Source organism: Eschrichtius robustus, chromosome 14, assembly GCF_028021215.1.
Source record: "Eschrichtius robustus isolate mEscRob2 chromosome 14, mEscRob2.pri, whole genome shotgun sequence".
In the NCBI taxonomy this organism is placed as follows: domain Eukaryota; kingdom Metazoa; phylum Chordata; class Mammalia; order Artiodactyla; family Eschrichtiidae; genus Eschrichtius; species Eschrichtius robustus.
In genome coordinates, this window is record NC_090837.1 from 85,833,640 (window position 1) to 85,977,818 (window position 144,179).

At 40.3% G+C, this 144,179-nt stretch overlaps 1 protein-coding gene across 1 annotated transcript; it reads left to right on the forward strand.

Annotated features, from left to right (window-relative positions):
- The first annotated feature begins 54,071 nt into the window (after positions 1-54,071).
- Positions 54,072-114,073, forward strand: CDH20 (cadherin 20). Its single transcript, XM_068562578.1, has 11 exons — positions 54,072-54,317; positions 61,895-62,189; positions 62,716-62,835; positions 65,323-65,490; positions 69,779-69,966; positions 85,128-85,381; positions 97,686-97,822; positions 100,025-100,146; positions 104,676-104,793; positions 109,213-109,464; positions 113,568-114,073. The coding sequence occupies exons 1-11, from the start codon at positions 54,072-54,074 to the stop codon at positions 114,071-114,073; spliced, it is 2,406 nt and encodes an 801-aa protein (XP_068418679.1).
- Positions 114,074-144,179: the final 30,106 nt, after the last annotated feature.

A 144,179-nucleotide genomic window follows, 5' to 3' on the forward strand; every position in this document is an offset into this window, starting at 1 on the left:
GTTACTATAAAAGTTTCTAAATGCACTCTATTTCTGTACTTGTATCACGGACCACTTACAAATGGTTCCCAGACCAGCCTCAGTCCATCGACCATGCTATGTGCAGCACTAAACTGATGATCTCTAAATTCCAGCTCCGTGGTTCTAAAGGGCAAATTTTGAAACACTGCCCATGTTTCCCTCTTCTCTACAAAAACTCAATCCCAATAGAGGTTAAAATCAAACCTAAATAAGGCACCTAAAACAGTGCCCACTTTAGGTTAGAATCTTCCCTTCACTGACAAGCATTTGCTGAGCACCTGCTTCATTTCTGGTGTTGTATCAGGTGTCACAGACAGAAAGATAAAGATACAGCCCCTTCCACAAACTCAGACTCTAGAAGGGAAGACAAAAACTACATTTGGTGCTACAAGATTGCCACAAGTGCTGATGACATTTAAAGCTATAAGAGTAAAAAGAAGAGATGTTCTTTCCTCTCTCACTTCAGCCCCTTTCAAGAAATAAATGGAATGAAAACTGTGATTCCCAAGCCATCCATTCTACCAGCTGAGTATAGGGTGGGGAGGTGTCAGGGTGGCATAAAAATGGAATCTCCAGTCAAGTCACAGCATCAATTGGGCTTTGGCCTTACCCATGCTACAGCAACCCTGGCCCTCTTCCTCCTTAATATTTCTACCAACGAGGTCTGGGTGCACGCAAGATGTCTCATGTACACTCCATAACTACTCCTCTTGATGCCCATGGGACATCATGGCCGTTTTCCTCCTACTTTGAGCTGGTTCATTGTGGTGATGTCTTCTCTTATGTATGTAGGTAAGTGATAGCTCAGCCACTGATGGCCACTAGAGTCTCCTGTGCTCAATAAGGAAGGTCCCGCTATCTGGTCAAGTTTTCCATTTCCCAACACCATTGAAGAACTCCATCAATGTCTCCATATCACAACTCTCCTAGAGTTTGTTTGTTCTTCCACTGTGCTTGCCTCATTTCTCTTGTACGGAACTGAAGTCTCGGTTCACAGGGTCGGGGTTGAAAGGACACCGACGGATTCTAGGTAGAGTCACGCCTCTCAGACACTAGTGCAAGGCTCCCTGAGATGCGCACGTCACCTCTCCCTCTGAGATGAAATCATCCCAGTCCCCTTAGTTCTTTCAAGTAAAATGGATCCACCAGTCCTCAGACAGGCCTGATACAGGCTTAAGCTAGAATACCTGTTCAAGATTATGCCTGTAGCTCGACAATATGTCCCCTCTCCTTTCATTTTTAATGATCACCATTTGTCTATATGCCACGGTGATTCCAGGCTTCAATAAGCCTCCACAATACTACACCCAGTAATCTATTTCGAGCAGGCAGCAGTGGATCGTGTTATACGGGAATCTGGGGGGGTGAAGGGGCATTTATCTGAATCTCTGGGCAGTGTGGAGGTGTGCACAGAATCACAAGCCTGTGACTTCTTTGCTATACATGGCAAACAAGGGAACTTTTTGGACAATCATAATGTGCTAGATTTTTAAATGCTAATTCACGTATCTTTTGACATTTGTTTCTCCATTATTCTCCTTCCAAACACGTACCATTGCACTGGGTGTTGATTCTGGAAGTTGTGCAGAATACCTCCTACATCTTAGAGTCATATTTCCTCTCTCAGCTGTTCTAACTTACATAAAACTTGACTTTCGGATAAGATATGTTTTTTGTGTCTTGCACTTTCAATTGTATATAACCTCCAAATAATCACCATTATTATGTTTGTTGTTCGAATAAACAGCAAGCCAATTCTATACATCCGGTGACTTCTGCTCTAAAGGGAAATCCCGGTTTTCAAATGCAGCCACAACTTAATTTTTTTTTTCCTTTTTTTCCGAATTTGACTTATCTTCTCCAAACCACCTGGAAGAAGCACAGAGCGCTCTTCCCTCCTCTTCTCTCCAGCACACCTGTGCGGCCTCTCCTCCCCAGATTCTCTCTAGCACAAAAGAGTTAAACCACCAGGGCTATTCTTTCAAAGTCAGCAATGTGCCTATCACATCAAGAGCAGACAGAAGCTCTGGGGAGTTCATTATGAGAAGTAATTCTTCACTAAGCCTTTCTCAAATAAACAGTGATGATTTACAATTATTATTTCTTGTTTCAAATTATAGCTACCCTTCTTTCCCTTACTTCAGACTTATGTTCCTTTGTAGTTGATACTTTGAAAAAAAAAAAAGACTCTGGAATCATTACACTTCAGCCCCTAAGTTTGTGTCACATATCATATGTGTAACTGTGAGGAAGCTGTAACTTCATAGGTGACCCACACTGGTATGACAGCACAGGGCACCTGGAAGGACTCAATAATGACAGCAGAATTTTTGGATCCCAATTTTGTCCCCTTATCCTAGGTATCCTTTTTTTTTTTTTTGGCTTGCTTGCTTGTTTTTTAGGAAAATGGCTGAGCTGTTTTTACAGGTTGGTCATACTTACAAGCATAAATTTCACAGTACCTAGATTGTAAACTCTCTGGGAATAGCAGTATTCTTTTTTTTTCTTTCTTTCTTTCAAACAGTGATGGGTATAAAATGAGTTCTCAACAACTACCAGTCAGTTGTTTTTGAAGGTAAACTGTGAACAATTCTCTTGGAAAATGTCAAGAAAACATGTCTGATAAAGAACTGAATTTGTTGCATTCACCCATTGAATGTTTTGTACCGCCTTTACCATCAGCCACAGGTCCCCAGGCAAGCTTTGATCAGAAGTGTTGCCTCTCACGTGAGTATGGGGTGACATGAAGGTGACTGAGTCGGAATCTATGAGCTGCCGCCAGTTCTACTGCTCTCCTCCCCACTGGGGAATCTGCTTCTGCTTTTCTTGCCTTTGTCCCTCTTGATTAGAGACTGGACTATTTGACCCTTTGACCAGTTGATACTTTTAAGGCTTCCGACACATTTTACTTAACTGCCTTCCACAAAGGAAGTGTACCAACACTCCCACCAACAGTGCAAGAGTGCCAATCTTCCAGCATTCTCACCAAAACTGAGCATAAGGTAATGGATGGCAGGTGGTAGAAATTTCTCACTGTTGGAATGAGAGGTTACAGATAAGCAAAGTGAGAAGTTAGACTGAACCATGCAATACTGGATGAGAATCAGAGACATAAGAATAACTCATATTTAGCTTAATACAGACACAGATGGATATAGACACAGAAATAATTATAGATATATTCATATACACTAATTAACATATACACATATATTTCCTGGCTCTGTCCCCTGGGAGGGCCAGAAGTAACAATACCCCAGTAGCATCGAGCACACCTAGGGCCCATATCTTGGTTTCTAATACCATTCTCCAATAAAGTGAACCAGGGATCCTTGAAGAAATGGCTGATTAAGGGGCTGGGGCAGAAAACACACAAGATGAAACTGCAGCATCTTCTGGTGCCAGCAAGTAAGAAAGTGCTCAGAAAACAAATGATGGGGACACGTCAGAGACTCACAGGAGCCAGTCTGAAAGAGCTCCCAGTGGCCAACACTGGAACAATTTGAGCAATAAAATAAATAGCATAGTATTGAATAACCTAAATTATGAGATAAATATCCATGAGTCCATACTAATAAAAATTAATGATTAAATAAATAATTAAAAAGGGAGAAGAGACAAATCTCCATGCAGAAGAATTCCAAATAATTTATGTAAATACTCCACCCTCAGCATGGTGGAGCATAACTTCCCATTCCTTAAATGTGGGTTGCATAGTAATAAGTTCCCTTCAAAGAGTACAGTATGGAAAGGGGAGAAAGAGTCATTTACAGTGGAGAAGCCTGAAAACTACCTCAGCCAGGTGACCAAGGTTAACATGAACAGTGATAAGCTATGTTGATAGTATGTATCCTGAATATGATGTGAGGAGAATGACACTTTACCTATGTGATATTCTTCCCCCAAAACACATAATCCCTGTCTAACTATGAGGAAAACATTAGACAAATTGAGGGACATTCTACAAAATACCTGACCAGTACTTCTCAAAACCCAAGGTAATCAGAAGCAATGAAGTCTGAGAAACTAAGGGTACACGATGATTAAATATAATGTGATAGCCTGGATGGAATACGAGGACAGAAAGAGGACATTAGGTAAAAATTACGAAAACCCAAATAAAACCTGAACTTTAGTTAATAATAATGTATCAATATTGATTCATTAGCTGTGACAAATGTACCATAGTAATATAACAGGAAACTGAGTACAGGTGAGACCATGCACCTCAGATTGGGACTTGAACCCATGTGCCAGGACTCGAACCCAGCCAAAACCCTGATTGGGACTCAAACCCATGCGGCCGGGACTCGAACCCGGCCAGAACCCACAGTCTTCCAACTGGGATCACACACCTGGTCTTGGGACTTAATGAAGCTCAGGTTCTTGATGTCTCATCGCAGAAAGAATTCAGTGAGAGACAAAGTGATGGGTAAGAAGTGGATTTATTTAGGGAGATACACACTCCGCAGACAGAGTGTGGGCCATCTCAGAAGGGGAGAAAGGCACCAGGGTATGGGGTTGTCAGTTTTTATAGGGGTGGGTAATTTCATAGGCTAATGAGTGGGAGGAGTATTCCAGCTATTTCAGGAAGGGGCAGGGATTTCCAGGAATTGGGCCACCACCTACTTTTTGATCCTTATGGTGAGCCTTGGAACTGTCATGGTGCCTGTGGGTGTGTCATTTAGCTTGCTGATGTGTTACAGTGAGCGTCTTGAGGCTCAAGGTCTAGTGGAAGTCAACTTGTCCACCATCTTGGACCCATGTGGTTCTAATCCGTTTATGTCATGTCCTCGGGCTATGTCATCCTTTCAAAGGCTGTGCCCTGCCTCCTTCCCTCGTGTTTCACAGGGTATATGGTAACTCTCTGTAATATTCTTGCAATTTTTCTGTTAACCTAAAACTATTCTAAAATTAAAAGTTTATTACATGTTCTTTTTTAAAAGGCCTAGAAATTGCCTGGCATATATAAGCATTCAACATATGGTAGCTTCATTATTTTTTAAATGATTTTTGCCATTTTGAAAAGTAAAAGGAAACATTTTGTTGTTTTAATTTTAATTTCTTTGATTACTAATGAGGCTGGGCTTTTTTTTAAGTTTTTCTTTTCCTTTTTTTTTTTTTTTTTTTTTATGTTTTTCTTTTCTTTTTATATCCATGTCCTTTATCTGGTTCTGTAGGTTCTTGATTCTGCTGTTTATCTGGATTCTCTAGGGTGATCAAACTTCCCAGTTTATCAGGGACAGTCTTAATATATGTCTGCTGTCCCAGTTAATGATTAACATGATCCCCTTTCACTTAGAAAGATGAATTATATGGTCACCAACTACGTCCTGCCGCTGCCCTCATGCATTTTGTGTGTTCTCCCACGTAACTGCACTACCATTCCAGATGCTAATCCTTACTCTGTCCCTTTCCACTGCCAGTGCCCAAAACATACCTCGACAACTAAACAGGGCAAAGTTGTTGGTAGCTAATAGTCTTCTGCCAAAATAACTCAAAATATTTTGCTAAATGACTATGCTTTGTAGAAGATATGGTCTTCAATATAAATTACAACTCAGTTCAGTACTACAATACTCAATTTTCCACAGCTGGAAAGAACACAGTGTTCTAAACGTGTGGGAGTCCCTTCCCTAAACCCTTGTGTTCTGAAGGACATTTTCCTCTGCTCCTGTCCTCTGTGCTGGACTGCATTCAGTGCCATCCCCAAGAGGAGGCATGATGGTACAGAGCTGTATACACACACCACCTTACAGCCAACTTAGGAAGACAGCCTTCTTTCTCTCCCTTCCTTCCTTCCTCTCTTCCTCCCCCCCTTCCCTCCCCTTTGTCTTCCTTTCTTTTCTTATCTTACTTTCCCTTCATCTTTCCTTTCTCCCTTCACCTCCTGCTTTAATACGGAGGTTGTTTATGGTTCAATTTATTTCCTTCCTTTATTTATTATGCAAATAAACTCATTGAAGAAAATTAGAAAATACAGATAAGCCAAAAGAAAAAAAAATTCCACACCCACAGATAACAATTATTGACATTTTCACGTATCTTTCCCTATATCTGTTAGGGGCAGTGTACCAATGTACAGAGCACTGTTGGCGTCAAGAGCTTCCTGGCTCTCACACATACTGGCTGTGTGGCCGCAAACAAGTTGCTTAACCTTTCTAAGTCTGTTTTCACATGTGTAAAATGGGGATAAATGATATATATTGTTAAAATATACTATATCATTATTTACGTTAGGATTAAACAAGATAATATATGTAAATCACTTAGGACAGTGCCAAGAACAGAACAGATGCTCAGTGAATGGTAGGCGTTGCTAATAACACCTATTTTTTCAAACATGAGATCATACCCACAAGATCTAAACTTGGTACCTGGTGCTTTGCTCAGCAAAATACAAAATTCTTTATGATTAAATATAGATCTGCATTGTCATTTTTGATATTTCTTTGTGTTGCATTTTTATTCTGAAATATAATGATGGAAAGTATATGTTAAAAAATAATTAATGAACATCATATATTACCACTACTTTAGAAACTCCCTGAGGATTATAATTTCCTTCTGAATTATCACCATTCTCACACACAAAAACAGGGCCACTAAAAGTAAAAAGTCTGGGCCAATGATGTCTTTGGTAGCCCCTTGCTCTTATGAGCTCCAGATCCCCAAACCCAGATGCACCATCAGGGCCTGGGACTAAGCAAGAGGCTTAATGAGCTCCAAGGAACAACCCAAGCTAAATATAGTATGGCTCAACAAAGTATGAATTTTGGGTAGTGTTTTTGTAATTGTATTTGAGCGATTGCCTCTTTGGGGGGTTTACTGTTCTATTTGGGGGACTGTTGTTTGTTTGTCATTGTTGTTTGTGTTGTTCAAGGGCAAGGATTCAGCTTGTATTGGCTTTCATAGTTGAGAAATAAGAAATCAGAAAGCATAATTTCTGTTTACTCTTAGAAAACAGAACCTTAGAAACTACTTCAGGGGTAGAATCAATACAACACAAAGAACAAGTATTGAGTTCTTGAGTATTTGACTAGATTTTCCCTGGAGAAAAGTCTGGGAGGGCTAAATTTAGGGGGACACACATAGGCATATGTACTCTTTTAGAGCTCCAACATAATAGCAGTAATAGCCCTTTGCGCTATGACATATGACATATTACATATTTCATAAGCAGTCCATATGTTTCTGAATACATTTTCATATAGCATTCTGTAAAAAACAAATAAACATAATGTATATGAATCAATTTAAGGAGGCTTGATGACACATAAATCTTCCTGTCAGTTAACTGGTCCATTTCATCTACTAGAAGTCCCTGACAAGGACACGTAGCACAGTCCCTGGCATTTCAGGCAATGATAAATACCTGTTGAACTGATTTTGAGGTAAACAGCTATAAAATATGGTATGGAACTCTGAACTTGGTTTATTGGTTACATGGAGAATGTCTTCAAAGTATCCTTCAGCTTAAAGCACATTTAATAAGGGTTTACTAAGCATGAGACATTGTAATAAGTGTTTTACATGCTGACCTCACTTCTATGACAGACAGGAAAACTGAGGCCGTTAGAGGTCAATCACCTACCGAGGGACCACACAGCTAACAGGAGGCAGAGTGAGACTGACACACGAGCCCCACTTCTCTCCCTTGTGGTACTTGTCCTGGAGCCATCTATGGGCAGTGACACCAAGACCAAGTCCAGGCACCAGAATCAAACCCTCCTGAAGCTCATCAATTATTAAGCTAAGATTGATGAAAAGAATTAATATAACACAAATCAAAGTCATAATGTATGTGGACATTTTGATCCATAAAGTGAGTAGTAATTGAACTTATTCCAATTTTTGTACAATTTCACAGTTCTTTCAGAATACTTTCTCTCAGGTGTCCGAGGTAAGGACTGAGAGAGAAAACACAGTACAGTTCCTATGTTTACCCATTTACTGTGATAGTGTCTGAGGACAAGACTCAAAGTCAAAATAATAATATAAAAACAAAGCATTTTCACCATATTCCAGACAACTTTATATGCATTCTCATTATATCTTCACAATTCTTAGAAGTAAGTATTTCTATCCTTTTTCTACAGATCAGAAAATTAAGAAGCTTGCAGGAGAGAGATAGTTATGCAGGCCACCAAGCTGGGTTCACAGCCTGGCTCCATCACTTCCTCTCTCTGTGACCTTGAGCAAAGCTGACATTCTGCCCATTATACTATACTGCCTCCTGTGGTGCCACTATATACTACACACAGGCCAACCTCAGACAAAACTGTGACACAGGCAGGATGCCCTCAGTACCTCCCATTATCCCATACCCTGCTCTTTTCCCTCCTTTCAATGCACCCACTTCTCCCAGGTTCCCAAGAGTCTCATCCTGTCCAGATTCTCCTTAGCAAAGAACACACAGTTCAGCCAGGCAAAGCAGGAGGGATGCCATTATCCGGAACAAGGAAATAGGTAAAAATATGTTTTTTTAAATATATGTAACAGCTTTATAGAGATATAATTTACATGTCATATAATTCACCCGTTTAAAGTGGATAGTCCAATGGTTTTTAACATATCCACAGAGTTGTGCAACCATCGACACAATCAATTTTAGAACATTTTAAACACTCCCAAAAGAAATCCTGCACACATTAGCCTCTCCATTTCCACATACCTCCTACACCAGCCCTAAGCAACTACTAATCTGCCTTCTGTACTTATAGATTTGCCTATTCTGGAGATTTTACATAAATGGAATAATATAACAATATATTATATAATATAATATAATAATATGTGTTTTGTAGCACAGTGTTTTCAAGATTCATCCATGTTGTAACACATATCAGTACTTCATTCCTTCTTACTACTGAATAACATTCCATTGTATGGATATACCACACTTTGTTTTTCCACTCATCAGCTGACCAACATTTGGGATGTTTCCACCTTTTGACTATTATGAATAACACTGTTATGAACATTCATGTAAAAGTTTTTGTGAGGACATATGTTTTAAATTCTATTGAGAATATGCCTAGTAGTGGAATTGTTGAGTTAAATCTTTTGAGGAAATGACATGCTCTTTCTAAAGAAGCTGTACTATTTTCCATTCCCACCAGCAATGTACGAGGGCTCCAATTTCTCCATATTCTCATCAACACTTGTTATTGTCTGTCTTTTTTTTCTAGCCATCCTAGGGAGTGTGAAGTGCAACCTATCTCATTGTGATTTTGACTTGCATTTCCCAATGACTAATGAAGTTCAGTTTTAGACACCTTGAATTTGAGATGCCTGTGAAACATCTAGAAAGCTTCTAAAAATGCAGCTTTAAGTTTAGTAGAAATTCTGAACTGGGGGTAGCTGCTGTATTTACACTTGGAAGTCATCAGTGTAATGATCTAAAAGAAAGCATTTCTATTTGTGGGATTTAGGCACTACAGCATTAAGTGGAAATTATTTGGAACATGGGATTCTCCCAAGAATTACAAATTGCATCACATGAGGAACTACTAACTCTATTCACACCCAAGACTAGCCTTGGCTAAGGAAATTATAATCAAGCTTTTCCTGTTCTGTGTTATGTCTAGGGACTTTCTGATGGTGGGGAGGCTGTATAGCTAGGAATTAAACACCCTGCCTGTGGGTTTAAATCCTGACTTATACACTACATGCTGCTTGACTTGGGGACATTTTACTTACCCTCTCTGTTTCCTTTGTTGTAAATGAAGAGTGAACATGTATACCCACATCCTAAGGTTATTGTGAGGAATATAAAAGAAATAGAACGGGGCCTGGCACATAGTAGGCACTCAATAAATGAAGGCTGAATGACCGATTGAATGAATGAATTCATTCATTAATAGAAATCAGTGAATGAACACGTGAGTAAAAAGTACCTAGCACAGTGTCCTGCACTCAGTAAGTGTTCAACAGTTACTATTCATACTCAATACATGCAAGCAGTAAAAATTAATGTGCAGCAAGGGCAAACATTCCATTGCTACCAACATCCTTTGACCAGAACAAAATGTAAATGGTAGATGTCTTCATATGTTCTGCCCCATTGGCAGGTGGCTCCCTGTGGGCCTGTCAGACAGGAAGAATTCATGTCCACAGTCACTCAGCTCTCTCAGCCGAGGAAACATGATTTGTGAGCCGCCGTGCTCATCATCCTCTTCCATCAGGCCATTTATGGCCCTTACAATTCCACTCTTGATGAGAATGCATAAAATATTATTGGCCCTGTGTGCTTACTGTATAATATACGGAACTTACAACAGACATTATTAAATATTGTTAAATGAAGGGCTGAAGAGGCGCACTAAAATGACTGCATGTTGAAAAGATTCGTTAACCCCACTGATGCCATAGCAGGTAACTGTCACATTTCCCTGATTTCTCCTTGCACAAAAATCATTGTTAAATGGTCCAAAGGGACCATGCAGAAAGGAAGTTTTAGGTTAAGAGCATTGACCTCGGGGTCAGAAGCCTGGGTTCAGATATTGGCTCTGGCATTCACATTACCTGGAGCAAGTCACTGTACTTCTCTGGACATCAGTTTCAACTATAAAATGAGAGTTTGGACAATATAATGTCCAGGTTCCTTCCCAGCTTTGGCATTCTTTGAATCCATAAAAATATTCAGTGTAGAATTTACTTCTACTACTCTTTTTTTCCCCTCAGTGAATTCTCTATTCATTTTATCTGCACTGTGTTTCCAGGTTGTGTTGGATGAAACATTAAACACAAAGAATCTCAAGGAAGAATTGCCTAAATTGATTTTATTTGGCTCAGATACCCCAACCAAGTGTAGAAGACTTGGGCAGTAGAATGAAGTGCTGTGGATGACCACGAATAAATATTTTGAAGCTAGAAAGCGGGATCAAGGGTATCTCAACAGGTGCACTTTAGCTCAGCTGACGGGTCACTACTGTTTCTACATTCAAACCCACTTATGTCTCTATTTCCACCCACTCCTTCTGCACTGGTCTCCCGCACTAGCTCTCTACCCTTTATTGCACTTCTGTCTGTTTCTCTTGCTTTCTTTCCCCTCAACTCCTCTGACATTGATTGGTCCCAAGGGACAGAACAGATTTCCTCCCTGGCATCATACGTGCTGAAGTGTGTGGACAGGGACAGCAAAAAGAGAGGGATTGATTCAGAGACGATAGGGGAGGTGGAGAATGGTTCTGGAGAGGGCCCTGACTCTCTCCCAAGCACATGTGCTCCTGCCACAGGTACCCCAACATATTTGACACAGGAAGACAGACAGACAGAGGTCGCCTTTAATGGACAAGTCCTTTGGGCAAACCAGCCAAAAACACATAGAGTACTTCAATTTTTTTCAATATGTTATTTCAAATCAATTTTTTCTGATAAATGGTTATAGACACTGCATACTGGTATATATTCATTTTTAACAAAGAAAAATGATTTTTGACTGTCACACTTCCTAAATAATAAAGTGGCAGCGTGCAAGGGAAGACCTATCAATGAAAGAAGCAATGTTAACAGTCAACCACAAAAAGCAAAGTCTAGATTCTGAAACTCTCATAGAAGAGTGCAACATGCCATATATAATAGGGTGTTTAGAGCACTTTTCTGTGTAGTCTGTTATATACAAGATAGAATCCTGCATTTCTATAGGAGCATTAATTTATTCTCATTTCATTGTTTCAATTCATTTTACAGTTCAATCTAAAAGGCATTTGAATAATTATAGTGCATATTAGCCTACACTCATATATATGACTTTTTGCTGGCTTCACAATTTCTTAGAGCAGAAGAAAGATATTTTCCTATTTTTACAACACTGTAAACCCAAGGAAACTTAAAAGTGGAGTAGATAAAATTATAAAACCAAGAGAAGGAGAAGTATCACATAACCCCCAACTGTACTGAACATAAAGAGAAACTAATAGGTGAGTTTACCAAGAAAAATGAAAATATTTTTCGCATATTCCTATTCCAGATAATTTGTTTCCAAAAAATACAATTCTACAGTCACACTAGTATATTAACTGCCACCTGTCTTTAATAGGTTATTTTAGCTTTTACTGGGGCAAACTCTTTATTGCATTAATGAGTTTCATCAAGTATTTCAGAAAACAGTTTCCCCATTTTGCCTTCTGAATAATTCTCCCTGTGGTCAATTATTGTTCCTAATTCTTCATTTCTTTCCTATAATAAGATTACACATCATTTCCTTTGCCATGTGACTTCACAGAGCCCAGTAGTATCAGTAAACTAAACTGCCACATTGACTTCTGGCTTAGCTATATGACTTCCTCTACCCAACAGAATGTTAGTGGGCATGATACAAACAAAGACTTCAAATTTGCTTGCATAAGTTGGCTTGACTCTTGTGTTTCTGCCATCTGTCATGAGGAAATCATGTCCTGGATAGCCCCTGATCCCAGAATGAAAGATACATCAAAGAGTCCAAAACCCTACCATCAGCCTGAAACAGATATGAGGGAAATAAAAAAGAAAAATAAGTATTGTAAACCACTAAGATTTGGGAGTTGTTCGTTATATGGCTTTACTGCAGCCAAAGCTGATTGATACACTCCCTCTGTATCAGTTACCTATTGCCACAGTCATGCTGTGTAACAAAGCAACAAAAAAATATATGACTTACAATAACAACCACTCATTGTTACCAGTAACACTAAAATCATCTGAACAGTTCTGGTCTCAGCTGAGTTTGATGAAACTTACTCATGCCTCTGTAGTCAGCTTCAAGCCAGCTAGGAACATTTTCTGATCTTGGCTAGACTCTTCAACATATCTGAGAGCTTGGCTGAGACAGATGGGCTTATTCAGCTCTGCCTCACAAGGTCTCTCATCCTCTAGCAGACTAGGCTTGTTCTGAGCACACAAGGTATCCTGAGGCCTGGACTTTGAACTTCTGCTTGAGGCCACTGTCACTTCTGCTGCATTCTACTGACCAAAGCAGGTCACAAGGTAACCCAGATTCAAAGTAGAGGAAGCCGACTCCACCTCTTAAGGAAAGAGCTGCAGCCACATTGCAGATGGTACAGATACAGGGAAGGTAGAACTTAAGAAAGAACCAAATTAAAGGCTGGAGCTCATCCAGGAACTGTCTTTTCTTTTTATTAGGAGAACCAAATAAGCAATAAATATAAACTTTGCACACAGAGGTATTCCATATATCGCACTGAAGATGGTGAAACAAAGAAACACTGAACAATTTTTGTGCCCATAAAATACAGTCATGCTGATAGCAATGGGACCTAGTACCTTTGGCAAAGCCACCTTCCTTTAAGCATTTAATAGTACCCAACTTTGATTCCTCATTTATTGTGTGTCCCTTCAACATTCCCATATTCTGTTTATTCTGTAGAATATTTTACATTTTAATGGGAATGCTTTATTGTTCATTTATACACTTATATTCCCAAAGGTATATGATCTAGATTGATTATAATGTGATTTTCAAGTCTTTTATGTGCACAACTCCACATTCTCTGTTAAGCCATCTCCAGTGAGGGTTCCTGTTTGTGTGGAGTTTACAAACTGTACTGTTTTTGTGTTCTCCCATCCACCATGCCTTGCTTAAAATTCTAAACTCAGCTGGCTTTAGATTGAGGAAGAGGTGACTCTCCACCCATTTTTCCTCCCATTCCTCTCATTTCAGGAGCCATAAAATCTTATAACATTTTGTATCAAGTAAACAAATAAAAACAAAGAAAATGCAAACAAAACTCAGGAAGCACCAAGAAAAGTGCTGGTCATGGGGATTTGCCAGGTAGAGCATCTATCTTAGAACATCACAGTGGTTTTCCAGAACTTTATCCATGTCTGGCTAAATGAGGGCTACCCAAAATCAAGTGGTATGCAACACAAACACTCACTTATAATCTTCAATTTTCATTAATATACTTCATAAGGCACAGGAAAATATATTCAAGGCTTTAAACTGATGAAAAAATAGCATCAAGAAATCTGACTGAAACTAGAGACTATTGTGTGCTTTCAGAGACGTCAGATCAAACACCATTTTGTAAAATTTGTAAGGATTAGAGGGAGCAGTGAAACGAGAATCTTTGTAACAAGAAGATCGCTGAACCATTAGAAAACCAAAAGGCACTTTCTAAAGCAGCACTTTGATATAACCTCCTCTCTTGAGAAGGTTAGCAGTAATTCATCTCTGAGCAGTTAGCAATGGTACACAGGGCTGGCCTCTGAGACACCCTCTTACCCCTTGCCGATTTGCCCTCAGGCCTATGTATCTAATGGCTCCCCAGGTTCCGAGAAAAACAGTGCTTAACAGATTGGAACTGTGTCTTTGCTGTGCATGAAAGAACATATGCATATCACCTTTTCTCTCCCAATCTCAACACTGAGCAGGCTCAGTGCAATAAATTCTGAGTAATTTTATGATGGAGAGGGTACAAGAGAAGATGAATGGATGGAAGAATAAAGAAAGGAAGAGGAGGGGCATTCTTAATCACACTCCAACCTAGTTCTTCTCCCTCCCAGGACTGAGCTACAATCAAGACTGTTTCAGTGACCCCACCCCATGATTCTTAGGGGTTATGAAATCAACTGCCTCTAGGGAGTGGTAGACAACATAAATACACGAAGTGGGTTAAACGGGCCCACTGGGCTCCTTGAAGGTCCATGCCCTATATAAAAGAGACAGTCACTTCTCAGTTCCATCTGACTGTTGCCATGTAAGAATGTAGAACCCCCAAGACATCTGATGATGAAGGGACACAAAATAAAGACATGATTAAGAGGTTTTAGAAATAGGAAATTTTACGTGAAATCTTTCCATTTTAAAATGTTGAAAACAGTGGCAGGCCAAAGGAAAAAAAAATTATTTATATATATATATATATATATATATATATATATATATATATATATATATATATATATATATATACACATACATATATCTGCAGGCCAGATGCAGCCACTTGGATCCCCAATTTGCAATATTCACTTTAGAACTGTGCTTCTCGAAGTGTGGCTCACAGATTGGCACCTGTCCACAAATTATTTGTTCCAATCTCCAACAAGACAGGAAGCCAACACTAAACACTGTTTAGTTCAACTGACATCTTCTCCATAGTGAGATTTTCCTTACAGAAGACACAGGGCACTGATTTATATTCTGGCACAAGTCCCTCATCTCACTGTGGATGAAATTTTGGGGAGCACTACTCTAGAAAGGCACTTTCAGGGCCCCTTCTCATGACGCTATCTCAGAATTGAGAACCAGTACCTTGGCTCCTTGAAGCCCAGTACCCTGTGAGGGATGGGAAGGGGAAAGGAGGTAGAACTCCAGTAGGGTCTGGAAAATTGCTTGCGGAAGGCCCCAGACTAAGCCAGGGCATTAGGACCTGCCTATACGCCAGTGAATCTGAGTATACAATATGGGCAAGCAGCCCGTCAGCCATCCAGAACCATTACTCTTTTCCTTCTCCCAGCATACCCAACACCTGTGCTCTCTCAGGCAGCTAAGAGTTTGGGGCTCATAGTTGGGCGAGGTATATTGCATGTCATGGATGTTCTTTCTAGTAGAACTTGTTCACTTGTTTATTGTCTATCTCCTCATTACTGCCACCCCCTCCCCAGCCTCACCGTAGATTACAAGCTCCAGAAGGATAGGGTGTCTAGACCACTGCCTACTGCATAGCTGATTAACCTGTCTGAGGAAGTTCAGGAGAGATTCAGCCCAAAGGTAGAGGACTAGTGAATGACCTCAAGTCCTGTGCAAGCCTATGTGTGTGGCTAATGTTAGAGCAGAGAACAGAGCTATGACCATGAGTTTGTTGAATGATTGAGATTTAAATCTCCCTCTTCTTTACTAAAATTCCTAAAACTAAGCCTGCTTATCAATCATACTACTTTTCTTTCAGCCTCTTGATCTCCCTTGTTCTCTCATAATTTCAGATCCATTATGTTGGAGTTTTGTGGCCTTTTCTAATATTTAGAAACTGATTATTTTTCCAATCTCCTTAGCCTATTTCCTCCTATTCTCAGTACTAGTAGAAGAAAGGGGTCACTCTAAATGCTTTTTGTAAGTCTTTATTCTACTCTCATCATTCAAAAGTTCCTTCTTTTGAAACATATAAATTATTAATATCATCCTTCCCAAAACTTCATCACCATCTTCTACTAGAACCTTCCTCCAACTGCCTCAAAGGCTTTGATGTTTGGCTCAGAATTTTCTAGTCTGCCCAACTCCTGCCAGTAGCCAAAAAAATTTCAGGGCTATAATAGTCATTATTATATTTATAATTATGATGTCTTCTATTTATTGAGTGCCTACCACGTGCTAGTCACTATGTTGTTTCTAATCTGTCTTATAGACACTGGTTCCAATCTATAACAACCCTACAAGGCAGGTTTCATCCTCCATTTACACAAGAAGGATGTACGAGTCAGAGAAGTTACATTACTTGCCCAAAATCATACAGTTAGCAACAGAACCAGAAGGTAAACACAAATATAACTGATGCCAAAGCCCAAGCTCCTTCCAAGCTTCCCTAACAATAACAAGGATGGCTACCATTTTCTGAATGACTATTACATAACAGCCATTGGCTTTATACCGATTATTTCTAAATCACACAACAACCCTCGAGGTCTAAATCGTTCTCACTTTAAAGATAGGAAAAGTGAGCCTCAGAAACGTTAAGTAACCTATTCCAAGTCACGTTCGTGGTCAAAGATTTGAATTCAGATCACTCAAAGTGAAACATCTCTGTTGATTGCCTTGCTAAAACTCTATTCCAGTTTTCTGCACTGCATATAAACCACCCAGATTTAATGGCTTAAAACAATAATAATCATGTATTTTCCTCTCAAATCTGCAAGTTAGGCAGGGCTCAGCAGGGAAGGCTCCTCTCTGCTACATGTGACATCAGCTGGGGTAGTTCAACCAAAGGTTTGAGGATCTGCTTCCCAATGGTTCACTGCCAGGACTGCCAAGTTGGTGCTGGATTTTGACTGGGAGCTCAGCCTAGGCTGAGGGTCATAGGCCTAGCTGCCTCTCCATATGGATCTCTCCACATGGCCTATGCTTCCTCAAAACATAGTAGCTGGGTTCCAAAGACAAGCATCCCACAAGAGAGCCAGACAGAAGTTGTACCACCTTTGATGACCTAGTCCCAGAAGCCACATAGCATCATTTCACTGCATTTTGTTTGTTAGAAGCCAATCACAAAGCCTGGCTCATATTTAAGAGGAAGGGTATTAGACCACATCTCAAGGGAAGAATATCAAATAATCTGCAAAAATGTTAAAAACTACCACACACACTTCTCCCACAATTTCTCACCAATTTCACCTCCATTCTGCTAACCTACCCATGAAAATAAAAACACGTCAACTTACTCAGTATCACCGAAGAAAATATCAAACGCAAGATTTTGCCTCTGGTGCTCACCTTCTTTAACAGTGTCCTGCTCTCACCTCTCTCACTACCTTGCTCCTGAACTTGACCTTCTCCATCAAAAACTCTAATCCGGGACTTCCCTGGTGGCACAGTGGTTAAGAATCCGCCTGCCAATGCAGGGGACACGGGTTCAAGCCCTGGTCCAGGAAGACCCCACATGCCGTGGAGCAACTAAGCCCGTGTGCCACAACTACTGAAGCCTGCACTCTAGAGCCTGTGCTCCACAACAAGAGAAGCCACTGCAACGAGAAGCACGCGCACTGCAACGAAGAGTAGCCCCCGCTCGCCACAACTAGAGAAAGCCCACGCGCAGCAACGAAGACCCAACACAGCCAAAAATAAATAAATAAGTTAAAGGAAAAAAAAAAACAAACCTCTAATCCCTTTCTCCATATTCTTCAAGTCCTTCATCTCTCAGTTTGGGTTCCATGATCATGAATTTCACTGCTGCCTTTTCTAGCACCTTCACACTCTCTTCATTATCTATTCCCTTTTTATCACTTGTAGCCTGCCTTTCCCACAATTCCTCTAAAATTATTTACTCATAAATTACCAAGTACCTCCTAATCATTACCTATTCTCATTTCTCACTCTCATTTCTGCATGATTATATATGGTTGCCTATTCTGACTTTCTTTAAATTTCTCCCTTTTTTATATCCTGGGATATGTTTGTTCTTGCCTCAATTCACTTCACCTTAACACAGTAGCCTGAAACAAACTGACAGGAAGCCCAGTCCTAAAAGCAGATCAGAGTGTAAGCTATGTGATGAATGATAGCACAGCAAAGCAAGTTGCCAAATATGTAGACCAAATAATCGCTTTATCCCCACAAGGAGCAAGAGATTGAGATAAGAAGTCTTGCAATGGCCAACATTTCTGTCTGCACACAAGTATCTGCCCCAACCACAGGGATCATGATTCACAGGAAAGCATTTTATCTTAGGAAGAATGTGCAGTAGTTCTAAACTTTTCTTGGGCCACGGAAATTTTAAAGTATCTAATGAAAGCTCTAGACCCTCCCTTTGGAATAAAAATGGTTACAGAGAGACACAAATGTTTGAATACGGGCGCTAAGTTGTGGCATATTAGACTTATTGAATTTGAGGTGCCTATGGGACTCCAAAGTAGAGTTTGCTAGAAGATAGTTGAACATAAAGTTATTATGCTCAGAAGAGAAATTTAAAATGAACTAGAGATTGTGGAGGCAACACATATAGTTAGCAAACACCATCGGATGGAGTTTATAGCCCCTAAAATATAAGTATGGTAGATTGCCATGTATGTTAAAGGTAGATTCTTGAGAAACCCTGGGAAGTCAAAGAGAAAGTAAAGTACATAGAGAGATTAATGAGGAGCAGCCAGTGAGTCGGAAGGAAAACCTGGATGGTGTGGTTGCATAGACGTCAGAGAATTTCAAGAGGAAAGAAAGGGGTTTGTAACATTTAATACATTCATTAATTGCTTTTGTATTATGGATTGGGAATACAGCAATGAAAAAAGTGAGCAAAATCCATGGGGTGAAGAGACACTTAATTAGTCATTATGAGTGTGATGAGTTAAACCAACAATTCTCTTTGGAAAGAGAAGTTTAAACCTAAGTTCACATCGTGACTTCAGTTTACTGTTCTCTGCTTTCCTACAAAGCCAGTCTGAAGCCATTTTACTGACTCTCTCACATACGTAAGTCTACTCTTTGAGTCCCAGTGTGTTCATCCCGGTAACATTCTACCACCTGCACTTATACTTCACTCCTGTCACTGCAACAGATGCCCTGAGCTGCCGATTTCTGCCCCTGGAAGTGCTTCTCTCAGCTGTCCTCTGTTATGCTATACAGGACAAGGGCTCAAGGCTGGTTTAAATCCAAGCTCCACCACTTACGAGCTACATAACCCCGGACAAGTACTTCATCACTATGAATTTCAATGTTCTCATCTATAAAATGAAGGTGATGCTACCTAGCTTCTGTTGATATTGTGGGGCATTAAATCAGATAACATTTGTAAAGCACAGAACACAATGCTTGACGTAGTGCTCATTAAATATCAAAAGGAAAAGGAAAAGAAGACTAGATATGTGTTTAGGACAATTCAACCTCCCTTGATTTAGAAGGGAGGCTATAGAAAGCCCAGCCCTCACCCTATGACACCAGTTAAGGGAACAATGGGAAGCTGTGTATTTCAGAATAATTGTAAGAGCCTCCTCCTCTCTCAAATACAGCAGAGGTCAAATAACAGAAGCCTGAAAAGTGGCCGCGGACTGGGCAAGAACACCTTGGGTGAGTTTCAAAAGCCGTTTCAATCGATCAGAGAAGCAAAAGCCAGCTATCACTAGGTTGCAGAGTGAACGGGAAGTGAGAAAGTGAAAACGACATAAAGTTCCCTTTCAGGAAGTGTGGCTCTGGCAGGAAGTAGAGTGAGGCACTATTTAATTATAATTAGCTTGTGCTCCTCTACAATCACCTGAACTTTCCCTGAATAGAGCTGAATTGGTCTTCTGGCCTTATTTGAACAAAACCTCATTTATTTTCTCTCAGATATAGAATGTGTTAAGGTTGTTTTAAATACTCATCCTGGGGACTTCCCTGGTGGCGCAGTGGTTGGGAGTCCGCCTGCCAATGCAGGGGACACGGGTTCGAGCCCTGGTCCAGGAGGATCCCACATGCCGCGGAGCAACTGAGTCTGTGCGCCACAACTACTGAGCCTGTGCTCTGGAGCCCGTGAGCCACAACTACTGAGCCCACATGCCAAACTACTGAAGCCCCTGCGCCTAGAGCCCGTGCTCCACAGTGGAAGAGGCCACGGCAATGAGAAGTCTGCGCACCACAGCAAAGAGTGGCCCCTGCTCGCCGTAACCAGAGAAAGCCTGCTCGTAGCAACGAAGACCCAATGCAGCCATAAATAAATAAATAAATTTATTTTAAAAAAAAAAATAATAATAATAATAATAATAAAATAAATAAATAAATATTCATCCTGTTCTAATCACCAGCTTTCTCTCTATCCTGCCAATTTGATGACATTTACGTATCGGGAGGAGTGGTTAAATCTCTTTCTGGGGGTGTTTAAGAAGTGGACAGACATTATTCTTGAAAGGATTAAACTTTGGTTTAAACTATATGACCTCTGAAGTCCCTTTCTCAATGGCAGAAGTTAATGCGCTTTGAGTTCCTCTATCTAAAATCAATTCTAAGTGCTCATATCAATCTCTCGACTGAGAAAGGACCCATATATTCTTGCATACATTCCCTATCTGATATCAGATGTACACTCTGACTCCAGGTACTCAGGGAGGCTACTGATGGCTTTCAACTTCATTGCCCCATTTATACTTTGCTTTCGGTGCCAAGAAAGTCAAGAGAACCATATTCACACAGCACTTTTCTCATCAAAGCCAAACATGAGCCTGAACCCCCCTCACACATCTTTAGCACTCAAACCAATAACCAACCTCATTTAATTCCAGCACAGAACAATGTCTTTCGCTTAAAATTAATGTCTTGTCCACATAAAATTGAAATACAGAATGCAGCCTTCCTGGTGATAAGTAGAAAGTATAAAGGTGAATTTTAAGGAGATAAATTTATTCTGTCAGGGAAGGAATAAAAACCTTTTGCTATTCACCTACGACTTGAACACTCCTAAGCAATGAGTTCTTCCCTGATTTGTAACTAAATATGAGGTGTCACTCAGCCTTCCTTTGCTGTCATGTGTTAAATTAAAATATATCATTAACATATACATCATTTCTGACCCTCACATGGTTAATGGCTCTGTACTAAAAGACCAGGCAGTGTGTTGACATCCGATAGGCATGCACACAGAATAATATACTATACAAATGGATAGGTGGTAGGAACATGGCACTTTAAATTATTTAAAATAGCATAATTGTATCGCCTCCATTTACAGAGAATATCAAGTGAGGCAGTAAAAATTGTTTTGAGTTAATGGAATAATAAAGACTTACAATGATCCAGTAGAGATTTCTGGAAATAAAATTATATACAAATATTTGTGTTGTTTAATATGACAGTCCAGATTTTGAAATAGGAACATATATTGGATAATTGAACAGAGAAAGGGTATTTTCTTCAATGAATCAAAATCAAGAGTCTTGCATTCAATCTTCTATTATCTAGTTACCAGATGTGACATGAGATAAGTAAATTACATTGGCTATTCTCTGGAAGAAAACGTATTCAGGCTGTGTTTTTGTTACATTACTTCCAATGTAGATGTAACTAGCATTTGGTGAACACTTACTAGGTGTGAGTATTTTATTTAAGTATTTAATTTAATCCCCACAACAAACCTTCCACGTGTATTTTAGCATCATTGTCATCATCATCATCCCATTCTGCAGATAATGAGAATAATCAAAACCTGTCAAATACCAGGCACACATTTTAATTCATCTAATACAATGACTCTATGAGGTAGGTACAACTATTACCATCATCTCCATTATTACCATCATTCCCCCAGACAGAGAAACTAAACAACAGAACATTTAAGTAATTGGCTCAAAGTCACCAGTGAGTAAAGAATACAGTCTATCCTGCCTCTCAGAAAGGACAATGAGGCTCAGAGCAGAAAGTTACCTCAATCAAGGTCACATAGCTAAAGAGAAATGAAACCGAAATTCAAACCCCTCTTTTTTTAACTTTACTTTTAATTATGGGATTTTTCAAATAGATACTCAACTATAAAGAATGGTACTATGAACTCCAAACAAGACTTTTAGTCCAAAGTCTAAAGTCTTTTTTCTAGAACATTTCATTTATGAGATGGATGTATTTATCACAACACTTTTTAAAGGAAAGAGTTTCAGTGTTATTTTTAATTTAAGAGGTAATACATGTTCATTATAAAACCATCTATACAGAATAGAAAGGTTTGCCTCTATAACTTGCTCAAATACTTCCAAACTTTCTCTACACATATATGTGCGTGTATAGAGATATAATTATTTTTTACAAAATGGAATCATACTACATACACTTTTAAAACCTGCTGATTTTTGCTCTTAAAATGTACCATGAACATATTTCCATTACAATGAACATTGATCTATAGCGTCATTATTTTTTTTTCTTTTAGATTGCTTTTTTCTTTTGTTTATTTAGATTAGTCTATTTCTCTCTATATTTACCTCATGGACTTTTGTCATTATAGCTTCATTCTTTATGTTTACGTTCACGCCATTATATCAATGAATCATCATTTACTTAACCAATCCCTTGTTGATGAACATTTATGTCTTTTCAATGCTTTGTTACCATAAAAACATTGTGGCAAATCTCCTATCTCACAGATCTTTATATGCTTGTAAAATTAATTCTTAGAAGTTCCTGCAACATAATAGGTAATCAATGTGTTGAATTAATGGATGAATGAAAAGTGAAATGGCTTGATCAAAGAATTGGTAAATCTTATATTTTGTTATGCAAAATTGCTAAATTGCCCTCCAGAAAGGTAATTAATCCACTTTCTGTTTCTGCATCTTATTTTTAAACTTTGTTTATAGTCTAAATATTTTAGCTTCAAATATTTTACTTTGTGGTCCTGTCTTAGAGACAGTAATGTGTAGGATTAAGAGCCCAACAACTTCTGAAAGCCAACTGCCAAATTTTCAGGAATTTTGAGAATCAGTTGTAAAATGTAGCCATTATTTAAAAATTACATAAACTTACAATTAAATAAATTATATTTAAAATAAAAGCAATAAATACTCAAAGCACACTAATTCCTAGTTACTTTACTAAATGTTATTATTATCTATGCTTTTGAAGTCAGTTATGACTATCATATGCAGAGAGTGGAAATACCATATAGTGGTGTGCTACCCCACATCTCTTCCCAACTCCACGTTTAGTGACATTGGTAGCTTAAAATTGGTCATGATAGGAGTATTTACACCATGGAAATCAGCAAGTGCTATAAATCAGGGCTTGATTTAATGTTGAAACTGAGTTTTTAGTTTAATAATTTATATGGGGGTGAGAAGAAGTTTAATAAGCCACATATCAGATTTAATGACAATGTATTTATTGAGAAAAGAGTTATCAGACTGAGATGCAACTCCATTTGTCAAATCATGGCTGAATATTGACTACAAATTCAAAATTAGAAAAATAATCAAAAAAAGCATTCTGAAAAAAAATCAATTGACTATATAGAATAACATTTATTTACAATAAAGAGTATTATGGATTTTTAATTTTTAAATTGTATGCTATGCATCCTCTAGATTAGTAAAATATATAATGTTTATCTACATATATGTATATATATTTGCATACATTTTTTTCAGAGAGCTGATTGTTAAACATTTAATGGTACACTACTGTTTAGGGTTTATATTTTGAAAAACATTCTCTTTATAAAAGCTGAAATACCACATGTACTGTATTCTAAGTTCCTATGTGTAGTTGGCTATTTCTGAAATTTGTGTTCTGTTTCATTGATCTTTCTGCGTTACGGCCTTAGTACTGTAAAGATTGAATTATTATAGTTTTAAAATGCATTTAGTATCTAAAAGGGCAAATACCACTCACCTCTTCTCTCACGCCACCCAGCTACACCAGATGAACTTAAAAAAATCTCTTTCAACCTCCCTCCCACATAGTATTCCAGTAATATCTCCTCCTTTCATTCAGCTCTTATTTTCTATTCATTGTTAGAATCTTATCATTGTCTTCATATTTACACTACACATTTTTAGTCTTCAAAACTCTACATACTTTATATTATTGTTTTTATGTACTTTATGGGATTTTTTATATTTTCTTTTTTAAAAATTATTATTTATCACAGATATTTTACCACTACTTAGAATTATAGCAAAACTCTTCCACCAAAAACCAAGTTAAAAAGAATAGTCGCAAACCATTTCCAACAAGAATGATGGCTAGATCATTGTTCAATATCACAAAAGACAAAGAAGACTCAGGAAACTGTCACAGATTGAAGGAGATTAAAGAGACACAACAAGTAAATGCAGTGTGGGATACTGGATTGAATCCTGGAATAGAAGACGGACATTAATGGAAAAATTGGAGAAATCTAAATATTGGAGAAATCTAAATAAAGTCTGTAGTTTAGTGAATTAAAAAGTATGATTGATGGGTAAAAGTTTTAATGGGACAGTTTGTAAGATAAAGGTTCTGGAGCCACCAATGAAATTATTTTTTGGAAAAAAGGTCAACTCTTCTTTTCAAATGTGAATATGCATAGTTAAATTGTCTTAACAATGACATGGTTTTTGAGTAATTTATTCCATGTTTTGAGTTTCTTCAATATGGCTAATTATAAAACCACTGGAAGTTCATATTCTTCTCTTAAATAATGTTTTCTGACCACACTGTCATCTTCTAAGAGATTCCACAAGCATACAATTATTTGCCAAATGTGGGAATGTGAAGATGTTATGAGAACGGGAGTTAGACAAGCAAACAAAAAAACATAATTTACCATAAAGAAAAACCACCATACAATTCTGCGCTAAATCGCATTGAAAAAATGACACTTTAATTTTACTTCAAATTAATATTTGTTATATAAATTGAACAGTTAACATCATCTCCATAATGAGCACCCCTTTTAGAAAGAATTTTTAATAAGTTACTGAAAATGTTTTAACAAAGGCATATAAGTTTAAATTCTGCACCCAGCTTCACTATAGAATTTCTCCTACAGAGTTCTAAAAAATGAACTCCCATGACTCTATCACTTAATAAGCTCACAGACTGGAGTGGTCCCATTCCACAGTAAGTTGCTAACCTCAATCCTCTAACCTATAGTTTGGGTAGCCCCATTCCTCTTATTTGCTCCTAGGTAGGTATGAGATCCAACGGGCTGCTAAATAATAAATTTTAGCACAGTTGATGGTAACAGGCTCAAATTTTTTCCTTCCTTCTTTCAGGTCATCAAATACAAAACATGACCCGGCCTAAGTATTCTATGTTCTCCACATGGTTTGGTAGACACATGACAAGATCTAGCTATTTGGGTAGGAATTGAGTGCCTTCTAGAGTCAAACCAAACCAACACTGAAAACAGAGGAAGCTGAGGATTCTCCAGCCTCCTTGCCCCTCCCCCTTCTCTGTCCAGTCAGGCCTGGAGCCTCCACTGCCATGGCCATCCACTGCCATTTCCTGATCAGCGTCACACTGCTGCTGCCCCTCTTCTGTATGATACATCTAATTTTAAAATGCAGATTCTCCAGTGAACAATCTGGGTCCTCAATTGACTCCTTTTACAAGCAAAGGAACTAGACTTCCTTCAAACACTATTAAAACACACAGAGCATATCACAAGCATTTAAACACAAGTGTCTTTCTGCTCTGTTGTTTCCTCTGCCTCTGCATCTTCTCTCCATGACTATTTCTCCTTCCTCTGTCTGCCTTGTTGTTGGTACGAGACCCTCTCCATCTGGTGCCTTCTTTCTTCTATAGCCTCCTTTGCTCCTCCATCCTCTTTTAGTTTACCCTAAGTGGTTATTATACTGAACCAATATTTACTCTATCTCAGAAGAGGGTTTTCCTTGGTTAAGGAGAATAGTGGAATATTCTAAATACCCATTTCCAAAAAGAAAGCCAAAATACCTTAAATTGTTCATGATTTATTTAGCCCTCAATCACAGTTTATTAGGCCCATTCCTGCACTAGTTGGGGAAGGGGGGGGTTGGAAAATAGCCTGTCAAAGAGACATCTTGGAAAGTATCTCTTCTCCCATGAGGCCCATCATATCTCCCTCCCTTTCAGAGCCAGGCAGCTGGGTCTGAGCTCTGCCAGACGATAGGCAAGAAATTGTTCTCCTCAAACCTCTTTGATTCTGCATACATCAATATAGCCTCCCTCAGGGTTAGGGAATCAGGCTGAAAGGCTCATAATGTGTGTATCCTGTGATTCCTTTAGGATCTGAACAGAAGCTAAAGGGCCCGTATGCAGTAACTTAACTTGAAGGTAGACTGTGCTTAAGCAACTGAGAGCAGAAGTCAGCCCTGCAATTGTATGTGAATTAATGAATGCAAATTAGCCCAGGATTTGTGTTTGTTGTGTGGGAAGGTGATGACAGAGTAAATCTTCTAAATTTAAGTATATTTTATGTTAATTGCATGAAGTAGCATAGATTTGTTGCTTTAAATCTCATCCATGGGAAGCTAGAATTGGGCTTGTTGATTTCTTGTATTATCCACTAAAAAGACTGCAGTCCTTGTTTGTATTTACTTGAGAAGCACAGATCTATTTCTGAACAGCTTTACAACTTTAAGCGTTTTAAGAAACTTCTTTTTAATACCATCTAGTTAATTGTACCATGATAGCTCCTAAGTGGAACATTCTATCTATCAGTCTTAAGTGCCGCTGGGGATATAATAGCTTGGGTCATATTATTATAATCTCTTTTATTTAGAGTACTTGGAAAGCTGAAAATTAAATATGCCTCAATCTATTATCATTCTGACTATTACTTACCTTAATGCTAAGTAAATACTAAAGAAACTATCACCTCTGGTAAAATTAAATTCTGAATTCTTTGATGGTAGAATATAGGTTCAATGTAGATACAAATCTTTCCTTGTTTTCCCTCTCTCTACTCAGTTAAAAATGGCTTCTCTGTAATAGCAAGCTTCTGTGTGCACTGATTTTTGCACTCTCAATTAGTGCACTTAGTGGGGAAAGACATGGAATAAAGGGAAAGGGAAATGGTGAGATTACCGCCATGTGTGGGAGACATTACTCAATGCTAAATCCTATATGCACTCAACATATATCAAGACCAGAAATGGACAGGTTACAGGGGAGAGACTGAACCAAGAAAGTGAGTCTGAAGCTAGATACTTCCAAAGTGGGCCACCCCTTGCCCCTCTAGATGTGGTTTACCAACTAGCAGCTCTTTACACCAACTAGGAGCTTTTTAGAAATGCAAAAGCTCAGACCCCACCCCAGGCTGACCTAATAAAATCTGCACAGTAACAAGACCCTCAGAGGATTCCTATGCACTTTCAAGAAGCCCTGTCTATACCTCGCCCAGAGCCTCCACTGGGAAGCCGGGAAAGTCCACCTTGATTAACCTCAGGAATTAAGCAGGAATACTCTAGTCACTCCCCTTAGCAGAGAATGGTGCTATAGAGATAAGGAAAGTAAAAGGTTGTAAGTCTTTAAAAATTCAAATCGACCATTGAGATCTGGTTGTAGGAGAGGCGGAGATAGGGAAGAGAGGAAGTGTCACACCCTTAATTCCAACCAACAGTAGAAACAAAAAGCTCTTGTTGGAACTGTTTTACCCTCTTCTCTGTGTGATGTTATTGGATTTGATTTCCTTTCTTCTAAAGAAGGACACATTGGGGAAAAAATGACCTAAATTCAGTATTCCATCCAGATGCTTTCAACTTGGCAGGCGGGAAGCAAGTTTTACATAGAGACTGAGCTCACTGAAAGGAATTAAGAATTTTGAGCTGGAAATTCCAAAGGCATTTTAAAGTCAAGAAACTGTTTAGGAAAAAATAAATACAAGTGACCTTGATGTAATTCTGCAATAATATTCACATCTCAGAGCCATTTCTGAGGCTCCTCTGGATACATATGTAACCAGTCTTCCTGGCATTGAGTTCAAAACAACAGACTTTAGGCAAATGACAAAAAGTGGGAGGTGTAGTAGGATCCAAACCACATCCAATTTAAGTGGAGGAGCTAATCACAGAAACCTCATGCAGGACAAGGAAGTCATACCATAAACGGGCAACCACCACCGCAAAGGCCGCGCATACCCAGCTAATGGCGTCTCAGAATCGGCTGCTCTCTTTGCACTTTAACACAGTCCTGGACCTCCCGCTCAGGACAGACATCCATGGGAGTGACTGGCAGCTCCACCATCCTTTCCCGAAGGTGCTTCTCAGGATCAGGCTGACTCTGCTCTCAGAATACATCTGAGATTTTTGACATCCCTTGACCATATGTTGTATTTATTACATAAGCTGTTTTGCAGTTTCCTTTTTCCTTAGCCAGTTGTGTTTTCCTTATGTTTTTGCCATTTTGTTTTCAATAAGTAGAAATCCTAGACATCAGTAGCTACTAATGTCAAACACTATTTCAATACTTTTTTCATTTATTTTTAAATAATTTACTGATTTAGGATTAAATATATCTTTCAGTATTTTTGAATCAGAATCTTATTTAGACTATCTCAGGTAGTAAGTGCTAATGAATTATATGGCACTGTTACTTATATCTTTTCACTAAGATAATATAAAAGCAATTTTGGCACTTTGTGAAAAGTTAAATTTGAACCATAGTATATACAGATTATATAAAAATTACACAAGCGGCCTATACAAGTAGGGGATTTGAATTTAGTATTAATTCAGAAAATGTTTTAGTTTCTTTATAATGACCATTCCATCTCAAACAGGAGTATATAAAACCAGTGAATTCAAAATTGGATCAAAATGATTACTAACTACAGAAAACTAGCTAAGCATGGTATATTAGTTTCCTAGGCTGCCGTAACAAAGTACCGTAAACTGGGTGGCTTAGAACAACAAAAATTTATTGTCTTACAGTCCTGGAAACTATAGTCCAAAGTCAGGGTTTCGGCAGGGCCATGCTCCCTCCAAGCCATCAGGGGAGGATCCTTCCTTGCCTTCCAGCTTCTGGCAGCCCCAGGAGTTCTTTGGCTTTGGGGCAGGATCACTCCAACGTCCATCGTCTCATGACCACCCTCCCACTGTGTCTCTGTCTTCCCCTCTTCTTATTAGGACATCAGTCATACTGGATCAGGACCCACCCTAATAGCCTGATCTTAACTTGATTATATCTGCAAAGACCCTATTTCCAAATAAGGCCACTTTCATAGGTACCACGGGCTAGGTTTTCAACATATCTTTTTTGGAGGGCACACAATTCAACCTATAACACGTGTCTAGCATTTTCTCAGTGATGGAATATAACCTGTAACGTTACCAAAATGATAGTATTATTCTCTCTCTGATATAGAAATTATAATTTCTTTTTACTTGCCTTCTTCACAAAACAAAGGAACAGTTAGAAACCAAGCAACAGTTATTAATGTAATGTGCCCAACAAATATTTGATAGAGGTTCTCTTAGAAAAGAGGAAAGGGCATCTAGGGCATGTCAATGATAGCTGCTAATAATAGGAGCTAATAACTCAAGATCCTTGAGATTTTCAAGTAAACCATCTACTTGGGTGGCTTATGGTTCAAGAAAACAAAGTAATAAGTTCAAAAAATTCACCCAAGGGAAGAGATAGAAGCCTGCCTAAAATAATTTACTCCATAAATATCATAAGTAACTTAGCATGACAATTCTTTGATACCAGCTGAATGTTTAGAAAACATAATTCACACTAAGTTACGTACCATTCATGATTTAACATTGTAGTAAACAACTCTTTTTTTTGTTACAATTCTGTCTGTGTCTGTATTTAAATACATCATTTTCTTCCCAGACTTACAACTTTCCCACCTTCCCCTTGGAGTACCACTTCAAGGGCCCTTTCCATTGTCTCTTTCCCCTCCTCCTGTCTGGGCTCCTTTTCTCTTCCTCTCAGGCACCCACAGGCACCTTCACGGGCATCCTCAGCACCACTCTCCTGGTTCTTGGCTTCCTCTAACCTCAACCCCGGCTCCCCACTCCTATGCTAGTATCCTCAGTATATACCCATGCTCCTCAAACTTCAATGTGGGAGCTTGCAAAAATGCAGATTCAATTTAGTACATCTGGGGTGGAGTCCACAATCCTGCATTTCTAACAAGCCCCTGGGTGATGCCCATGCGCTGTCCATGGACCACATTGCAAGTATGTACACCCTGACTGACTGTCCTCCAAGGCCTTCACTATAAATAATCCCCACCACCTTCCCCCGTTGGGCCTCCCAAGGTCCCTCACTTCAAAATGATCTCTTACACTACCACCCGCCCATCTTCTCTCATCAGCTCCTGCTTCCTTAGGCATATCTCAGGTAAGCAAATGAATAAAATAACCCTACTGAAGAATAAATGGCTGATACACTCTCCTTACCCACCCTCCCCATCTTCCCAGAGGTTTTCTTCAGTGGTTTGTGTGAATCTCTAAATCAAGCAGTCTTCACTTGAAGTGTAAATATTGGTACATTTTTCTGAGGAGTGGAGTCAAGATTGTTATCAGACTTTCAAAGAATTTCCTAATCCCAAAAGATAAAAAGCCATAGTCTAAATAGTAAAAAGGTCAGGCATTATCAATAAACATGTTTTGAAGGGCATTAGAGGGGTAAAGGCAGAGAGGTCTCCTCTCAAAGCACAAGGCTTGCCTATCTTCCTCTCCCTTTGTGTGGCTGTTCATGAGGGAGGGAGAGAGCAGAGCTGGGGCTACAGCAGGGTTCCTACTCACATTCCCTCAAACTAAAGGAGGAGTTGCTTTGGGTTCTGCTTCCTTGTATTCAAACAAACTTCTGATCTGGAGGCTGGATCAGAAGGCTGCCAGGTCAACTCCCAGCCCTTAGTAAAACTTGAACGTAAGATCAATCAGATACCAAGGGGACAAGTTGTGTCCTCACTGTGTCCAAGTGTGGCTAAGATTCCAGGGCCCAGGAAGTCCACACACCCAAACCTGGGAGAGGGCAAAGGTCCCCGAACCATCAGGAAAATGTGTGCCCCTGCCAAAGAAAAGAGAATCCTGGGTCTTCCAAAGGGCCTGGAAGTGTAACTTCTCCCTCCTTCACCCACACTGGACCCTGGAAATGCCTTGTTTAGCTACACATTAAATAAGATAACAAATGTAAAGCACCCAGCTTTACATATGGAGCCCAGCAGATATTAGGGATTCAATAAATATTAGTTCCCTTCCCTACCAAAAGTAACACCAGCTACCCTGTTTATGTGATTTGCTTGCTGTTATTACCATATAGCACAGTAAGAAGTGTACATGTAATTAAATATGTACCACTATGGTAATTCTGTTTTTAAATTTTATTGATAACATCATTATACACTTTATGTAAGCTCAGAGTTTTTCTGCTTATGCAGCATGGTCATTGGTTCCTAACTTTCAAAAAAAAAAAAAAAAATCCAAGAGAACATCTGAGGGAAGAACAGTTTAGTGGCTTAACAAGGTAAAAAAAAAAAAAAAAAAAGCTCGTCTTCTGCAGCATGAGCTATCACTTTCCTCACTGTTCTTCCTGTTCTAACCCATTGGCACCCCTCAACTCTGATGCTCCCCACCAACCTCCCTCCTCTAACCTCCACACAACACTCCCTCCGTTTTCCCTCATTACACTGCTAGCAAAGACCAGGCAATCTCCAGGAATATCCCCTTCCATCTGTTTCTGGAGGCTTTGAACTCACACACTGTTCAACCCAAGCAGTCTAGGAACACCAGCCATGGCAGGGTGTGCTACAGGAGCTGACAGTTGCCTGTCAAAACTATCCTCACCACAGAACCCCTGATCAAAACACTGGCTGGGAATGAATGTGGGCTGTGACTTGATGCCACAAAGGAGCTGAAAGCAACCACACCCATTGATCAATATCTGGGATTAGAAGGAAACATTAGCATCAGGGTGAAAAATAGCCAGACCGCTCCAACTTGAAAGCAGATATTAATGAACCAAGCACCGAGCTGAAGTTAAAGTTGAGGTTGTGGTGAAACCAGTTGGAACCCTCTGTCTTGTTCTGGACATGAAAATTCTTACTAAAAAAATCTATGGAGCCATTGAACATATTTGGAAAATCCTCAACGGTATTTATCACTGTATAACAACATCTTGATTCATCACTAACTTCAGAAAATGACAATATCCACAAATGGAATCAATCATTTCAAAATAAGCCTTGTAAGAGCAAACAACTTCAACTCCCAAGTAAATCCTTGAAAATATTTCAAACGTGATCATCACAGAGCTCATTGGAAAGAAACTAGTTGGCCTGGTTGCCCATGAATATCCCCTGATATATTTTTTTTAAGTGAAATTGAAAATAGGGTCAGTGTCAACAGGCACTGGCACTCTTTACTTTCTACATGTGTATTCCTACAGCTACTAAAAAGAACAGCACCAAATCTATTAACTCTAGTCATCCTCTGGCCCCCTGGCCTCTGTCAATCATAACTTTGCATCCAGTGATTACAACTGCCATTTCTTACAAAGAATGGTCCCATTCCCATCTTCTAACTGGATGGACCTTTTGCTAGTAACATGCATATTTCCCATCACATTGAAAAGAATAAAACAGAACTGGCAATAAGAATCCTGAAGCTGGTTAGAGCTGCCAGGTTTGCAAAAATAAATTGACATTTGATTTCCAAAACATTTTAAAACTTTCATATTTTGGAAATAAAATGATTCTTAATTTTCAGGATGAATTAGTGGTCTGGAATTTTGTTATCAAACCAGGTGAATTTTAGTAACTCATTTTAAAAATTAACATTGAAATGAAACAAGAAGGTTGAACAGCATAGCAGACCAAAGCATCCAGAAAACAGAACTGGATATTTGTGAGGACAAAGTCAATAAAAACTATCCTCATTCTAATTCTACAGAAAACCTTAGGAACCCACTCAGATTCAGGGATCTGCCCTGGGAAGCAGGTGTACTTGTCACCTAAACAATATAAAGCTGAATGAAGGCATATTCCTGAGGAGAAGCAAACAACTTCTTTTCACTGTTTGAAACGCAGTCCATCACTTTTTGAAATAAATACAAATGCAGGATTTACAATAGATAAGTAATTCTGAGAGTGATTCTCTACCACCTTCTTACAAAACAAGAAAATTCTACCTTAGTTATCCACAAATGTTCAAAGCTTATTTTCTAACATTTACAATAGAAACTTACTATTTCACTTAAATGCTGTTATCACAGAGAACTTCCTTAAAAATTAGTATTCATAAATCTTCCCATGACATGATGTTCCAGTCACAGAACGTTACAGAATATGCAGCTCATGACATCACTGCCATTTCTTCCAAGGCCATTCTTGTTATGACTCTACCTTCTGCAGTTCACCTTATTAATAAAGGTGTCTGAAACAATCTAGGGGTCATGAGAGAGGAATAACTGTGAAAAATCTTGAAACGATTTTTCCCTGAATCCACAACTTGAAGCCAGTCTTCCATGACGTAGATATGACTCCTGCTGGTAAAGTTTTGGTCCAAGGGAACCAAAATTCCCTCAAGCTAGTTTTAAGAAAAAGAGAGAAATCAGTGCAGTTACACTGGTATCTCACAGAATACGAGGGCAGGAAGCTCAGCTCAGCTTCTCGAGGGAAAAAGGACAGGAGCTGGGAGGAAGAGCCTCTCCCCCCTGCCCTCCTTAGGTGTCTCTCCATCCGACCTCCTCTGCACTGCCTCTGCAGGACGGAGCACCCCAGCCATCCTTGCACATCCCAAGTCCACACTGCCAGAAAACAGAACCTGCCTGGCCCAGCCTGACTCAGCTGGCCCTGCCTCTACTCCACACAGCGTTGGCCTAAGGGAGAGGCAGAGTCCTCTGTTACAAATAAGGCTGTGGGGACCCATCCTTTGGGGGAGGGGGCATGTCTCAGACAAGACAGAAATATACTGCACAGGTGCCCCAAAAGAAGTCTGGGACAGTTTCTAATAATATGCTACATACATAACGGATGAGTCTGCCATTGGGGAGACATGGTGCTAATATACCCCCAGTCAGATTCTATCATTAAAATTATGTGCAAATTATTTTATTGGAAAATATGTTTCATTTTTTTTTCTATATTTGAAGAGACTTATGCAGCATAATTTTCCTTCCCCTCCTCTTGAGAATCTGACAATTTTCACATAATCACAATGAAGAAGCATGTCTGCAGCATTTCAGTCTGTTTATCCCCCCAGATAGGTCAAGAATAGTGTCCTTTTAACAAGCCAGGAGGAATTTTACATCCTTGTACTAACAAGCTTCCATTTCCCACTATCCACCAAATATAGGGTTTGCAACTTCAACATCTTCAGGGAAATCACCACTGCTGGCCAATAGTTGATGTGAAATCCCAAGCTGAAAAGATTCATTCCCCCTCAGAAATGAAGGAAAAGATCCAAATGATTATAAGAAGAGGTTAACATTATAGTTTACACCATAGGTGTACTGTTTCTTCTACTTTGGGAAAGAATTAAACTTTTAATGAGCACCTATTATGTTCCCCACACTATGCTCTGCCTGCTGTATACATAAGATGATTTCATCCTTAGAGCAACCCTGCAACTCTGTGGATTGGGAAAAAAACTCTCAGAGCCTCAGAGAGATTAAATAATTTGCACCAAAAAAAAAAAAAAAAAAGGCACATAAGTAGGATCTAAACCTGATTGTGCTCTGATTCCAAGGCCCATGACGTTCCTCTCACTAGTGCTAATAGCTAGTATTTATGGAGCACCGACAGTGGGCCGAGGCCCAGTTCCCAGCGCTTCATGTATACTGACTATGCAGTAAATGCATTAACCAGCTACTATCAGCTCCATTTCCCAGATGTGAAAAGGGAAGCACAAAGAAGTTCAGTTTAAGCCCATAAACAGTAGAGCTAAATGTAGGACCCAGGCAATCCAGCTGCACAGCAGGTCAGGTTGCCTGCACTTGATTCTGTAGACGGCACAGGGCCTCCTTGGTGACTGCTCTCATTATTGAGTCAATATGCCTCAACTGCATCTGTGAGAGCAGCCATGATTCCATCACAAGGTCAAAGTGAAATCAGGTTAAAATTGCATAGCTCGTCTTTCCACTGCATGTGTGGAGAACGGAAATGACAATCTTGGTAGCCAGGATTCTCAAATCCTTATTTAATCCTAAAACAGCTCTTCCTCCCTATATCCCCTAAAGATTCAAGACATCAGGATATGCTAAGGATGTTATAAGTGAGGGAAATCTCTTCATATCTAGTGTAGGTCTGTGAGTGTGTTTGGGGAGACGAAGGGCACAATATTAAAGAATATTGGTAGCTCTTTTCGAAGAATCTTCTTTTCCTTACCTCTCCTTTTAAGCATAAGCATATTTAGTCTCTCTCTGCTAGAAGACCTTTAATGGTCTGCATAACTCTAGTATCTTTTTTTTCCCCTGCTTGCTCCATTAAAAGTCTTCCAATTTCAAACCGCTACAGCACGACTGGCTTAGATAATGTAGTGTCATCCATTCCTCATACATTGTGTCCACGGGACTCGTCTTACAGTGAGCGTCACTTCAGTTGCAGTGAGCTGGCCACAGGCCATGACCTATGGGGGCCCTTGTGGCCTTATTTATTGTAAACTATAGCTTGTGGGTGATGCTAATGAAGTTCTTCAAGAAGCCACATTTTCATGACTTCATATTTTGCTGTGTCTCCTTTAAAATTGCTTATAAAAGACAAACGCGTTCTTCGTTATGAATTTCTTCCTCCATTTTCTTCATCCCTTTCTGTTCAGGGGAAACCATTTCCATTCCTCCCACTACAACATATCCCTTCACGTCCACCAACACCCAAACACCTCCCCCCAGCAAATTGCAAAAAACCTAATGTGGTAATAACTGCCTCCAAATTTGGAGCTTTATATGCAACTGTTCATGACATTCACTAAACTGGAAAAGAACTGCAATAGCACTGTGCTTCTGGAAAGATGAAGCCAATTTCAGAATCCAATTTGCAAAAGGAAATGCCATGTTTGTTTCATGTCAGCCTCTGCTTCAGATCAAAATGAAAAAAAAAAAAAAAAGAAAGAAAACAGAAAGAAAAGCCAAACAAAGCAAAACCGTTGGTCTGGCTGGTTATTTCCCAGCAAAGCAGAGGGCAGATGGAAAGGCATTCAGTTGGCCGTAGCGCCGTCTCGTCTAACCTCTAGTTGCTTTGGAAGCAGGTGAGCAAAGCTTAACCCCTGCTGAATGAGAATCCACACACACACACACACACACACACACACACACACTTCCAAATGTTTATTTAAATAATATTATTTTGAAAATATAGGCTGGGCTGTCGCATGGGCAGGTGGTCTGGCTGCTCTAGCCGTACTGAGACACCAGGCCGGTGGCCCAGTTTGCCGAGCCATGCCTCCCGACCGCCCTGTAGCGACAACACAGTACACAGTCATGACTGTACATGTAACCCAGCACGGTCTCTCATTAAGATGGAAGGATTTCTGGAAGTGAGCCTGTGGCATTTTGTAGATTTAGAATTAACCTGTGGAGTGTGAATATATACAAAAGAGAGAAAATCACCTCTGCTATTGCAACTGTTTGCATTTACATGTGTACATTATAGTTTCCAGCTGCCTACATACATGTGGTATTAATGATTAATAAAAACCTGTAGTCACATATACATGTAAATATACAACAAACACAGAGAGGGATCTAGATGCACTGCCAATGTCATATATGAAATATGTCGAATGACTCATAGAGACTCTGATTTAAAAAAAAGTGTGTAGGAAAAAAATGTAATTGATTTTTAAATGGCTTTCTTTCCCCTGTGTTCAGCTTTCTTACCAAAGACCATTTTTCTCATTGCTCTCTGGTGAAAACAATTTGAGTATTGCTTCTGCTGGTCTTCACCAGATGCAAAAAGAACACATGTGCCAAACAGTCACATGTATGTGTGCTCACCTCTGCTGGCTGCCTGTGCTGCTGGCTGCCTGTGTGTAAGTTCCACTAATCCCCCTGCCAACCGCTGTATACGCAGACAGTGTACACCGGGATCCTCAGGCGTGTGGGGAGAATAAGGCTCGGTTAGCCTGGTGATCGTGATCGTGCGGGCGCATCTCATCATCCCTGTACACGATGTACCCCCTGATTGTCGTCTGCAACACAACCGGGTATTGGCTGTATCCGACCTATTTCTACACTATATTGTCACTGGTCAAAAATGGCCTTGTTCTCCCATTCCCTCCATTTTCCAACTGAAAAAGGAAAGGAACCGCTAAGCCTGAGCTCAATTTGTTCTGGCAATTATTGCAAAGTTCCTACTGTGAGGGAGGCCCTGCCCATTGGTGCGGAATGACACGCAGCCATCCAGGGTCCAGACAAAAGGAGACCCTGCTTTTCTCCAAGTGTATTCAGCCATGGATAGACATACTGGCCGAGATGCCTGCCCATTCACATCTTAATGGGAAAAAGAGAGAGAGAGAAGAACCCGATTTTTAAAAAAAGGAGAATGAAAGATTATCAAGTGACACCAGACAACAAAACGTGAACTTGGTTAAGAGGGTAGAAAGGAAACTATTTTGACCACAAGACAGTAAATCACTGATATAATGTAGATACATATGTTTTACTGCTATCCAGCTAAATTACGCTTTTATTACAGATAAAGGTTACTATAATGATACTGAAGTATGAAACTGAAGAAAGTTATGCTTGGAGGTTGGACTCTTCTATCTTCTACTTCCTCTCTCTCTCTCTTCCCTTCACTAAGGGACACATGCACATTAATTCGACCAAATGAAACTGTTAAGATGAAACACCACCAAGATGCATTCTAAAGCGTAATTTTTCTGAAACAAGTATGTAACTTTACTAAAAAACCAAAGTACCAGTCAAAAGGTGAAAAAATATATTACATTATGATGAAAAAGAGGTCATTTAAGAAAAGGCTGAAATAGCACTTCTATTTGAAATGGCATATGGAGGCTTTTGTAACACTGAAAAAAAAAAGTGACTTTTTCTTAATATTTGTCCTTATTCTCTGCTCATGAATAGAAGGAAAATGTTTGAAGATAAGGTCACTTTAAATTCTAGGCCATGGCACATGTTCCTCTCTGGGGCCAAAAGCCCTCATCTTTTCCCTTTTCAACTATATCAAATGGTAACTGTTCTACCGTCCAACACTCCTGTCTACTAGGAAAAGTTGACAAGCAATAATGTCAGAGTTACGTCCATGACATACCAGAAATCATTTCTCCAGCAAGTCACACATCTCAAAGAATAAGTAATGAAATGAACAGGAGAAAATTAAGCTAATTCTAAAATCTGTTATTAGTTGCTTCTCTTTACTCATAATGGAAGATGGGGGTAAAAATTACAGATTCAATAACAACAGGCACTTTTTCCATTAAGAAGGATGGCTAATTCAATGGATGAATCATTAGAGAACGATCCTTCTGGCCTTATGGAACTCCAGACAAAGAAACCCAAAGGAAAAGTTTAAGATATAAAATATACCATAAAATTGTTGGGAAAAGTGAACTACAATCCCCAATGAAATGACCTCTCATGGCAATTAAGAGCCCGATTGTTAGAGCATTAACAGCCTCAGGAAAACTCAACAAACCCATTCCTGGCTGCCGGTAATGACAGATTTCCTAGGGAGTATTATTTAATTAACAATAATTTGAAAGAGCAGCTCAGCTGAGATACTGCATTTACTTACTGGAAACACTAAGCAATGGTAAGTGGAAAAGACATGCAATTTGTTAGCCTTCCAATTATCTTTTGTTTCTGAAATACATAAGTAGCTAATAGGTATTTGCCACCAGATATTTTCAGCCGTCTGTGAGGCCAACATGTCCAAAGAACTTTAGCTCTTACTGTTCAAGGCTGCTAACAGTCTTTTGCCGTTTGATTCTGTTAAGAAATCCCCCAGGGCCTCAAATATTCAGGGATAGCATTCTTTGTCCTTCCCCCATCTAGACAAGGGCAACTGCCAGCCCCCCTTTCTTGTATACGCCAGGCTCCCTCCCACCCCCATACATCATTTGCCGCTAATCACCTAACATAAGTGATGCCTTTTGTTCTCACTCCCTTCCCAAGTAGCTTTGGGTTGCATCAGCAATTTGGTAGCTGGCTGGTCTTATCTCCCCCCAGAGATGGACTCGACCCCGTGGCACTGGCAGAGGGGGATGAAAAGCCCTAGCCATGTGTAGCCTTCTCCCCTCAAAGTTACTGGACTAAATTCCCTACACCCGATGGCCTCCTTTAGAGCGGATTATAATTTAATGACCAATTTCAAACTGGCAAAGGGAGGACCACTTTAAGTTGTTCTGACATACAGCGGGAGCTGGCAGCATGAAGTGAACTCCACAACTAAATTGACAAGCTCAGGAAAATGCAAAAATAGTGCACTCCGCTGAAGAAGGAGAAAAGTAAGTTATAAAACTTTTCATGTGGGCTGTTATTTCTATGACAGATCGTCACAAAATTTGGTTTAAAATTGGTCCGTGGCATAGAAAGACTGTCTTGGGAAATGAATGTGTCGATTTAGTTCCTATGGGAGCCAAACAAAGCTAGCTAAGACAGTAATTCTAAATTATTATTGGGTGGCTGTTAATTGTAGTCACTTGTGTCCATTAAAATTCCTGCCAACAGAAAATATTTATCTTGACTTGATTTCTGATAAGCTTAGAAATGAACAGTAAGTGTGGAACATGGTTACTAAGCAAACAAATTTCTGTTCGTGACTTCTGAAAAGACAAATCTGAAATCCCAGCCAGTTAGCTCATGCTTATGTTTGGGAGTAGGTTAGGATGGGGTGTATACAGAGCACAAGCATCCACAGTGGATTAAGGTTGATTGCAGGAGCTAAAGATTTTTCTCTTTGAGTCTTTTGAATCCAAAGTAGCTTTTGCTCAAATAATATGAAAGGCATCTGATTAAACACATCTCCCAGCAGGATTTTATCGTAGGGCATGCTTTACTGTGTACAGTATAATCAGATTGATATAATATGGTATTAGCCAGTGAATGTCTTGTTTTGAAACAACTTGTGGAAATAGATTTTTATCTCTTTCTTTAATCCTAATTTGATGCTATTAACAAATTCCATTATTTAAATCGACTATTAAGATTGGAATCAGTTTGATTTATCAGAATGAGTTTCCCATTAATAAGGCTTTCTTGTTACTCTCTATCTTTAGCTTTCATTTACTTTTAGTACTTTGAAGAAAAACATTTGCAAAATCTGTTTCCTTAACATGGATTAAAGCATATGCATTGTTTCCCATTAAACTATTCTTAGCCTTAAAGTGTAAGAACAAAAACTTGTAGAGTTTATATGGGTTTCTTTCAATGATTCTTTACTGTATAGGAAAGACAAAAGGGATTATAGGAGAAAAATAATAAATTAAATTTTGCAAAGATACATAAGAGCATTTTCCATTCCAAAGAAACCCAATTCCTTTACTGACATAGAAAAAGAATATACAGGAATTTTAACTGCTAATGCAGTTTCCACTGGTAACATTTGAACATCTTTGTGGCACTCCTATATGGTATTTAAATATCAGAAAGGGGGGAAAGTGTCAGCATAAAAGCAAGGGAGGCACACAATTTTTCCAGACAGAAGAGCTAACAATCCTATCTTGCCACAAATGTTACCTGAGATCAATCAGCAGGTCATTTTTAAAAATTCTTTTCTTTACTGATATTTTACAGCAAGTAAAAGGAGAAATAGCTAGAATCAAGCATCATCAATTGATTGCTCTCTAGAGAAGGACAAATTCTTTTCACTGTATGCTTATAAATTCAACATTCCTCCTACGCAAAAACGAGTGAAATGTTCTTACTATGATGTAAAGTCAGCATTTGAAAATATCATTGACTTAAAGGACTTGTAAAAGACTTTATGGCCCTTCGATTCCATCCCCAACTTTCGGCAGACCTAAACTTAAGTCAGTGGGAAACTTCTCCCCTGCAGTCTCCTGCCCCTATCTGCTCCCCACTGCCCGCCCCCCAAAAAAGGGCAGATCTCTTAATCTCCATAAACACTGTCCCAGTTTAAACTTCACTGTCAGAAAATCTGTCTTTGTTTAAATCTCTTCTGCTGGTGAAGATGAATTTTTAAAATTTGGACGTCGTTATCGAGCTGAACCGTGGCTTAAAGATTTCTTTCCTCGGATACTGTAGGTTTCATCTTTAGGGTCTTGATGACTCCTCTGTACCTGCTCCAAGCTCGCATCTCACTCCCCAATCCTCTTTGGGTTGTAGCTCTTGGAAACTGACAAAGCTCTGGGGAAGATCCCAGTCCCACCTGGTGGTTCCTGGGGATCCTACTCTGTTAATATTGCCATACAAGTGCCAAGATTCTTTTTGAAATGAGAATATTATGTTGCTGAATCGTTGTTCACTTTTTATTTAATTCTATTCCACGTTTTATTATATTCCTGTTTGGTGCCAAAACTGTGCTAATTCTGAAGACACAGAGGTGACAGTCACTACCCTCAGAGAATTCACAGGCTAGGGGGGAAAGCAGACCCCCTAGTGGTCTAGTGGTCCGTTCTGCTGTGCTGGCAGAATGGACAGAGTGGCATGAGGGCACAAAAGGCAGGCCTGGTAATTAATAAATGCTCCCTGGAAGAGAGATTGCTAAGCAAAGAAGGGCCTGGGAAAGGCATTCATGTCTGAACAAAAGCATGACAGTGTTCAAACATACAGTCTGTAGTTTATTTTGATGGACAAAAAAGTGAGGGGAGCAGGGACAGGAGATGAGCCTAGAATGGTAGTAGGAGTCAGATCACGTAGGTCCTTAAGTGCCTGTCAAGGAGTTCAGCTAAGAAATGAGGACCTATTAGAGACCTTTTAGCAAGCGAGTGGCCCGATAAGATCCCTCTGGCTGATAAGAGAACAGATTAGAACAGGGACACCAGTTATGAGGCTGCCGCAGTGGTGAAGATATGAAATTTAAAACACCAGAACTACGGCAAGTACAGCAGGAATGGAGAGGAAAGATGGATTTGAGAAAGACTTAGAAGGTAGAATTGGTAGAATTTGACAGGTCTAAGTAACCAGGTATGGGGGGTTGGGGACAGAAGGAATCTGACTTTTGGGTTTCTACTTGGATAGCTAGAAGTGCCATTTGTTCTCCAGGTTAGAAAAAAACAGAGCAAGAGACTCAACAACGAAAAAAGTTAGGAGTCAAACTGGGAGGAAATATCTACAATGACCCACCAATCTTATGTTTGTTCAATGAGTTCTCATTTCCAGATGATACTAGATATTATTGTATTCATCATTGCTCTGTTTATATTCTAACACCTCTCCAAAAGAGCCACGTGTCGAAAGCCAAGCCACATCCTTTATCACCATCATTTTCACTTGTTCGCTTCGGTAAAATCTCAGTGCCCAGTGACCATGACTTTAGATATCCTTAAAATTATGAATCAATATTAAACACTTGATACAGAACTTACTCCCATATAATAGCACTTGTCAATGCACTAAAGTTCAGAATGATCCACTGATAACAATTCTCCAGACACTCAGCACTGAACAGTCAGAACCATACCTTTTCATCTGTTACGCCTGAGTAAGACATAATCAAACGTTCTGTATGTACAGCTCACATAGAGCTCCCTCCTTTAGATGCACCCATCTCTGTACAACATATTCCATTCCTAAATGGAAATTAGGTCATTTGGACAGAATATGTTCTATATATGTTTTTTAAACCAAAGAATAATTACCCCCCCACCACCACCAATTCCCTTCTAAATACAAAAACTTGCCTTTGCTATTCTGAGATTACAAAAGTTCTTCCACTCTGAACTCAATGGCCCTGAATGGCCTGATTGACAATCCGGTTGTGGCAGATTGCATTTCCTAAAAATGGCCACAATAATAGCTCCCATCCCACAGGCTCTTCTGGAGCTTTGCCACTCCCCCATTAAGAGGTGGAGTCTAGTTCCCTTCCCTTTGTGTGTGTGGACTTGCTAGTGGCTCGTAACCAACAGAATGCGGCAGAAGTGAAGCTGAGAGGATTTCGAGGCTGGGTCATGAAAGGGGAAGTGGCTTCTGCTTTAAGAATGGGAGCAGTAGCACCCACGTGGGAGCCCTGGCCTGAGAAACGCCACGCCAGACCCACCCAGCCGACACACATCCAAATTCCTGACCCACAGAAACCACAAAAGCTAATAAAATGCTGTTTTAACCTACCCTGTTTTGAGGTGATTTGTTTCATAGCAATAGGTAGCCAGAAATCAGGAATTAGTGCCAGAATAATCCAGTACAACGTCAAATGATTGAAGATCAGAGGATTGGATCCCCCTTTCCTCACTGCATGAGACATTTGTGCCTCTTGATCCAGGTCTGAGCCTAGCTAATGACCTTGATGCCAAAACTAGACTGGATTCTGATGAGCCTGAAAGGACTGAGAAGATCCTGGATTCAAAACAATTCTCCCTCCTGAGAATGCTGGTCACTTCTGGATGACCCAACTTTGCTTGGAAGGACCTAGTTTTAGACCAGTTTGTCTTGGGCCATTTGGGAATCTCTTTTTTTATACATCACTTGTTAACATGGTAGAACTCCATAAAGAAGAATACAAACTTGGGTATATATTCAACAATCCTAACAGAGGCTAATGGGACTAGACTTTCGGGAGGCAGGGGGACTCTGTTCAGAGGCCAAATGAAGACCACCTCACACACTTGCTTGAAAGGTGATTCCAGTTACTCAGCTACAGAACACTACTGAAGAGCAATCAGGGAATAAAATTAGCCCAGGAAAATGAGGACATTTAACCAATCTCTGCCCCATGATTATATTACTATTATATAATTAGAGACAGGTTGCTGCTGCAACCTACAGATCAAGTAACCACTCTTATCATATGTGTATGCCCAGCCGGTCATGGTCTGTTGGGGAGATCCAAGATACAAGTGGTATCAAGGTGGAGAAGACAATACTGAATCTCAGGCTTAGGGACAATGCTTTCTACAATTACCTTCTCAAAAGTTCATTGAGATCTATAGATAGTGGACAACATCAGCCTAGGATCAGCTAATTCTAACTTAACTTACTGTATTAGTTCATTTGAGGTATTTCTAGAGTATATTTCTTCCTTTCTGATAAAACTGTGAAGTGGCTAAATTATGTTTCTCCAATTGAAGGGTGTGTGGCAACATGTGTTAAGAAGTTGATAATAAATGGTGTTTTTCAGGACAGCTTTTAAACCAATTCTTGATCTTCTTTCAAAGGCAGAGTTACATAGTGTCCCTTTGCATGGGATACCATAATTTTTTAAATCATGTTGTTGGAAATCAAGATTAGTCTGGTTTTTGCTATAATAAAAATACTATAATAAATATAAATGCATTTAAATTCAAATAAAATATATATCATAATTCTTTCCTTAGGATCAGTTGCATATTCATTTTAAAGACATGACACATTGCAAAATTGCTTTCAAGAAAACTGTTGTCAGCCTACAATCCTGTCTGAAGTATACGAGAATGTGCAGTTCCCCACATTCTCAGAAACATTGCCAGCTTATTTTTTAATGTTTTTCAACTTAATCAGTTGAAAATGGCTTGTATTCTTCAGCTAACTGTGAAAGTAAAATGTTTATCATATATTACAGGTCATGTTATTTCCTCTTTTATGGATTTCTCTTATTGTCATTTGGTAATATTCTATTGGAATAACTCATTTTTAACACTGAACATAAAGATTCCTTAATATGCTAAGGATAATAAGTCTTTGTTATCTCACTCATGCTGCCTAATATTTATACATAAAAATATAACAATTTCTAATAATTATTTAGTTCAATCTATCAACATTTTCCTTCACTACCTTTGATAATACTTTGGGAAGGTATTGTAAAAATAATATTCACCTACATCTTCTCTTAGTATCTTTTGTTTTGTTTTTCTGTGTGTTCTACTAACTTTCAAGGTTTATTTTTTCCCATTTGACTCTTCAATGAATGAAAAGCGGATGGGGAACGGTGAAGGAACAGGTGGAGGTTGACCCTGAAAAGAATTAGAGAAAAAAGACCGCATATCAGCCCCTTCCCCCCTACCCTGAAATTAAGGAAGTAAAAAGCTAAACCACCAGAGATAACTTCATGGTCCTATCCCTTTAAGTAAACAACTAAAAAATATTACATAATTTTAGGCCACTGTAATTTTTCAAATCCCAATTCCCTCATAAGGTTTCCAAGCATCTCTACAAAGGATTCTTTACATTATAACAAGTGATGCCAAGGTCTACAGCACTTCTGACATGTAAAGGTTTATTATATTTGGTGTCCAAAAACAAAAATATCATTTGTAAAATCTCACTGTTTCCTTGACTTCTGTTGCCTTTATACTAATTACACACCACTTAATACACTGCTGGTAAGAATAGATATTAAAATCAGCATGGAAAAATATTAATTAACTCAAAATAAAAGCCTGAAGACCTAGAAAGAATAATATCAAGCTGTTAAATACTTTTTATAGCTTAGAAATACGCTGGCACTCAGTTAATATTTATTAAGCACCTAGTATGTGCCAAATACTACACTGGGTATGAAGGATGCATGGATAAAAGACACTATCTGGGTCTTCAAGGAGCTGAGAGTATGGGGAAGAGAGAGACAAGTAAATAATTACAATACTGAATAATGAAAAGCCAAGACAGGAAATGCACAGGGTGCTTTGAGAAAAAGATAGACAAAAAGGGAAACATATAGGAAGTAAAATAAACAGATAAATAAAAACAACTTAATCTATAGTAATAGGTATGATAATCTGTGATACTCCTTTAAAGAAGATTATCATCCTCATATTTGAGACTCAGAAAGGTTAAGGAGACACCCATGTGCCACGTATCGAATGGCAGAGCTGGAAATAGTCTTACCAAGGTGTCCTGATTCCAATTATGCATCATTCCTTCAAAGAGAGATTTTGTTTTTGAAAGCATGTACTAGAAGACAAGTTTCTCTTTTCCTTTAACAGAATAAATAATAAATATCAATGAGATTTTGCTTCGTTTTGTTTTGTTTTCCAGGGGTCTCTTTTTTCCTTTAACAGATTACCCAGTTGTCGTCTTTGTGTTCATCCTTTACGCATTAGAAGAATGAAAGATAAAATACCCACGACTCCAATATTGGAGTCAGTATTGTGTAAAAGGAATAACATGTGGGGACTGACAGGTCAAAAAAGTCCCTAGCTAAGTTGAAGTTCAAATCAGCCACAGGAAGCCACTTACAGCAGGCCCAGCACCCCCGGTCGGCGAGCCTGGATTCAGCATGCGGGCTCAGGGAGTAGCGAGAATTGCTCCAAGGGAGAGGAAGGAGCGCACATTCTTTATGCCCAAAGCTGCTTTGAAGTTTTGGACTAAAAAGAGAAGGAAAGTTCTTGCCTCTTTAAATAATCAGGCATAGAAGAATGAATTTTTTATCCCTAAGTCTAACATCAAATTTATTACCTTGCCTCTAACTAGTGCCTCCTCTCAACTTCCTGCCGTCACCTAAGCATGAAAGTTTCCTTGTCATTGTTTTCCCGTGCCCACCTTCTTTCATATCCAGTCAGTTTGCAAGTGTTGGAGACTCTGCCTCAGGAGTTCAGACATCTCACCGACCTTCTCCGCCCCCATCCCTGGTTGAAGGTCTCCTTACCAGCTTCCCTGGACTCTCAACTGAGTCCCTCACCCCTCTCCACTCCCCTCCAGCAACACAGCTAAACAGAGATTTGAACAAGTACATTTGCATGCTTAAAAGCCTTTAATTGCTCACTATGGACAATTAAATATATTCCAAACACTCCAGTGCAGCAATATTCAAAGCTCCTAGCTACTGGGTTTTGCCTGTATTTCCTGTCTTACCTCTCACTACCCTCCTGAATCGACCTCATCCTCCAAGCAAATTAAATTATTTTCCTCCCCCAGACAGGCCCTTTCCATCCTGCATCCACATCTCTGCACTTGCATTTTCTTTCACTTGGATGCCCTCCTTTCTATCCTGCAAGGCCTAGTTCATACGCTACCTTAAACATTTTCCTCCCTGATAGAAATCATTTCTCCCTCTTCCGACCTGGGGTAGCATTTTGTTTTTACGGATCTTAGGGCCCTTATCGCAAACAGATCCATGTTATAGTTAGTCATGTACAAAGCACGTGCTGCAGAGTCACTCCTGAGGAAGAATTCCAGTTCATCCCATGACTCGCTATGTGGCATTTGTCAATGGCTGTGGTGCAAATATTCATACCATGGTTGATTTCAAGGAGTTGGAAAGAGATGTGCAAACCGGCTTTAGTGATAGCCGGAAGGGGCTGACCCCAGCACGCCAGTATTCATTTGTTTCTTTGTAAAATGGGAAAAGAATACCTTTCCACGGAATTCTTGTAAAGATTAAATGACAAAGAAAATGTGTGTTACTTAACAGAGCCTGGCATGGAGTAAACACCACACGCTAGTTCTTCTGCTGTGATTGCTCCCGTCACCCCCTCTGCTGCTCCAGCGCGATCGGCACCACCGCTAGTAACAGTGTCATGCCTGAGCCCACTCTTACTACTACTTCCACTGCTCGGATTAATGATAGTATCTGCCCCACTAAACTGCAAACTCCTTGAAGTAGGGAAGCACCTACTTACTATTTTTCAAGCGCAGGGCTTTACCAAACACCGTGCTAAGAGCTTCATATATATTTTCTCCCTTAATTCTGACCATCACCCCATGAGAGTCTATAATTATCTCCAGTTTCTAGATGGTGAAATGAGATTGAAAGAGTTTAAGTCACTTGCTCAAGAGTGCACAGATAAGAAGAGGTAGGGCTAAAACTGAAACTAAGTTTTGTTTGGCTTCACGAACCATTCTTTGATTAAACATATTTGATGCTCAAGTATTTATCAAATTAATAAATTGTCTTAATTTTAGACGGCAAACTTAACTTCTTCCCCCAAACTCTTCCTCCTATGGATTAATCTTTATGGTCCAGGGAAGACTACAGAATTGTCCTACCTGCCTAAAGTTCTGTACAAAGTCAAAGCTATGAGAGAAAACACTGAGTAGTGATTATTTGTAACTTTTTTTTTTAACTTTTTATTTTGTATTGGAGTATAGCTGATTAACAATGCTGTGATAGTTGCAGGTGTACATGTAACTTCTTATCAAAGAAGAATTTTAGCCAAAGAATTACATTTAAAACACATGCTTTTTTGTAATAAACAAGCACAAATCCAATACAATTATAAATGTCGCGTAAGACTAGAAATTAATGAGCACGTGAGACAACTCCGAAAAATCAAAATTGATCATTCTTGTCTAAGTGTAGTCAAAGAAAGTGCCCATGGACTGAAATGTAGTTTCATTAGCTTGATTAAATGTGAAAACCGGAGGAAGGGTAAAGTAGGTCAAAAACCTCCTGACTCCTTTAGGATTAAAACATTTACTAGATACTGAGTATGTATGAAAGGATCAGTAAGAATCTATTTGCCATTCTTGGAGGATATGGAAAGAAAGACAGGACACCCTCAATTGGAAAAATTGATTATAAAGAGAATGAAAAACAAAGAATTGGGCATGAACTCTAGCAAAAGGATTTCTAAAGTGGAAATTCCTTTATTCATGACCCAAGCTAGGGAATTTATAGCTAGAGGGTCAGTGTATATACAGGATACACAAAGCAGGTTTTATTATGGGACTGATCAGGTTTTTCAAAGCCAGCTCTTAATTACATAATTCAAGCTTTCTATCATTTTTTGTTATATTCCTCTCACCCACATGTGGAGACACACACACTCACACACCCCTAGCCTTATATAAGACCATATATTGTTCCTAAAATCTTCATTTGAGCTGCCCTATACCTCCCCCTCAGCCACATCAACCCCACAGTTCCATTTCTGAATGTCTTAAAACAGCACTCCCTCTCTCCTAAACTAGTTTCATGGTGGGAAGGAGAAGGAGAGCAAAAAGAACAAGTGGTGAGAAAGGGAGGATTTCAGAGACTGATCACAGCTTGAATGACCACCATAAGAGGTGAACCTTTAGGCTCAGGGTTTCCACAGTTTCTGAGGAACTTGGAGGAGCAGGAACTCACAGAATAATAAATAATCAAAATTAGAGTAAGCAAGAGTGATGACTACTTTTTCTAAGAACTCTTCATGGAAATTAAGTATTCTGTTCTTCTTCTGTTTGATTTTTTTTTCAAAAAAAAAAAGGTAATACCATAATTCTTCAATTCTAGACACACCATCAATTTATTAACAGCTTCTCTGAGGGATGGGAGAGGAAATATGACCACATTAAATCTACATAATGATTTTAAGATATATCTCATTTCAGAAAGGTTAACTTTGGAGTTTGGGGCAGTGTCATGAGGCAGGTAAGGTGTGGAGTAGGTGAATGGAAGTGAGAGCACAGCCCAAATCCAGGAAATGTGGTACCTGGACAACCTCTTCTGGTTCTGTTGAGAGTTGGTCACCTCCATAGATGGCTAGCTTTGGGGAGACTGGTGAGTTGATGGCCACAAAAGAGGATTGGAGCTTCTTCTACTCACTTAATGAAAAGTGAGATGGAACATCTGTAGTAAATGAAAAAGACTTCAGGTCAGGGAACTATCTCATCTTCCAGCATACAAAACCACACTATACACCATTTCCAAAACAAAGCCCCACTGGTAAGCTTTCGTCAGTAGCACAGACATACACATACAGATCCAGGAATGTTGAAAGTTTGTTTACAGAAGCACTGAAAATATTTTCTTCATGGGATTCCACAACGGGAATCTTGTTGTTTGTGAACCGTACATAATCAAAAACACCATCAGCATATGAATTTTTCACTCCAATTTATACCTGGGACCATCTGTGGATTCTATACTCCAATCTGAAGGATTTGACTCTTAAGTAAAATGTGTTTATTCATATTTCTCAAGAGAGACCCTTGATTGGGAGGTGAAATAATGTTGTGACACTGAGCTGTGTTCTGATTGAATGTTGATGCACCTCGGGTACACAGTCATATTTCACTATAATACCTAGGATCTTCACAAAGTTTTGTCTTTCTTTTTAAGTACATTTTTGAGGCTCTTTTTATAAGTAAAAGTGATGGCATAAGAAGTTTAGCTGCCTAAAACCACAGCACCACAGCCTCCATTTACCTCTGTAAAGGTGTGAGTCTACAACGGAAAATTAAAACACCCCCCTGTTCACAGGGGGAGTCACTAGCAGAGGCGACTGACTTTCTCCTTCTGTAGAGATGTCATTTGAGCTTTACTGAGTAGTACTTCCATTGACCATGGAAAGCTCAGGAAAACTGGAATAACGAAGAAAGAAATCAGAGGGAGACCATAAAAGCCCAGTTCATTTCAAGGAGAAAGCAGTAACCATCCCTTCCCCCTACATTTTAAATATCACAACAAATCTAAGTAACGAAATAAAACAATTCGCTGAGAGCACATTTTATGTACAACTTTAATTTCTTCCTACTGTGTTCATTACCAAGTTGCTTACTTTCTTCAGGCAGGATGGGGGGAAAAAACTTTTAAAAGACTCATTTAACACAGAAGTCAATTTCCACTAATGTAGTCTTCGTGTGGCATATGTGGTCTTCCAAAGCAGACCTATATATACATGTATACATATATTAGCCTCTTCCTTAATAAGAACAACAGCAATTAGCCTACCTTCAAACACATCATCGCTATTCTTATCCCATAGGAAAAAAAAATCAATATGAGAACCATTTTATTTACAATAATGGCAGACTGGTTAGTATTTCTGACAGAACGGATTTTCCCCTCACTTGTATAAACATCTCTAATTGTGAAAAGAATAATGTAACTATTGGATAACCCAGATTTTACTTCCTGAAAAGTTAGGCAGGGGGTATTTTCCACGCATTCTGCCATGAGAAAGCAGGAATAAAGTGCTTTCCAATCAACTGTAGCTATCAAGTTATTTAACACAGAGAGAGTTTACAGGCACGTCAGGCTTTGAAGTTGCAGGTGTGTCAGGGGGAATGTGAAAGGGGCACATGGACCACCAGAGCTTTCACAGGATCACCAAGGACTCCACAGGTCCTAAACATCCAAAAGCCACTTTTGTACATGTCCCGTGAAAGGGAAGAACGTGAGGGCTTTGCACTGGTGTACAGGAGGCCAAAGTGGGCAGGAAAGAGAGATGAAAGCTGAGGCAACTGAATGGCCTACAAAATATTCATCACAAAGATTCCATAGAACGCCTTCTTTTTTTCCTGAGCTCTTCATATCACACTTATAGGTAAAGATAGGAGGTTTTAATTGGCAAGAATGCATGTCTAGTTTGTTAGAGATGGGGGAATATAAGGGACAGTCTTAAAATTCCTCAAAATTTCCTCAAATCTCATTCTTTCCAGAAAATTTAGCCAGTGGAAGCAGGAGAGGAGACATTTGCACCCCTTCCACACACACACACACACACACACACACATGCACCTGCTCACGTAGAACCCAAAAACAAGATGTTAAAAGTAGACAGAGAAAATCATCAAAAATAATGCTTAGACAAAATGTCCACATATGAAACACAGACATTAAAGGAAATATATTAGAGTATATATTTTGAGTTCTACCTTTGATAAGTGTGACCCAAAAAGAGAATTTTCTCTATTCTACAGAGTTTTCGAAGAGATAGTCCTTCAATGTTTCCTCATACAAAAAAAAAAAAAAAAAGTTTGGTTATTACAGAATTGGGCTGGGCCAGATTTACTACCCAATAGTACTCATCATTGATGTAGAGATCTGTAAAATAATATATATACATTAGGCCCTTTCAGAATTTTGGTCCAAAAAGTGCCCACAAGATGTTTCAGGCTCAGCTTCATCATTTTAACACATGACCCAGGTAATTGCTCCTTATGTGGCTGTTCAAATGTCAGTTGACACCTTAAGTCATTTACGGAATACTTTCACCTACATTATCCCAACAGATTCTCACAGTCATCCTATGAAGTAGGCGGGAGAACTACCATTCACTGCTTAACAGATGAGGAACAAAAATTCATAGAAGTGAACAAGTCAGAGGTGATGAAGGCAGAACCAGGAGCCAAACTGTCTAGTGACCCTTAGTCTAGTGAACTTCGGGGAAATTACAGATAGGTCTGTGTCTCACAATATATGGAATATTCCCATTGTGGTTACCAATCCCAGTATTCATTCTGGCGATACCTTTTTTTTTTTTTTTTTTTTGGTAATGCCCTTTAGTCCATCTTCTAGGTCCCTAAAACAGCATAGCTAATTCTCACCAATCTTTTTCATTAATTCATCTCCGGGGTTAAGGTTCCTTTTTCCAGAATGTCTCCCCTTAGACAGGGATCAGAGAAACATGAGCTGGGTTTCTGTCGATCGGTCTAAAGAGAAAGGAAACAGCTAATACTTGGTGACCCCCCTTCTAGCAAACCATTGTTCTTTATTAACAAACACGTCACTCCAAATAAGGCACAGGTGGCTTGCTTTTACTTGACAATCTGTCATTAGAGCTCTAACTGATAAGAGGCACAGCCTCCCATTCTGTTAGAGAAATTCTATAGTCTCCCCCAGCTTTTTCCTCTTTATCAGCTCTCACTGAAGTGATTTCTTATACAGAAATGAAATGGCATATTGTATGAAATGATTATATCTTTTTAATTATTTTGTTCATTTCAATAGTATTTGAGAGGAAGCTAAAACGAGTTCTGATGATGACAGGTGGAAGGTGGTAATTGAGTTAGCAGCAATGCATTCATTTTAAACCACTTGTAGAAATGGAGCATTGCTTAGTCACATGGGTCTGAAATCCCCAAATAAACACATTTGTTATGAGAAGATGACAGCAGTTCTCCACATTAACAGTGAAAGTATTAAGCCCACAGAAGACATTCTAGTTGTTTTGACAGAGTGGCTTGAGTGCTATGCCACCTCATTAAATCCAGCCAAAGTAAAGGAAGAAAAGGTTGATGAGGTCATAGCCCAGGAGTGAGGTCACCAGCTAATCTGACCTCACAGCAACAAAAGAAGTTTGATGAAAAGGTGTCCCCAGGGTAGAAGTCAGCATCCCTTTGCCTAAATGAGTCTTTCAGCTCAGAAAAAAAAAATTGTTGGCTAGACTCTTTTAGCGTGCCCAGGGTAGCATGTGACTAATAGCACTTTAAAGTCTATTGTGAATGATATAATGATTAACTGACCTTTCAAATCCTAGAAAGGTTACATTAGCAGCCACTATCAGTGCTTCAGAGCTGAAGCAGTAGAGTGTGAAACTCGAATTCCACCATGAGCTCAGAGAATGATTAAAGTCAGAAGTGATCCATGGCTGCTTATAAATGAAGTCCAAGAGTCCTAATATTATCAATAACATGGAGTAGACAGAATATAATTGTGGGTGGCAAAAAGGATAGTTAGATTTTGCTTTTAGTTTTCTAATGAAAGCAGTTGGGCTAATGAAAATATTAGTTATTAGCTGTAAATTTTGGAAATGAATACTATTTTTAAGAATGTAGGAGGCTGTCTTATAAATATTTCAAAGAGCACACTATTAATTCAAGCCAATCAATAATACAGCATACCCCTCTAGTTACCAGTGAGAAGAAATTTATTCACTAGTTTTATTTCTTTCTGAAATCCATATTTAAAGGTTTGGGATTGACTACGTCAACATAAGTTGTCTTCTTTTTATCAAAATATTATTTATTACGCAAACACTTCTAAAGCAGTGTTATGACTCTTTAATTTGTTGAGTAGAAAAAACAAATATTTACTGACATTTCTTGAAAACTTGCTATAAGCCCACAGGAAAGAATTTGACATCATCACACTGTGTTTTCCTTAACTTGACAGGAAGTCAACTTCCAGTAGACTGACTTGAATCAGGACCTCATTTGGGAAGTATAAGTGTTCAATAAACTGCATTATTTTTTTATTTGGAAAATACTCAAGTTCGGTGGCTTTATCATCCTGAACTCTACTTTCTGAAAACCTGGCAATCCCATGTGGACTTCTGGTAGAATGAGCAATGCAAAGAGCTGGCTTGGACTTGGCATGTCCTTGTACTTCTGGGGATTGATGGACCTTACAACCACTGTTCTCTCGGGCACACCAACACCGCCAGGCAAATTAGAAGCGTTCCTGTCAGACAAGCCACAGTCACACTCTCGGACAAAGAGGAGCTGGGTTTGGAACCAATTTTTTGTTCTGGAAGAATACACTGGAACTGACCCTTTGTATGTCGGCAAGGTAAGAACTGCCAAAGAGAAAGATAAATTATCAGAATATTGAATATTGACATTGAATAAGAATATGAATTGACTATGAAAGCTCAAATAGTCTAAGGCCTGAGAACAATTTTAACTAGAGGTATGTTACTTGACAGCTAGTTTAAATCTAATTTTTGCTTTGTCAGATACCGATCAGAAAGGAAAGATTTCTCTCCTTGTTCTTGCCTCTGTTCTGAGTGGGAAATACTAGGAATTGGATTTTTGCAGGAAAAGCCTTGGACCCTGTAAGAGCCATTCAAGTCCCCCCAGAGGCAGCAGCAGCCTCAGGAATAACAGGATGGGGAAGAAATAAACTGGGAAATGCAAAGGGAGGAGTAGAGGGTTTTTTGCCTTTTTTTTTTTTTTCAAAGCATTTCCACAGGTATTGCCTGAGGCCTAAATTTAATGGAAATAAAAAGAATAGGACATTCTTCATTTCAGAAGATCCTAGCTTGTGCTTCAGGATAGCTGGAGACAATCAATGAATATATTTATAAACTTTATACTCGAATTTCCTTGATTTATCTATCATCATTTCATTTTTAATCCGGGCTTTCTCCTGTGTTTACTTATTTTGGATGTTAATCAGAGACCATTTTGCAAAAGCAACCAAATGAGAGAAAATGGGAAACAAGGAACTAATTAGAAAATAAATAATTCATTCAACTAACAAACACTTGTTTATTAGCACACAGGCTAAGAGTGTGGGTTTCAGAGTCAAATATATGTCGGTTCAAAACCCAGCTCTGCCAATTGCTTCCAGAGTGACTTTGGAGAACCACGTAATAAGAGAACCACAACTTCTCAAGAGCTGTCTACATAAGCTCTTTCCTCAACTCCCACCCACTTCTCAACCCAGTTATCTGACTTCTGCCCTCACTCTGCACTAAAGTTGTCTTTTCAATGCTCCTAAGGACCTCCCCACCACCAGACCCGATGGTTTCATTTTATGGAACCACCCAACAGCGGCCTTGGACACTGCTGCCCAGTCCCTCCTTCTTGACTCACATTCTTCTCTCAGCTTCATGACCTTCACAGTCCCATTTTTCCTCCTTCCTTCTCAGCCTCTTTGCTGGTCCTCTCCCTCTGCCTGACCCCAACCATTGGTGGTCCTGTAAGCTTTGCCCTGGGTCTCTTCCCTATCCACACTCATTCCCTGGGTGGATTCGTCATCCCTATGGTTTTAACCCCCACCCCCAAACCAATGAATTCAAAACCTCCACCTCTGGCTCAGACCACTCATCTGAGGTTCAGACTTACAAACCCTACCACTCCACATTTATGACTCAAAGGCATCCCACGTGTAGCATATCCAGTAAAGAATTCTCTAAGTCCACCCCGTTAGACTCTCTCACCACCATTATTTTTCCACAGCTCTAATCACAACCAACAATACCTAATTTATTTGTTTGTTTATATGTGTATTGTCTGAAGCCCTAGACTATAAGCTCAGTGAGGACAAGGACACTGCTCGCATTTTATCCACAAGGCCTAACACAGCACCTGTCACATAGGCAGTGTTCAGAAAGATACTTATGAAATGAGTACCTCGTGGTGTAGTAAGGATTAAGTAATAAGCTAACACATGTAAAGGGCTTTAGCAGAGTACCAGGTCCAGAGTAAGATCTTAATAACCGTTACCCTGTAGTAGCTGTCGTCACCGTCGTCGTCGTCGTTGTAGTAGCAGCAGCAGCAGCAATAGTATAGGGAGTTCCTTATGTGAATTAAGCAGCTCAGTAATGCATACCTAATGCACCTGCAAATCTCTTGGCCTCAAAACCTGTGAATTTTCTTTGCCTTCTGCCTTCCCTTCTCTTCTTCCTTCATGCACAACCAGTCACCACATTCTGTCAATATCTCCTTGCCAGTTTCTCTCAGATTCACCTCATCCTCTCCAGGCTCTGTGATTACTGTGGTCCCTCTGTTCTTCATGATTAGATTAACTAAGCAGGTGCTGTAGGGAGAATCTTCCCATTCCTCCCGCTAGGACTCAGGACATTTACCTCCTTGAAGCACCCTTTCCATCATGTCACTCTTTTGATTAAGAAAGCACTGTAGCTCTCCAGTGCTTATCACAGCTTTTAGCATACAGTTCAAGGACTTCCAGAAAATGAGTCCTCCTCCCTTATCCAACCCTCCCCTAGGATTTCTCAAATCCTGTCCTGATCTCAGTCAAGCTGGGTCTCCTTACTGGCCCTGACACGACATACCACGTCAGTCCCTACCCCAGATGAGTGCCCATGCTACTGTCATGCCAAGGACGCACGGTCAGCCCCTCTCTGTTCAATCACATTCAGATTTCTCAGGGCCCCAGCTTAAAAGCCTTTTCCATCATGAATACATCTTCCACCTATTCAGAGTCCAAAGATCTCTAGCCACTTGATATTTGTAAAATATTTCTTCCAACTAGACGCACATAGCTACCGCTAAAATAGGTTTAAGAAAATGCTTTCGTATTCAGTAATTGTTTTGTGTATTTGTACAGTTTAGAGCCCTCCTCCCTTCTCCCAAAGATAGAAACTGAGATGCCATCCCTGGCCTTCCCTACATTTCCCTAACACTGAGTACCCAGCACAGAACTGGACATACAAAAATGCAGAAAGACAAGAGTATCTGACATGTTTCTGGGCTACCACAGTACCGTGTGTCAGTCATATTCTCATAAAGCAGATCATTTAATCATCATAACAATGCTACGAGGTAAGTATAATTCACTACTTTTTGATAATTAGAGTAGGGAACAAGGCTCAGAGAGGTTACATTCCTTGCCCAAAGTTACACAGAAGGCCAGGAAATCTGAAACCGAAGCCATGGGCTTTCTTTTACGCTGCCCTGCACATGGCCATGACTTTAGACCTAGCCCTGAGAGATACACAGAAGCAGCAATGGTGTCGGTGAGACCGGGAATGTAACCAAGCCTGTTTCCTGAAGGTGGGAGCACACAGCTGTGTAGTACCCTCTAGTACTCATGATTAGTGCTCACCCTTTCCTAATCACCCCAACACAGGACACAGGATACCCCCACATCTCCACAGTCATCCTGTCCAACCAACACTCCAGCAAACAATGAAAGTTTTTACCCTGAATTGGGTATGTCACCTCCACATGAAGAAGATAATTATGTATTCACTTACCCAGGCACTTTTCCCCTTTACTTTCTTTTGAAAGAGAATCCATCCACCTTTCATTCCCTCTCCCCCAGGGGCATTTCAGCTTGTCACCTTGAGCTCTGGAAGATGTCTGTTTAGAGAGCTGGCCTGAGTATTTGCTTATTTCAGAAAGGAGTGTGGCAACAATTATCAGCTGTAATTGGTATGGCCTTATAAAATCCACACTGGGCTTTCCAGGGACAAGGCAGTGTCGAGTTAAAGCTAGATTATATTGACATATGCAAAGAGGGGGACGCAGAGAGCTTGTGCTTGTGCATGAATCTGTGGTCCCAAGTCATGCTGAGGTTAACAACTACACGGAAGCTGTCTAACCACAAACTGTAAGCACTTGCTGAATTCCTGGAACTATACGAGGCACCATGAAAGACAGCAAAAGGAGTGAAAGTCACCCTTGTGTTTAACATTTTTTCATGATCTTCATGTACTTCCCACCATTCACTACTCCTTTGGCTCAAGATCTTATAGACTAAAGAATTGTTAGGTTAAGTAGACTATCCACCTGCCTGTCTAGGATAAGTACATAACCACGTGCTGCCAACTCCATTCCAGAAGCTCCTTACCTTCCTCCAAAGAGCTGGTGCTCAGTCAGTGTTAGCTGAATTAAGTATGGATAAACATAAAACACATTTTTATTGCAGTGCCAATTTGCTGAGTGACTTAGAGAAAAGCTGTTAATATCTCTTGTTTTCAATTTTCACAACCAAATTGTGTATTCTACGGCTGGTAAACCTAATGTTACATGCACAATACTGTGCTGGTTATTAAGCTGGTGTCTCAGCTCTGTATTCACCTTTCCATACTCCACTTTGTGATGCTCGGGCTGGAACTCTGCAAACCACAGTTTCTCCTTTTCCAACCAGCTCCCACTGGGTTCTGAGAGTAGAATGCACTAGAGGGAGAACCAGAGGCAGGAGGAGGGACAAGGGACTTGTTCCTTTCACCTGCAGCAGTTGATTCCAGTTTCTGGATTCTTTCCGCACTCCCAGCCCCAGCCTCACCACACCCGCTGAGAAATATCAGCACCACTGGATGGCACCCCCTTCTCAGAAGTCTGAGTCTCAGTTCCGTGGGAGGTGGGCGCTGGGAGGCCCCTCCTCTAAACTCCTGAAGCCCCAGCCTGACGGGGCAGCCCTCCCTTCTCAGAAGTCTCTGGCTCAGCCTCCTCCAAACGCCCAGATTCCAAGAGCCCCAACTTCTGCCCTCTGCTCCCCCAGCCAGAGGGGCACTAGCTGTTTCCTGGAGTTACTATCTCTCCGATGACACCTCAATGTTCCCTTTCTGCCTTTTCAATCCTTCATATTAAATTCTCCCTGCTAAAATAAGTGGTGTGGGTTCTGTTCCCTGACTAGATCCTGAACTGATACAATTTCAGTTGACCCTTGAGCAACATGGGGGTTAGGGGCACCAACCGTCCGCAACCTGGAAAATCCATTTTTAACTTTAGAGTCGGCCCTCTGTCTATATCCACGGTTCCTCCCTAATCACAGTTTACTCTGTATCCGTGGTTCTGCATCCACAGATTCATGTGTAGTACTGTTTGCAGCATATACTATTGAAAAAAATCCACATGTAAGTGCACCCTCGTGGTTCAAATCCATGTAGTTCAAGGGTCAACTGTATAGTCCCCAGAAACTAGTTCTGTGTAAGCAGATCCTGGCCCTTTTCATAACTGGTACTCTTCCTGTTCATAGGAGGCCCTCCTGTTTCTCTGTGGATGTCATCCCTCTTCCTTCCCCCCTCCTCTCCCCTCTTTCTTGCGCATAAACACACACACACACAGAAGGTACCTGAAAGGTGCTTGCCAGCTCTTTTAAGGCAAAGGTAACGTGGTTTCACTAAAAGCTTTAACCCTACTACTACACCCTACACCACTCATTCAATACAATTTTATTGAGCATTTGCTACATGTGAGGACTCACACTAAGATGGAAGCCACGCGGTTCCTGACTTCAAGGAACTCACAGTCTAGAGAGTTCCTCAAATTCTTCTCTCAATACAAACAAAAACAAAGATGACAGATCCAAGGTTCAGCCCAGACTCCACTGACATCAGCCAGCCGAGTAGCTCCTGAGGAACCAGAACCTTCTCTACAGCAGCAAAGACTTCTAGCCTCCTGTTACTTATTAAGTACTCTCCATAGGCAGAGCACTTAAACTTGGCCTATGATGATCACAAGTATGCTTAACTTTCTTAAGGTTCATAGGACATAACTTTTTAGATGACAAATAGAACACCTCAAAACAATCCTGGGTATTTTCTTTAACGTCAGCTTCTATTCTCTCTTTTTCCCCTGGATAATCTGCCATGCCCTGAATTAACCTATTTCATTCTAAGTGAAAGTTCTATGCCACATGCCTTAAAACTACACGTATTTATATATATATTTATACTTATACATGTATAGACATATATATGTAAACACACACAAACATATAAATTTTTTTTTTTTAATCCTTAGATCCCTGTCCTCCTCCTCCCAATTCCATTCCTCCGCCTGGGAACACAGGTCCAGATGGAATGGATTTTCATTTTTTGTGGCCAGGTCCAAATAAAATGGCTTTCTACTCTACACAATAAGAGCTAGGCACCTCTGCTTTTTTAACTGCATAAACAGAAGATTTGGATTGTGATAAAAAATAATAATACTGTATATGGAATGAGGAAATGGGAGAACTTTATACTCAAAATAGAATTCTTTAAGTAGAAAAAAATCCACAGCTATTTTTTCGGTCAGTTTGTTCTCTTATTTCCCTTCTCTAGATAAGACACAGCTGAATTCCTCTGGGCAGCAAAATCGCTGCCTGTGTGATCTGGCCATGAGTCAATTTGAGATCAGCTCAAAACCAGCCACAACCTCCAAACCCATCCTTGTCTGAGGATGCTGCGTATACACTTTCAGGTGTCTTCTTGGTGTCCGTGCCATTTAATCCTCAGGCTAACACTGTCCCAGCAATGCTTCAGGCAGCCTTCTCCAGCTTTTACCATTGGGCTATGCATAACAAAAAGGCCAACAGGTTGTTTCTTGGCCGTCTCTGCTACACTCCTGAAGGTCTGAAGGGAGTACAGAAGAGCTGGGCATGTTAATACCCGTCTCTCTATGCACGTATATCATCATGGTAATTGGCCCCATTTATAGCTTTCCTATTATGGGAAAGACACTGTACTAGGTGCTTTACATACATTAATCTCTAATGAGCCCAACAAACCTTCACAGTAAGAATTAACATTGTCCTCTACATTTATAATATGAGGAACTTGAGAGTTATAAGCATTAAATAATTTGTCAAGGGCACTCAATTTATAACTGATACAGACTGTTCAGGCCAGATGTACTTGCCTCTCTGGCCTAACCCTAACGCTAGCTGTCTGTTTTATAAACTATATCTCATGGACTTCATCACCGAGCTATGCAAAGTGCTAACTACCCCAGCAACAACAGAGCTGGTGGCGGCTGACTAAGTGTAACTAATTTTCTGTTGCCCCCTTAGAGCAGGACTATTACAAGATAGCACAAAATTCCAGGGTTCTTGCCATCTATATACATTGTCTATAATTAGGGATGCAGGAGTTTATTTCTAGGCTTAATATGAAAATAGTGCCCCTGGACTCATTTCGAGAGTCGTTACAAAGTAATTTGGGAGGAAATATAGCTGGATGGACAGATAAAAGCATGCCCCTAACAGAACCTTCCACATATAGATTTGAGTGATTCAGTTATGAGGCCAAGAACTGGTCCCACCAAAAGGAGAGATACACTGATACAAAGAATAATAACCAGCAGTAAAATTCCATTTTGACGCCTGAAACATAAACAAGTATAGTCCTACTGAGTGAAACTACGGAATTCAGAGAATTTCAAGAGCCCCTGGAAGTCATTTTGTATTTCCAGTACGGTGGCCACTGGTCTATTTATTAGCTATTTCATCAGCTTCTCAGCCAACTTGAATTGTCATAAAGTTTCTGAAACTCCAAAATTTAATTTATATCAACACTTGTAAAATTTTTAAATGTTTAGCCTTGTCCTTTTTTTAAAAAGAAAATTAAATGGAAAGGCTGGATTCCTTCTTATTAGACTTGCTCCTATTGTACACGTTGGGACGTACACTTTCCAGAACTCCTGTTTTCTATACTTCTCAGGGAGAGGAACTTTAAAAACGGTATTAAGTTAAGGATACTGAATGGGATGTAGAGAAACTTTACTTATTCATCAACTTATATTTGCTCTTTGATATAATCATGTTCAATGCATATTAGTTCTTTGTAGACATTTTAAACATCTGAGTGAAAAAAAGTCTTTCTGTTTGAAAGGAAATCATAAATTTAGACCATACTGAAAAATCTATTTATTTCTGACACCTGTTCATATGTCGGTGCTTTTTTTCCTCAGCTTCACTCAGACATGGACCGGGGGGATGGATCCATCAAATACATCCTCTCTGGAGAAGGTGCAGGTGTCGTGTTTACCATCGACGACACCACTGGAGACATCCACGCCATTCAGAGGCTTGACCGAGAAGAAAGGGCCCAGTACACTTTAAGGGCTCAAGCTCTGGACAGGCGGACGGGCAGGCCAATGGAGCCAGAGTCAGAGTTCATCATTAAAATCCAAGACATCAATGACAATGAGCCCAAGTTCCTGGATGGACCTTATGTCGCCACTGTGCCAGAAATGTCACCAGTGGGTAAGCTGGAGATTCACTGATTCTCACAAACAGCGGTTCCACTATAGAAGATCCTCCTGTCTAAACGTGGAGAAGGACAGAATGTGCAGAACAGTTCACAAATCATAAAACTCTACCAAGCTACTTAGACACTGAAGTCAGCCATAGTATAAAATAGTAGTAATACTAAGCCTAGTATTGTTATTCAGTTCCGGTTCTTAAAAAGCAAAACAAAATATAGATGATAGATAGATAGATAATATTTGATTCATAAGGGAGAAGCATTTTGGTATTATCAAAAGAGGAATGAGGGACCCAAAGACTGTGTTGTCCTTACGAGTTACTAAGAATTTAAAACACAAGTAACTCCCATCCCCACTGAAGAGGTACTTCTGTACTAAGCAGTTATGGAAACTTGACCTAGAAAGAGGCCTTTCCCAAGGAAGCAGACATAACATTTGCAAATGCTTTAAAATTGCCCATTCAGGATTGCATTCAGCCTTTAGCAATTCAACTTGAACAGGTTTCCACCATCTCTCTCCCTCAGGGACTTCTGTCATCCAGGTGACAGCCACAGATGCTGATGACCCAACCTATGGCAACAGTGCCCGAGTCATGTACAGCATCCTCCAGGGCCAGCCATATTTTTCTGTGGACTCCAAAACAGGTATGTGATGTAATACTTGAGTCAGAGGTGTTGATTTTATTCTCTAATAATTTGTAACTGCTATTTATGACAGACCCAACTCTCCTTTTCAAGAACTCTCCAGGGAGTGTATTAACTAGAGAGGATTGTTATAAGCTTTGGGATTAAGAGACCAAACTAGCACTGCCCTGGTGGGTAAGGGCAGCACAATGCATAGACAGTGGATAAAGTCTGATTGGATAAGCCCAAAGAACTGCCTACACAAAAGTATACCTCCTCACTAACCTGTAAAAAATCCTATGGCTGTATTTATTCCCAGGGAGTAAGGTCTTTTATAACGCCAAGAAGATCTAAGAGGATTGGCATATTAACCTGGGCTCGCTACAGAACTAGAATAATTGATTTTGAAACCAGGAAGAACCTTAGGGGAATCATCCAGTCCATCACTCTTCACTTAAAGGATAAGGAAATTGGGAACGGAGACCTAACAAAGTACTTCTGGTTGTAGAGATGTCCCCTGACATGTGGTCTGATGTTCTTCCCACTGAGCCACCCCGTACTAAGCAGAGAGCAAGGCCAGAATGAATGTGATGACGGGGTAGAGAGCACAGAGCATGGAATGTGGCCCCCCAAAAAGGAGGTGCTAAGTGGGACACTCTGACAGAGAGGACAGCATAGAGAACCCGGTGGGTAAGGAGGTAAGGAGCAACGTGCTAGAAAAGAACACGTCAACAATCAACAAATCAATTTGGCTTTGGGATTTTTGTTTTGTTTTGTTTTCAGTTTTACCCAAGAGCTTTGACTACAGAATTTATGTTTTATCTATGAAGGATTCCCTTTAATACTTTCGAGTTGGGCACAGCAATTATTATGATTATTATCTTGCACTTGTTCCAGACTTTCTCCCTTTTAAAATACATTCATAAATATTACCATATTTGAGCCTCCCAATAATCTTGCAAACTAGTGAAATATATGGAAGTGTTGTTATTCCCATTTCACATACAGGAAAATTGAGGACTGAAGAGTAATTAACACAAAACTAGAGTAAAGAAACTTACAGCCACAGAGGTAAAGTCAATGACAAACACTCAAAGTCATCCCTTTACAGGAAATAGAAAAAACAGATTTCTATTAGCAACCTGATATTTTTTTCCAGAAGTCCTCAGGGGAACCAGGCATTTGGAAAACTGTATCATAAAAGTAGAAAGTGAGGGAGTATACATTAGTAGGAGGAAAGAAAAAAGGTTGCAGTTACGGACTTCCATAAAACAGTAACTTTAACCACTCTACAGATGGAGGGAGGGAGAGTGAGGGGGTGCCCACAGGGAGGAAAAATACAGACAGGAAGAGGGTAATGTGTCCTTTACATCCCAAGAGGAACCTTACATTATTTTGACAGCTCCCAGGGGGCATCTATAGTGTTAAGGTCAAAAATACATGAAAAGATCATTATTGCCATGCCCATAGGCCATTTAAAAAAAGAAAATGCTAAATATTTCACTTCAGAATGTTGTTACTATAATGCAATATATATACATTATAGGAGTAAAATGGGGACAGGTTTGTGGTTCCCAGTTCCTTCCTTTGGCATGCAAAAGGTCTATTTAGCCAAGGGTCATGTTGTAAACTTGCAGTAAACACGCCTTTAATCTTTGCCTGGAGAGCACAGAAGTCAACTTTTCTAAGTGGAAGGGTTCAAAGGAAGATAAAACATTACCACACATCCTTGGCAGGATCAAAACAACACGTTTCACAGGATTATGACTTAGACCCCCTCTTCCTAACTGAAACCATATCATCATACGGCAGTGCTGCTACCTACTGTCTGGGGGAGATCATCCTGTATGTGTGTTAAACATAAACAACTCACAGAGCATCTTTCATGTCTTAGCGCACGGAATGCACTGAAGCACAGAGGTGAGCAGAACCTAACAAAACAGAATGAACATATAACAAAAGGAAAAGCAAATCTGAATTCCAACCCTGCTTACAATTAATTACTGGGGAGGCAGGAGAAAGCAGACTAGGAGTGAGTTGCCTAAAGAAGAGTCATTCACACTACAAGGGCTCTAGGGGCTGAATGAAGAAAGAGCGAGCTAAAGGAGAATTATCTAAAATCACAGATTTGCAGGCATATGAGGCTTTGTTTTCCGGACCCGAAGCCCCAGTTTTGTTTGGTGAGACAGAGCAGCCTGAAACTGTCTCAGACTGCCAGTTCCCCAGTCTGTTAGAGAACCATTGCTGCCACCTCCTGTTCTTTCTCAGTAATGTTGCCAAAGGAAATCGGCCCGCGAAGCTCTGCCGGCTGGAATAGTTATTTATTCACCCTTTGTTTAAGCACAGCATTTTTTTTGACGCTGGGATTCTGACCTCAAATTTAATAAAATATGTGACTTCCATCTCAACTCTAGCCATTAACAATGCACAAGGAGAAGCCTAGAACCCAATCTTTAAAATGGAACTTGTGGTTTTGTTTTTAAAAACAAAGTCATTTCTATCCTGCAGGTGTAATTAGGACAGCACTCATGAACATGGACCGAGAAGCCAAAGAATACTATGAAGTGATTATCCAAGCCAAGGACATGGGAGGGCAGCTTGGCGGATTAGCTGGGACCACAACGGTCAACATCACTCTCTCAGATGTCAATGATAATCCACCCCGCTTTCCCCAGAGTGAGTACCTAACCAGTGAGAGTATAGGTCTCAAGCCAGAGGGATGCAGTTGTGACAGAGGTGAAAGAGAAAGGCCTGTCTGAGTCCCTCTTTGAGTTCAATTATTCATGGATTCCTTTCTGACATTTATCATGCAATTCTCACATAACTATTTCCCTTCTAGATACCAACTTCCCATAGCACTAAACCAGTGTTTAAACTCTTTTTTTCTTGATTGCCATGCCCTGACCACTCCCCATAAAATTAAATATTAAGCAGTAAGATTTTGTTGGGTAGGGCTGAACTTTAGAGAGCCACAAACCATTGTAATATATAATAAATATCTAAGATTTTTTCACCTCTCCCCAACAAGAATCAATTTTTGCCCCCTAGGGGGCAATATTGCCCTTGTTGAGAATGCATGCAGGGAAACTAAGCCAAAGCTGGAGGTGAACATAGTGACCCATCTGACCACCTTAACCAATCAATTCACAAGCAGGTACCAAGCACCTGCTTTGTAAGGGCCCTGGGCATGAGGGGCACAAGATGCCTGAAACCCAGTCTCTGCCCCTGTGAAGCTTAAAGTCCACTTGGGGAGTACATACTCGATATTCATCAAAAGTTAACCAGGAAGCAGCATTTGCTGTGCCACTAGGTTAGTGTAGAGTGAAGCCTTCACAAGAAACCAAGATGAGTAAAAGCTTAATAAAAGAATGAGAGCTCAGCAGGGGATTGAAGAATATAAAGGATTCAAATAGGAAGAAAGGAAAACATTCCAGAAGGGGGAAGCTATTCATTCATTCAAAAAATATTTGCTTTGGGCAACATTCTAGATATGGGATATAAAGACCTAGAAATAAAGCTGCGAATGTAATTTTATGTTCAAAGATCCCTAAACTGAAGACCTGCTCTTCAGTGTTTCAAATGTGTTATATTTCTAACGGAAGTCACTGCAAAGTTTTTGAGCAAGTGAAAGACATAAAGGAAGGCTAATTTGATAGCCGTGTACAGCACTGGTTGCTAGGGGTGGAGACTAGAAGCAGGAGAGTCTGTTAGGAGGCTTTTAGAGTGGTCCAGATTTGAACTGATAAGGATGTAAGGAAACAGCAGAAGGGGTGGAATGGGGCTAATAAGAAAACATGGACTTCTGTCTCTTGATTTCTTGGCTAAGGGAAGATGGAATCAAAGATGACAGTGATGTTCTAGTCTGGGTGACAGGGAGAAGAACTGCACTACTGATAGAAACAGAGGGTGCATAATGGAACTAGCGGCAGGGAAGGAGGAAGACAAATTCCAATTTGAATGTGAAGTGACAGCAGGACAATCAGATTGAAGGTCCTTAAGGAAGGTGGAATATAGAGCTATGACTGTGGAATGGAGCCCAGGAACGGAGATGTGAATTTGAGAAGCAGATGCCTAAAAGGGAGCAGTTGGAGAAGTGAGAGCAGCAGACACAATTCCAGGTGAAAGACTTAACCAGGGGAATCAGGTTAAACAACAACAACAACTAAACTAAAAACTGAAAACCAGACCACCAGCTGAATAGCTACATTTTAAGTCAGTCAAACCAAGTAAGCCATCTATTTCATCTATGTAAATACAGGAAGAGGACTCAAATATTTACATACAACTGGTATCCATAAAGTCCCCATGAGATTTCGTGAAACTAAAAGACAGTATATTAAATATTTCACAAGTGGTACAAATAAGTAGGTTACTAAGTTGATTGGTCCTACAGTTCAGAATAGTAGTGCATCATGAAAACAGTTTATGAAATGCCATATGGATTGGCTTCTTAATTGCTTTGCTGACCCTGTAGGTTCCATCTTTATTATTTCATGAATGGCTCACACTGTGCACACTGTAGACTACAGATTCTTGAACATCCTTGATCCTATTTGGCTTTGTAATTTGACAGTAGACAGTATCTCTGAGGCATAAAGGGAAGAACGAAGTTATTACACAGCTCACAGTACGTAGATTTGGACATACTGCAGGAAAGTTGTACTGTTACCTACCAGGGCTCTTGGCCTCCTTAATCAATAGAAATTGATCAGAGGCCAGACAAGAAATTCAGGCAAGGCTTTACTGGGGACCCCGCTGCAGCAGCAGGGAGTGAGAACAAACAACAGTTTCCCTTGCTTGCTCCCTGCGCGGGGGTGAGCTCGTTCCTTATACGGGGTGAGGGTAGGGGTGTGTCCAGGGGTCGGGACAGAGGGGTGGCTGGGGTGGTTTGCCCACCACTTAGGTGGTGTTGTGTGCAGGGGGCAGGTGAAGTACCCTGCTTTTGCTCTGGGCCCTTCAAAAGTGGCACTTGCGTTTTTTGGTCTCTTTGTATCTTTTGTCCAGAATTTGCCCCAACTGTGCATGCACCCAGTTATTTTTAGTCTCATATGGTTTCTCTGTCTTTTGTTGCTGGAGGAGAGGTGTGTCCAGGTGCAAGCACTGCAGCCCTGCAGCAAAGGGGCCCAGGTCCCAGCCTGTCTCAATATCACCCCAAACACGGCAGCTTCACAGAAGCATAACACAATACAGTGATAACTGGGGTTTTAGTCCCGCCCCTCAAGGCAACATCTGAACACCATTCTAAAGCACACATTTTGAGTTGTCATTTTTTTTTAAATAATGAAGAACCTAGAATAGAGTGGAAACACAGATTATGTTGCACGGAAGACAAAATGGAAATGTGTAAAAGTAATCTCTGTGTCTCTAAACATTGTTCACACATTATCTCTGCTTCCTCTAAAATAGTCATTATTTTTGGACTTTTAAAAAATTTTCTTTATCTCACCATTAATTATTTCTCCTATTTGCTAAGACTAAGTTTAAATGATCTCATTATTCCATAACCTACCTTGGATAAACTCTTTGGCATTATTAATCTTCTGATTCTTCATTTTGGAAATCCCATTTTCCCTCTTTTTCACAAATAACATAACTGATTAGTTGTGGTTGACACAATGACACACCTACTATTTTATATTGAACAAGCTCAGTCACCTTTAACTGAACCAAATGTAAGGGAATGTCAAAACCTCAGACTATTTATTTCTAATATAATGCATTATGTGTAGAAATTATATGTATATGTTTGTTTCAACACAGAACATACAGCTTTCCTGGAGAAAATTATTTGTTTTTCCCAAATGTGTTCTGCAATAGAAAAGTCTGATCCATCAACAACTTTGGAAGTGAATGTAAAGAGATCATGAAATCCAAGTGCCTCCAGTTTAGTACAGACATTAGCAATTTCTTGGCTCACACTGGCAAAGAACAGTCATCATTTCTCCTCCTGTGCAGGGGAGGGTGCTATGAGCTGGCTGAGTGCTGTCAGCCTCTCCAAATCTTTGTGAGACTCAAGCCGTCACATCCCAGGCTTCCCAGGTTCACATCCCCACAGCTTGCAATGCATATTAGAATCAGAGAGACCATGTACATATTGAAAATGTGATTGCTTGATATAATATTTAGTCATTCACGTTATGATTGACAAAATAATGAAGAATGTCAAAAAGTTTAGCCCCAGAGAAGGTAAGTTAATGAAAATACTACTCCATGGAGACAAAAATGAACTGAATTAGTGAATTCAGGATATCAAGGTGAAAAGGAGAACATTACTGGCTCTGAGTTTCTTACATATGTGAGAACTCTGGGGGCATTCTATTCTGGAAAAGAGAACAAGAAGCTTCAGAGATCTGTCCATGAAGAAGCTGCCAATGGGCAGTCCCAGGTGCACGGACAGACTGAAGCTGGTGGAGTTTGTTCTCCATGGCTGGTCCTCCTTGTAGATCACTGGTCTCCATTAAATTTGGGCAGGTGGTCATAGAGACAGGCATTCAGCATGATGGCCAGGCTACAAAGGAAAATGTGGGCATTTGAAACGTGGACAGAGTAAATACATACTTTGTGACCACAATGTTTTTTCTATTTTTCTCAGAAGTAATTAACATTTGGGGAAATGGTTCATTAGAAAGGAAAGATTGGAAAGCAAGGTATTGATACTTCTACCACTCTGAAGGTAGATTCACTGAGATGAGAAATATTTTTGCTTTTGTCCTGTCCTACTCCTAGGATTATGATCAAGGTATTTTGGCACCTACTTATCAAATATCCAGTACAGGCTATGACCCAATAACATATACTCAGCCTCTTTGGATCTCAGTTTTTTCATCTGTAAAACTCAAGTTTTAACTTTTGGACCATGAAAAAGATGTTTTGCACAGCATGGTGGACATGATGTGATACTGAAGAGGCTTTTTTTTGGTAGTAACAGATTACAGAAAATGCATGTTCTGACTCTTCCTCACAGAACATTATCAGATGAGTGTGTTGGAATCAGCTCCGGTTAGCTCTACTGTGGGAAGGGTGTTTGCCAAGGACCTGGATGAAGGAATTAATGCAGAGATGAAGTACACTATTGTGGATGGAGATGGTGCAGATGCATTCGACATTAACACAGATCCCAATTTCCAAGTCGGCATCATAACTGTGAAGAAGGTAATCCAACTCCTTTTTCCAAATCATTTCAATGGAGGCTTTGAATGTGTATGAAATATTAGTAAGGACTGTTATATTATTGATATGTATTGCTTCAAATTCTCTGATACACTTTCCTATCAATAAGAAAAAAGCCTCTTACTCCTTTTGTTTACATGTAAACACTGGCTGTGTCATCATTTTACAGAAAGGGTACCAAGTCATGATAAAAATGTATTATAAATATGTCACTTCGGACTTCCCTGGTGGCGCAGTGGTTAAGAATCCGCCTGCCAATGCAGGGGACACGGGTTCGAGCCGGGGGCCGGGAAGATCCCACATGCCGCGGAGCAACTAAGCCCGTGCACCACAACTACTGAGCCTGTGCTCTAGAGCCCACGAGCCGCAACTACTGAGCCTGCCTGCCACAACTACTAAAGCCCGCACACCTAGAGCCCCTGCTCCGCAACAAGAGAAGCCACCGGAAAGAGAAGGCTGTGCACTGCAATGAAGAGTAGCCCCCGCTCACCGCAACTAGACAAAACCAGAGTGCAGCAACAAAGACCCAATGCAGCCAAAAATAAATAAATAAATAAATTTATTAAAAAAAAAAAAAATATGTCACTTCTCCTAGCTCACTACTTAGCCACTTTAAAAAACTGCTGTAGCTTAATTCCCTAATGATGTTAATGACTTAACCAATATCTGCATTTTAATAACCTCATTTTTACCATAGTATACCATAAACAACAATAAAGCTAGCTATACTATTATTATTAATCAATAAATAACATGCAGGGATTTTTAAATTGCTACTTAAAGACCTAAAGATGCTAATCGGACTTGGAAAGGTTTTATCAAACACAGCTGCTGAGTGATGTTACCACTTGAAACTCCTTCATAGTAAGGAGTTATAATAAGTTAATAAGTTTTCATAGTAAGTTAATAAGTTTTTGAATGTAAGCTATCGATTCTGTGGAATAAAGCACATATGGACATACTCAGCTGAAAGATAAAACCTAAAAATAACTGAAGTTTTAACATCCTAATAAATATATCTGATAAAATACATTAATTCAAAAAAGTATTGATTTCATCTTCCTTCTCCTCTATTTCAAATACAACTTAAAACCCAAGATATCTTAAATTATTTCTTCAACAAAGATTTGTTGAGTGCCTACCTATGTGCCAGGCACTGTTCTAGGCATTTAATGTAGAGAGTAAGTAAAACAACTGAAAACCTCTGCCCTCTTGAAGTTTACGTTCTAGTAAGGGGAAGAAGACAATCAAATAGCAAGTAAGTCAATAAAGTTGTATATTAGAAAGCAATAAGTGCTATGTGGGAGGGGGTGTAAAATAGAACAAAGCAAGATCAGAAGAGCCAACATGACTTCAAATTTAATTGCATGCTTGTGACTGGCCTCACAGAGAAGTGACATTTATGCAAAGACTTGAAGTGGGCAGAGTCACAGCACAGAGTTGGGCAGGCTGACAAGGCACAACCCTCGGAGGAGCCCTATAAATGACTTTCAGTGAGAACCATAAATGGCAGCCCTGTAAACAAGGGAATGGACACGGAAATACTGAGGAAAGTGTTCCAGACAAAGGAACAGCCAGTGCAAAGACCCTGAGGTGGGACTCTGCCTGGCTTGTTTCAAGAACAGCAAGGGGGTTTATAAGGCTGGAAAGGGAGACCAGAAGGAGATGAGGTCAGAAAAGTAACAAGGGGGACAGACTGTGTTAGGACCTTGCAGGCAGATTAAGGACTTTGGGTTTTAATCTGACTAAAGTGGAGAACTGAAGGATTTTAACAGATGTGTGACATCACTGGACTTTTATTATGAAATAATTACTGTGTAAGCTGTGTTGAGAAAAGGCCATAAGGGGGCAAGAATGGAAACAGGGAGTCCAGCTGAGAGGCTATTGCAATAATCAAGGTAAGAGATGATGATGGCTTGGTCTACGGTATTGGGAATGGATGTGGTGAGAACTGGTCAGAATCTGAATATATTTTGAAAGTAGAACCAACAGGATTTCCTAACAGATTGGATGAGGATATGAAAGAAAAAGAGGAGTTGGTTGAGCGACAAAAAGAATAGAGATGGCACTAAGTGATACGGGGAAATACTGGAATTCAGTTCTGAGCACGTAACATTTGCAATGTCTATCAGACACCCAAGTGGAGATGTATAGCAGTTGTCGGTTATAGGAGTCTGGAATTTGGAGAAGAGTTCTGGACTGAAAATATAAATTTGAAAGTCATAAATGGTACTTAAAGCAAATAAAAAATAATAATATTCCAAGGGATCGAGCATAGATGGAGAAGAGGGCAGTGAAATAAATCCTGTGGCAGCCCAATGTGACGAGGTCAGGGAGAGCAAAAACAAGCAAGGAGACTGAGGAGGAGAGCCAGGGAGGCAGAAGGAAGATCAGGAGAGTCTGGTGTCCTGGAAGGTGTAAAGAAACCGTTTCCAAGAGAAGAGAGTGACTGCTCTAAGTGCTGCTGTGGTAAGTGCTGCTAAAGGTCATATAAAAACACTGAAAATTAATCACAGACTTTAGGAACAGGGAGGTCATTGATGACCCTGACAAAAGCAACCAAGTCATAACTTAGAATGTGGCACAAGTTAATGTGTTAATAATAACTTTATTCTATGCTGTTCCATAGAGTTGAATTAACACTGCTTTAGAAGGGAAGAAGGGAGAGTTCACATGTTTGTCCTTATTTATTTAATGTGCAATCAAGTACAGCAAAAGAACAGATATATCCAGCATTCCTCCAACCAGAAATCTTTATAACCAGCACACAATGACCTCAAAACAGTGCAAAATGCTGACATTAACTTTGGAACCATCATATAAATCTGGATGTAATTTAAATATTGTAGTTTATTTTACTCATATTCTTTGAGAACTAATAATACATTATAAAAGGTGACTAGAATAATAATACCAAGTTGTTGTATGACATAAGATTAAGAACACTCCCCTATTATGTGGCATGCCTCAAGCTAAAAATTAATAATACATTGCCTATCATGACTGGTAACTATAAACAAGGTAAAAGCTCAAAGTTTGGGATAATTATTATCTCTTTAAAGCAAAATTTATCTTTAAAGAATTAAGCAATCAGAAAAAGAGCTTTTGAGGTTCTCAATATATTTTAAATTTTATTTTATATCTTAAATAATATATAATTCTAAATAATAAAATAATATTAATTTATGTCCAATTATTAGAATATATCTTAGACCTTACTATAAGCCATTAATTTAAAAATTATTAACTATTATAATTTTATATATGATGAGATTGGTTAGGGTGGTATGGCCATAGACTGTATCTGAAAGGAACCTCAAACTGTCGTTTCTCCAGCTCCCTTACCTGGAAAAAAGATTAAACCTCGTAAGACAGAACACTGTCTTTCACTGTCATTGCTAAAACTATATCCATGTTTAATCAAAACATGTATCAACTTTGCCAAGGTCATTTGGATTTCTCTTCTGAACTTATGAGGTGCCAGAAAATGGAATTAAGAAACAGGTCAATAAGTTGAGTAGATGGACAAGTCAAATATAATAAACACTTTAGAGGCTATTGACTGCTAAATCTATACCTTTGGAACAACATTCACTCAGATGCTTGATCCACACCCATCCTCCTACTTTGTCATTAATAATGTCATGTAAAATTGAAAGAAATGTTCTGCTTTTGATTTATTTCCCTTAGGCCTATTATTTGTCTAAAAAAGCACACACTTTTTCAAAAAGAGAAATTAAGTTGAATTGATAGAATTGGGTCTTCATAAAACCACACTGATTACTACCCAGTACCTTGGGTCTTTTTTGGCTTTTAAGTAATCAATCAATTGATTTTCAGTCTCTTAATTTAAATGCTTTTCAAAGATAACTTGAAACATACAATTTTCAGAATGTTCTTTATTCTATATGAGCATGATCTTATATCTTCAGCATGTCTTCCATCTTCCAGCATACAATAAACAATTGTTTCAAGTCCACTCTCCTCTTAGGCAGGCCACAAAGCAGAAAACTTTTGAATTTCATCAAACCTAAGGTGCCATGAATTCTCATCACTGTCTTATTTTTAATTTTTTTTAACTTCTTTATTGGAGTATAATTGCTTTGCAATGGTGTGTTCGTTTCTGCTGTATAACAAACTGAATCAGCTATACGTATACATATATCCCCATATATCCTCCCTCTTTCGTCTACCTCCAATCTCCCTATCCCACCCCTCTAGGTGGTCACAATGCACCCAGCTGATCTCCCTGTGCTATGCAGCTGCTTCCCACTAGCTATCTATTTTACATTCGGTAGTGTATATATGTCCATGCCACTCTCTCACTTCGTCGCAGCTTACCCTTCCCCCTTCCCATGTCCCCAAGTCCATTCTCTACGTCTGCGTCTTTATTCCTGTCTTGCCTCTAGGTTCTTCAGAACCATTTTTTTTTGTAGATTCCACGTGTATGTGTTAGCATACGGTATTTGTTTTTGTCTTTCTGACTTACTTCACTCTGTATGACAGACTCTAGGTACATCCACCTCACTACAAATAACTCAATTTCGTTTCTTTTTTATGGCTAAGTAATATTCCATTGTATATATGTGGCACATCTTCTTTATCCATTCATCTGTCAATGGACGCTTAGGTTGCTTCCATGTCCTGGTTATTGTAAATAGTGCTGCAATGAACTGTGGTACATGACTCTTTTTGAATTATGCTTTTCTCCAGGTATATGCCCAGTAGTGAGATTGCTGGGTCGTATGGCAGTTCTATTTTTAGTTTTTTAAGGAACCACCATACTGTTCTCCACAGTAGCTGTATCAATTTACATTCCCACCAACAGTGCAAGAGGGTTCCCTTTTCTCCACACCTTCTCCAGCATTTATTGTTTGTAGATTTTTTGATGCTGGCCATTCTGACTGGTGTAAGGTGATACCTCATTGTAGTTTTGATTTGCATTTTTCTAATGATTAGTGATGTAGAGCATCCTTTCATGTGTTTGTTGGCAATGTGTATATCTTCTTTGGAGAAATGTCTATTTAGGTCTTCTGCCCATTTTTGGATTGGGTTGTTTGTTTTTTTGATATTGAGCTGCATGAGCTGCCTGTATATTTTGGAGATTAATCCTTTGTCAGTTGCTTCATTTGCAAATATTTTCTCCCATTCTGAGGTTTCTCTTTTTGTCTTGTTTATGCTTTCCTTTGCTGTGCAAAAGCTTTTAAGTTTCATTAGGACCAATTTGTTTATTTTTATTTTTATTTCCATTTCTCTAGGAGGTGGGTCAAAAAGGATCTTGCTGTGATTTATGTCATGGAGTGTTCCGCCTATGTTTTCCTCTAAGAGTTTGATAGTGTCTAGCCTTACATATAGGTCTTTAATCCATTTTGAGTTTATTTTTCTCTATGGTGTTAGGGAGTGCTCTAATTTCATTCTTTTAAATGTAGCTGTCCAGTTTTCCCAGCACCACTTATTGAAGAGGCTGTCTTTTCTCCATTGTATATTCTTGCCTCCTTTATCAAAGCTAAGGTGACCATATGTGTGTGGGTTTATCTCTGGGCTTTCTATCCTGTTCCACTGATCTATATTTCTGTTTTTGTGCTAGTACCATACTGTCTTGATTACTGTAGCTTTGTAGTACAGTCTGAACTCCAGGAGTCTGACTCCTCCAGCTCCATTTTTCTTTCTCAAGATTGCTTTGGCTATTCAGAGTCTTTTGTGTTTCCATAGAAATCGTGAAATTTTTTGTTCTAGTTCTGTGAAAAATGCCACTGGTAATTTGATAGGGATTGCATTGAATATGTAGATTGCTTTGGGTAATATAGTCATTTTCACAATGCTGATTCTTCCAATCAAAGAACATGGTATATCTCTCCATCTTTCTGTATCATCTTTAATTTCCTTCATCAGTATCTTATAGTTTTCTGCATACAGGTCTTTTGTCTCCTTAGGTAGGCTTATTCCTAGGTGTTTTATTCTTTTTGTTGCAATGGTAAATGGGAGTGTTTCCTTAATTTCTCTTTCAGATTTTTCATCATTAGTGTATAGGAATGCAAGAGATTTCTGTGCATTAATTTTGTATCCTGCTACTTTACCAAATTCACTGATTGGCTCTAGTAGTTTTCTGGGAGGATCTTTAGGATTCTCTATGTATAGTATCATGTCATCTGCAAACAGTGACAGCTTTACTTCTTCTTTTCCGATTTGGATTCCTTTTATTTCTTTTTCTTCTCTGATTGCTGTGGCTAAAACTTCCAAAACTATGTTGAATAACAGCAGTGAGAGTGGGCAGCCTTGTCTTGTTCCTGATTTTAGTGGAAATGGTTTCAGTTTTTCACCATTGAGAACGATGTTGGCTGTGGGTTTGTCATATATGGCCTTTATTATGTTGAAGTAAGTTTCCTCTATGCCTACTTTCTAGAGAGTTTTTATCATAAATGGGTGTTGAATTTTGTCAAAAGCTTTTTCTGCATCTATTGAGATGATCATATGGTTTTTATTCTTCAATTTGTTAATATGGTGTATCACATTGACTGATTTACGTATACTGTAGAATCCTTGCATGATCAAGTGGGATAAACCCCACTTGATCATGGTATATGATCCTTTTCTGTTTGCTAGTATTTTGTTGAGAATTTTTGCATCTATGTTCATCAGTGGTATTGGTCTGTAATTTTCTTTTTTTTGTGACATCTTTGTCTGGTTTTGGTATCAGGGTGATGGTGGCCTCGTAGAATGAGTTTGGGAGTGTTCCTCCCTCTGCTATATTTCGGAAGAGTTTGAGAAGGATAGGTGTTAGCTCTTCTCTACATGTTTGATAGAATTTGCCTGTGAAGCCATCTGGTCCTGGGCTTTTTTTGTTGGAAGATTTTTAACCACAGTTTCAATTTCAGTGCTTGTGACTGGTCTGTTTATATTTTCTATTTCTTCCTGGTTCAGTCTCAGAAGGTTGTGCTTTTCTAAGAATTTGTCCATTTCGTCCAGGTTGTCCATTTTATTGTCATATACTTGCTTGTAGTAATCTTTCATGTTCCTTTGTATTTCTGCAGTGTCAATTGTTACTTCTTCTGTTTCAGTCTATTGATTTGAGTCTTTTCCCTTTTTCCTTGATGAGTCTGGCTAATGGTTTATCAATTTTGTTTACCTTCTCAAAGAACCAGCTTTTAGTTTTATTGTTCTTTGCTACCGTTTCCTCCATTTCCTTTTCATTTATTTCTGTTCTGATCTTTATGATTTCTTTCCTTCTGCTAACTTTGGGGCTATTTTGTTCTTCTTTCTCCAATTGCTTTAGGTGTCAGTTTAGGTTGTTTATTTGAGTTTTTTCTTGTTTCTTGAGATAGGACTGTATTGCTATAAACTTCCCTCTTAGAACTGCTTTTTCTGCATCCCATAGGTTTTGGGTCATCGTGTTTTCATTGTCATTTGTTTCTAGGTATTTTTTGATCTCCTCTTTGATTTCTTCAGTGATCTCTTGGTTATTTAGTAGTGTACTGTTTAGCCTCCAATGTGTTTGCATGGTTTACAGTTTTTTTCCTGTAACTGATATCTAATCTTATAGCGCTGTGGTAAGAAAAGATACTTGATACGATTTCAATTTTCTTAAATTTACCAAGGCTTGATTTGTGAACCAAGATATGATCTACTCTGGAGAACGTTCCATGAGCACTTTAGAAGAAAGTGTATTCTGTTGTTTTTGGATGAAATGTCCTATAAATATCAATTAAATCCATCTTGTTTAATGTGTCACTTAAAGCTTGTGTTTCCTTATTTATTTTCATTTTGGATGATCTGTCCGTTGGTGAAAGTTGGGTGTTAAAGTCCCCTACTATGACTATTACTGTCAATTTCCCCTTTTATGGCTGGTACCATTTGCCTTATGTATTGAGGTGCTCCTATGCAGGGTGCATAAATATTTACAATTGCTATATCTTCTTCTTGGATTGATCCCTTGATCATTATGTGGTGTCCTGCTTTGTATCTTGTAATAAACAATTTTTATTTTAAAGACTATTTTGTCTGATATAAGAATTGCTACTCCAGCTTTCTTTTGATTTCCATTTGCATGGAATATCTTTTTCCATCCCCTCACTTTCAGTCTGTATGTGTCCCTGGGTCTGAAGTGGGTCTCTTGTAGACAGCATATATATGGGTCTTGTTTTTGTATCCATTCAGCCAGTCTGTGTCTTTTGGTTGGAGCATTTAATCCATTTACATTCAAGGTAATTATCGATATGTTCGTTCCCTTTACCATTTTCTTAATTGTTCTGGGTTTGTTATTGTAGGTCTTTTCCTTCTCTTGTGTTTCCTGCCTAGAGAAGTTCCTTTAGCATTTGTTCTAAAGCTGGTTTGGTGGTGCTGAATTCTCTTAGCTTTTGCTTGTCTGTAACGGTTTTAATTTCTCTGTCAAATCTGAATGAGAGCCTTGCTGGGTAGAGTAATCCTGGTTGTAGGTTTTTCCCTTTCATCACTTTAAATATGTCCTGCCACTCCCTTCTTGCTTGCAGAGTTTCTGCTGAAATATCAGCTGTTAACCTCATGGGGATTCCCTTGTATGTTATTTGTTGCTTTTCCTTTGCTGCTTTTAATATTTTTTTCTTTGTATTTAATGTTTGATACTTTGATTAATATGTGTCTTGGCATGTTCCTCCTTGGATTTATCCTCTATGGGATGCTCTGTGTTTCCTGGACTTGATTGACTATTTCCTTTCCCATGTTAGTGGAGTTTTTGACTATAATCTCTTCAAATATTTTCTCAGACCCTTTCTTCTTGTCTTCTTCTTCTGGGACACCTATAATTCGAATGTTGGTGTATTTAATGTTACCCCAGAGGTCTCGGAGACTGTCCTCAATTCTTTCCATTCTTTTTTCTTTATTCTGCTCTGCAGTAGTTATTTCCACTATTTTATCTTCCAGGTCACTTATTCATTCTTCTCCCTCAGTTATTCTGCTATTGATTCCTTCTAGGGAATTTTTAATTTCATTACTGTGTTGTTCATCAGTTTGTTTGCTCTTTAGTTCTTCTAGATCCTTGTTAAACATTTCTTGTATTTTCTCCATTCTATTTCCAAGATTTTGGATCATCTTTACTATCATTACTCTGAATCTTATTTTGCAGGTAGACTGCCTATTGCCTCTTCATTTGTTTGGTCTGGTGGGTTTTTACTTTGCTCCTTCATCTGCTGCATATTTCTCTGTCTTCTCATTTTGCTTAACTTACTGTGTTTAGGGTCTCCTTTTTGCAGATGGCAGGTTCATAGTTCCTGTTGTTTTTAGTGTCTGCCCCCAGTGGGTAAGGTTGGTTCAGTGGCTTCTGTAGGCTTCCTGGTGGAGGGGACTGTTGCCTGTGTTCTGGTGGATGAGGCTGGATCTTGTCTTTCTGGTGGGCAGGGTCACGTCCAGTGGTGTGTTTTGGGGTATCTGTGAACTTAATATGATTTTAGGCAGCCTCTCTGCTAATGGGTGGGGTTGTGTTCCTGTCTTGCTAGTTGTTTGGCATGGGGTGTCCAGCACTGTAGGTTGCTGGCCGTTGGGTGGAGCTGAGTCTTAGCATTGAGACGGAGATCCCTGGGAGACAAAACCTATACAGACAAAATCACACAAAGAAGTATACACATACACACTCCCAAAAAGAGAAAAAGGGAAAAAAATATATATGTATATATATAAAAAAAAGGAAGAGAGCCACCAAATCAATAAACAAATCTACCAGTGATAATAAGCTCTAAATACTAAACTAGGTAAACATAAAACTAGAAACAAATTAGACGCAGAAAGCAAACCCCAAGTCTACAGTTGCTCCCAACGTCCACTGCCTCAGTTTCGGGATGATTCGTTGTCTATTTAGGTATTCCACAGATGCAGGGTACATCAAGTTGACTGTGGAGGTTTAATGCACTGCTCCTGAGGCTGCACAGAGAGATTTCCCTTTCTCATCTTCGTTCACACAGCTCCTGGGGTTCAGCTTTGGATTTGGCCTCGCCTCTGCACGTAGGTCACCCTCTGGCATCTGTTCTTCACCCAGACAGGAGCGGGTTAAAGGAGTAGTTGATTCAGGGGCTCTGGCTCACTCAGGCTGGGGGGAGGGAGGGGTATGGAATGCGGGGCGAGCCTGCGGAGGCAGAAGCCAAAATGTTGCAACAGCCTGAGGCACGCCGTGTGTTCTCCCAGGGAAGCTGTCCCTGGATCATGGGACCCTGGCAGTGGCGGGCTGCACAGGCTCCTGGGAGAGGAGGTGTGGATAGTGACCTGTGCTTGCACACACGATTCTTGGTGGCTGCACCAGCAGCGTTAGCATTCCATGCCCGTCTCTGGGGTCCAAGCTGATAGCCACGGCTTGCGCCCATCTCTGGAGCTCGTTTAGGCAGTGCTCTGAATCCCCTCTCCTCACGCACCCCAAAACAATGGTCTCTTGCCTCTTTGGCAGGTCCAGACTTTTTCCCGGACTCCCTCCCGGCTAGCTGTGGCGCACTAGCCCCCTTCAGGCTGTGTTCACGCAGCCAACCCCAGTCCTGTCCCTGGAATCTGAACTCCGAAGCCTGAGCCTCAGCTCCCAGCCCCCACCCGCCCCGGCAGATGAGCAGACAAGCCTCTCAGGCTGGTGAGTGCCGGTCGGCACTGATCCTCTGTGCGGGAATCTCTCCACTTTGCTCTCTGCACCCCTGTTGCTGCACTCTCCTCTGTGGCTCCGAAGCTTCCCTCCACACCCACCCCTCGTCTCCGCCAGTGAACGGGCTTCCTAGTGTGTGCAAACTTTTCCTCCTTCACAGCTCCCTCCCAGAGGTGCAGGTCCCATCCCTATTCTTTTGTCTCTGTTTTTCCTTTTTTCTTTTGCCCTACCAAGGTACATGGGGAGTTTCTTGCCTTTTGGGAAGTCTAAGGTTTTCTGCCAGCATTCAGCAGGTGTTCTGTAGGAGTTGTTCCACATGTAGATATATTTTTGATGTATTTGTGGGGAGGAAAGTGATCTCCATGTCTTACTCCTCTGCCATCTTGAAGGTCCTCCCTGACACATTCCTCATCACTGTTTTATATATCACTTAAAACACACACACACACAAAAACCTCCTGCTAATTTGAATGATACAATGCTTTCTCATTCCTTTGTTTGGAGTTACTGGAAAAGCCCTTGCAGACACAGATGTATTTGCTTCACTAATATCAGATTTATTCCCTGCTATTGTTTCCATACCATTTTACCTACACAGCAACTTTTGTTTCAATGTTGAATCATAATACAATCTTTCTGAAGACATTTTAGAAGGCAGTAAAGTTCAACACATGTATTACCAACAAGTGTAGAACTCAACCGAAGTACAGCATGAACGACTTTGACCAGGTTTGGCTAGCACAAATGGTGACAACTACATCCTACCTCTCGTTGGGTCTACAGCAATTATAAGATGCTATCAATTGGAGAAGCAACCCTATTTCCAAAATGTCAAAATACAAAAAAATGTGTATCTTTAAATCATTGAAATATGGCAACGTAAAGTCTGTATATATCATCATTCAACTAGTATCAATACATGTTAATACACTGAAAAACTTTTGCACTACTCAATGTAACAACATGTTTGGGTTTTAGGCCCTCCCTAGGTACTGGGGAATAAAAATCTGACTAAATCATAATCTTTGCCCTTTAGTATCATGAAGGTAACCAACACAGAAAGAAATATTTATAATACAAAATAAGAAGAGCCATAATGGAAGTAAGACAAAGTGCTATGGGAAAAGAAGAGGGAATGATTAATGCTGCTTAGGGGAACTGCATTACTATTTTGTAACATAATTTTCATTACTCAATTTTTTTTTTTTTTAATGGGAATTATTTATTTATTTATGGCTGTGTTGGGTCTTCGTTTCTGTGTGAGGGCTTTCTCTAGTTGCGGCAAGCGGGGGCCACTCTTCATCGCGGTGCGCAGGCCTCTCACTATCGCGGCCTCTCTTGTTGCGGAGCACAGGCTCCAGGCGCGCAGGCTCAGTAATTGTGGCTCACGGGCCCAGCTGCTCCGCGGCATGTGGGATCTTCCCAGACCAGGGCTCGAACCCGTGTCCCCTGCATTGGCAGGCAGATTCTCAACCACCGTGCCACCAGGGAAGCCCCTCATTACTCAATTTTCAAGGATATAATAACTTCATTTTTATGTGCTCCAACTCTAGGAAATTTCTTGAATTTAACTTGGGTTCTCAGACATTACTACTCTTTGATTTACTATTTAAATATGTAAAAACAAGTACAAAAACTTTTCTAGACAGAAATGTCAAACTCATATCAATTATGGGCAATTTAAAGTTTAGGGTATTTAAGGCAAAGTTTTCTTTAAATTTTAAATAATAAAATTATTTAAGGGAGACGATAATCTTAAATAATATAAAAATCACTAAGTAACTTATTTAAAAAGAAATTTTAACAATAATTAAAAACTCACTCGTCTTTCAACAGTGCTAGAAAAATTGGATGTCTGTATACAAAAAAAATAATAATAAAGAACCTTGATTCATAGCTACAAAAATAAACCCAAAATAGATGATTTACCTAAATGTGAAAAACTAAAACTATAAAATTTCTAGAAGAAAACAGAATAAAGTCTTTGTGACCCTGATTAGGTAATTTTTTTAGATACGACACCAAAATCCCAATCTACAAAATAAAAAGTGATAAATGAGACTTCATCAAAATTGAGTGAAAAAATAAATCACAGATTGGGAGAAAATATTTGCAAATCACCTGCCTGATAAAAGACTTTAATATAAAATATATAAAGAACTCTTCAAGAAGATATAAAGATGCTCAACATCATTAGGCATTAGGGAAATGCAAATCAAAACCACAATGAGATACCGTTTCACACCCAGTAGAATGCTAAAACCAGAAAAACTGACAAAACCAAATAATGACAAGGATGTGGAGCAACCAGAACTCTCATACATTCCTGGTGGGAATGCAAAATGGTACAGCCACTTTGAAAATTGGTTTGGAAGTTTCTTATAAAGTTTAAAATATGCTTACCAAATAATCCTGTGATCCCACTCCTAGGTATTTACCCAAGTGAAATGAAAACCTATGTTCCCACAAAAACCTGTATACAAATGTTCATAGTAGCTTTATGCATAATCATCAGAAATTGGAAACAACTCAAATGTAGCTCCAGTGGAGGATGGATAAACAAACTGTGGTACATCCATACAATGCAATACTACTTGAAAATAAAAGGGACAAACTCCACATTCACAATGACATGAATGAATCTCAAATGCATATGTTAAGTGAAAGAAACCAGACTCAAAAGACTACACACTGAATGACTGCATTTATATGACATTCTTGTAAAAGGGATACAAAATAGATCAGTGGGTGCCAGGTGGGTGGGATCTGACCACAAAGAGGTACTGATCAGGGCATAATGGGGTGATGGAACTGTTCTATATCTTAATTATCATAGGAGACACATACATAACTGTATACATTTGTCAAAACCTACAAAAATTTACACTAAAAAGATGAATTTTAATGTATATAAGTTACATCTTAATTTTTACAAAATTCATACCAAATTAGGAAAATGACTTAAAATTAAAGGAACAACATATTTTGCCTAGCTCAAACCTAACATAAACAATCAGTGTCCACTTTGGGTTACTTCTACATAAGGAAAGAATTCTAAAAGAATACAATGTAATTTACCAGGAAAGATAAATGTCTAGACTTAAAACAGCAGTATAAATAAAATAAACTGGTAAACCTATTCCTTCAAATTTATCGAAACATGAGTGGCAGATATCCCTGTTTATGAAAACCCTCCCTTTTGACTAAGAACTACGGACACAGGGCGGCTGGTGGAAATGGCCACTTTGTTCAAATGGGAAAGGTGGACTCCATGAAACGAAGAGTACAAAGTATGGTGCTAAGTAAATACAGGACAAGCGGTAAACCAACAACAGCAACAAAAGAAACAAAAAACTTTTTGTTAGAATTTGAAAATAACAAATTTAGTTAAAGCAATTCCTACTGCTGTTTGTTTCTCAAAAGCAAACCAGTTGCTTAGACACATGCCTCTTTCTAACATTAGACGTGCTGACATTCAGCACATTTTATGAAAAAGGGACAAATGAATGAAATGTTTAGCTAGAAAAACTTGTCATCACCAAGTGGACATGTGACTTTTAAGCTTTAGTAACTGCTTCACTATCCTCCGTAATTATAGAATTGAGTTTCCATCATTTTTTAAATTATTAATGATATTTTGAAGTAAGTTTTGCTTTAAACTTTTATACATTTTTGTCAGTTAAAAAAAAAAACACAAATGGATTATTCTTGAGATGGCATTCAAGTCCACTTTCTGCCCTAAAGTGCTGTATTTATTTTGACACAAAACATTCTGAAGGTAGAGATAGATCCAAAAAAGGAAACACCAAAAAAGTTATATTTTACGACATGGGGTTTTATTAGACAAAGTTAAACTTTTGGGGGTGAGCCCTGAATGAGGAATTTAAAAATCAAGAGCAGCATTTCTACTCTGACACAGCGTAACCACATCAGCTTAGGCCAGTCTGCTAGCTCGCTGAGTCTCAGTTTCTTTAACTGTAAAATGAGGCATTGGATTAGGTTTTTAAAAAAGATTGTCTATGATAAACTGAACACACAAATATTGATCTGACACAGTGCTTTGAGAACCTTTGTGAGGTGTTTATTGATAGTTTCTTGGAAAAAAATCACTATTGCCTTTGTACTCAAGAATTGGTTTTTTGTAAAGGAAGAAAACAGAAAAGCCTAGGCCTCAGTTGTATGGATACGCTGAAATAGAACTCAAACTCTCTCTTATCATGACACCTTTTCAAATAAACAAGCATTTCTAAAGATGACCATGCTGATTAAAGAGTAGACAAGTTAAGTCAGCCCTGCCCAGGGTACAGTGGCTTTCTTCATCAGCAAACTGGCTTCCTTTAGCATCTTCCTTACTTTCTTTACCAAATTGTTGAAACTGACATTAAGACCAAGAACCATGGAACAAAAGAAAAAATTCCCTTATTTTTCCTCTTGCCTCTTTTCCACCATTTTAATGCATTTGGGAATCTACCCACTAGCCAGCAGTATCATCCATCCTTTAGAACCCTGACGTATATGCTCCTAACTGATCTATTTTCCTGTCATTACTTTTCAGCCCCTGAGTTTTGAAACCAAGAAAAGCTACACCTTAAAAGTGGAGGGAGCCAATCCTCACCTAGAGATGCGTTTTCTGAACCTAGGTCCATTTCAGGACACAACCACAGTGCACATCAGTGTGGAAGATGTGGATGAGCCCCCTGTGTTTGAACCTGGCTTTTATTTTGTGGAGGTACCTGAAGATGTGGCAATTGGAACAACCATACAGATCATTTCTGCCAAGGATCCAGATGTGACCAACAACTCAATCAGGTTTTTCTACACATTTCACCTTATCCTTATATCCTGGAATCTTCCCTTATCTAATTTTCTAGCACTTTTTCTCTGCTTCTTCCATCTCTGGACACTCTCCTATTTCTTTAAATTCTTTTTTCTTAAATAACATGGACTCTTCATGTTATTTAGAAATGAAGTACCATTATGTCTACAACTCACTGTCAGCTGGTTCAGCAACACACATACACACACCTCTCAATTCTCAACTGTGGCCTTACTGACATTTGGGGGTGGATAATTCTTTGTTGAGGGAGCTGCCTGTTCAATATATTGTACAATGTTTAGCAGCATCTCTGGCCTCTACCTACAAAATGCTAGTAGCACCCCCTGAGTTGTAACAATCTAAAAAGTCCCCAGATATTGCCAAATAGACAGATATGTAGATGTCAAAACATTAAAAATCGTTGAATCTTAGTGGTGAATATAAAGGTGATTACTGTACATTCTTTTAATTTTTATGAACCTTTGACATTTTTACTTTAAAAAATGGAAAAAATAACATATATAAACACGTATTTCCATATACTATACAAAGAACAGACATAGAAACTACTACTGTTGTCAACAGCTTTGATGCCATGTAGACTGGCTTTCTATTGCAAGCCCACATAACAGCCTCTCCAAAGTACGTTTGAACATCAAGATTCCAACCTAGATGCTTCCCCCTCAGGAGGGGTAGAGAGCTGCTCTTATAGCCATGGCCATCTCCTGTCGACTATGGAACCAAAGTGCAGACAGCTGGTGGACAGATTGACACTTCAACCTTCCAGAGCAACTGCCAAGCCTCTGAAGCTTGACACAAAAGATCAGGATTCCAAGGCTGTTTGAGACCATCTGTCACATTAATTGTTGAAAGCCACACAAATGGATCTAGGGCTTTAGTGCAGATAGCACATTTTAAACACACCCTGATTCATCAAAGGCCTTTTCTGTCAGCCGGTTACTTTCCTCACCTGGTGCCATTTTGTATTTAATGAAAATGTGCTTTTGCAGTTTAATAAAGATGGTTCTCTCCTGCGTTTAACTATACTGGGGGAAATCTGCTTCCTCTAACCAATTAGCAAACATTTTACATTTTCAGGCATTAAAATGGCTAAAATTATTTTGCTTGAATTCTGATATTTGATTTTTAGACGAAAACTAATCTTTATGAGCTATAACAATTTTATAGAAGTCATATTTCAACCTTAAGCTTTTTAAATGTATAATAGAAGTTAGTGGAATCATATTATCCCCAAAACAACAACACAAATGAAACCAATTCTACTATAAATTTATATTTGTAATATAAATATTTATATCAGAAGCCAAGAATATATATCTATCTTCTGATTAATCTATTCATATCAGAGACACTACTGTGGGAAAAAACTCTAGAGAATAAAACTTTATGGAGGGAAAGTGTTTGAAATAAAACAAGCACAGTTTGAAAAAAATCAGATCTCATTTCTAAAAGAGTCAATCAGAATATCCAGTGGATGCTTCCACATCTTCTTTCCAGATTCTGATTCTGGACTCCTACATGGTAAGCACTGGAAATATGATTTTGTCAGGAGTCACACTACTAAATGACAAGTAAGAGAGACTGAAAGCAGTCAAGAAACAAGGAAATTCACACACACACACACACACACACACACACACACCCCTAGAGTGAATGTGCACTATTCAGGACTGAAGTCGTTATCTCAACACATATCTAGGAAGGAAAGAGAAACACCCGCAGGCCTAGATCCACTGCTGGCATGGAGCAAAATGAGGATACAAAATGAGGGAATCCTGTCTGGCTAACAGAAAATGCTGCTTCAGATGATGTGCCACTGAAAACTGTCAGTTGGCTGGCATGGCACTGATGCAATTAGCATCAGGGAGGTCTATAGTGGGGTGCCTGTGTAGTCCAATACATCCCAGTCAGGAGGAATCCAAGAGTGAACAGGCGGGAGGCATAGAGCAGGGTCCACTGGGCTTATTCTAGGGCAGGGTTCTAGGTCTTGAAAGAGAAACTGGCAAGAACAAGGCAACAGCCACAGGCCTGGAGGTAACAAGATAAGCGTTCAGGCACAGGGGATAGAGCAGAATTCCACTTATCATAACTAGAGATAATCGTCCCTCTGCATTTCGGTTGGAAAGAAGGAACAGAATTCATATTGTGAGACAGAGTCTCTGACCCTTTGTACTGCCCCACAGGAACAAAGAATGGTCTCTGGAGCCAAGCAGAACACCAGGGGTCCTGTATTCTGAGAAGGAAAAGCACCTAGAAGTCAAATCTCTGGCTATTACTTAATAAACCCATTTGGAAAGTACTTTCCTACATTATCTTTCACCAAATTGCTTGTTTTCTCCTTATTTATCCTATAAAAGTTATTTTCTTTTAAAAATAATTTGAATATGCCATATGCCGCTTGTCTATCTTGTGCATTTTTGGTACAAATAAATGAGGTTCACATTCCTAAAAAGAAAGTGCATATTAAATCACCCAAAAAACAACATACCACCTGAGGTTCAAATGCTATGGATAAAAAGGTCACTGAACTTTTTAAAAAGATTATCAGGACTTTTATAATCTCATTTCTGGAAAGTTTATGGTGTGTTCAGGCATATAAGCTGGTCATCATTTATTAGTAAAGCCCAAAACTAAGTCTCCAGATTTAGTTATATGTACATGAAAAATACAGTGTTTGGATCACCTAAATTTTTAATAAATGCTCAAGGAATTTCTAGCAAGCAGGAAACTGAACCATTAGGCAACTGAAATAGGCTCCTGCTCTTATGGAAACAGCCTGTCCCCCTGTGCCTTCCTAGAGTGTGTGTGGATTTAGGGAGCCTGTCCATGACACCTTACCTCCAAAATCACTCCTAAATTCAGAGAATGTCCTCAGCCAAGTAAACAAGCAGGGAGCTCAACGAACACCAGCTATTGTTCGCTGAAGGCAGTTTTGTATGTGTATGTTATGCCTATTCTGCCCACAGTAGGTGAGAATATTATGGTTAGAGAAAGGAAAACCACCTACGTAATTCACTAGTGTGTCCCAGCTTCCTCATTTTCTATCTGTATCTACGCCTTTAAATTTGTTCTCTTGACTCCTGAAAATTGGCCCAGTGTCCCATTCAGAGTAATGAATGCTATTATTGCCTCAATTCAGGCCCCGCTTGGGAAATGGAAGAGGAATTCCACTTGAGGGAGGCTTCTCTGAGGCAGGCTCGCAGCGGTTCCTCTCAGTGTGTCAGCGGGCAGTACTGTCATGGGTTCTGTCAGTTATTTCCATCACTCCATCTCCCCTACCATCTGTGACATTTGCTATGGCGTTGTAGGTTTGAATGCAGGAAGCTGGTTCATCATAGGCTGCCTCTCCCCTCAGCATTATGCCTACAGCTTGGAGAGCTGCCAACAGGGTTACGGCTCTGTGGGCTGAATGGCTGGCTTTTCTCCTGTTTGGGGAGCTGAAAGAAAAGACTGTCAGGAGCCAACCAGTATTTTTTTTCTAAGATAAATTCAAATCTTAAAATAGCCAGTAAACTTTAAAACTAAATCACTAATTATACCTAAAAAAAACCGCTCCAGTTAATTTTAAATTAACTTTGTAGGCATGTGTTTATTCTTTATTAAATAGTCAACTGTTGGCTATCATGGCTTAATCTATCTTCAAAAAAGAGTTAAGGCTTTGTTTCCTGAAGCAATCTCATACATTCCATATGCCTAGGTTTGATTCCCAGACGTGCAACCTTGGGCAAATGTCTTAACCTTTCCATGCTCCAGTTTTCTCACCTGTAAAATGGGGGTGATAACAGTACCTACCTCATAGGTTTATTGTGGGGATTATATGAGTCAATACAGGTAAGATGTTTAGAGCAGTGCCTGGCTACAGTAACAGGGTCAGAAGCAGAGAGAAGCATTACTTTACTTATTTAAATTTCCCAGCACTTGGAGAGTTAGAACTGAAATGTTTCCAACTTCTCCAGTCTTTAGTGGTCACCTTTCCCTTTAATTCCTAATTCTCTGAACAGTCATCCTGAATCTCTGTAGGAAAAAATACATACTCGAAACAAAATACTTTACCAAATAATACATATACTGGTATATACTGTATATATATATCTATTTATATATATTGAAACAAAAGTTTTACCATCAATATTTACCCTTACTGGAATACAGTCTGGCATACATATACATGTTCTTTCTACACTAGTCATAACCCACCATATTTATTTCAGATTGAAAAACAATGCACTAAAGTAAAGAAACGACTTACTCCCATCAAATGGGCAGTATTTCCCAGTTTCAACAACTTTAAGATAGAGACTGCAATTGCCGGCAACTTTTTTTGGCCATGCCGTGCAGCTTGTGGGATCTTAGTTCCCTGACCAGGGACTGAACCTGGGCCCTCGGCAGTGAAAGCCCGGAGTCCTAACCACTGGACCACCAGGGAATTCTGCTGGCAACTTTTTTTTAAATTAATTTTTACTGGATTATAGTTGATTTACAATGTTGTGTTAGTTTCAGATTTACAGCAAAGTGAATCAGTTATACATATACATATATCCACTCTTTTAGATTCTATTCCCATATAGGAGAGTTCCCTGTGCTATACAGTAGGTTCTTATTAGTTATCTATTTTATATATAGTAGTGTGTATATGTCAATCCCAAACTCCCCCCCCCCGTTTCCTCCTTGATAACCGTAAGTTTGTTTTCTACATCTGTGACTCTATTTCTGTTTTGAAAATAGGTTCGTTTGCACCCACTGGCAACTTTAAATGGAATTTTGAACCCAATATGTTACAATAGCTTATATATATATATATATATAAAATATATAAGAAATAGAATCATTTATATATAATTTACAGTATATTACATATTATATATATACGATAGTTTATATATGAACACATACATGTTTCAAATCTTACTGTTAGCTGCAAATTATTAGCTGTGTAACTGTAAGAAAGTGACTTAACTTCTCTAAGTCCTAGTTTCCTGTTAGGTGAGATAATACCTACATCCTAGAGATGCTGTAGAACTTAAAAAGAAGCTATAGATAAATACAGCCCATCCTGAGCTCTCCACAGACTGGCCTGTAACTTGCAACATTGTGCCTTCTAGAATTGCAGTTTCTCTGCTATTCCCGAGTAAACGCAAGTTCAGAAACCCCATTAAAGGCTCTGGCCTAGAGTTTCCTCTTGCTCCTGTCTTTGTCACCCAACCAAAACCTGGCGCTTCCTCTGTGGCCCTGCATGGCATGCAGTGACTCCCCTCTGAGATCCAACAAATTTATGTGATTACAAGCTTAAACCCAAGAGGACCTTCAAGATGGCTGAGGGTAAGACGTGCAGATCACCTTCCTCCCCACAAATACATCAAAATACATCTACATGTGGAACAGCTTCTACAGAACATCTACTGAACGCTGGCAGAAGACCTCAGACTTCCCAAAAGGCAAGAAACTCCCCACGTACCTGGCTGTGTGGTTGACAGGGTCTTGGTGCTCTGGCCGGGTGTCAGGCCTGAGCCTCTGAGGTGGGAGAGCCAAGTTCAGGATACTGGAGCACCAGAAACCTCCTGGCCCCATGTAATATCAATCGGCGAGAGCTCTCCCAGAGATCTCCGTCTCAATGCTAAGACCCAGCTCCACTCAACAACCAGCAAGCTCCAGTGCTGGACACCCTATGCCAAACAACTAGCAAGACAGGAACACAACCCCACCCATTAGCAGAGAGGCTGCCTAAAATCATAATAAGTTCACAGACACCCCAAAACATACCACCGGACACGGTCCTGCCCACCAGAAAGACAAGACCCAGCCTCATCCACCAGAACACAGGCACCAGTCCCCTCCACCAGGAAGCCTACACAACCACTGAACCAACGTGACCCACTGGGGGCAGACACCAAAAAAACGGGAACTACAAATCTGGAAACCCCAAACACAGTAAGTTAAGCAAAATGAGAAGACAGAGAAATACACAGCAGATGAAGGAGCAAAGTAAAAACCCACCAGACCAAACAAATGAAGAGGAAATAGGCAGTATAACTGGAAAAGAATTCAGAGTAATGAGAGTAAAGGTGATCCAAAATCGTGGAAACAGAATGGAGAAAATACAAGAAACGTTTAACAAGGACCTAGAAGAACTACAGAGTAAACACACAATGATGAATGACACAATGAATGAAATTAAAAACTCTCCAGAAGGAATCAATAGCAGAATAACTGAGGCAGAAGAACAGATAAGTGAACTGAAGATAAAATAGTGGAAATAACTATCACAGAGCAGAATAAAGAAAAAAGAATGAAAAGAATTGAGGACGGTCTCAGAGACCTCTGGGACAACATTAAACACACCAACATTCGAATTACAGGGGTCCCAGAAGAAGAAGACAAAAAGAAAGGGTCTGAGAAAATATTTGAAGAGATTATAGTTGAAAACTTCCATAATATGGGAAAGGAAAGAGTCAATCAAGTCCAGGAAGCGCAGAGAGTCCCATACAGGGTAAATCCAAGGAGAACCACGCCGAGACACATATTAATCGAACTATCAAACATTAAATACAAAGAAAAAATATTAAGAGCAGCAAGGGAAAAGCAACAAATAACATATAAGGGAATCCCCATGAGGTTAACACCTGATCTTTCAGCAGAAACTCTGCAAGACAGAAAGGAGTGGCAGGACATATTTAAAGTGATGAAAGGGAAAAACCTACAACCAGGATTACTCTACCCAGCAAGGATCTCATTCAGATTCAACGGAGAAATTAAAAACTTTACAGACAAGCAAAAGCTAAGAGAATTCAGCACCACCAAACCAGCTTCACAACAAATGCTAAAGGAACTTCTCTAGGCAGGAAACACAAGAGAAGGAAAAGACCTACAATAACAAACCCAAAACAATTAAGAAAATGGTAAAGGGAACGAACATATCGATAATTACCTTGAATGTAAATGGATTAAATGCTCCAACCAAAAGACACAGACTGGCTGAATGGATACAAAAACAAGACCCATATATATGCTGTCTACAAGAGACCCACTTCAGACCCAGGGACACATACAGACTGAAAGTGAGGGGATGGAAAAAGATATTCCATGCAAATGGAAATCAAAAGAAAGCTGGAGTAGCAATTCTCATATCAGACAATAGTCTTTAAAATAAAGACTGTTTGTTACAAGAGACAAAGAAGGACACCACATAATGATCAAGGGATCAATCCAAGAAGAAGATATAACAATTGTAAATATTTATGCACCCAACATAGGAGCACCTCAATACATAAGGCAAATCCTAACAGCCATAAAAGGGGAAATCGACAGTAACACAATTATAGTAGGGGACTTTAATACCTCACTTTCACCAACAGACAGATCATCCAAAATGAAAATAAATATGGAAACACAAGCTTTAAATGACACATTAAACAAGATGGACTTAATGGATATTTATAGGACATTCCATCCAAAAACAACAGAAAACACTTTCTTCTGAAGTGCTCATGGAACATTCTCCAGGTTAGATCATATCCTGGGTCACAAATCAAGCCTTGGTAAATTTAAGAAAATTGAAATCGTATCAAGTATCTTTTATGACCACAACACTATGAGACTAGATATCAATTACAGGAAAAAAAAAACTAAAAAATATGAACACATGGAGGCTAAAGAATACGCTACTAAATAACCAAGAGATCACTGAAGAAATCAAAGAGGAAATCAAAAAATACCTAGAAACAAATGACAATGAAAACACAATGACCCAAAACCTATGGGATGCAATAAAAGCAGTTCTAAGAGGGAAGTTTATAGCAATACAATCCTATCTCAAGAAACAAGAAAAATCTCAAATAAACAACCTAACATTACACCTAAAGAAATTAGAGGAAGAAGAACAAAGAAACCCCAAAGTAGCAGAGGGAAAGAAATCCTAAAAATCAGATCAGAAATAAAAGAAAAAGAAATGAAGGAAACCATGGCAAAGATCAATAAAATTAAAAGCTGGTTCTTTGAGAAGATAAACAAAATTGATAAACCATTAGCCAGACTCATCAAGAAAAAAAGGGAAAAGACTCAAATCAACACAATTAGAAATGAAAAAGGAGAAGTAACAACGGACCCTGCAGAAATAAAAAGGATCATGAGAGATTACTACAAGCAACTATATGCCAATAAAACAGACAACCTGGAAGAAATGGACAAATTCTTAGTAAAGTGCAGCCTTCCGAGACTAAACCAGGAAGAAATAGAAAATATAAACAGACCAATCAGAAGCACTGAAATTGAAACTGTGATTAAAAATCTTCCAACAAAAGCCCAGAACCAGATGGCTTCACAGGCAAATTCTATCAAACATTTAGAGAAGAGCTAACACCTATCCCTCTTAAACTCTTCCAAAATATAGCAGAGGGAGGAACACTCTCAAACTCATTCTACGAGGCCACCATCACCCTGATACCAAAACCAGACAAAGATGTCACAAAAAAAGAAAACTACAGGCCAATATCACTGATGAACACAGATGCAAAAATCCTCAACAAAATACTAGTAAACAGAATCCAACAGCATATTAAAAGGATTATACACCATGATCAAGTGGGGTTTATCCCAGGAATGCAAGGATTCTACAGTATACGCAAATCAGTCAATGTGATACACCATATTAAAAAACTGAAGGATGAAAACCATATGATCATCTCAATAGATGCAGAAAAAGCTTTCGACAAAATTCAACACCCATTTATGATAAAAACCCTCCAGAAAGTAGGCATAGAGGGAACTTACCTCAACATAATAAAGGCCATACGTGACAAACCCACAGCCAACATCGTTCTCAATGGTGAAAAACTGAAACCATTTCCACTAAGATCAGGAACAAGACAAGGTTGCCCCCTCTCACCACTATTATTCAACATAGTTCTGGAATTTTTAGCCACAGAAATCAGAGAAGAAAAAGAAATAAGAAGAATCCAAATCAGAAAAGAAGCAGTGAAACTGTCACAGTTTGCAGATGACATCATACTATACATAGAGAATCCTAAAGATCCTCCCAGAAAACTACTAGAGCTAATCAGTGAATTTGGTAAAGTAGCAGGATACAAAATTAAGGCAGAGAAGTCTCTTGCATTCCTATATACTAATGATGAAAAATCTCACAGAGAAATGGGAGTGTTTCCCATTTACCACTGCAACAAAAAGAATAAAATACCTAGGAATAAACCTACCTAAGGAGACAAAAGACCTGTATGCAGAAAGTATAAGACACTGATGAAAGAAAGTAAAGATGATACAGACAGATGGAGAGATATACCATGTTCTTGGACTGGAAGAATCAACATTGTGAAAATGACTATACTACCCAAAGCAATCTACAGATTAAATGAAATACCTATCCAACTACCAATGGCATTTATCACAGAACTAGAACAAAAAATTGCACAATTTGTATGGAAACACAAAAGACCCCGAATAGCCAAAGCAATTTTGAGAAGAAAAACGGAGCTGGAGGAATCAGACACCTAGACTTCAGACTGTACTACAAAGCTACAGTAATCAAGACAGTATGGCACTGGCACAAAAACAGAAATATAGATCAATGGAACAGTATAGAAAGGCCAGAGATAAACCCACACACATATGGTCCCCTTATCTTTGATAAAGGACGCAAGAATATACAATGGAGAAAAGACCACCTCTTCAATAAGTGGTGCTGGGAAAACTGGACAGCTACATGTAAAAGAATGAAATTAGAACACTCCCTAACACTATACACAAAAATAAACTCAAAATGTATTAAAGATCTAAATGTAAGGCCAGACCCTATAAAACTCTTTAGAGGAAAACACAGGCAGAACACTCCATGACATAAATCACAGCAAGATCCTTTTTGACCCACCTCCTAGAGAAATGGAAATAAAAACACAAATAAACAAATGGGACCTAACGAAACTTAAAAGCTTTTGCACAGCAAAGGAAAGCATAAACAAGATGAAAAGACAACCCTCTTAATGGGAGAAAATATTTGCAAATGAAGCAACTGACAAAGGATTAATCTCCAAAATATACAGGCAGCTCATGCAGCTCAATATCAAAAAAACAAACAACCCAATCCAAAAATGGGCAGAAGACCTAAATAGACATTTGTCCAAAGAAGATATACACATTGCCAACAAACACATGAAAGGATGCTCAACATCACTAATCATTAGAGAAATGCAAATCAAAACTACATTGAGGTATCACCTCACACCAGTCAGAATGGCCAGCCTCAAAAAATCTACAAACAATAAATGCTGGAGAGGGTGTGGAGAAAAGGGAACCCTCTTGCACTGTTGGTGGGAATGCAAATTGATACAGCCACTGTGGAGAACAGTATGGTGGTTCCTTAAAAAACTAAAAATAGAACTACCCTATGACCCAGCAATCCTACCACTGGGTATATACCTGGAGAAAAGCATAATTCAAAAAGAGTCATGTACCACAATGTTCACTGCAGCACTATTTACAATAACCAGGACATGGAAGCAACCTAAGTGTCCATCGACAGATGAATGGATAAAGAAGATGTGCCACATATATACAATGGAATATTACTCAGCCATAGAAAGCAACGAAATTGAGTTATCTGTAGTGAGGTGGATGGACCTAGAGTCTGTCACACAGAGTGAAGTAAGTCAGAAAGAGAAAAACAAATACCATACACTAACACATATACATGGAATCTAAAAAAAAAAATGGTTCTGAAGAACCTAGGAGCAGGACAGGAATAAAGATGCAGACGTCGAGAATGGACTTGAGGACATGCGGAGGGGGAAGGGTAAGCTGGGACGAAGTGAGAGAGGGGCATGGACATATATACACTATCAAATATAAAATAGAGAGCTAGTGGGAAGCAGCCACATAGCACAGGGAGTCAGCTCGGTGCTTTGTGACCACCTAGAGGGGTGAGATAGAGAGGGTGGAAGGGAGACGCAAGAGGGAGGGGATATGGGGATATATGTATGCGTATGGCTGATTCACTTTGTTGTACAGCAGAGGCTGGCACAGCATTGTGAAGCAACTGTACTCCAATAAAGATGTTAAAAATATATGTATGTTTTTTAAAAAGAAGCTATTAAATGCCTGGTATTCAATAAACGGCAGCGATCATAACTACTGGCCATTACCAAGGACTACGTAAGACTCTAAAGGATGGTTCTCAATCATGGCTACATATCAAAATCCCTTATGAAGGTTTTTAAACATACAGATGCCTGAAACTCCCTCCATACTTAGTGGATCTCCTAATATGGGCACCAGGTAAGACAACTTAGGTGAGATAATACAAACAGTCAGACTGTCAAATCAGATTCAACAGGAATTACAGATCTTACCCAATATCAAGGTAAATAAGGACTCAAAGGATATAAACAACAGCAAAATATGAGCTAAGCATTCTTTCCTTAGAGAGGTCTGAAACTTGTCAGGTGTAGGTGCCTGCAACTATCCTTCTTTTTCCTGTATAAGGATGCATGTTGGTCCACACTGAATATGAAAAGTGTAAGCAAAGGATGAAGTGCAATGCTTGAACAGAAGGAGCCATTTTGATTATGGAACATCTGCTTTTTATACCCCATTAATTACATAGCTCACATGACATTTTCCAGCACGCTGTGCCCAATAAATTCATAAATTCCAGGCTTCTTTACAATAAGCAACCTAGACAGACCTGGTCCATCTTGCTAGTAACATTCCACAGGTAAGGACATCCCATTTAGCAAATACCATTAATGTGTTTGACAGCAGGTCAGTCATTAATATGTTTACAAAAGACCTGATTCAAATCTTTCCTTCTCAATAGGTGATACAACTTACAGGAACCGGAACCACGTAACTATACCTTTTCCAGTTCCAATGTATCGTTTCTGGACTTATTTGAATAAAATTTGTTTTGAACAAAGATATGTAGGGGCTGACATTCAGAGTGTCCCAAAAGTCTTAGGGCAGTTTTAAGCTTTAAATAGCTGAAATTGATCTTTAAAAAGTGTAAAACTACCCTAAGTCTTTGGCACCCTGTTTTATTTCATTTTATGAATGAGGAAATTAAAGCAGTAATAGTTTGTTGTTGTTTTGTGTTTGGGGTTTTCTTTTGGGGTAGCGGGGAGGGTTTTTGGACAGATAAAACAGCAATGCAGTCTTCCAAGTGCCCATAACTGAGAACTATCCTGTTCCACAAGGCATGCACTCAGTTCTCTCATGTAATATGCCACAGTATGCTTATCCAAATAAAACGATGTGTGTAATCTGTCTTTGCAGATATTCCATTGACAGAAGCAGTGACCCTGGAAGGTTCTTCTATGTTGACATTACAACAGGTGCCCTAATGACTGCGAGACCCCTTGACCGGGAAGAGTTTTCTTGGCATAATATCACTGTCCTTGCTATGGAAATGAGTAAGTAAAACAAAAAAACTGCTCTCCATACAGTGACAAAACAGAAGCACCGGACAAAGTGGAAGTTTCTAGAGCCTGTTGAAACAAAAATTATCTTCTTTATGGAAAGGAATGGAAATCCTGGTTTATGCAAGTGAATGAATGTATTTAGTTCAAATACTTACTGAGGATCTTCTATATACCTAATCCTGTGCTAGAGGTAAAAACACACAAACAAAACATGCAAAAGCAGCACAAAAAATAGCAACCTTAAACCAAAGAGCTAGACCTCTATATGAAGAAAAGGGACAACTCCTGAGAACTCTAAGAGGCTTTCAATCTTTAATAAGATTAGGAATGCACAAATAGTATAAAATATTATTATTGGATGAAAGGAAACATATCACCCTTATTACACACATACATATACACACACATGCATTTAAGAATTTCAGACATCTTACAACAAAAGACAGACTAACATAAACTTAAAAATAAAATTAAAACTAACATAAACTAAATTAACATATTTATTATCATCTCAACACAAATTAGATTATATACTACTACATTCCATATTTTTCATAACACCTAGTGATGAGAAACATTAAGGGAAATGACAAATACTAACATATTGGCAGAAGTATGTACAGCCATTCATGAGAGCAATTTGGTAACTAATCTTTGTATTAAGATCCCCCAATATATTCATACTCTTTTTCTCAAGAATTCTCCTTTAATAATTATCTTAAGGAAATAATCATAAATATTAACAAAGATTTATGTACCCAAATGTCCACTGCATTGTTATTTTAAAATAGGGGGGAATTACCTAAATGTCTAATAATAGGAGTTTGATTAAATAAATTATGGTACAGCCACACAGTAAAATGAGACTATCATGTTGATATTAATACCCATGCTTTCAAAGTATATTTCAATGACAAGGATAATCTTGCCCTAAAATATTAAAGCTCTAAATTCAACTTTATTTTTTTTTAATTTCAGTGCATGTGTGTGTGTATGTGTGTGTGTGTGTGTGTGTGTGTATTGGAGAGTTTGGACACATGTAATATACATAACGTACAATGGAGCTCTCTGGTGGTAGGACTATGGATCACATTTATTCTGATGTTTTTCTGAATTTTTCATTATTCCTTGTATAAACAAGCACCACCAAGTTACAATGAAAAAAATGTAAATATGGCAGCACTTTTGGTAACCAAGCAATAGAAATATTCAGGAGAAAAACACAGTATAGACATTTGAAAGAAAAAAAATGAACCAAAAGAACAGGGCATTCTGAGGTTTAATACAATTATTTACTAAGCATAATTTCTGTGTCTTATGATTTCTATTTTGTCTTCTTGGGATGGTGGCCAAAACAGAAAAAGGCAGGAGGGGCATTAGTGGGGCTGTGAAATTATCTTTGTGTGGTAACGCCAATCAAAAGACAGACCAAAAGGACGTATTTCCCCATAAGTGACTACGAGTAACTTCTCCTACCCCAGCCAAAGATACAGATTTGGTGTGTGTTTGATCCTATAATATCTCCCTTAGTCCATAGGTGGAAATAAATGTGCAGTGTTATCTGTAATCCCATGAATAACTTGAAACCTTCTGAAACAGTAATTCAAAGAACTGATTACAGGTTTTCCCACTATCCAAAAGTAAAGTGTTCCTATGAAACCTTTTGTAAGCCAAAATGTTGTAAAATGAAGAAGCAATTACATTAGGACACATCTTGCTAACGGATGAGCAAAATAAAAAGCACAAATGCTCACAGACACAGTTCAAAGATATGGCAGCTTGATGCTGAGTATAGTTCCTGGGGAAAGAGCTTGTTGGTGCCACTCTCACTGCTCAGGGTGCGACCTGCCTTCAATTCTAGAATCTGAAGCATGAGCCAAGTGAGAGACTCAAAACCTCTTTTTAAGATTCATTTTGTGATACCTGCTCCCCCCGAGTCTCATCCCTCCCCTCAACCTCCTGATATCACACACACTCTCCAACACAAAACTCGTCCTGCCCATGCTTATGTTCTGGCCACACTCTTAATAGGCAACCCCTGCATCCTTGTGTTGCTATTTCCATGTACTTTACCCATTCCTTCAAAAACCAGAATGAGGAGGTAAATTCCTATTCCAACAAAGAGCTGCTTTCTTGCATTTCTGAACCCTCCTCACCTTTGGTTTTGTTTGTTTGTTTTGTGTGTGCTTTTAGACAATCCTTCCCAGGTTGGAAGCGTTCCTGTCACAATCAAAGTCTTAGATGTGAATGACAATGCTCCAAAGTTCCCCAGATTCTATGAAGCTTTTGTCTGTGAGAATGCCAAAGCAGGGCAGGTAAGGCAGCCTGTGAGGGTGCACCTTGGTGAACCCTCAACATGTGGAAACGACTGTTTCAGATAACCAGATTTGCCATCAAAGAAATTTAGACTCCAGAAACTAAGTTTACAAAAGAGAGTCCCCAACTTCTGTATATCATGTTGCAACAGTTTATTTGTTAAGACGACTATTTCGAGCCTCCATTACATTTTATAGTCTAAACGAGGTTGTGAATCAAGGGGGCTTACTCACCTGTGAAGCCAGGTAGTTAGTTACCCACCCTGTAACTGAACTGTATGGAACCAACTGCAGTAACATGGGCTCTGGGTCCTGGAAATGAGGGACCATGGAGATGAAGATCGGCAGAAAAAAGGAGAGTCTTTTTCTCATTTTAGCACTCATCCTTGAAAGTGTTTGTAGTAAGGAAAGTTTAGTTTTTATATCTTCCTACCTCCCTTCCTTCTGGCAGCAAGTTTATAGACTGCCTGCCCTATTCTGAGAACACTTCGTTACCTAGAATTACCTACTCTCTCCCTTCCCTCAATTAAAACATCCATTTTCTTAGTACCATTCATGTCATGTAAAGTTTTGAAAGAAAAGGCATCTGAAGGAACAAATTTCTACTTATTTGAAACAGCTTTAGTTTCATAATCTTCAGATATATTTGTGTATTTTTTTTAAGTCTGCTTTTAAACCTAAATGAATATTGGGTTGACTAAATCCCAAGTGGTGTAACTGAAAAACATCCAAACTGTGCTTGGAATGGCCACGTTATTAATGTATGTGTCAGGCTGCTGCCCACCCTTCCATACCTCAGATCACAGGCAATCTCTCCTCTTCTGCTCCTGCTTTTGTAAGACTCTTCAATCCTCCCTAATGTATTTCCCCCGAGCATATTTTGTGGTCCTGTGGATTCCGGTTTGGGGGCGTTGGGTGCACATGGCAAGGACACACGCTTTGGTAATTCAGGCTTTCCGACTGTAACACAGCTTTTGCTTCCACTTCTCTCACTCTCCTGCAACATCCCACTGCACAGACTCTGTCTATACAACCAAAACTTTTATTAGCTTCCTGAACTCACCAAAGATTGACTCAACGCATCTTTACCATTCTACTCAGTCAAAGAAAAAGTGACTCCCTTGTTCCAGAGGGAAAAAAATGTGTCCTGTAGTCCTTCTCATCTAAATTATCTCATCCATTGAATCTTGAAACCCACTGCAATAGTCTATAGCATGCCTAAACTTTTTATCAACAAGTCTAAGATAATTCTACTTCCTTATCTATTGAATTTCTAGTCTAGAAAGACCTGAAATATTATGCAGCTAATAAAGTTACAATGAAGACTTTCCAGCATAAGAAATTATCTGTGTTATTATAAGAAAGGAGGTATAGAAACTACATGTACATGCTTGAAGTTATGTAAAACTGTATCTGCATGTGAACAAAAATTGGGAGGCAGGATGCAAAAATAGCAATAGTTACTGTGCTAAGGTAGTTGAGATTTGAGTGAAGGGATTTGGGACTTTATTTTAATAATTTTTTTATTGTAACATGACAATTTACTTATATATTATAGAAACAGCATACATAAATTTTTGTTTTATGTAAGATTATCATTATAATATGACAAACATAATACTTTATATTTTAATATAACAAGAAACTGATTTTTAATCTGTAATATAAAGAGTAATAGTAGCACAATAAATTAAACCCCTCATTCCCCAAAAGTGAAACATTTCCTTTCTTAATGGGCTTCAGAATAGAAGGACAGGGTTTTTTTTTATATATAAATTTATTTATTTATTCATTTATTTATTTTTGGCTGCGTTGGGTCTTCATTGCTGCGCGTGGGCTTTCTCTAGTTGCGGCGAGCGGGGGCTACTCTTCCTTGTGGTACGCGGGCTTCTCATTGCAGTGGCTTCTCTTGCTGCGGCGCACGGGCTCTAGGCGCACAGGCTTCAGTAGTTGTGGCACATGGGCTCGGTGGTTGTGGCTCACGGGCTCTAGAGCACCGGCTCAGTAGTTGTGGCGCACGGGCTTCGTTGCTCCGCAGCATGTGGGATCTTCCTGGACCAGGGCTCGAACCCGTGTCCCCTGCACTGGCAAGAGGATTGTTAACCACTGCACCACCAGGGAAGTCCAGAAGGACAGGTTAATAGCATGTTACCACCTCTCTTGTTTTTGCAGCACACAAGAACACCTCCCATTTCTACATTTCTATATACATCTTCTAATTGTCTATTATACAGTCCTTTGAAGCACGGGTTATCTGTGACTTCCAAGTTCAGACCGTGAGCCACAAGTTTATCATAGTCTGTCATATTTGTCATCTTTAGCCCAAGATACGTAAATCCTACTCTTTGATTTTGGCTCTGGGACATGTTTTGAAGATTTTCAAAAGCATGCAGCTCAGTAGGTACGTCTGGTTTATGAAGAATCAGGCCTCCTTGTGTTAGATTTGTCATACACTGTCGTTAGCTTTGTATCTGCCGAGTTGGGATGTGTGCTTTCCTCTTAGGGAGAAAGGAAGCCCAGAAAGAAATCAGACAACGTCTTTGGTGCAGGCTGAGGGCGGCATGAAACCTGCTAAGCAGAATCTTGAATGGCAAGTGGGGCTGAGGATGAAATCAGACCTGCCAGGAGAGGGGAGGCCAGGAGAGCAGGCTCTGGTGCTCCCGACCTGTATCATCGCTCACCCATTCTTTAAAGCCCTGTAACCAACCCATCATATGCCTCAGGTCCCCACATCACCAATATACATATATACAATTTCATAGGTCAGATGTTCTGAAATGACTTTCTGTTTGCCAAGTTATACATAATCACCTATTTATAACATTCATGAAGAAACATGTCTTCACGTGTTTGGCCCCATGAGCAAGATGGAACGTACAGGATTTGTCTCGGCAGGAATGGGGCAGTGGGGTGACCCTCGTGTACGAGCAGCACTGACACCAGGCTGGACTGTGGGGCAGATTTATCTTCAGTGCTCTCCTGATCCCTCCCCTCTATTGCAACTCCATCCCCCCGACCTTTCGATTCAACAGAGCCCCGCTGCCAGTTGGGTTCACCAGGAGGCATAAATGAGATAGAGCTCTGGTCTAAGATGTTTATTAAGGCATGCCCTTGGGGCCAACGCCCGTGGAAGGGAAGAACTTCTGCAGGACTGGGCAAAAGGAGAAGTCCAGCTGCAGTGCAGACCCACTAACAGCCCTGGATGACTTCACAGAGTTCTAGGACTAGGGTTCTCCTGAGGTGAGATGGGATGGCCAGGCTTTATACTATCGCATCAGTCACTGGATATGGATTGTCCTGGAAGGATGTGGTGACTGTGGGTAGGTGGCTCTCAGCAACTGAGGCAACCGCCAAAGAGACTGACAGGTGAAGGCATCAAGTCCTTCACTGAAGGGGGTCTGAGCAACACCATGCTTACCAGCAGGCCCCTTGCTGGAAGCTTTCCCCTCTGTTATTTAATCTTCCACACACTGTGAGGATAGCATTACCTCCTTAATTTACAGATGAAGAAACAAAGACGAAGCAAGCCCACCTCAGCCCTCCAGCTGACCTTGAATGTTCCATTTTCTACCCTGTTAATAGCCAGCTTTTGACAGCAGGAGTGTGGTGTCTACAGGGCCAGGCCCGAGAGGGGTGGGGGGAGTCTGTGCCATTGGCTGGCGGGAGAGCAAACACACAGGAGGGAGACCACCCCTTCGACTCCTGTTCTATATCCCCCCACTCTGCTTGCCAGTGTTGCAACTGTGTCATTTCTCACTGCTTTCTTTAGGAACTTTTCCATCCTGATCTTCATAACCTTCATGGTAACTTACAACTTTGAAAAACACGTGGAAAAGGCAAAATTTTGGCCAAAGAGCTCAAGAGGAAGCCACCCCACCTCTTGCTCTCCTCAGCCCCAAGCCTTGCTTCTGACTCCAGTCTGTTCTATACAGCCCACCCTGGGGGTCTTGTGCTCTACACTTTGCCTAGCTCCCCTTCCTGCCAACAAAGAGTGACTGCTCTGCGACCCATCCCCTCACGTCTGTTTTCCATTAACCTGACACAATCAATGTAGTGTCTGCTTACTTCCCACTAGGTACTGGTCATTTTTAAACAGAGGCCTCTCAAAGACAGCAATCTGACCATGAAATATTAACCCAAATGTGAGGCTAAGAAGGTGAGGCGAGGGCACAAAAGAACTGGGAAACAGAAAGGACCTTGTGGCATCCCAGAATTATTTCACTCAAAGTCTTCTGTTTCAACTGCCTAAAAAGGGCCAGACCTGGGGTGAGAATAGCGTGTTATGTCGATGTCTAACATCTGAGGCATTCAGGTATCATCTACCCTGTGCCTGTTAACACACTCAGGCCCAACAATAAGCCAAAATTCAATTCTGCACTGTGTGATGGCACAGAGACTGCCGAGGGAAGTTTCAGGATGTCCTCATTGGGTAAAACAATCTACTACTGGATTTCAGGGTTTGGGATCCCCCCTGCCCTTGAAGCTTTTCTTTTGACTCGGACTCGCCTGATTTCGTGTCCCTCCCTCAGCTGATCCAGACAGTGAGCGCAGTGGACCAAGATGACCCACGCGACGGCCAGCACTTCTACTACAGCTTGGCTCCTGAGGCTGCTAACAACCCCAACTTCACCGTAAGGGACAACCAAGGTAATCAGCTGCCTGCCGATGCTCTTCTACAGCGTGGGCTGGAAGCTTTGGGTTCCTGTACCATGCAAACAGTGTCAGAGGTCACCTGCTCTTGAACAGCACGAAAGACATTCATGTTAATTTGTACGGTCTTTCAAAGTTTTGTTTCAGAACATCAAAGACAAAGAACGTCCTCTGCTGATTCTGAAACTTTTACTCAGTCAGTCAGTTCACTCAAACATTGGAGCACGGGCTCTGGGCCAGACACTGTGCGAGGCACACAGGCTTCCTTCATCCCCACAGAGAGCAGCCATGTTTGTATGTTCTTTAACTACAGGAAGAATCTGAGAAAGCTGACAGGAAGAGGCCCAAGGAGAAAAACCTGAGTGAACACTTCTAAGCAAGGATCAAAGGGGGAAACAGTGAGAGCTCCCAGAACAAAAGGGAGACAAAGGCTAAGTAACCTTTGAGTTACTTAAGAGCAAAGGACAAATACAGGAATACAATGGGTAGTTCTGGCACCGAAACCATTTTATTATTTTGGAATGATTCAGAAAGAACAGTCAGGTGGGGTTCCCTATTCCAGAAAGTGCTTCCCTCTACATCTTTGCTGGAATGGAATTCTAGACCCCTCTACTCCAAAAAGCATTCAGACCAGCTAAGGAGTTCACAGACCTAGCACACTCTTCACTGGGCACAGATGGGAAAAGGAGGGGCTTCTGTACTCTGGCCAGAAGATTTTCAGAGAAAGGTCAGACCAAGTGAAAAAATAATTTAAATCTGTCAAGTGAACCCCTTATGTTGCTAACTGCTACCAACTAGCTGTTTGACCTTGGAGAGGGAGGGCATCACTTCTCTGGGCTGTGGTGGCCTCATTTTTATTCCAATTCTAAAGTGCTGTCACTTTATAACAATCTAAACAAAGGGTAACAAAAAGTCATGATTTAGGCATACCTAGTCTTAGTCCAAAAATCAACTGTTTGGGACTTAAAGTATTAAATCCACCCCACACGATATTCTGCTATTAAAACTAGAGAATATCAAACCTGTTTTCTTCTAAATGGAAAGCATCCTTCCAAGTCATCCCTTTAATCATCTACATAAAATCATCAAACCACTATGATAATTCTGAAAGGAAGAGTAATATAAATTATAACAACAGGAGTGCTACAATTAAATATCCTGATATTTTTTACTGGGTCAAATTTTGAATTATTCATTTATCTGCTTCACTTGGAAACCCTTCCTGCAAAAACTTGTTTCAGACCCTTCAGGATAGGTTTTTTTTTTTGGCTGTGCCACAAGGCTTGCAGGATCTTAGTTTCCAGACCAGGGATCAAACCCAGGGCCCCTGCCCCTGCAGTGGAAGCATGGAGTCCTAACCATTGGACCACCAAGGAATTCCCTAGCATAGGTTTCATAGTAGAAACCCTGGGGAAAAAAATAATACATTATACTGTTTCTTCAAATTTTCAGCTAAGTGTCACTCTATTCCTCCACTCTGATATTTGTCTGAATCAATACAGAAACAATACGCAGCAAAATGCTGCAAATTTCTTAACAATGACTTTGGGCACCAATTCATGGAGCCAATACCTTAAAAAGATGGGCCCCTGGAACCTGATGACTATAAAAAGAAATGGCTCATCTCTTGGAAGGTTTTTTTCTAAATGGAAGTCGGAACATCTTCAATAGAAAGAATGAACTCTTAATCTCCTCATGACAATTTATCCCTCGAGTATCCTTTACTGAGACTCATTAAAAAATTGACCAACATCTGATGTGGTGGATCTACTGTCAAGCCCTCCAACTCCCGTGCCCAAAACATGATATTCATTTATGAACACAACAGTGCACTATTTCAAGTAAAGCCTTTCTTAATCCCCAAAGCATTGTGAAAAGGATTGTCCATATACTTCACAGTTTCACACACATTTTCCCATACTTTGCTTTATTTGATATTTATAATAATCCTATAAGGTCTTAAGAAAGTTACTAATGCCTCTGATGATTCTCATTGTCTCATCTGATAGATAAGGAAAGAAAGTAAATGGCCCATGGAATAGAGAGTGAGTAAGCATTAAAATTGGGACTGGAAGTTGAGACCTCCTGTTTTCGCCACACACACACACACACACAAAACTTTTGTGTCACCTTGGATACTATTTCCAAATGGGTTACTCAAGCTCCAGTTATAATATTCAACAAAATTTTGCAAGTGGCTACATTTTGCCAGCTCCTTTGTAGGACTAGTCTCAGCAATGTGATGCTCTGATCTTTTTTCCTTCATCTTAAATAATTCTGAGATCAAGAAATCTATGATGCATAGTAGGCATAATGTAACACTTATATGAAATTCAGCTCTTCCCCGGCTTTCTAAAAGTCTGATGAACTACCCTTGATGAAAATGAAAAATAAAAAAGATTTCTGTTCGAGAAAAACTTTACTTCGGACAAAAACAAAATGAAACTGAAACTGTGAAGCAAAATTACTAGTACTTAGCTATTAAATCTGGAAAACAGAAAAGAAGATGAATTCTGTGGTAGGTGGAAATATGAATATAATCTTCAGGTTGGTAACCAACTGCTATCTTTCTCCACTGAGAAGGAAATAAGAGGGAAAAGGCCTGTACCAAAGTAGGAAGAGATTTCAATTAGCTGAATAATTTTCAACATTAATGTTACAAAACTAAGTAAGCGGTTACACAGCACAATGGAAGGAGTATGTATTTGGAGTCAAGAGACCAGAGTTCAAATCCCAGCTGTCCTACTAAATTCGTGACTTTGAACCAATTACATAATCTCTCTAGGCCTTAACTCTCACTGTAAAAGGGTGAGATTATCACTATCTCACCAAATGGTGGTAAAGATTAAATGAGATACTGCATGTAAACTCTAAATACCTTGCACATAAGCTCTCAAAAAACAACTGCTCTCATGATAAAACAGGGGGAGGAGGAGATGGAAAAGTTAATTAAGGAATTATGTATTAGTCAGAATAGGCTAGGTTAGGCTGCAGGAACAAACACCACCAAAATCTCAGTGGCTTAACACAACTAAAGTTAATTTCTTGCTCACATAAAGCTGACTGTGGGTCTGGTGCCCAAGGGCAGCTGTCCAGGTGTAGGCTGCCTGGCTCTCCATCTCAAATGTTCTTTCATATATTACAACAAGGCAAGAGAGCACAAGAATCACATACCAGCTACTATTGATACATGCTGCTGCCCGGAAGTGACACAAATCAGTTTTGCTCATTTTCATCATCTAAAGCAAATGATACAGACATGCCCAAATTCAAGAGGGTAGAAAAGTATAATCCTTTATTATGTCCAGAAGTATTGATATTGGTATGATATCAATAATGTTTACTTTGGTTAGACTCTGAGAATTTTTTGTGAAGTTCTAGACTCTTCCCTGTGAAATGTGAAACACATCCAGAGGACCTTCCATATTGATGATGTTAGCTTTAAGAGTCACTGATTATATGTCCTACCACATCTCTCAAACTTTTCCTCTGCTGAATAAGATACCAGCTTTCCAGAAAATATATCTGATTTATAAGTCAAACCCACTCAAGAAAACTTGAGAACATAGATTAAAAAAGATCCCAAAACATTACATTAGGCAAATATAAATACAGACAGACAGACACAGACACACACACACACACACACACACACACACATATCAGCTTTGTGGAAACATACCAAACAATTTTGCTAATCCCCTTTAAAACTGGGGGAAAAAACTAGTATTGAATTTTCACCAAATTCATATTAATTGCTTAAACTTAGACCACCAATTAGCGGGAAATAACAGGGTGTGTCATATGATTAGGGGATTTCAAATAAGCTTCTGCTAAACGAGCAGGTTCATCAGAAAGCACAGGAGTTGGTGACTGCATTTCAAAGGCATAAAAGAAAATAGCAGAAGACTTGAACTCCAGCCAAAGTGGCAAAAATAAGCAATGTGCCACAGCCGCGTGGGCTCCTCAGCATTCTTTTCCTGGGGGCACAAAGCAGCACAGGGCCTTGGAAAGCTGCTGAGCTAGAACAAACAGGGACCACAAGTCACCAGTGACTGTTCATTTCTGTCAAGTTCCCCCAGGGACATTTCAGTCAGATCTGAAGTCTGACAGTTCGCCCTGGGCACTTTGTCACAAAGGGTAAGACAGACTCTCAAAAAAGGTCTCTCTCCTAGGCCTCAGGGTTTTCCCTAGAAGCAAGCAAAAATCTTGGTTTCTGAATCCAACTGCTGATCCCAACAAACCCAACGGCGGCTGTAGCTAACCGCCTCCAGGGCATGCTGTCCCTTCTCTCTCCTTCCCCACCCAGTTCCTGCCCCCTTGCTTTCCTCAATCCAAAAAATTAATTCTCTTGTTGGTTCTTTCATTTTCCTCTTCCCTCTCCTTTTTCGATCCTGGAACCCCTGTCTTCTTCAGATAACACTGCCCGGATTCTAACTAGGAGGTCTGGCTTCCGGCAGCAGGAGCAGAGTGTCTTTTACCTGCCCATCCTGATATCGGACAATGGGCAGCCGGCGCTGAGCAGCACGGGCACGCTGACTGTCCAGGTGTGCAGCTGTGACGACGACGGCCACGTCCTGTCCTGCAGCCCGGAGGCCTACATGCTCCCAGTCAGGCTGAGCCGCGGCGCCCTCATCGCCATCCTGGCCTGCATCTTTGTCCTCTTAGGTGAGTAAGTGGCTCCTCTCCATTCTGCGGGGTCCTGCAAGTGCTTACTTAGATACCATTCCGTTATCACCCTGACACAGCTGGCCAGAACTGGTTTTCCACACTGTGCTTATTGAAAAGGTGGGAGAGTAAGGCTGGGAAAAAGTGAAGAACTTGGAGACAGTCCCTTCCTTCAAGGAACTCATGGGCTCTGTGGCCAAATCAAAGCACATATATTTATCAAGCATCTACTGTAGGCCAGGCTGCCGTTCTAGGTGCTGGGATTAATAAGACAGAAATGCCCCAGCCTTCACAGAGCTTACTTCAAAATAAAGCAAGTTCATTTTGACATCATAGAACCTATATAATAATTTTGGACAGGATATGATGATCACTTCTTCTAACCCCCTCATTTCAGATAAGTAGTAGCTAAATCACAAAGAGGTAGTGACGGGCCCAAGGCCAAATCTCAGTGGCAGAGCCAGGGCTGAAACACAGGCAGGCCCCGCATTGCGCATCCCTGTATCTGAGCAGTACGGCCTTTCTCCCAAATGTTCATCCCCAGATTCAGGAGGTGGTAAGTGTTACAGAGAAGGGAAGAGGGACAGGGAGTCCTGAGAGGACAGGAGACAGGGGTGGGTGCCATTTTAACTAGGGTGGTCGGGGAGGACCTCACTGATAAGACGACCTCTGAGCAGAGATCTGAAAAAAGGGGCAGAGTGAACCACATGGATATCTGGGAGGGTAAGCTGTTTGGGGGCGTTAGCACCCCCCCTCCCTGGGTACCGTGGCCTCTAACCAGGGCCAGTTTGCCTCTACTGGTGAAATAAAGATATGATGACAGGCTAGTGGGAGAGCACTACTGGGATAGGGGATCCTTTCTTCTTCATCTAAAGTCATACTGCAAAGCAGCTCCCTACTCCCTTGTACCAAGGCCATTCATGCTATTATCCTCAAAATCCACACTCAAAACAAACACATCTAAACGAATTCCTGAAACCAAAAAAATATCTGTACATATCTCCCAACTCTTCTGACTGAAATAATTCACAGCATACTTATTTTGCTTAGAGAAAAGCAGACTTAGTAGATAGTAATATTATTCAATATGGAAAAAATTCTGGTAAGGGAAAAGAGTAAAGCACTGAGGATTAAAATTAGAATTTAAGCCCTGATCCCAGGTTTACCTCCAAACCAAGAGACTGAGTCAGACCAAAGAAAGGTCTAACTAAAATGTCAGTTGCTTGATTGAATTTCTAGTAGGTCTGTGGAATATGCTTCATGTAGGTCAGTGCTACATGAAGGGAAAAGCAGTATAAAGAAGTAACCTTTCAAAGTCCTTGGATCCCTGGATCAAAGAGGATTGTTATGGCTTCTGGTCCCTTTCTGTACTGACAAATAAAACCCTCCTGCAATTCCCTGAGTGTCCATAAGGTGGCACTGGGAGCCCTTGAGTGCATAACAGGACAACCTGCAAGAGGCCTTTGAAGAAACTTGCTCCTAGGAGAAATTTCCAGTCTGGCTGTCCTTACTTCTATCTTAGGAAAATGTCTACATTATAAGTTCACCCTAGCCCACAAACAGTAAAAGAAGCCACCATTTCAGGGGGACTGATTTAAAGGGGCTGGCACAAAGAGGCTCTCAAGTTAGAAGTGGTGTGCAAGGGGCGATTTATTTTGTGCCTCCCAAACCCATTATGTCTTGCCTTTGGAATTGCGCAGAATAAACAGACAGTTTTCAGGACCTAAACCAAGCAAAGCTGTCATAAAATCCTCAGAGTTTTAGGCACTTGCACTTCTAAGAGCGTACATCCCACATTAAATATAATTCATAAAACTGAGTAAGACTGAACTGCAGTTGATTTGTCAAAGAAATACTACATTTTGTGGATAATTATATTAACACATTAATTTTGACTATGGATTTTTTCCATGTTTCAAATATGTATCTAGTTCCTAGAAAATCTCATAGGCCCTATGCACTGTGCCTATAGATCCTAAAGAATAAACATCCCTAGAACTGATTCTCTTCTGTCAGGGAAGCCCTTCAGCTGAATAGGGTCATTTTCCCAAAATTTGATTTTCAGGGGGTTATATAATACTTGTTATTTAAATAAATTACCTAAAAATAAGTTACGTAGCAATCTTTATTTTTTTCAGATTTCTATAAACTGCCTAATTCTATATCATCAGAATTCTTTCCAGTACAAAGACTTTTTTAATCTTGCTTCCCAGCATTTTCTGAAATACCACACCTAGCACTCCAGTGTCACCTGTGTGGAGGTTTTCCCAGGTCCCCAGGAAGAATTAACTGGCCCTGCTTCTGTATTCTCTGCAAAACTCTTGCAGCTCTATGATAGTCCTATCACCACCTGTTTCATATTAATCATTAATGTCTATTATCTCCTTAGATTGCACGCCTGTAAAAACAGAAATCATGTCATATTCTACTTTGTTTCCATTTTGCTTCAGATAATGTCTAAAACATATTTGAGTTCAGTAACTCCTTACTGAATCCCTCAAACACAGCAAGTTCACTCAGAATCCCATTTCTCCACCCTGCATCCATCCAAATCACACCCCAACCTCCAATGCCCAGTTCAAGCCCCCACTTCCTTAAAGTCCTATTAGTCCATTTCTCTGAAATCCCACAGTCCTCTAGTCTATGAGTTACATTTTTGCACAGAGATAAAATGCAAGAGTATATAACTGTTTCCTGTGTGTGCATTTTGTCACCCGAGCTATTCAGGAAAATATCATGTATTAACATCATTAACTGCAATTTACAAAAAGCACATTCCACATTCAAGTTTAAAAAACCATTGTTGTTATTTTTTTTAAGTCAGTCCATAATCTTACTGGGCAGATGACTGTACTCCATTCCCCCCCACCCCTTGGATAAACTGGGCTCTTATTTTGCAGTGTTGTCAAGCTGTCACTGTTCACCAGCTGTAACAAAGCATGCTAGAAAAAAAAAAAATCAATAGCAGTTCTACAGCCAAAACCTCAACACACTTCCTGGAAAACATTTTTACTCACAGAGATAAACGGTTCAATGGGATTACCTCCATCTCTCCTTTAAACCCCAGCGAACACATCCTGCGGAAAAAAAAAAAAAACCGTTATGTTGGGATAAAATTTCATCCAATCCTGCAAGGGCACATCTAACAGTGTGGTGCGTCTTTGATAACATGATGAATTATATAAAATGTCACTGCTCATTCCCTCTCTTCCATGAACATCCTTAGATCTAGAAAGTCACAACCATCTCTCTAATGGAAGGCTTTTCTGAGGAATCTGAGTAAACTGGACAAAGACGGTCATTTATGCTCTCTTATTTTTTGGAGAAAACATAAAAAGACTAAGACTTTGGCTCATATTTAACACATGTGTCTATACTCATATGAATATATGATCACAACTGACCCTTGAACAATGGTGGGGTGGGGTTAGGGGCCCAGACCTGCCCTGAAGTCATGTATAACTTATAGTCGGCCCTCAGTATACACGGTTCAGCCTTTGCAGCAACCAACTGCAGTAGTAGTGCAGTATGTATTTACTTTTAAAAATCCACAGCTAAGTGGACCCCAGTAATTCAAACCCATGTTGTTCCAGGGTCCACTGTATATTTACAAAGTAGGATCCTATTGAGAGGCTAATGTAAAAAAGCAGGATTCCACCTACAGAGTAAGGTTTTCACATTATAATAGAGAAACATGTATTCGTCCTTACGTACTCAGAAAACATGATCTGATCCTTAGCATATACTCCACGGCGGGCCACAGGGCTTCGTGCTTTGTTAATGAGATGTTACACTGGGTGGCTGGGTGTACAAACGCACACACATTTCAAAGCGATAAGGTGTGTGCAGAGCCTCTACATGCAACTTCTACTTAAACCACGTGGAAACATGTCACGTAGGGTTCACTCGCCCACAGACTCTTCATCCAGCAGTGCAGGAAGAGTGAGAACAGGGTAGACCCTGTGAGGTCACATAGCCAAACACTGCCCCTGCGCTCCCCACCCAGACAGCCCTTCCCCTACCTGTGCTACTCAAGAGCTCTGGTCTCGGCCCACACGGCCGGGGCTCTTCCGCCAACACCCGGTCCTCTGTGTTTCCGGCAGTGCTGGTGCTGCTCATCCTGTCCATGCGGAGGCACCGGAAGCAGCCGTACATCATCGACGACGAGGAGAACATCCACGAGAACATCGTCCGCTACGACGACGAGGGCGGCGGTGAGGAGGACACCGAGGCCTTCGACATCGCGGCCATGTGGAACCCCCGGGAGGCGCAGGCGGGCGGCGCCTCCAAGACGCGGCAGGACATGCTGCCTGAGATCGAGAGCCTCTCCCGCTACGTGCCTCAGACGTGCGCCGTCAACAGCACCGTCCACAGCTACGTCCTGGCCAAACTCTACGAGGCCGACATGGACCTGTGGGCCGCGCCCTTCGACTCCCTGCAGACGTACATGTTCGAGGGGGACGGCTCGGTCGCCGGGTCTCTGAGCTCCCTGCAGTCGGCCGCTTCAGACTCGGAGCAGAGCTTCGACTTCCTGACGGACTGGGGACCCCGCTTCCGGAAGCTGGCGGAGCTCTACGGGGCGTCGGAGGGGCCCACGCCCCTGTGGTGACGGAAGCCGGGAGGCCGGCGCGCGGCCAAACCCGGCCGTTCTGGGGCGGAGGCTTCGCGGAAGAGGCGCCGCCAACCGCAAGAGCAAGACTGTGCTGGAGAGTGAGGTTGCGGGGGGAGCGGGCGAGCGGAGCTCTCTCTGGATCAGCTTTACTTGGTTAGATTAAGTTAAATAATCAAAAGGAAACACAGGAAGAGGGGGGCAGAATCTCCAATGACCTTTTCTTCTTTTTTAATTTTTGTGATACTGTATTCAAAGGTGTGGATTCCACGGTTAAGTATGGCGGGCTTGACTTTTCTCCGCTGTTCACTTGGTCATTTTGCCACCTCAGAGAGGCTGTGCTTTTCAGTGCAGAGGTGGCAGTTGAAAGCAAATAGAAAGTTCTACTCTCCTATCCGTTTTTTGTTTTGTTTTATTTTTAATCATGTTTATTCGCCACTTAAAAGTTTTGCTGGCTCATCACACTGCACAAACCAACCCCCATAAAAGAACACTGAAAAATTATTCCTCGGTGAAATTAACCTACTTGTTCTGGGATGGATGCAATTTCTTTTAATCCTTTTAAAACAAGGTTAAGGCCTAATTGACCTTGCATGGGGGGTGGGAGAAGGAAGAGGCATTGACTTTAAGCTTAAGTTTAATGGCTGAACCAAGAGTTGTTGGCATTACAACAAATCCACCTCCATGGAGTTAGAGTGCTCTTTAACTGTGCCCCTGCAAAATTATTCAGAAGGAAACCAGAAAATCTGCCTCTTTTGCACTGTAGACGTCTCTTCCATGTGCCAAATGTGAAGATTAGATTCTACAAATGAAAGCCAAATAAAAAGAAGTATCTGATAAAAGCATGGGTTAGAGGGCTTTCCTAATCTGTGTGAGGTCAATTCAAGGGATGTTTACATACTGTAGATAACCTACTTGAACACAAATCAGTATTATAGAGAATAAATGGATGTAAGAAAATTACATATATAAGTTTTGTATATTTGTTAATAATTTTGGTAATAAATATGATGTACTGCATCTCAGTACCTTAGCACCTCTTTTAATAAAAGTTAAATAGAAGGGAAAGTCTATTGCACATGTGTTTAATTGCTGAGCAGGTAAGAGATGGTTTTGTGATCCTGACCTAGTCTCAGGTTCTTGGGGCTGGGGCTCATTCATCAAACAAAGACAACAGCACAGAAGTATGAGGCTGTGCATTCTATTTCGGTCACTGATCAGATGAACGTATGGTTTAAACTGTAAAGCTGTAAAGCTTTTCATAAATATTCTTCATTTCCCCATCCCTTAAAAGAGCAAAGGATGGTTTGATAACATCAGCAATACAATAGTGAGTTTAGCCGATATTTTTTTTTGTTTTGTGAGAGTGTATTGCACACAGCCACCAATGAAGCAGGCCACTGTGCTACTTTCATCTCTGTTCTGTTGGCAAATCAAATATGTACCAAAAATATGTACAAATATGTACATCTTGTCAATATTGGATGAGCTCACAGAACACTGGGGCCATATTTTATTCATGTTTCCTTTCCCCACAGTAGCTAAGAGTGGGTACTTAATAAGTGCTTAATGGGTACATGATGGAAGGGATCTCTTTCTTTGACATCGTATTATTAAAGGATATTTTACACAGTTATCCTCACCATTGGGAACAAATTGTGAACAAAATAGTTTTCTGAGTGTCTTGGTCAAAGGTTCTCAAATTTTAATGTGTGTCAGAATCACTTGGAACAGAATCACTTGTTAAACTATAGCTTGTTGGGCCTTTACCCACAAAGTTTCTACTTCAGTTGATCTGGGGCAATTTGCATTTCTAACAAGTTCCTGGGTGGTGCTGATGCTGCTGGTCCAGGGACCACACTTTGAGAACCTTTGGCATATGGTCACGCTTTCTCAAATATAGAAAGATTAGATTGCATTGGGGCCTACCCCATCAGTAGAATAGTATTGTGAATCTCTTTTCCAGTAAAACGGAGAGTTTGGCAGAAATATGTGAGAAGGCTAATGGATGTCTGGGAACCAGCAGGATGTGCTTCACACTTTATTACATGGTACACTAACAGCCAGGCAAGTTCTCATCTTCAACCTTCAGCATACTAACCCTTTCCTCCATGAAAGGCAGCTCTCATACATGCTCTTTGAGGGTAAAGTGTGATGTAAAAATAAATAAACTTAGCAAAGAAAAAGAAAAGCGTGAACTTGAGTCCAAACTAGGCTTTACAACATACCAGTTATGTGAATGTGGGCAAATTAACCATTATAACATTCTTCTTTTCTGTCACTAGCCCTGAGGATAATTTTTTGACTAGCTCACTCTGTGTTGCTTGTTTTAAAAACTGGGAACAGCTGTTATCCTAACCACAGGGGATTATCATGCCCCACATCCTGCAAATGTGGTCCCCCATGATACTGGGCATGAAGTGATTAAGCAGAATCTCCTGGAGCTTCTGGTCCCTGGGAAGATGTTTAATGGTGTGATACAGGAAGTGTGAGAGAAGCACAGAATAGGAGATCCATTTCAACTCACACTCTAAGCTAATAGAGACTCTTCCCTCCAGATGAGTTTTAGAATTCCCTTTCCACCGCCACACATGCTGGTTCATCTGAAAATAAAACATCATTACCACCAGACAGAATGCAGTGTGATCAGGTTAAAAAAGAGAGATGTAAAATTATCCAGCCATTTATTTGTAAACAGGTAAAGCAGGTAGCCTTTAATTTATATGTTAGAGGGAAAAGGAACATCTGTGGAAATCAATTGATAAGACTCTGTCTGGAACTGTATTCTGAACAAGAACACAAGCAAAGATAAAGATTAGCAATGAATTTTCTAAATCATAAAAGCAGAATATCCCAACATGGCAGATAGCAAAGGCAAAGAAGGGAGTAGTTTGCACAAGAAAGAATCTATAAATCCTGAAAACAAATTCAAACAAGCCAAAATCAGTACAGGCACATTGACTATGCATTGTTACTAGTTTACTAGTGATCGAGAGCTAAACCTTGATGTCAGAATTCCCAGTATTTCCTTTCTAACGCTGGAAATACATGAGCACAGGATACACTTTACAAGCAGTTCTTTTCGCAGATGGACTCATTCTCAAATCCATTTGTCATCTTCATAATAAAGAACTTTCAAGATATTTTTATGTGTAAATACCTGGATTTGGGAGGCTTCTGCTTGATCCTGAGGGTCAAGGTTCTGGTACAAGGAATGGACAAAATTAGATCAAGGAACCTTCTTTTTAAAATGATCTACTAATGAGACATATCTGTCTCTTGTGATTTATGTTGTGCAAAAATTGTGAGTACTAATTTATAGTATGTGTAATTAACTACAACATCAACCAAAAACACAATTTTTCCTAAATCTTTTCTCCTGGGATGGGAAGCTGGCAAATCCTACCCCATGTGTTTGTCCATACTCTTGGTTTGTAAGGATTCCAGATGACTGATGACGAGGCTGTTTCTTCCACTCCAACATTTTAGCCACTGAGGCCACCTTCCTGGTACCCATGATGACAAGGGCTACTTTCCATCCCAGAAAACCTTAGACCACTTCTCTGAGAGGACACACTTCCAAAAGCTAGTAAAACTACCTATGAGTCTTTTCTTATTTTTCAGGAAGTTTGGATACTAGCTTTTCTTTTATTATTTCCACTTCTTCCCCTTCTTCATATCAACTGTTTTACCACCATTGCTGCATAAAAAGACACTAAACTTAGTGGTGTAAAACGACAATCTTTTTTTTATTTTTCTGTTTTTTGTTTTGTTTTGTTTTGGCTGCTTTGGGTCTTCATTGTTGCACGCAGGCTTTCTCTAGTTGCGGCAAGTGGGAGCTGCTCTTCATTGCGGTGCGCGGGCTTCTCACTGTGGTGGCTTCTCTTGTTGCAGAGCATGGGCTCTAGGCACACAGGCTTCAGTAGTTATGGCTCGTGGGCTCTAGAGCGCAGGCTCAGTAGTTGTCGCGCACGGGCTTAGTTGTTCTGCGGCATGTGGGATCTTCCCGGACCAGGGCTTGAACCCGTGTCCCCTGCATTGGCAGGCGGATTCTTAACCACTGAGCCACCAGGGAAGTCCCCAATCAGCTATATTGTCTTTCCCTTTTTTCTACTCTGCCTCCTTCCTCTATTCCAGGAATCACTTTGGATTCCATTCACCATTTCTTTTCTCTCTTCCATTCCCCCTCCTCTCTATAGAATACATTCTTGTTTATAGGTATATTATTCTCCAAAATTCAGTTTTATCCCTACCATGCAGTACTTTCAGAAATAAATGAATATTTCATGAGAATACTTAGCAGAATATCTGATATACAAAAGGCACACAATATATTTTTATTGAAGTATAATTAATACACAATAAACTGCAGGTAAAACATATTATTTAATGTTTTGACATATGTATACACCCATGAAGCCATCACCCCAATCAAGATAGTAAATATATCTGTTACCCTCAAGAGTTTTCTCATACCCTACTGTAATACCTCTCTCCCATCCCTGCCAACCACCTCCCCCAACTGCAAGCAACCACCAATGTGCCTTCTATCACTGTAGATTTGTTTACATTTTCTAGAGTTTTATATAAATGTAATCATACAGAGTGTACTCTTTTGTGTGTGTGGAGGATGGGGGGAGGGGGTCTGGCTTCTTTCACTCAGCATTATTAGTCTGAGTATCATACATGCCACTGTGTATATCAACAGTTCATTGCTTTTTGTTGATAAGCAGTATTCCATTGTGTAGATAAACCACAATTTGTTTATTCATTCATGTATTAGTTTGCTTATGCTGCCAAAATAAAATACCATAAATTGGGCGGCTTAAATAACAGAAATTTATTTTCTTTTAGTTCTGGAAGCTGGAAGCCCAAGATCAGGATACCAGTATGGTCAGATTCCAGTGAGGACTTGCTTCCTGATTTTCAAATGGCCACTTTCTCATTGTATCCTCACATGGTGGCAGGAGCAAGTGAGCTCTCTGGTGTCTGTTCTTATAAGGACACTAATCATATCAGATTAGTGCCCCAGCCATGTAACCTCATTTAACCTTAGTTAATTACTTCCTTACTCCAAATACAGTCACATTAGAGGTTAGGGCTTCAGCATATGAATTTGGGGCATGGAGGGGGACACAATTCAGTCCATAACAATTCATATGTTGATGGACATTTTGATTGTTTGCAGCTTTTGGCTGTTACAAGTTAGGCTGCTAAGAACCCTTGCATGTGAGTCTTTGTATGGACATGTATTTTCTTTTCCCTTGGATAAATGCTTAGGAGTGGAATGGCTGGAGTCATATGGTAGGTATATGTTTTCAGTTCTTGTTTTGGTTTTCTTAAACTGCCAAACTATTTTCCAAAGTCTTTTTACCATTTCAAATTCCCACCGGCAGTATATGAGGGTTCCATCTCCTCTTCACCTTCACCAATACTTGGTATGGGCTGGGTTCTTTTCATTTTTGTCATTGTAATAGGAATGTTGTAGTATCTCGCTGTGGTTTTAGTTTGTAATATTCTAATGACTAATAATGCTGAGCATCTTTTCACATGCTTATTTGCTATCCACATATCTTCTTTGGTGGAGTACCCAGAGGTATTTGCCCATTTTTAATTGCTTCATTATTGTTGAGTTTTGGGATTTCTTTTTATTTCCTGGATATGAGTCTTTATCAGGTACAGACTTTGTAAAGATTTTTATTCCAGTCTGTGGCTTGTCTTTTCATTCCCTTAACAATGTCTTTTGAAGGGCAGGAGTTTTTTTATTTTGATGAAATCCCAATTCATCAATTTGTTCTCTTGTAGATTGTGCTTTCAGTGTCATTTCTAAAAAAATCTTTGCCTACCCAAGGTCACAAATGTTTTCTTCCATGTTTTTTTTCTAGAACTTTTGTGGTTTTAGGTTTTACATTAGGTCTATAATTCATTTGGGATTTATCTTTGTAGATTTTTAGGTATGAACTGAAGCTCTGTTTTTCTTTTCCCTTTTGGCATATGGATATCCAATTGTTCTAGAACCATTTAGTGAAAAAGGCTGTCAATTTTTTTACTGCATTGCCTTTGTTGTGAGTTGAATTGTGTCTGCCACAAAGATATGTTCAGGTCCTAACCCCCAGTACCTGTGAATGTGACCTTATTTGGAAATAGGGTCTTTGTTTACAGATATAATCAAATGGACTTGAGGTCATACTGGACCAATGATTGGTGTCTTTATAAGAAGAGAGAAATTTAGACACAGAAGCAGAGACACAGAGTGGAGAATGCCACGTGACAACTGAGGCAGACAATCGAAGAGATGCATCTACGAGCCAAGGAGTATTAAGGATTGTCAGCGACCACCAAAAGTTAGGGAGAGGCGTGGGACAAATTCTCCCTCCAGAAGGTACCAATCCTGCCCACACTTTGAGTTCAGACTTCTAGCCTCCAGAAGTGTGAGAGAATACCTTTCTGTTGTTTTAAACCACCCAATTTGTGATAATTTGTTCTGGCTGCCCTAGGAAACCAATAGAAGCCTTATATAATACATTTTTTAAGATCTATTTTAACATAAAAAATAACTCAGTATGAACCCTTTACATGTCCTTGTCACTTTGGCTGGATCTACAACACATCCACACACCAGGTTGCTTATTAATTAATTAACTAATTAGTGTGTTCGTTTTGCAGGATCTTTTTTTATTTCGACTCAGCCTTTGCACATGGTTGAAGTGTATGGAGAGGGCTTTGAAGATGCCCTGCTCTCTGGCAGGTCTCAGGCAGCAGCAGAACTCTCCAGCTGACTTGGCAGCCTGCGAGCAGCTCTCACAGTTGCAGACAAGGGGGAGGGAAGAATGAACCACCAGATGGCTGAGAAGAGACACTTCCATTCATATGACCCCACTGATGTGGGCGGTGCAGAGAGGTTACAGAGAAAGCAGAGAAGGCAGGAGCTGCTGAAAACGGCGCTAAGTGCCCATTGGTCCTCAGGCAGCACAGCAAAAGGACAGCATTCAGAGAGGTGTCCCCCACTCAGCCGCAATACGGAGCACATGTACCCTTGGCATGACTGCAAGTGAAGAGCTGCACAGCAGAGTGAAAGAATTAAACTTCAAAGAGCAGGCTGCCTGGTTTCCTTCTGTCTCTTTTACTTGATATTCCCCTGCTGCCCCAGGAAACTGATGTAATCCTCTGTGTTTCCCTGCCAGGCCCTTATGCAGTGAAATTCACTCATCCTAATTGCTAGTCTTCACTAGCCTCCTGGGAGAGGGCGGGGCACCAACGGTCTGCCCCCGTGTTTACCTCCAGGACTGGCTTCATCAACCTCAAATTTTTACATTTGCCAATGACTTCTTGGGACTGTGGCTATTGGGCCATATGATGGTTGGTGTGAGATGAGATTCTTAAATGCAGGGCATTTACCTGAGGATGAATATTAGTTACACCCAAGAGGGGACTCAGGGCCTCATCAGCATGCTCCAGGCGGACGTCACTGCTGCTGAGCTGAAGCAAAGGGAAGGGGAAAGTCATGGCCGACTATTGAGCACCTACTGTATGCCGGCACAGTGCCAGGTGCTTTTACATTAATGATCATGTTGAAAACATGAGCAAAGCACAGACCTAAAACCAGAAAAGAACACAGAGCCATTTGTGAAACACTCACCTCAGATGTTGATACCATTGGCTCCTCTGGGAGCTATGACATGTAAGGAGCTCTGCACACATCCTTCACCATTGATTGTTGATATCCCGTCTATGTCTTAAACCCTAGAGAACTGAATACTGGCCTTCACAGTGGGCAGTGAAACCAGGTAAGGACAGCTGACAAGCATCATCTGAGAAATAGGGAGTGATCATGCTTTTGAAATTCAGTCCTATGTTCTTTCTGGAAAGTATGTATATTTCACTATTATGGGAAGACTTTTTAAAAATAGATGTCATTGGAGAGGACTTCATTATCAGGAACCTTACATAACCCAGGTTAATCTCCTCTCAAAGGAGCAGGAGGCTATTTCTGGAGAACACTGGCACACTGCCATATTTACAGTGTGTCCCTTACCTACAAACTGGGTACAAGTTCTCTGTAAACTCCAAGCCACTTATCACATCCAGATTCCCACATGGATCTAAGCATATGCCATGTACACCCCAGGCACAATGGGCAAACAGATTATTTATGGGACTTGGCAGAGATGTCTTGATCAGGGTTTTTAGTCACAGTCTCGGTGACAGCATCCACTGTGACAGTGAGCAGGTAAAGTGAATAATAATATATCCATCTTGGAAGGTCAGTTCCTGCTCATACTTCTAATTATTAAGTACATGATTGAGAGCCTCTCCGTAGCTTAGTTTCCTACTGTGAAGGTAGGCTGTTCATTATTCAAAGTTGTTCTTTTGTTGCAGATGTAGAATAGAAAAAGTGGCAATTGCTCCAGTGCAATCCTTTTATTTTGAAGAAAAAAAAAAAAGGCACAGATTTTTGACTTCTTGAAATGGAAGGCTAGAGCTTATTTTTTCTCCTTCCGTTTCAGTGCCTTCCTCACTGAGTCCATCAGTAAATCTTAAGGCTCCATTAAAATATAACTTGATTAGGGATCATCCTTTAGCATCATCCTAGTTGGTTTGTTTCCCTCCTGACTAAACACCTTCCTTTGAAGGAAAAGGAAATGATGGAACCTTCTCATTTTATCTCAAAGAGAAAAAGCAAAAAGACACTTGAAGCTGCAGAAATAGGAACTTAACAGCGTAGACAGAAATCTCTTCTATAGGGTCCCTCTAGCCAAAAGTAGACTAGATTTAAAAATGCCAAAACAGGAGAAATGTGATCATCTAAATGAGGTTCACATTAATTCTATTACTTGGTCATCTTTGGCCAAGTTTTCTAATAAAGCCTAAATAGATAAACTAGATAAATAGCAAGCTTAAGTAGATAGATTATTTTTATAACTTCTATATTAACTAGCACACTTGGGAGCCTAAATTATTGAATACTGATCATAAGACTATTCAAGGGATGACCATACATCCTTTATCGTTCTGTTCTAAGTCTTTGCTTATAAATGGCATTATTACACATGGCCGCATTCTAAGAGTTTGCTCAGCATTGTATTCAGTTGTTTGGCCAAAGTTCCATCCTGCAGGGGAGAATTCGCCCCCTCCCAAACTGAAAAGAATGGTAATATCAATGGGTAATAACTCTGGAGCTGAAGAAATGTGCATCTCAACGTGGTAGACACTGGGGCAGGTCACAAATATTCCAATTACCCTCCATCTAGGTACACATGGGTCTGAACTTCTCCATCAGGTTATGGTTGTGTCCGACCATGTGACTGCACTGAGCTAAGGAAACATGAGCAGGAGCCTTGACAGCCAATGTGAGATTTGCTGGTTCCTTGCCCCTTCCTGCTGCAGTGATCTTTGAAGTCTGTGCCAAAAGGAACCTCTTTCTGCCTAGGTCTGAGTGACCGTATTAAGTAGGGTCCTCCTGCTGGCCTGTAGCCTGAGCTGAAATGAGAGCTGTCACAGGACAGACACACCAACTTTCACAGTGTTAAGTCCCTTAAGAAGAGGAATTAACCAACTGGTACGACTGGTATGCATGATGACTACTGATGCCTCCTCCAAAATACATGTGCCCTGGTTGCTTTTTACTGTAAGAGTGGATTTTGTTGACCAATTCATCTTTTTTCCATTTCTTCTCAAAATTAACAGCACACATTTTCAAGATTAAAGAATAAAACAGCACTGTGCCCATAGATGGACACGCACAGAGGGAATGTAGCCATGTGACAACGGACACAGAGATCGGATCACACAGCTACAGGCCAAGGAATGCCAAGTGATGTTGGCAACCCCTGGAAGCTGGGAGACGAGCATGAGCAGATACTGCCTCTGGACCCCCAAGAAGGAACCAGCCCTGCTGCCACCTTGATTTGAGACTTCGACCTCCAGAACTATGAAAGATTAAAGTCCTGATGTTTTATGTCACCCAGTTTTTGGTACTTTGTTACGGCAACACTAGGAAACTACTACAGCGACTTTTAACTATACTTTCTACCATTCCTCAGCCTGCCTGACATTTTTACCATGAGTCTTTACACGATCACCTGCACATTCCTGCATTTTAAACCTCCATGCTTTCTGAGACTCTTTCTGAGTTGAGTAAAATAGGTACAGGGCCTAAACTCTTCTTTAGCCAAATAATCCCTACCAAGATCAGAAACAATATCTTGTTCATCTTCTCCCTCTCTCTTTTTTCTTCTTATATTCACTTGTTTGTTTTATTTTTCCTATTCCACATATAAGTGAAAACATACAGTATTTGTCCTTTTCTGTCTGACTTACTTCACTAAGCGTAATACCCTCCAGGTCCATCCATGTTGTTGCAAATGGCAAAATTTCATTATTTTTTTATGGCTGAGTAATATTCCATTATATATATCACATCTCTTTATCCATTCATCTGTTGATGAACACTTAGGTTGCGTCCAGGTCTTGACTATTATAAATAACGCTACTATGAATATTGGGGTGCAGGTATCTTTTCAAATTAGTGTTTTTGTTTTCTTCAGATATATACCCAGGAGTGGAATTCCTGTATCCTATGGTAGATATATTTTTAATGTTTTGAGGAACCTCCATACTGTTCTCCATAGGGGCTGTACCAATTTACATTCCCACCAACAGTGCATGAAGGTTTCCTTTTCTCCACATCCTCGCCAACATTTATTATTTGTTGTCTTTTTGATGATAACCATTGTGACAGGTGTGAGGTGATGTCTCATTGTGGGTTTGATTCGCATTTCCCTGATGATTAGCCATGCTGAGCATCTTTTCATGTGCCTGTTGGCCATCTGTATATCTTCTTAGGAAAAATGTCCATTCAGGTCTTCTGCCCATTTTTAAATCAGGCCATTTGTGTTTTTGATATTGAGTTGTATGAGCTGTGAATGAGCTGCCTATATATGTTGAATATTAACCACTTATCAGACATATTATTTGCAAACATCTTCTCCCATTCAGTAAGTTGTCTTTCCGTTTTGTTGATGTTTTCCTTCGATGTGCAAAAGCTTTTAATTTTAATTCAGTCCCATTTGTTTATTTTTGCTTTTGTTCTTTTTTATCGTTTTTTTTTAAACAACTTTATTGGAGTATAATTGCTTTACAATGTTGTGTTACTTTCTGCTGTATAACGAAGTGAATCAGTTGTATGTATACATATATCCCCATATCCCTTCCCTCTTGTATCTCCCTGCCACCCTCCCTGTACCACCCCTCTAGGTGGTCACAAAGCACCCAGCTGATCTCCCTGTGCTATGCGGCTGCTTCCCACTAGCTATCTATTTTACATTTGGTAGTGTATATATGTCCATGCCACTCTCTCACTTTGTCCCAGCTTACACTTCCCCCTCCCCGTGTCCTCAAGTCCATTCTCTACATCTGCTTCTTTATTCCTGTCCTGCCCCTAGGTTCATCAGAACCTTTTTTTTCTTTTAGATTCCATATATATGTGTTGGAATACGATATTTGTTTTTCTCTTTCTGACTTACTTCACTCTGTGTGACAGACTCTAGGTCCATCCATGTCACTACAAATAACTCAATTTCGTTTCTTTTTATAGCTGAGTAATATTCCATTGTATATATGTGCCACATCTTTATCTATTCATCTGTTGATGGACACTTAGGTTGCTTCCATGTCCTGGCTATTGTAAATAGTGCTGCAATGAACACGGTGGTACATGACTCTTTTTGAATTATGGTTTTCGCAGGGTATATGCCCAGTAGTGGGATTGCTGGGTCTTATGGTAGTTCTAGTTTTAGTTTTTTAAGGAACCTCCATACTGTTCTCCATAGTGGCTGTATCAATTTACATTCCCACCAACAGTGCAAGAGGGTTCCCTTTTCTCCACACCTTCTCCAGCATTTATTGTTTGTAGATTTTTTAATGATTGAGAGCCATTCTGACTGGTGTGATGTGGTACCTCATTGTAGTTTTGATTTGATTTTCTCAAATGATTAGTGATGTTGAACATTCTTTCATGTGTTTGTTGGTGATCTGTATATCTTCCTTGGAGAAATCTCTATTTAGGTTTTCTGCCTATTTTTGGATTGGGTTGTTTGTGTTTTTGATATTGAGCTGCATAAGCTGCTTGTATATTTTGGAGATTAATCCTTTGTCAGTTGCTTCATTTGCAAATATTTTCTCCATTCTGAGGGTTGTCTTTTCGTCTTGTTTATGCTTTCCTTTGCTGTGCAAAGGCTTTTAAGTTTCATTAGGTCCCATTTGTTTATTTTTGTTTTTATTTCCATTTCTCTAGGAGGTGGGTCAAAAAGGATCTTGTTGTGATTTATGTCATAGAGTGGTCTGCCTATGTTTTCCTCTAAGAGTTTGATAGTGTCTGGCCTTACATACAGGTCTTTAATCCATTTTGAGTTTTTTTTGTGTACGGTGTTAGGGAGTGTTCTAATTTCATTCTTTTACATGTAGCTGTCCAGTTTTCCCAGCACCATTTATTGAAGAGGCTGTCTTTTCTCCATTGTATATTCTTGCCTCCTTTACCAAAGATAAGGTGATCACATGAGCGTGGGATTATCTCTGGGCTTTCTATCCTGTTTCATTGATCTATACTTCTGTTTTTGTGTCAGTACCATACTGTCTTGATTACTGTAGCTTTGTAACATAGAGTGAAGTCAGGGAGCCTGATTCCTCCAGCTCCGTTTTCCGTTCTCAAGATTGCTTTGGCTACTCAGGGTCTTTTGTGTCTCCATACAAATTTTAAGATTTTTTTTTCTAGTTTTGTGAAAAATGCCATTGGTTGTTTGATAGGAATTGCATTGAATCTGTAGATTGCTTTGGGTAGTAGAGTCATTTTCACAATGTTGATTCTTCCAATCCAAGGACATGGTATATCTCTCCATCTGTTTGTATCAGCTTTAATTTCTTTCATCGGTGTCTTATAGTTTTCTGCATACAGGTCTTTTGTCTCCTTAGGTAGGCTTATTTCTAGGTATTTTATTCTTTTTGTTGCAATGGTAAATGGGAGTGTTTCCTTAATTTCTGTTTCAGATTTTTCATCATTAGTGTACAGGAATGCAAGAGATTTCTGTGCATTAATTTTGTATCCTGCTACTTTACCAAATTCATTGATTAGTTCTAGTAGCTTTCTGGTAGCATCATTAGGATTCTCGATGTATAGTATCATGTCATCTGCAAACAGTGACAGCTTTACTTCTTTTCTGATTTGGATTCCTTTTATTTCTTTTTCTTCTCTGATTACTGTGGCTAAAGCTTCCAAAACTATGTTGAATAATAGTGGTGAAGTGGACAACCTTGTCTTGTTCCTGATCTTAGAGGAAATGGTTTCAGTTTTTCACCATTGAGGACGATGTTGGCTGTGGGTTTGTCATATATGGCCTTTATTATGTTGAGGTAAGTTCTCTCTCTGCCTACTTTCTGGAGGGTTTTTATCATAAATGGGTGGTGAATTTTGTCGAAAGCTTTCTCTGCATCTATTGAGATGATCATATGGTTTTTCTCCTTCTATTTGTTAACATGGTGTATCACATTGATTGATTTGCGTATATTGAAGAATCCTTGCATTCCTGGATAAACCCCACTTGATCATGGCGTATGATCCTTTTAATGTGCTCTTGGATTCTGTTTGCTAGTATTCTGTTGAGGATTTTTGCATCTCTGTTCATCAGTGATATTGGCCTGTAGTTTTCTTTCTTTGTGACATCTTTGTCTGGTTTTGGTATCAGGGTGATGGTGGCCTCGTAGAATGAGTTTGGGAGTGTTCCTCCATCTGCTATATTTTGGAAGAGTTTGAGAAGGATAGGTGTTACCTCTTCTCTAAATGTTTGATAGAATTCGCCTGTGAAGCCATCTGGTCCTGGGCTTTTGTTTGTTGGAAGATTTTTAATCACGGTTTCAATTTCAGTGCTTCTGATTGGTGTGTTCACATTTTCTATTTCTTCCTGGTTCAGTCTCGGTAGGTTATGCGTTTCTAAGAATTTGTCCATTTCTTCCAGGTTGTCCATTTTATTGGCAGATAGTTGCTTGTAGTAATCTCTCATGATCCTTTGTATTTCTTCAGTGTCAGTTGTTACTTCTCCTTTTTCATTTCTAATTCTGTTGATTTCAATCTTTTCCTTATTTTCTTGATGAGTCTGGCTAATGGTTTATCAATTTTGTTTATCTTCTCAAACAACCAGCTTTTGGTTTTATTGATCCTTGCTATCGTTTCCTTCATTTCTTTTTCATTTATTTCTGATCTGATTTTTATGATTTCTTTCCTTCTGCTAACTTTGGGGTTTTTTTGTTCTTCTTTCTCTAATTGCTTTAGGCATAAGGTTAGGTTGTTTATTTGAGATTTTTCTTGTTCCTTGTGGTAGGATTGTATTGCTATAAACTTCCGTCTTAGAACTGCTTTTACTGCATCCCATAGGTTTTGCGTCATCGTGTTTTCATTGTCATTTGTTTCTAGGTATTTTTTGATTTCTTCTTTGATTTCTTCAGTGATCTCTTGGTTATTTAGTAGTGTACTGTTTAGCCTCCACGTGTTTGTATTTTTTACAGGTTTTTTTTTCCTCTAACTGATATCTAGTCTCATAGCATTGTGGTCAGAAAAGATACTTGATATGATTTCAATTTTCTTAAATTTACCAAGGCTTGATTTGTGACCCAAGATATGATCTATACTGGAGAATGTTCCATGAGCACTTGAGAAAAATGTGTATTCTGTTGTTTTTGGATGGAATGTCTTATAAATATTAATTAAGTCCATCTTGTTTAATGTGTCATTTAAAGCTTGTGTTTCCTTATTTATTTTCATTTTGGATGATCTGTCCATTGGTGAAAGTGGGGTGTTAAAGTCCCCTACTATGACTGTGTTACTGTCGATTTCCCCTTTTATGGCTGTCAGCATTTGCAGTATGTATTGAGGTGCTCCTATGTTGGGTGCATAAATATTTACAATTGTTATATATCCTTCTTGGATTGATCCCTTCGTCATTATGTAGTGTCCTTCTTTGTCTCTTGTAACAGTCTTTATTTTAAATATTTTGTCTGATATGAGAATTGCTACTCCAGCTTTCTTTTGACTTCCACTTGTATGGAATATCTTTTTCCATCCCCTCACTTTCAGTCTGTATGTGTCCCTGGGTCTGAAGTGGGTCTCTTGTAGACAGCATATATGTGGGTCTTGTTTTTATATCCATTCAGCCACTCTATGTCTTTTGGTTGGAGCATTTAATCCATTTACATTTAAGGTAATTATCAATATGTATGTTCCTATTACCATTTTCTTAATTGTTTTGGGTTTGTTATTGTAGGTCTTTTCCTTCTCTTGTGTTTCCTGCCTAGAGAAGTTCCTTTAGTATTTGTTGTAAAGCTGGTTTGGTGGTGCTGAATTCTCCTAGCTTTTGCTTGTTTGTAAAGGATTTAATTTCTCCGTCAAATCTGAATGAGAGCCTTGCTGGGTAGAGTAATCCTGGTTGTAGGTTTTTCCCTTTCATCACTTTAAATATGTCCTGCCACTCCCTTCTTGCTTGCAGAGTTTCTGCTGAAATATCAGCTGTTAACCTCATGGGGATTCCCTTTTGTGTTATTTGTTGCTTTTCCTTTGCTGCTTTTAATATTTTTTTCTTTGTATTTAACGTTTGATACTTTGATTAATATGTGTCTTGGCGTGTTTCTCCTTGGATTTATCCTCTATGGGATGCTCTGTGTTTCCTGGACTTGATTGACTATTTCCTTTCCCATGTTAGGGGAGTTTTTGACTATAATCTCTTCAAAAATTTTCTCAGACCCTTTCTTTTTGTCTTCTTCTTCTGGGACACCTATAATTCGAATGTTGGTGTGTTTAATGTTACCCCAGAGGTCTCGGAGACTGTCCTCAATTCTTTCCATTCTTTTTTCTTTATTCTGCTCTGCAGTAGTTATTTCCACTATTTTATCTTCCAGGTCACTTATCCATTCTTCTCCCTCAGTTATTCTGCTATTGATTCCTTCTAGGGAATTTTTAATTTCATTACTGTGTTGTTCATCAGTTTGTTTGCTCTTTAGTTCTTCTAGGTCCTTGTTAAACATTTCTTGTATTTTCTCCATTCTATTTCCAAGATTTTGGATCATCTTTACTATCATTACTCTGAATTCTTTTTCAGGTAGACTGCCTATTTCCTCTTCAATTGTTTGGTCTGGTGGGTTTTTACTTTGCTCCTTCATCTGCTGCATATTTCTCTGTCTTCTCATTTTGCTTAACTTACGGTGTTTAGGGTCTCCTTTTTGCAGATGGCAGGTTCATAGTTCCTGTTGTTTTTGGTGTCTGCCCCCAGTGGGTAAGGTTGGTTCAGTGGCTTCTGTAGGCTTCCTGGTGGAGGGGACTGTTGCCTGTATTCTGGTGGATGAGGCTGGATCTTGTCTTTCTGGTGGGCAGGGTCACGTCCAGTGGTGTGTTTTGGGGTATCTGTGAACTTAATATGATTTTAGGCAGCCTCTGTGATAATGGGTGGGGTTGTGTTCCTGTCTTGCTAGCTGTTTGGCATGGGGTGTCCAGCACTGTTTGTTGCTGGCCGTTGGGTGGAGCTGAGTCTTAGCATTGAGACAGAGATCCCTGGGAGAGCTCTCACCAATTGATTTTCCACAGGGCCAGGACGTCTGTGGTGCTCCAATGTCCTGTACTCAGCTCTCCCGCTTCAGAGGCTCAGGCCTGACAGCAGGCCAGAGCACCAGGACCCTGTCAGCCACACAGCTCAGAAGAAAAGGGAGAACAAAAGAATGAAAATAAATAAATAAAAATATTAAAATAAAAAAGTAATAATAATAAAAAAAGAAGAGAGCAACCAAACCAATAAACAAATCCACCAATGATAACAAGCGCTACAAACTATACTAAGATAAACATAAAAATCAGAAACAAGTCAGTCACAGACAGCAAACCCCAAGTGTACAGTTGCTCCCAAAGTCCACTGCCTCAATTGTGGTATGACTCATGTATTCAGGTATTCCACAGATGCAGGGTACATCAAGTTGCTTGTGGGGATTTAATCTGCTGCTCCTGAGGCTGCAGGGAGAGATTTCCCTTTCTCTTCTTTGTTCGCACAGCTCCTGGGGTTCAGCTTTGGATTTGGCCCCGCCTCTGCATGTAGGTTGCCCACAGGCCTCTGTTCCCACCCAGACAGGACAGGGTTAAAGCAGTGGCTGATTAGGGGGCTCTTGCTCATTCAGGCCGGGGGGAGGGAGGGGTACGGTAGTTATAATTGGAATGCGGGGTGAGCCTGTGGCGGCAGAGACCAGCATAACATTGCACCAGCCTGGGGCATGCCATGTGTTCTCCTGGGGAAGTTGTCCCTGGATCACTGGACCCTGGCAGTGGTGGGCTGCACAGGTTCCCGGGAGGGGAGGTGTGGAGAGTGATGTGTGCTTGCACATAGGATTCTTGGTGGCTGCAGTAGCAGCCTTAGCATTTCATGCCCGTCTCTGGTGTCCGCGCTGATAGACGTGGCTCGCGCCCATCTCTGGAGCTCGTTTAGGCAGTGCTCTGAATCCCCTCTCCTTGCGCACCCTGAAACAGTGGTCTCTTGCCTCTTCAGCAGGTCCAGACTTTTTCCCGGACTCCCTCTCGGCTCGCTGTGGTGCACTAACCCCTTCAGGCTGTGTTCACGCAGCCAACCCTAGTCCTCTCCCTGGGATCCGACCTCCGAAGCCGGAGCCTCAGCTCCCAGCCCCTGCCCACCCCGGCGGGGGAGCAGACAAGCCTCTCGGGCTGGTGAGTGCTGGTCGGCACCGACTCTCTGTGCGGGAATCTCTCCGCTTTGCCCTCCGCACCCCTGTGGCTGCGCTCTCCTCCGTGGCTCTGAAGCTGCCCCCCTCTGCCACCCGCAGTCTCTGCCCGCGAAGGGGCTTCCTAGTGTGTGGAAACCTTTCCTCCTTCACAGCTCCCTCCCACTGGTGCAGGTCCCGTCCCTATTCTTTTGTCTCTGTGTTTTCTTTTTTCTTTTACCCTACCCAGGTACCTGGGGATTTTCTTGCCTTTGGGGAAGTCTGAGGTCTTCTGCCAGCATTCAGTAGGTGTTCTGTAGAAGTTGTTCCACATGTAGATGTATTTTTGATGTATTTATGGGGAGGAAGGTGATCTCCACGTCTTATTCCTCCGCCACCTTGAAGATCCCCTGTCTTATTTATCTTCTAATCCCTCCTCTGACACCTTCTCAGAACTTGGCACAGCACCTGGCCCACAACAAGGCCTCCACAATATTTGTTTAAAAAAGTATAGAGCAAACATTGGCTATTACTCCTTTTCTTTTTGCACCTCTCATCTCATACTAAGCAGTGATTTAGGAAAACTGAATTACTAAGTATGTGAGTGTTGGCTCACTTCATGGCCAATTACCTGACAATAAACTGGGTCACTCTGGTCGCCAATCAGTCCATCCATACATTGGCGCCAACCATGCCATGGTCCATTAATGTGATTCCCATCGATGATTACATCAGAGCAACCATTAATGTGATTCCCATCGATGATTACATCAGAGCAACCAAAGGAACAGTCAACGACCAGAGCCAGACTTGGGGTGTTTGAAGTAATAGACCATCATTAATCAATGAGGACAAAACAAGAAACTTAAGACTTAAGTGGCAAAAATAAAAGTTAATCTGCAAAAGTGAGACTCCATGTGCATATAGCTGTGTCATCAATGACTGTGTACACATACCACATCCCTCAACAGAATTTCTATTTATTCATTTGCTATTCACCTCAATGAGTTGGCACCCAGGTAAGGTATCTGCTGGTTTCCACATATACTCGACTTTCTTTCCAAGCTTATGGCAAAGCCAGTTTGCTCATTTTGGCTGGGAAAAAGTCCTAATTACCTAAGAACTAGCACATTTCAATCTCGTGAGGACTAAGTTTCACTGTATTAAAATGCAACCAAAACACAGATTTCTGTCTCACACACAGAGAAACCCTACTGAAGGTCTTCTCCCAAAATACTTAATGCCTGGGAGGTTCTCCAGTCAACTTTATCATTTGAAATCATATCCATTACAGACAAATTAATCTTCCCGAGTTGTGGTGTTTGGGGGATGTTTTAATTAGTTCAGCTGCTTTATCATTCCTTTAAGTATCTGAAAGTATCTGTTAGCTTCCTACAGGTCTCAGGAAGATGGCCCCTTCCCTAGAGGTGGCTAGGAAATGTGTATTCGCTTTCAAAGTTCTATGGTTTTCTGAGACGAGCATTTCATCTTGTTATTTCCTTTCCACCACTAATCATTAAATGTTGAAGGCCTTAGCTAATTCTGGGTGCCCTAATCCACCGTAAATCTGAAACAAGGGAAAATCAACTGAAAGCTAGCCCGTGGATTTTCCTATACCCGGAACACGAAGAGACTGGTCATAAAGATAAAGTAGTTGACTGTTCACATTGGGTTCCAGAAAAGGTCTCTAACTTCTCAGCATTTCCCCTACAGGTCCTTTCTCAAAATGCAAATAACCTGAGGGAGATAAACCCTCTTTATCAAGACATTTTTTTTTCTATTGCAGCTTTGATCAGGGCACAGAAGTGATGGAAATTTTTGTAGAGCCAGGAAGAAAAGGGCTCTGATGGTGCCTGGGTCACATATCCAGAATATAGAGCCAGAGAGCACCCAAAGAGAGTAAAGACTCCTCAATCTCTGATCAGACAGAACACTGTGGTCCCTATTTCAGAAATAAGACAACTGAGTCCCTTAGAGTTAAGAGCGGTACCCCACTGAACAGCAAGAAAGCACTAGATGCTTGAAAAGTTTTATGAGTAGAGGACAGAAGAGAACAGAAAAGGGCAGTGGGAGGGTCAACTGTGCCTAGAATTGTCTCCACTATGTGAAAATGTCGGTGCCACGGGTGAAGGTGACACACTACGCCACCCCCAATTATGGCTCTGAAGAACTAGGACATGAAAGAGAGGGATTTGGAGAATTCCCTGGTGGTCCACTGGTTAGGACTCTGTGCTTTCACTGTCAAGGGCCCAGGTTCGATCCCTGGTTGGGGAACAAAGATCCCAGAAGCCACTCGGTGCAGCCAAAAAAAAAAAAGAGAGAGGGGTTTGCATGAGGGAGGGCATGCCTGGACCAGGAGGCATAGACGCAGGTGAGAACAGGGTAGGGAGTCAGGGCCATGAGGGGCTCTGGATATCTGGCTGGGAAAGAGCAGAGACAAAGCTCACCTCCCCACTCTTTGGAAGCTGGCTCTCATGCTGATTTTACTTCCGCATTCAGGATAGAGCATTTGAGAGGAGTTGGGGGAGAGAATGGCCAGCAGGAAGTCAAAACAAGGTATAAAGTGAGCAAAGCCAAAGATTATCCATGTAAAATCCAGTGTTCCAAAACCTCCACAGTAACGTTTCAGGTCAGAGATCCACAACTACCCCCTCATCCTGGCCCACATCGTGGTGGATATGGCCACGTGTCATTTAGGAGTCTATGTCCCTAAGTAACAGAAATGTGTACTAACAGTGACCTAAGCAAAGATTTCTTCTTCTCACAAACAAGAACTCCCATGTTGCCTCAGTGACTCAGTGCTGCCAAGGTCAATATTGCTACAATTCTCAGGTTGCAAGATGGCAGCAATAGCTCCAAGGATCAGATCTTGCACTGGTTCAAGGGCAGGAAGCCGAAGACAGGGCTAGGACAGGTTCTCTTCTGGACCTTCCTCTTACCAGGGAGGAAAAACCTTTCCTGGAATGTCCCAGCAGACTTCTTATAGTCTTGTTGATCTATACTAACTACATGCCTTCCCTTAGACTAAGGACTATGTCCGGATTACTTAAAGTTAAAGATGCCCATCTGATGTATAGATTTCTCCTGTTCCTTCCTATGGGCATGGAAGATGGGGGCAGTGCCTTTGGAGGCCTCTAGCATCCATTGTTGATGAGATCCAAGGGTAGACCTTGGATCAAGGGTAGAGCTGCTGGATCAGAGCAGAGCCCTCAAGACCAGCACAAGCAGGAGACTGCTGGGACTACAAGTGGAGGGCATCCACCCCACAAAGGCATCCTCTCTAAATTTAGAAGCAAGAACTAGCCTTCCCAGAGGCTCCTTTGAAACTGTTAAGAAATCATAATTAGACTTTGTACCTCTGCTAAGCCTTTCATCCCAGGAGCTTAGGGCACTTCCCTGCATGGTCTCATTAATCTTCACACCATTCAAGGCAGCCAGAATCTATTGTCATCTTTATTTTCAGGATGAAGGAACTGAAATGTAGGTACAGGTTAATGACTTGCCCGATCTCATATGTTTAATGAGTCACCAGCCCACTGGGGATAGGACCAAATTTGATGGGGAAAGATAGCTACCCCCAACTCACTGAGGACCCTGGGTGAGAACGTGGAGGTCATTTACTTACCCAGATGGCATGAGCCCTGAAAGGTAGCCTGATGAAGAATGTCAGAGCTCTGGGCAAAGAGGCAAGCGGAGCAAGTCTGAGCTGTGACTCACTGTCAGGCAACCTTGGGCAAGTCACTTGCACTTTCTGAACATTTTTCTTATTTAAAAATAAGGATTGTACCCTGGTGGTCCAGTGGTTAGGACTCCGTGGTCTCACTGCCGAAGGCCTGGGTTCAATCCCTAGTCGGGGAACCAAGATCCCACAAGCCACATGGTGCAGCCAATAAATAAATAAATAAATAAATTTTTAAAAACTAAAAACAAGGATAGTAACATTCACCCCATCTAATTCACTCAGCTGTTTCGAAGGCAAAAGGAATGTTTCAGATGAAACCACGTGAGCTAGGACATTGTGTAAAATCTAAGTCCACTGAGGGAGTTGGTAGAACCAACATTTAAAATCAGCCTGTGCTCTTGGCTCACCACGACCGACAATCCTAACTTGCAATCAGACAATTATACAGGACTCTCCCCAGATAACCAAGAAATTCCTTTCTGCCATTCGATGTGCTACGAGCCTATTTTCAGCACATACTGTATGGAGTATGCAATGCCCCATGCATGCGTAACTAGGATGTGACCTGTGTCCTCTAGGAAATACCGTCTGGAAGAGGAGGCAGGCAAATGAACCACTTACTTCACTGAGAGGCAAAATGAAATAACACTTATGACAGACAAGGAGGCGAAACAGGGGAGGGTGGTATCCAGAGAAGGTCTGGGTCAGCCAGTGGGCTGGGAGGAGGTAGAGTGGGGAGAAGGGGGACAAAAGCCGAAACAGGAAAAATCCTTAGCTTTTCTTTTCCTTCCCCAGCGTCCATCATTCTCCCGTCTGAGAAAGAGGAAGTCAAAGTGGTAGAGCAGCAGAGGTTGAAGGCTGGGTTTGCCTTGTTTCCATCCGCAGGAAAGGGCATTTGCAGAGAAAACATTTCCTCCCCGCGCCCTGGGCGCGTCTCTTTCTGCGGGCAGTCTTACTTTCGGCCACAGGAGGGCGCTTCTCCTCCTCCGTGGTCTCTTCACTGCGGTCGGCGCCGCCCCGCCTCCCAGCTACGTCCAGAGGACGCGGGCTGTGCTTCCAACACCTGCAGCCTAGAAGCACTGCACCGGCAGGTGGGGAGCCTGGAAGACGGGGTCACAGCACGCCCAACTTCCAACATTTTATCTCTTTCAGACAAGCCAGGATAGATGTTCAAAAACAATTAGTCTCCCATCAGCAATGCATACTATGAGGACAATAATGCCTAGAAAATTCTCAGGGAGTATTTTTGGAAGATTTTCTATTGAAGAGACAGAGGCTCAGATTCATCAGGAGGTGGAAATAGTGTCTCTGGCCCTGTCAGCAGCGTCTCCCCCATTCCAGGCTTAAAATAGGGTGATAGGGAATTCCCTGGCCGTCCAGTGGTTAGGGCTTCGTGCTTTCGCTGGGGAGGGTGCCGCTTCAATCCCTGGTTGGGGAAATAAGATCCCTCAGGCCTGTGCAGCGCGGCCAAAAAATGAATGAACGAATGAATTTTAAAATTAAAAATAGAAAAATAAAATAGGGTGATTGATAACCAATTGACATAGCAGGACCTTGTCCCTTCCCAGGGAGACATCCAGTGCGGTGCTAAGGGGGCCCAATAAAGGAGAAGAGAGGGGCTTCCAGATCTGAGACACGACCAGAGAGGGAAAACAGTCACGTTTATTTATTTTTGTTTTAACAATTAATTGTTAAAATACCTGAAGGAAGGAAACTATTAGGGCTGGCTCTGCACCAGGCAAGAATTCCCAAATTGCACTAACTTGGCTGCTCCCCAAAGTCCCTTTGTTCTCTCCACACCCTCCTGTAAACATACCTACGCACCACCACCCTGTATTATTTGTCTCCAATGAATTAGAATGAAAGTTCTAAGATAAGGCAGGATGAAGCACTGACAGCCAATCAGGAGCCTTTCACTCAAAACTCCCCATTAGAATTAAGGGAGGACTGGTTTTTTGGTTTGTTTGTTTTCACCTCCTAAGAGTGCTAACTAATTCCATGATTTCTGGTTAAGCCACTGGATTGGAGTGGTTCTTTGGGTAGAAACAGCCTAAACTTTCCTAAACTCTGAGATGAACAAGAACAATCACAGCATGGAAAAACAAGAATTACCAGCATGTTAAAATTATCCCCTTCTCAGAAAGGAAGAGAAATCTCTGATTATGAAAAAGATTTTAAAAACAATCTAATAACTACACAGTAACACTCAAAATAGATCTTGAGTAGTCTGAGAGATGCTTGGGCTAAAATCCCATAACTTGCTCCAGAAGATTTGTCTAGCCGCATGCCCAAAAAGTACTGTACATAGTCACAGGAGCTGTCAAAGCAGTGGGTCACCATCACCACCACCATCATCATCGGATGAGTGGTTTATTAGATAGAACACATAGTTAAATGTTTCTAATCCTGATTTCTTTTCCCTTATCTTGCTGAGCCTGGGTCCTGATGTTTGGTGCTCTTGCTGGGTCATGGATTGCGTTAGTATTACTGCAGACGCGAAAGAAAACCTCCCTCCAGTCCCCTCCACACAGCAGAACACTAGAGGAGAAATCTGAATCAGAGTGTAAGTGGGACATTGTTCTCATCTGTAAAATTGGGCGGAGTCCATCTATTTGGGGGGATATATCCACAGATGCTGTGGGCTAGTATGAAAAACAATGATTCCTGTAGTTTCTACAGTGGCCACACCTTTGCTGTAAGGTTTATGTCTCTGAAATCATATCAACATCACTCACTCCAAGGAGATCTGAGCTAAAATCGTTGAGGAAAACAAGATTGGAGAATAAAGATTATGTGATAGTTTATTTTCTGTGTCAGCTTTGCTAAGCTATGGTGCCCAGGAGTTTGGTCGAACACTAGCCTAGATGCTGCTGTGAAGATATTTTGTAGATGTAATTAAGATTTACAATCAATTGACTTTGAGTAAAGGGGATTACCCTCGATAATGTGAGTGTGCCTCATCCAATCAGTTGAAGGTCTCAAGAACAAATACTGAGGTTTATTGGTGAAGGAATTCTGTCTCAAGACAGAAATACCAACTCTTACCTTTGTTTCCAGCATGCTGGTCTGCCCTACAGATTTCAGTCTTGCTGAGTGTCACAGTGGAGCCAATTTCTTAAAATAATTCCTTTTGTGTGTGTGTGTCTATGTGGGTGTGTGGTATGTGTGTTTGTACACACTTTTGATTCTGTTTCTCTAGAGAACACTAACATACAGATTTCAAGTGAATATTGTGTGTGTGTGTGTGTGTGTGTGTGTGTGTGCTATCTATAAATTAAAACAACGATGAGACATTCAGTAATGTAATGCCATTTTACATGACATTACACATAACTTGGACTCCTGATTTGGTTTGGGCACCCAGTCCCTCCCTAACAGCCCACCCACCTCACTGGAAACTGACCTGACCCCCCCCCCCGACCCCCCCTCAGGGGTAGTCCTGATTGGTCCAAGGCTGAGAGATCCCCTTGCCAATGATTGGTTCAGTGGGATCATGTGACATAGAAAGGGCCAATGGTATATGAGAAGAAGTTTGCTGTGGACTTCCTGTAAGGTTTGTTCTCGTTCTTCTGAGAGACTTTACAGAAGCAGCCGTTCTCTCTGCTGTTGGAGGAGAATGAAACAGCTGCTATTGGCAATAACCCTTTGATGGGAAATAACCTGAGTCCCTGGTGATGCTGTTGAGCTGGATGGGTCAGTCATCCCTAAAGCCTGCACTGACTCTGGTCTTCCTTTAAAATGAGCCAATACGTTTTCTACTGTGCAAGTGAGTTTGAGGTTTCTTGAGGCTTCTTGTTAGTTGCAGCCAAAGGACCAAGTTTTCTTGCCTTCCGTTTTTTTATCTATAAACTGGGAGGACAGAACTAGATAATCTAAGATCTCCTTGAACACTCAGTATTTGTGAATTGCACGTTTAGGCACTAGCACTAACCGTATTTATCAATTACTGTTTAGAGAATCTGAATATTACTGTAGATTGCTAAATACGTCTTCACTGTTAGAAATAAGTATGTTTCTAAATACATCTTCATTTTAGAAACAGGAAAATGACATGAATTTTAAGTTCTTATAGTGTAATTTGATGAATTTTTTCAGCAGCCTTAACTCTAGTCAGCCACTGTCAGCAATAATAATTTTCACTAATTTGTTTTAATATGTAAAAACTTTAACAAATGAACAATAACTAGAAAAAGAGCCTAATAGGGAAACGGGAAAGGATAAGAGCAAACAGTTCCCAGCAAAAGAAATGCAAATGAATCTTAAACCTATGAAGAGATGTTAAACCTCCCCCACAGAGAGAGAAATGCAAATTAAAATGACAGTGAGATTGTTTTCTTCACCTAAAAGATTGGCAAATTATAAAAAAGTTTAATAACATACTATTGGAGAAGCTCTAAGAAGATAGCAACATTCATACCAATAATGGGAATTATCACTGAAGGCCAGCAATTACAGGCAAGGGTGGAAATGGTACAACTTTCAAGAAAGGCAATTTGGCATTATCTGTCAAAATTACAAATCCATATACTCTTTTTTTTAAATAAATTTATTTATTTTTATTTTATTATTTATTTTGGCTGTGTTGGGTCTTCGTTTCTGTGCAAGGGCTTTCTCCAGTTGCGGCGAGCGGGGGCCACTCCTCATCGCGGTGCGCGGGCCTCTCACTGTCGCGGCCTCTCCCGTTGCGGAGCACAGGCTCCAGACGCGCAGGCTCAGCAGTTGTGGCTCATGGGCCTAGCCGCTCCGCGGCATGTGGGACCTTCCCGGACCGGGGCACGAACCCGTGTCCCCTGAATTGGCAGGCGGATTCCTAACCACTGTGCCACCAGGGAAGCCCGTATACTCTTTGATATAACTATTCCCCTTCTAGATCTTTATCCTACAGTTATACTTTCCCATGTATAAAATGATATTATTTGTAATTGCAATAATTGGAAACTACTTAAATATGTATCAATAGAGAAAAGATCAAACTATCATAGGTGTTACAATAGAATAATTCCCAGCTGTTAAAGAAATGGGGCAGCTCTGTATGCAGTAAAATGGAATAATCTCTAAATTGTATTTTAGATAAAAAGAGTAAGATGAAGAACAATGAGAATTATATGCTGCCATTTGTATTTTTAAAAAAGAATAACTACATATGTTTTTGTGTGGGGATAAACTAGGAGACTGCATAGGAAACTGGGAATTGTGGTTATATCTAGGGATTGCAAAGTGGGAACTAGAGCACGGGGGTGAGAGCCAGGTTAACTTTTCCCTGGATATCTTTTTTAACAAATGTTAACATATGAATGTATATCAGTTATTTTAAAATTAATGAACTTGGAAGGAAAGTAAAGTTATTATTATAAATACATTTCCTGATTTGCTATTATGATAGTCATTCTGAAGCTAAATTACAGTGCTAGTGTTTTGGATAAATGATAATTAATGGTCAGATATGAAACAATGATTTGGTACATTTGTTCTCATTTCACTTTCTGTCTAAATAAAGGTAGTAGAAAAAGGATCAGGAATTAAGGAGAGGAAATTAATCTTATCCATAATATTTAAAAAACTGGTTTGTTAAGGCATTTACTTTTCTGTGCCTTCTACCCCTAAAGTGCCTAAACTAGATTTCTTCTAACCCAGTGTCCTATTGTTCACTCACATCCAGTCATTCGACAAATATTTACTAAATATTGATGTGCAGTCACTGGAGCCGCAAATGAGAATACGACCCAGACAACTGCTATCTTTAGGAGCTCAGTCTTTTCACTATTGTCTTCCTTCCAGATGGGTAGAAAGACGGATGGTGTAATCAATAAACTGAAGGCTGCAGGTCCTAAAGTGTGGAGAACCCACAAGCAGAAAAACCCACCAACTGGGAAAGAAGACAGTGAGAGTTCACGGATAACGCTATTGGTCCACAGAAAACCATTCCAGAATAAACCTTTTCCACTCCGGGGTTTCAATGCCCCAATAAATGCTTATTTTAGGGAGAAGAATAAGAAGGAAGGGAGGATGGGAATGACAAAGAAAAGAATGAGCCCAGTTGACAAAATAATCCAGGAGAAATAACCTCTGAACCTGGGATTAATACCTTCATTAATTCATCCACTTGTCTACAAATGTTTACTGAGAGCCTTCCACATGCCAGGCAGTGATCTAAGAGTCAGAGATGAACCAAAAGCATCCCCCAGCTTGAGAAGCTAACATGCAAGAGGTAATAAATCACTAAATGTATACTGTACTGGCAGGAGGTGATAAATGCTAGGAGTGAAGTAAAGCAGGGTCGGGAGCTGGAGTAACAGGGCCGCCATGTTGGATGGCTGGTGAGGGAAGTTCTCTCTGAGGAGATGCTGTTCGAGCAGAGAATTGAAGGAAGTGAGGAGCCACGTGGGGACCTGGGTGAAGTGTTTTCTAGGCAGAGGAAGGAGCCCTGGCATAGAAATGTTCTGAGGAAGTGGAAGACTCCGTAAGCAAGATGAGTGAATGTCCTCGTGGAGTTTAGAAAAACACAGCTGAGGAACAATGTTGGTGCTTCTTCCAGAAAACACACCCAACAGTTATGTAACTCCACACAGACAGCCCTGGATCTTTAAAGCACAAACCAAATCTTATTTTGAGACAGGGGTAGGAATCTGCTCATGTGGGATGTTCTGACTGAGAAATGCTTCCCCCCACGCTCACGGATCCTTGGTTTCCTTCTCAAAGAAGCAGGACACTAGACTCCGTATCTTGAGGTGAACTTCAATATATAAAATGTCTTGGAAAGACACAGATTTGAATTCATACCAAAGTAAAAATAACATTATCTGATACTTCTGTGAGCAGTACAGGCTTTCTGAATTCAGGGGAGGACGGGAGGGTGTTGAAAACATTAAACACGTACAACGTGAAAGCTGGAAGCCCTCAAATCAAGCTTCAGCGGCTGTGCTATTTTCTCTCAGACAATCACCAAACAGAAATATTCTTTCTCCCTAGAGAGAAAAAAGGTATTTCTGTTAAGCTTCCATAGCTTGTTAGAAATATCCCTTAGGGCCATACAACTCCATCTGGAGTCTAATTATATATTCACCCAGTGGTGAATTTAGCTACCTGGGAAATACCCAGCAAGAGAATGCCATTTGCAGACAGCTGCACGAGGGGATGACACATTGTAAATTAATAACTGTATTCTGTTTTATACAATTCCAACTCTGATAAATTTTGCAGGTATGATAGAACCAAAGCCCCAAATCTGAAACAACCTAAGGAACAGATGGAAGAGTGACTGGAATTCGAAGCATCACTGTGAACCCCTTGGTTAGACTTCACTGTGCTAAAACCTTCCCACAGTTGGTACCTAAGGGGATTCATTTCCTGGTTGTAGACCGTGGAAGGAAGCCTCCATTTATTCCACAGAAGATGCAGGTGAGTAGATACTCTGTGCTAGGTACAGGAATTCTAAGGAGAAGTAGGACCTGCCTCTTCCCAGGTGAGCCCACCCACTTGCGGCCATTAAGCAGAGTGGGACCAAGGCTGACTTCATGCTCACATTCAAGGTCCTCTACTACCTTTGTTTTATTTTCACAAAGAAACTGCCATTTAGGGGTTACTGGTCAATTTTGGACTCGGGAGAATTGGAGCCGACCTCTGTGTTCTAAATAAGTCTCTGGAGTGGCCCATTAGTGACTTAAATGTTAAGCGGTACCACCACTTCTGTTCGAGTGAGGGTATGAGCTTCGCACAAGGAGGACAGGGCCTCCTGGGAGGAAAGAAATTGAGACCTTCTTGTTAAGATTTGAACTGGTGTTTTGCACTCAGGGTTCCCCAGCTGAGACCAGATGCCAGAGGGGAAGAAAAGCGTTCAGGAAGAGATGGTCCACAATAGAAGGGAAGAAGAGAGTTCTGGATATGTGGACTGGATCCAAATATCCAGGCCTAGTTGTTCATATCAGAAGGCAGGCTTTAAACGTGTCTGGTTGATACCAATAGCCACGCTGACCCAGCTGATGTTCCAACACAGTCATGACTTAGTACTCAATAAGGAAGCAGGAAAGAGAGAGAGAGAAAGAGAACCCTGAAAGAGCTCTCCACGAAGAACTGTGGGACCTCAGGTTCTCTGGCAAAGCAGAACATGAGGATGCTCCCACAAAAGATGCCCAAAGTTACCACTGCAAGAATGGCAGCCACGTGTGAAAAGCAAACACCTGAGAATCACGTCAACCTCTCAGCATCATTCACCTGCTGCACTCCTCATGCAGACATTTGCCACTACCTGCATCCAGCTTCACCTGCCAATACTCCTTGCACAAAGATAGCTGCAAGCCACAGAAGCCAGTTCAGAATGAGCTCAAGGTTGTTGGAAGCATGCCAGGTAGCACGCGGACTCCACAGGATGACTGAAGAACGGGGCTTGGACAATAATCAGGAACCCAGCAAAGCTGGGCAGCAGAAGCAATGGCTCCAGGGCAGAGCTGCTGGCACTGCCTCCAGGGACGTTCAAGGCCAAAGTGCCATGGACTCTAAACACCGGAGGGCAAATTTCTCAGCTGCCCTGCATCTTCCCATCACTCCCCAGAGATTCGGTCCCAGGCTTGGAGGGTCAGCCTGGCAGAGCCTGAGTCCTGACCCTCAAGCTGAATGCCAAGGGGCAAGGAGGGGATTCTCCCAAACTCAGGCTAGGTGGAGAGAGAAGGACCCTGCTTCTCTCCCCTT

What these genes read in the sequence shown, in the direction of transcription:
- CDH20 (XM_068562578.1), top strand. Translation starts at nt 54,072, where the DNA reads ATGTGGACTTCTGGTAGAATGAGCAATGCAAAGAGCTGGCTTGGACTT. An exon ending in TTCTGTGGACTCCAAAACAG is followed by an intron (nt 62,836 to 65,322) that starts GTATGTGATGTA and finishes TCTATCCTGCAG; the next exon opens with GTGTAATTAGGACAGCACTC. An exon ending in AGAATGCCAAAGCAGGGCAG is followed by an intron (nt 100,147 to 104,675) that starts GTAAGGCAGCCT and finishes TCCCTCCCTCAG; the next exon opens with CTGATCCAGACAGTGAGCGC.